The sequence below is a fragment of the Zootoca vivipara genome, chromosome 10 (assembly GCF_965207765.1).
Source record: "Zootoca vivipara chromosome 10, rZooViv2.hap1.1, whole genome shotgun sequence".
NCBI classification, from domain to species: domain Eukaryota; kingdom Metazoa; phylum Chordata; class Lepidosauria; order Squamata; family Lacertidae; genus Zootoca; species Zootoca vivipara.
The window spans coordinates 15,403,346-15,547,524 of record NC_142593.1 but is presented as its reverse complement, the minus strand read 5'-3'; the positions used below and the strand labels follow the sequence as shown (position 1 = coordinate 15,547,524).

General features: G+C 42.8%; 1 protein-coding gene across 5 annotated transcripts; it reads right to left on the bottom strand.

The window, feature by feature from the left end:
• Positions 1-23,566: 23,566 nt before the first annotated feature.
• On the bottom strand, positions 23,567-142,155 carry ZNF608 (zinc finger protein 608). Of its 5 annotated transcripts, none has more exons than XM_035099526.3 (10): positions 141,944-142,155; positions 137,802-138,834; positions 90,132-90,390; positions 35,445-35,532; positions 32,275-34,702; positions 30,259-30,676; positions 29,578-29,750; positions 27,938-28,091; positions 25,658-25,739; positions 23,567-24,576 (listed from the first exon to the last, which is right to left on the bottom strand). In XM_035099526.3, exons 2-10 carry the CDS (start codon positions 138,672-138,674, stop codon positions 24,570-24,572), a joined length of 4,482 nt encoding a protein of 1,493 aa, XP_034955417.3. In that variant the 5' UTR covers positions 138,675-138,834; positions 141,944-142,155; the 3' UTR covers positions 23,567-24,569. The 5 variants fall into 5 exon arrangements, with proteins under 5 accessions (XP_034955417.3, XP_034955418.3, XP_060136113.2 ...); XM_035099527.3 differs by lacking the exon at positions 141,944-142,155 and adding an exon at positions 139,643-140,483; XM_088653317.1 differs by lacking the exon at positions 141,944-142,155 and adding an exon at positions 139,643-140,483 and having other exon boundaries at positions 23,576-24,576; positions 25,680-25,739.
• Between the last annotated feature and the right edge of the window lie 2,024 nt (positions 142,156-144,179).

Below are 144,179 nucleotides of genomic sequence, written 5' to 3'. Positions count from 1 at the left end.
TCTGGTGTAACTTTACACCAGTTTAATTTACACAGGCTTGCTTAATCTTGTGCACGGGATGTGCAAATTCCCCGGCTACGCACAAAGAGCTGCCTTTTGTGCGAGCAAGCGAAGCGCAGTGTTTGCAGCACATTCAGAACTCCCCTCATTCATGTGGGGAAACAATTGGCTGATTGAAACCCTCTGCATGTGCTTCTCTAAAGGAGGATTCTCCCAGAAAAGCCAAATTGCGATAACTGTGAATAACACGTTGTTTTACAGGGTGCTGAGTTGCAAAGCCCCCCCTCCCCGGCCTCCCATGGCTAGTGAATTCCTCTTGCCAACTGCCTAGAAAGAAAGCATCGTCGTATGACTAGTTCTTCTGCACCGATGTTTGTTTGTGATATGGGCATGCTCAGTGCAGCCAGGTAGACATGGCGTTTTACTTAATGGCGCTTTGTTAAGTTATGCAGACAGCATTGTCATTACTTAACTGCCATGGAAGACTCTGAAAGCATCCCTGTTGGTTTTATTGGGGAGGGGGGTTGTCAGGCTCTATAATTCACACATCATTAACTGCTTCATTAAGACTACAGCAGGCCCACTGGGTCTTAAACCTGTTGCACTTTCAAGACAATGCAGTGAAATATTCACGGTCTGAGCCAGTCAGGCACCTTCAGTGATTGGTGCACCAGGCCACTGAAGGAAGTATTGGACGGGCTTAAATAATTTTTTCCCCTCCAACGTGTGTAAGAAAAATTAAATCTGGAAAGCTGAAAGTGTCGTTTTCCAGCGAAGGGCCTCCTGCTGTCAGTTAGCCAATGAAAAGGGCAACCTGCACACAACATGGCAGCGGTTTAAGGGTTTTTCGCACATGTCCTTATTTCCTTCTCTTTTTTAGGAACACAAGCTGCACTTTAAAAAATTTGTCAAGAGAAACACTAATTAATGATAGAGGAATACAAGTTGTCTGTCTTTCAGATAAGGACCATATGTGTATTTGGAGCACATTTTGTTTTAGATGCCACAGTTTGGGGTCACTATAATACTTGAGTTGCTTGGCGATGGCTTTGAATCTTGTATATAAATAAAAGTAATAACAAAAAGAAAATAGATTTTGGCTATCTCTGAGCATATTATAGACACCTAGAAGCAAAGGGGGCAATGTTTATATTATTAGTAGTATTTATTAAATGTACTGATTTTACTTTCTTGGGCTCCTTGATCACTGCAGATGGTGACAGCAGTCATGAAATTAAAAGACGCCTGCTTCTTGGGAGAAAAGCAATGACAAACCTGGACAGCATCTTAAAATGCAGAGACATCACCTTGCCGACAAAGGTCCGTATAGTTAAAGCTATGGTTTTCCCAGTAGTGATGTATGGAAGTGAGAGCTGGACCATAAAGTAGGCTGATCGCCGAAGAATTGATGCTTTTGAATTATGGTGCTGGATTAGACTTTTGAGAGTCCCATGGACTGCAAGAAGATCAAAGATCTGGAAGGACAGATCCTGAAGCTGAGGCTCCAATACTTTGGCCACCTCATGAGAAGAGAAGAATCCTTGGAAAAGACCCTGATGTTGGGAAAGATTGAGGGCACTAGGAGAAGGGGACGACAGAGGATGAGATGGTTGGACAGTGTTCTCGAAGCTACGAACATGAGTTTGACCAAACTGCGGGAGGCAGTGCAAGACAGGAGTGCCTGGCGTGCTATGGTCCATGGGGTCACGAAGAGTCGGACACGACTAAACGACTAAACAACAACAACTGGTAACTCAAAGCTACTTGCAATATTTTAAGCAAACATGTGCATACATTAAAACTAGAAAAAACAAAAATCTAAAAGACAATTCTAGTAATGGTAGGAGAGAGAGAGCCAATTTTCCCGTGTAAATGGCTGCTAACTTTATTTACCGTATATAAGTGCCATCATTGCCACCAATATCAGAAATGATATTGTTTCTGAGAACAACTGAACCCTGTCTTGAGACCAGCCAGCATTCACAATTTTATCTGTAATTAGTAATGGAATAATATTTGGACATTTAATGTGGAAATGAACTGTGGCGGCATGTTATTTGGGTCGACTCGTAACCCTTCTGTGAAAAGGCCCATGCCTCCTTAAGTAGGGAAGGGGAGAGAGAGAGAGAGAGAGATTCTTCCTGTGTGTAGAAAGTGCACCATTTAGCCTTTCTTGTTATTCTGACTGAATCAATAAAAGTGCTGCAAAACCCTAGGTTAGGAAGACTACTGACCTGGTTGGTTGCCTTCAGCATTTGATGCTGTTTCTCATTGACTTCCCTCATTCTGCAAGCTCTGAGGCATTATTTGCATCAGCCCTATTAGGGTGGTATTCCTTGGAACAATTAAAAGGGTTCTATGTCATAGGAGGAGCCTAAGCAGGTAGAGTAGGTTCCCCCTTCTAATCTTCTCTCCAACTCATGGACAGCAGAGAGTCAACTGACATTGCGCGTCAATTGACAAACAGAGAGTCAACTGATTGGGGGCAGAGTGGCCATGGCTGCTATTTAGAGCTGGGCGATATCTGGTTTTCATCATCGTGATATATAATCAGCTAAACATCACCACCACGTATCACAATGTGTGAAATAAGGATGGAGCTACATACTTGGGACCCAGGTGGCGCTGTGGTTAAACCACTGAGCCTAGGACTTGCTGATCAGAAGGTCGGCGGTTCGAATCCCTGTGACGGGGTGAGCTCCCGTTGCTCGGTCCCAGCTCCTGCCAACCTAGCAGTTCGAAAGCACATCAAAATGCAAGTAGATAAATAGGAACCACTACAGCGGGAAGGTAAATGGCGTTTCCATGTGCTGCTCTGGTTTGCCAGAAGCGGCTTTGCCATGCTGGCCACATGACCTGGAAGCTATACGCTGGCTCCCTCGGCCAATAATGCGAGATGAGCACGCAACCCCAGAGTCAGCCACGACTGGACCTAATGGTCAGGGGTCCCTTTACCTTTACCTTACGTAGAGGCATTGACTGGTGTCACAGTTTCCCCCCACATTGTGATTTTTGCATAGCGCGCGTGCACACACACACACACACACACACACACACACACACACACAAAAACCACCCCATGACATATATTGCCAGGTCAAAAATGATGACACCATTATCACAATATGGACTTTGACCCGGTTTTGAATGATACTGTACAGTATATTGATATATTGCACCGCTCTGCTGCTGCTGCCGCCGCCCCTTCCAGGATGCTAATAGTGTAAGAAAATAATGTCCAAATAGGCCTTAGATTGTGGAAGTTGTTGGGTATCAACTTCCAGAAATCAAGGTCATTTCTTGCCGTGTTGTTTATAAAATCCTATCTCAGGGACAAAAAGAAATAAAGAAAGTGACATAAGTCACTTGTTACATGTTGAAACATACCCATGACAGTTTTAAACAGAATCCCAACCCCTGGACTATGGCACAGAAATAGGAAATGATGATCTCGTACGGTTTCTTTCACTTCTTTTTTTCTTTACCTGTTTGAAAAATGCTTTCTTTGGGGCCCTGAGGCGGGATTTGTGTCTCTGAAACTCTCCTCCTTTCCTTTGAGTCTTGTGAGTGCCTTACCCTCTTCAGATCTTGTCTTGAAGTGATGCCCAATAAAGAATTTTATGATCTACTCTTTGAAGGCTGTTAAATGAAATAAATGATATTGTACTGCATTTCTTTTATATTAACCTAGATGCATTGTGAAAAGAGTAGCTGATTGATGCCATGCCAAAAGTCCATTTGAATAGGGCCTGGTTAATTCATTGTCATTCCGATGACAATTTGAACAGCATATTTGTTCTCATAAAACAGTCTCTGGGTAAAAGTCCCATCATCAAAGACATGCTACAAGGCTTTGAGCTCAAATGCGAAAATCTCTATTGATACTTTCTTGTAGGGACATTGGTGCTTTTTAATTTTAGGGGTTTTTTTTTAAAAAAAGTTTCCTTTGATATTTCGCCATTTACCTAAAGATGTGTATAGATAGTTATCTGCTCAATCTAGCCAGATTTTTTTCTTCAAGGTTATATCCCCAGTTTCCCTGGGAACGTATTATTCTTTGTGCTGGGAAATATCACGAGTTAGATGTGTGCTCTAGACTCAAATGAAGAGGGGGGTGTATAATAATAATAATAATAATAATAATAATAATAATAATAATAATAATTTATTATTTATACCTCGCCCATCTGGCTGGGTTTCCCCAGCCACTCTGGGCGGCTTCCAACAGAAAAATGAAAAAAATAATCTATTAAACATTAAAAGCCTCCCTAAACAGGGCTGCCTTCAGATGCCTTCTAAAATTCTGGTAGCTGTTTTTCTCTTTGACATCTGATGGGAGGGCGTTCCACAGGGCGGGCGCCACCACCGAGAAGGCCCTCTGCCTGGTTCCCTGCAACTTGGCTTCTCGCAACTAGGGAACCACCAGAAGGCCCTCGGTACTGGACCTCAGTGTCCGGGCAGAATGATGGGGGTGGAGACATTCCTTCAGGTCTACTGGACCAAGGCCATTTAGGGCTTTAAAGGTCAGCACCAACACTTTGAACTGTGCTCAGAAACGTACTGGGAGCCAATGTAGATCTTTCAAGACCGGTGTTATGTGGTCTCAGCGGCCACTCCCAGTCACCAGTCTAGCTGCCGCATTCTGGATTAATTGTAGTTTCCAGGTCACCTTCAAAGGTAGCCGCTATGTGGAATTGTCATCAAAAAGCTGATAGCTAGTATTGCCTTCTCTCTCTCTCTCTCTCTCTCTCTCTCTCTCTCTCTCTCTCTCTCTCTCTCTTCTCATATAGGTCACCAATCATAAAATAAGACTTCTCTAATTGAGAAGAATGTCTGTGAGGAATAATTGTAGTTGTTACAAACATATCATTAACCTTATTTTGCCGCTGGTGGTTAAGAAAAGACAAACAACGGCAGTTTTTACTTCTTTGTTCTTGGTTAAGGTTTCTGCAAATGCATGATGAATAGCTTGGACACTTGGCCTTTGCAAGGAAGGAATGAAAGAGGATTTCCCCAGTCCCTAATTAACTTTGCTAAATATTTGTGCTGTCAAAAAATACCAACTGCTGGGTCTCTGGGAATATGGAGTGCTTCAGAAATGTAAAAAGTACATAAAGCTGCGAACTTTGCATATTGTACCAGAGCACATACCTCTCTAGATTACACACACACACACTTTTTGTTAGAGTTGTCATACGTCCGGAATTTCCTGGACATATCCGGAATACTGCGGTCGGCAGCAGTGTCCAGGTGAAAAACGGCAACAAGTCTGGCGAAATCCGGACATATGGCAACTCGTGTCGGCAGTGTCGTTTTTGCCGATTTTCCATAAAAATGGCTCAAGAGGTCACTGTTTGAAATGGCAGCCCTACTTCTGTAGCTTGTTTTGATTGATAGATGTGTTGTTGTTCTGACAAAATGTTATCCACCTGGAGCTGTTTTACAAGAAAGGTAGGATATGCTTTAAAAAAGAAATAATTTTCTAGTTGAGTGTCAAGATTTGTGCAGTTATTTTGGTACCATAAATCTGGTTTGTTTGTCCACTTTCCCCCTCTTTCCTGATGCTGTATCTAGCTGTTTTCCTCACTCTGTCTTTTCTATCTTTGCCTCCTTTATTCAGCACTCCTTTCCCTTCTAGTTGTTACCAGCTGACTTTCCCCCTTCTGCCTTGCCATTTCCCAACATTCCATGCTTCTGCCTTGATTTGCCGGGATTCTGTGACCTCACAGCAGCAGGCATTACAGCACAGCATAGACTCCTCCCATTTCTCCATGACACTCTTACTGGTGGCGTGGGAAGGTCTGGAGCACGTTCAGTTCGCGTGTCAAACACCCTCCAACATGTCACCTTGGAAAACTGGGTCTTTTGGGATGCATGCCTGCGTGAGTCATGTGACCTGCACAAGATTGCACCCTGAACATCTTTTGGGGCTGCGGTGCCCAAAAATGGGGTGTCCCAATTTATTCAGGGCAGTTGAGGGATATGGTGTCAGGCTGGTTGGGCATCAGCTAAGGTCCAGGAGCTTGCTGCTTCTCCTTTTCACTATTGCTGCCTGTTTGCACAAACTGAGTAAGCAAGTCATGAGCCAGGAAGGATCAAGAATAACAGCACCGGCTGATGCCTGACTGCCGGCTCCTCAGTTGGCAGTAGTGGCTATGAGGATGAAGAGGAGGCCTTTGAGGGTGAGGGCTTACACTGACAGTGTTGTGCCCAACAGCCCAAAACGAAGAACCGACAATTGTTCAGAGCTGCTCCAGTTCCATTTAGTCATTTATTTGTGTGCCTCCCCATAAAACAAAGTTCTGTGGGCAACTTACAATAAATAGGTAATAAAACCCACAATTGAAATGCCAAGTAAAACATAAAGCCACTAAAGGAGAAGGGGAGTACATAAACACAACAAAACAGAATTTGGTGCTCTCCCAAAATTAAAAACAGATTTTTTAAAAAAATATAGGCCAAATTGCTGAAGTTCTTTTAAAGGCCAGGATGAGCAGACCACAAAGATGGCACCAGGCGAGCCTCCCTGGGAAGGTTACCTCATAACTGAGGTGCCACTATTGAAAAGGCCCTGTCCCTAGTGGTTTCACTGAAGCAGGGTCTCTCATGCCACTGGGTGAATGTCGAACCAGCGAGCCTTAATAGCCTCTGACTGGCTTTGCTGAAACATAAACATGATACTCCCCCTCCCCCTTCTTTTGGCACGGTCTTTAAACCTTTCAGATAAATTCCTCTTGCATTCTACTTGTTTAATTAGGGCACCTTTAAGCAGGCTTTGAAAACTTCAGACCTGTGAGCATTTGCCCAAAGAGACAGGCCAGGCCTGGCAGTAGCTCTTAGTCACATTCCTCAGATGAGTGTCTAGCCGAGTTGAGGTGCAAACATACCAGCAGGTTTCCTTTGGAAGACCTTTAGAAAAACAACGCAGCCGAATGGCAAAGCCGGACATCTGTACTTCGGCGGTGGTTATCATGTTGGGCTGCGCCTTTTCTTTACTTAACAATAAAAATAAAAAGCCTAATCCGTCAAGATAACCATTTGCCCGTTCTTTCAAACAAACACACCCTTCGTTGTTTAAATGTTCCAGCTAAGAGAATACGTGGCTTTTTAAACGTTCTGCTTTCTGTTCACGGGGAAGGAATCAAAACCTATTAGGTGGTTTTGTTTTCTTGCGCTGGAAATCCCTGGCTGTAGGAAAAGCAAACCCACAATGGCAGATTTAGGCAACCTGCTGTTGGTGAGGTGAGCCGTCTTTTGAGAAGTACCCTTGTAGGAGGAAAACAGCTTTGTAACGGGGGAAAGAATGAATAGCTATAACTCATGGGGAACGATTCAAAAGAGTCAAGGGGGTTCTTTCCCCCCCATTTCCACCCCCCAATACATACAGTGGTGGAATTAGGTAATTTTAGGACCCTTTGAGGGCCAGCTCAGCCATTAGGGGGAATGAGGCAGCTGCTTCAGGCAGCAGATGTTGAGGACGGCAGTGAGGTGCTTTGTTGTTGTTGTTGTTGTTGTTGTTGTTGTTGTTGTTGTTGTTTAGTCGTTTAGTCATGTCCGACTCTTCGTGACCCCATGGACCAGAGCACGCCAGGCACTCCTGTCTTGCACTGCCTCCCGCAGTTTGGTCAAACTCATGTTGGTAGCTTCGAGAACACTGCCCAACCATCTCGTCCTCTGTCATCCCCTTATCCTTGTGCCCTCAATCTTTCCCAACATCAGGGTCTTTTCCAGGGAGTCTTCTCTTCTCACGAGGTGGCCAAAGTATAGGAGCCTCAGCTTCACGATCTGTCCTTTCAGTGAGCACTCAGGGCTGATTTCCTTCAGAATGGATAGGTTTGATCTTCTTGCAGCCCATGGGACTCTCAAGAGTCTCCTCCAGCACCATAATTCAAAAGCATCAATTCTTCAGCGATCAGCCTTCTTTATGGTCCAGCTCTCACTTCCATACATCACTACAGGGAAAACCATAGCTTTAACTATACGGACCTTTGTCGGCAAGGTGATATCTCTGCTTTTTAAGATGCTGTCTAGGTTTGTCATTGCTTTTCTCCCAAGAAGCAGGCGTCTTTTAATTTTGTGACTGCTGTCACCATCTGCAGTGATCAAGGAGCCCAAGAAAGTAAAATCTCTCACTGCCTCCATTTCTTCCCCTTCTATTTGCCAGGAGGTGATGGGACCAGTGGCCATGATCTTGGTTTTTTTGATGTTGAGCTTCAGACCATATTTTGTGCTCTCCTCTTTCACCCTCATTAAAAGGTTCTTTTATTCCTCCTCACTTTCTGCCATCAAGGTTGTGTCATCTGCATATCTGAGGTTGTTGATATTTCGTCCGGCAATCTTAATTCCGGTTTGGGATTCGTCTAGTCCAGCCTTTCGCATGATGAATTCTGCATATAAGTTAAATAAGCAGTGAGGTGCTAGATGCTATAAATGCCCTGAGGCCTGTCCTGAGCTCCCTGAACTAGCCTACTGTCCTCAGGTGCTGTGGCAGATACTATCCCATCATGAGGGTTTAAATAAGGTTGAACTACTAGTTTAGCTGGTCCGTGGAGTTGAAAGTGAGGCACAAACATGCCCTTTTTCCTCAGGTGAAATGTCTTGGGCCAACCCTGGACTCTCGTCTTAATGGCCGTAAGGGAACACTATTATTTTGACTTCAAAATAAGCCAGCCATGCTGCATTGCGGTGGGGGTGGGGATACTCTTCTGTTCTTTTCTCCACACTTCTACTCCAGGTCCTGCCCTGATAGTCCCACCCTGTGAGTCTAGCTCCTAACTAGATTGGTGCAAGGATGTGTGTATCCACAGCCCTCAGCCTCCACAGACAAGAGCTAGGAATCCTTTAAAAATGAAATCATATTCCCTTGCATTCAGAATCCCATGCACCATTTCCTAAGAGGAGTGATGTTGACTTGTAAGGTCGTATGCTATATTGCATTGGATTTTTTAAAAAAATGGTTTTATCTTTATGTTGGCCCCTTAAGTCCCCATAGAATCTTGCAAGTTTGGGTGGATGTTGCGGTGTTTATCTTCTTAATCTTCATTGTCCCATGGACTGCAAGAAGATCAAACCTATCCATTCTTAAGGAAATCCGCCCTGAGTGCTCACTGGAAGGACAGATCGTGAAGCTGAGGCTCCAATACTTTGGCCACCTCATGAGAAGACTCCCTGGAAAAGACCCTGATGTTGGGAACGATTGAGGGCACTAGGAGAAGGGGACGACAGAGGACGAGATGGTTGGACAGTGTTCTCGAAGCTACGAACATGAGTTTGACCAAACTGCGGGAGGCAGTGCAAGATAGAAGTGCCTGGCGTGCTCTGGTCCATGGGGTCACGAAGAGTCGGACACGACTAAACGACTAAACAACAACAACAACAACAAAACAAAAACAAAAAACTTTGATGATAGGGCATGTTTTTTTAGGCAGGGCTTTCTTCAGCCAGAACTTGCCGGAACTCAGTTCTGGCACCTCTCAGGTGGGTGCCATTGCCATTCTAGGAGAATGAGGGCGGTGTTTATGGTGAGCCTCTTTTTCTTAAACAAAGACCCCAACAGCACTGATTTTAGGTACACACAGAAAATACACTTTTAAGCATTTGTTGCAAAAAGCCAAAGGAATAAACGGCCTGTGAAATATGACCAAAGGAAGCTGCCTTTCACCAGGTTAGATTGTTTTTCCATCTGGTCCAGAATGGTCTCTTGTCCCACCAACCTATGGCAGAGACCTCTCCCATCACCTGCTCCCTGGGTTTTGGGATACTTTTAAGCAGAGATGTTGCCGGCAGCTGAACTTGCAGACAAGACGTACAGTATGCTCTACCACTTCAAAGATAGTAAAAACACTCACAGATCAGCTTTAGATTTCTTCACCTCATTTTCAAACCTCAGAAAAGGCTAGTTGTGCAATCTACTCAATGCAAAAGCCACATTGTATTGTAAAGCTGTGGGATTACACCCCAGGAAACAGGTTATAGATTAGATTCCATGGAGAATCCAGAAGTTACGAAAAGTTGAACCGTCATAGGATTAACAGATTTCTTCAGTGTACATTGACCTGAAGAAATCATTGTTGAGTTTTTGCAGCTTATGTCAAAGTTACTCATGAATCATCCCAGGGGTAGCTAAAAATGAATTAAGTTTGTTTTTAAATCCCTCGATTTATGAGAATAGTTGAGATGTTATGCAGATAATCAAAATATCTGACAATGGATGATCCTCTTTTCTAGCCAAAATAGAAACTTAATGGAGCATCAGATAACATGAAGCAGACAAGACAGGATGAGCAGGGAAATGAATAAAGGAGAGGGATTGAGGTCTTGGAGGCTGGTTTCCCCGAGAACTACTCAGCAACAATAAAACCCTACATAAGCACCAGCATTTGCTAACAAGGAGGCCTGTGTGATCCCATCTCTGTTCTTAAAGTGACTTGGTTAGGTGAATTTATCCCTCCCTAGAAAATGATTGGGGGACAGGGAGACAGTGTTATGGATAAACATGGTTCTTGATTACTTTTTGTTGTCTTTGTTCATTGCAAGAGTAATTTACTAGGTTCCTTGGAGATGCCTTGAGGGTTAAGGCACTCCCTGACAACTGATGCAGGGTAAAAGTGTGCCTTTATAAAGGCAGTCAAAGAAAACAACACGGCACTGAGAATAAAGATAAGATAAGATAAGATGATAAGATAAGATAGATAAGATAAGATAAGATAAGATATCTTTATTGTCATTGTCCCCTTGCGGGAACAACGAAATTACTCAGTTGCTACATCCACTCAGATAAAGCATTCCGCATAATCCAAAATTACAAAAACCTAATTAAAAACAGTAAATATAATACAAAATAACAAGTAAAATAAGATGACTTCAAAGTCCAGGCTTTCCATTTAAGGCCAAAATTGCTCTAGAGAAGAAACTGTTCCTGAGACGGCTCGTTCTTGCCTGCATTGTTCTATATCTCCGTCCCGATGGCAGGAGCTGAAAGAAATGTATCTATCCAGTCTGTCCTTTCTCTGTTCCATTATATTCTCTCTATTGAATTTCTTATAAAATGTCCATCACTAATGCTCACCTCTCTCACACACGCTATGGCCTGTAGGGAGAGAAAAGAAATGTGTTGTCCAGTTCGTGAGAAGATAGCATGAAGTCAATTGACATTGTTCCCATTTCCCTGACCAGTGTGCAGTCTAGGCCTTACAGGGTGAATTTTGTTTGAAAGGAATAGAGCTTTGGAGAACTGTGATGCTTCAGCTGATGCGATGCAGTTTTGCCCAGGGCAAAATAAATAGTTGGTATGTTCCACATAGCCTACCAGATTGATGTATAAAGCAAAATACCATAACGTATAAAATAACAGTTTGTCTTATACTTATTCCAGAGGTGGCTCAAAGCAATGGGGTGTCTTCAATGAGCTTTCACTCAAAGTAGGCCCACCAAAATTAATAAACCTAATTTAGTCATGAACATTAATTTCAATGGGTGTGTTCTGAGTAAACATTAGTTGAATACAATGGATACAATGGATGTTTTGCTTATGGGACGCTCCCTTCCATACCCTCCAACATTTCTCTGATGAAAATAGGGACATCCTAAGGAAAAGCAGGACATTCCAGGATCAAGTCAGCTTCTGTAAATCCAGGACTGTCCCTGGAAAATAGGGACACTTGGAGGTTTTGCCCTTCCTTAGGGGAAATGGTCTGTTAAATAAAAAATAAAGGTGTTTAAAAAGCTGATTTACATTAATATGTTCCATGTTTCAGAATCTGGTGAATAACCAGAGACATTGATATAGTAGATTGTGTCAATCAACATGAACTTTCAGCGATCGAGATCTAGAAGGTGTCATGTTTTTAGCACAGTACGTTTTTCCACTTCTTAACAAGCACAGAAACCTTTGACACTGGTTCTGACAAAAGCTGGTTTTACAAAAGGCACCTTTTTTTTTATTAGCGCGGAAGATTAGTGAAATTGATCTTCACAATGAATGGGAGTTTAAATTGTGTTCATCGGAAAACAAAATCTGTGTGGCATAGGAACAATGGCTATGGTGTTATGAATAGTGCATTTTTGGAGTCATAAGGAATTAATTCAAAATAGGTCAGTGGTTCTGAAATGCAGTTTGCTAAGTCATTAGCGAAAACACCTTTAATGAAAGAAAGAGGGAGGCTAAGGGAGGGCTTTGCTTCTTAACAGAGAAATACGACATGCACACAAATCGTTCCACATTCTCAATGTCTTTTGCAGGTATTTACTCAAATGCTTCCCCCCCCCCAAAAAAGAAGAAAAAATAGACCCAGTCCAGAGTTTCTTCTGAGCAGCAGAAAAAACTATATTCCTGTTGATAACCAATGCTATACTTCCATTCATGGATATCTCTTTGATCCAGCTTCTAGTGATTTTTCCTTATTGCCTTTCCTTCCCCACTTTCCAGTGCGAGACCCTCCAGAGGAGCACAGGAGGTGGATTGAAGGGCTGCGGGACAAAAGGGGGATTTGCAAACATTTCATCCCTCCCTCTTCCATTCATGGAGCTTCTGCTGGATCATATAAAAGAGCCTTCTGTGAGTGGGAAGCATCTGATTGGCTACAACCCCTGGTCAGCCCTGTCATCACACCAGCACCAGATAGCTGACAAACCAGCCTTTCGTTGAGCACTCCATGCATGTGTTTTGGGGTGGTAGCCCATTGTCAGGAATTGCACATGCAGCTCTGTTTGCTGGAACAATGATGCTGGAACATCATGCTTCCTGATGCTCATTGTCTTGGGTTATATTGGGATGATTGGGTTTCACAGCAATGGGGGAAACATCAATTAACTAATAATGTATATACAGCATGGCCATAAACCACTCCAGTGATCGCCATGGAGGCTCACCTAAGTCCATGTTGGGTTGTTGCCTTTCTGTGGATGTGGAAGAACCCAGAAAAAATGCCATGCAGGGTCAGCGTATATTGGGCCTTGCGGGTCTCAGGTGCATTAGAATTCCAACTCAGAGATCTTTGAATTTCATTGTTAAGAACCCTTATTTTTTGCAAGGACTAAGTGGAATTACGTTTCATACAATGCCAGTGTTGGTATGTAAGAATTGAAAACAAATCAAAGCAGCAACAGCATCTATGTTTTCCATGAATCTCAGCTCGATCACAATACCCCTTCTCGGTTCATACTTTCAGAACATTCTGTTGACATGAAAACACTTTCCATTATACAACTCTTCTGTTGTTGTGGCCGGGATAGGAAGAAAAGGATTCCAAGTCTTCACTTTGTCTCCCACTTTGATCCAGGGTTAAGAGTGAAGAAAATTAAGCAGACAACCCTGTGAGGCCGAGAGAAAGACGTGCTGTTTTGTAAAGGCCAGCTCCCTTTGCGGCCATGGAAGGGGACTCTTTGAATGAGATCATTTTGACTTCCATTGCTCACATGCTAATGTGACCATTCTTTCTTTGAATTAAAGCAGGTCAGCTGTGCAACAGGGTTCAGTGGTGCATTGTATCATATTTCCGAACCCCTGGCGACTGCGTTGTGACTCAGGTCTGAAGTATGTGACTCAAGAAGACTGTGTTTCCCCGCTGTCCAATGACAGTCCAAGGGGCTGGCATTCACAGAAGCACCTTTTGTGCTCCCAGCGAAATCTTAACAGCAAAGAATCTTGGCAACTAAAGTGTTAGAGAGCAAACAGAGTCTAAGTGGGCTTGATTTTAAAGCAGGCTACCTCTTGAAGGCTTAAGAAACCAAATCGTGTGTGTTCTGGCCTCCTCGATAGCCCACTAAATTTTAATGGGGATTTTCTCATGCTTTTAAGAGCGTTCCATCTCACTTCAATGAGAAGAGGGTTTACAACAATGTTTATTTCTCTCTCTTTTTTAGGGTGGTTAATCCATAGATTCCCCTTTTCTCCATTTATTTTTATTTGCTTTCCACTGACTTGTTAGCACTGCAGAATTGAGCAACTGACTGTAAATCCTGTTTCAAACGTGGTTACGAATTCAAGCAAGACACAAAGAGTTGCAACTGCAACAGGGATGGGCCCTCCAGATGCTGTGGTCCTTCAGATTTTCTTGGACTCTGCTTTCATCAGCCCCCGGACAGCAGGGCCAATGGTCAGAAATGATGGCTGTTGTAGAACATCTGGACAGCTCGAGGTGTCCTCAGAAACTGGGATTGTCCCTGGAAAATCAGAGGCTAGAAGCATACCCCCCCTCTCTTGAAGATTTTCAGCTGCGTAGAAAAATGAGAAGATAGAAAATTGGTTCTTACCAAGTCAGAGCCATAGTCCACCATACAAGTCAGGTTCAGTATTGTCTAAACTGACAGGAACCATGGCTCAGCTGTCTAAGGTTTCAGACAAGGACTTTCCCAACCCTCTCTAGAGATGCCTGCGATTAAACCTGGGATGTTTTGCATGCAAATTATGTGTTCTGCCACTGAGTTATGGCTCTTTTCCTAATTCAAGTACATATTCTCTTATAATTTCAAAAGCAGATTTTTTATTTTTAAAAAAGCTGAACAGTCCTGAATCTTAATCAGCAGAAAAAGCTAAATAACTGGAACTATCTTTGAAATGATATTCTGGAAGGAAATGACTTTCCTTCTCTGATAACACATCCCAGATAGCTTGAGATGCAGTGCATCAAATCTAAAATTGCGTTTTGTCACATATACTAATTATACTGTATTATCTTTAGAGCTTCATGCTCTAATTAGTTCATTTGGCAGATTAATCAACTAAAGCTTTAATTGATTAATTAGAGACTCAGAGTTAAAGACACTTTAAAAAAAGAAGTGGGGAGAGGCCATTTGATTTGTCCTCATTTAAATATACCTGTGCATTACTACTGCTACTACTACTACTACTACTATCAAGGAATAGATACCGAGGAATAAAAGGAATAAAAGCACTTATTTATTTAAAATATTTATATACTACTCCTCATTAAAATAATATCAAGTTGATGTACAAGAAAACAATACAGTATGAAAGAAGAATTAAAAAACAATTGACTGTACATTTAAAACAAGCTGATAAACACCACCTATGACAATTACAGTGGAACCTCGGTTGTGGAATGCAATCCGTTCCGGAAGACCGTTCGACTTCTGAAATGTTCGACAACCGAGGCGCAAAGGGCTGTTGGCCATTTCCATTGAGAAAATTGAAAAACACACCGTGGAAGCCTTCTGACTTCTAAGGCGCGTTCGAAAACTGAGGTTCCACTGTGTAGTAACCAGGAATGATATCAGAGATAGTGGAAACAAAATAAAAAAAAAACCTTCCAGTAGCACCTTAGAGACCAACTAAGTTTCTCATTGGTATGAGCTTTCATGTGCACGCACACTTCTTCAGATACACAGAAACAGAAGTCCCCAGATCCCCACATACAGTGAGAAGGGTGGGGAGGGGCACCACTCAAAAGGGTGGTGGGAAACCCGGACTGTTTATGACTGCATTTGGTCTTACAGGAAGAATTTACGACTGTTTACGACTGCAAATTGGTCCCATAGGAAAAGCAACGGGTGAGATGGCTAAAGATAGCTTTATCGTGTATAATGAGATAAGAATCCAATGTCTTTCTTTAGACCAGGTTTCTCCATGGTTCTAAGTTTGGTGATAAATTGCAGTTCAGCAACTTCTCTTTCCAGTCTATTTCTGAAATTCTTTTGTAAAAAGACAGCTACTTTGAGATCTTGTATATAATGTCCTGGGAGATTGAAGTGTTCTCCTACTGGTTTCTCTGTCTTGTGATTCCTGATGTCAGATTTATGTCCATTTATCCTTTGGCGTAGGGTTTGGCCTGTTTGTCCAGTATAGGGAGCTGAAGGGCACTGTTGGCATTTGATGGCATACACAATGTTAGAAGATGAGCAATTAAATAGTCCGGAGATGGTATGTTTGATGTTGTTGGGGCCAGTAATGGTGTTGTCCGAGTGTATGTGGCAGCAAAGTTGGCATCTGGGTTTATTGCAGGCTCTGGTACCAGTGCCCATGTTAAGTCTGGTGGTTTAATTATTGTGGGTGAGGAGTTGTTTAAGATTGGGTGGCTGTCTGTAGGCAATGAAAGGTCTTCCTCCCAGAGCTTGAGAAAGAGAACTGTCATTGTCTAGGAGAGGTTGTAGATCTCTGATGATGCGTTGTACTGTTTTAACTTGGGAGCTGTATGTGATTACTAGTGGTGTTGTACTGTTTTAACTTGGGAGCTGTATGTGATTACTAGTGGTGTTCTGTTGTTTTCTTTTTTGGGTCTGTCTTGCAGCAAGTTCTCTCTGGGTATGAGTCTGGCTCTGTTGATCTGTTGCTTAACTTCATCGGGCGGATATTTTAGTTTTAAAAAGCTTTGCTGTAGATCTCTTAGGTGAGGGTCTCTGTCTGTAGAGTTGGAACAGATGCGGTTGTAACGTAGGGCCTGGCTGTATACAATGGATTGTTTGGTATGTTTGGGATGGTAGCTAGAAGCATGTAGATATGTTTGTCGGTCAGTTGGAAGTTCCTCACAGTAGGTGCCAGCTGAATGTTGGTGGATCGATCCATGTGGAGGATACAATGGAAAAGGCCCTCCTCTAGTTTGACCAAAAAGGAGCCCCTGCAGGCCATGACATAATAAATAGGACATTCTCTGAAGATCTAAACAAATAGGCAAGTGGGAACCATAGAATCATAGAGTTGGAAGGGGCCTTGTGGTCCAGCCCCAATCAGGAATATACAGCTGCCCCATACAGGGATTAAACATGTGATGTTATCAGCATGGGTGACGGCCCTAGGTTACCCAGAGCAGCCAGAGTAAGTCCTTTCACATAAGAAGGACATTGCCAATATAACTGGAGGCAGCAGGCATGGTTCTAAAGATGTATAAAACAGATTTTGTTATTTTGCTGTATTATTACTTGATAATCCGGGTTCCCGAGGCAATGTAAAACTGCACCATTTTTTAACGCCCTGATGCAGATCTCACAAAGCTCTGGGCATCCAGTGCTAGCTGCCAGTGGAAACAGAACCTTTGCCTGAATGGATCCTGATCTGACCCCAGACCCTCCAAATGTCCCTGTTTTCCAGGGACAGTCCCAGATTTACAGCAGCCGTCTTGCTTTTCCTTAGGACATCCCTATTTTCATCAGAGAAAGGTTTGGGGATATGGTAGGATGTCCCTATTTTCACTGGAGAAATGTTGGAGGATATGGAGTCATGCGAACCCCGAGCCAAGAAGATAAATAATTATACCACCTTTAGAAGACATCTGAAGGCAGGCCTGTACAGGGAAGTTTTTTTTAAAAAAAAGTTTAATGTTTTATTGTGTTTTTATATATGTTGGAAGCCATCCAGAGTGGCTGGGGCAACCCAGTAAGATGGGCTTGGTAATAATATTAATAATAAAATTATTATTAACAATAAAATAAATATTACTAATAAAATTATTATATTATTATTCTGGAATAGGACGTCCCTATTTTCATCACAGAAATATTGGAGGTTATGTGATCCGTGTTTTTATGATGGAACAGCAATAAATGTAAAGTCATACCTTGGTTTAAGTACGCTTCGGTTTGGGTACTTTCAGTTTAAGTACTCCGCGGACCCGTCTGGAACGGATTAATCCACTTTCCATTACTTTAAATGGGAAAGTTTGCTTCAGGTTAAGTACACTTCAGGTTAAGTACGGACTTCTGGAACCAATTGTGTACTTAAACCGAGGTACCACTGTAATGAGCTCAGCTGGTATTTGGGGAAGAAGGATCAACAAAACAATAACACAAACCTTTATCAAAGACTTGCAGTTCCCACCACCAACACACACACACACACACACACACACACACACACACACACACACACAAACAAACACACAGGCGCATCTGGCAGGCGTTGACATGATATATCCTGATTTAGTTTCTGGGAGTCCTTGATGCTCAGCACCTCTATAAGGAGGTCGCTCATTTAAGTCCTGGAAGATGACAGCAGGGGGAATTACTGGAGGTGGCTGGAGAGCCCCTTCTGAGAGGCAGAAATGGCACAGAGGTGAGCAATCTTGTATGTCAGTAGGAATTGGCTGCCTAATTCCCATTTATGCCTTTGACAATCTCCCCTGTAACGCTGGCTTCAGTTTCTGGACTTAGCCGCGCTTTGCTGTCATTCAGTTCTCAACGTGTTGTTACAGCGGGAGCTTTGAAAGCTTTAAAATGCAGGTTGGGTGGAAAGTTCACACAAGTGAAGCCTTAACTACAGCTTTGTAAAACACAGCCTTGGGGAGTATAAGCATGGACTCCACTGATCGTTTTTTTTTTCCCCAGCACACAAAAAAAGAAGAGTGGACTTGCGTTGCATGGTGGAAGAAAAGAGACCCTGGGAGCCTCCCTGAAGTTCATTGGAACATTAGATTATTCACTTTCCCAACTAATCAATAATTGTTATAATTAAAATTGATAGCTGCAAATAACATGACCAAGGGCCTGCGCCAGAATACTGATTGTGCATTTGGCTTGGGAAGATAGGTGGGAGCGGGGAACACTTATTTTCCAATTTGCTTTTAGCCGGGTGCAAATTGCTTTAGCTGTATCCAGCTGATTTAGACCTTGCCTGGAGGTACACGAGATTAATTGGGAGCCACACTTTCATTGCTTATAGAATAGACTCTGTAATTGGTGAGATTTGTTAGTGCCAGTTATAAAATAACTGGAGAGCCCAGATTTCAGTTTGTCCTGTTATTATTCTTTCGGCATGGTGCAGAAATGGGGGTGGGGGTGGGAGAACAATTAGAACCTTTCAAACAATTGAAATTGCTTTTAATTCTTCATGTAAAACTGGCAGTGTGACTGTGGTCAATATTTCATGCAAGCAAACATTACTGTGAGTACAGTATCGATTCTCCCACTCCTTGCCCCCAATGGAAAAGCGTCTTTGTCTACCCAACGCATGAGAGAAGAGAGGATGGCTTTGCTGAAACCATTGTGTTGTAACTGCAGTGTTTCCCCCCCTTCTTATAGAGGGGTTGTTCAGCAAAGGGCAAATTCATTCTGTCTGCCTGAAGCTTACAAGCACAAGCACAACATCCAGAAAATCAGGTTCTGCCTTTGCATGGGCAAGGACTTTTCAGGAGGATTAAATCTGTGCACACTCAATTACGTTTTATCTATTGCACAATATTGCTGAAAGTGATGGTTGTGAGATATGGCTCCACATACTGGTTGGGGAAGTGAGAGATTGCTCTAAGGCAGTCTTTCCCAATGTGTAGGGTTGCCATATTTCAAGGAGTGAAATCCGGACACAAAGCATTTGGAAAATCGGCCAAAGATAGTTGTTGAGCTTTGGGAAACTCTCAAAAACCCTGACACTTTGCTGATTTCCCAACACGCCCCCCCCCCGACACTAATTCCATCATTGGAATCCTAGACATGTCCTGGAAATTCCAGACGTATGGCAACCCTACCAATGTGGCTCCCTCTGGATGGTTTTGGACCACAACCCATGCCAGCCCCAGCCAACCAGGGATCCAATACATGCATCAATCTACTCGGGTCTTTACTTTGTTCTTGAGTGTAAGAGATATCTAATATACAAAGTTGTGTATGTTGCTTGTTATATAAGGGGGTACGTTTCCGAGCACAATTCAAAGTGTTGGTGCTGACCTTTAAAGCCTTAAACGGCCTCAGTCCAGTATACCTGAAGGAGCGTCTCCACCCCCATCATTCTGCCCGGACACTGAGGTCCAGCTCCGAGGGCCTTCTGGTGGTTCCCTCCCTGTGAGAAGCCAAGTTACAGGGAACCAAGCAGAGGGCCTTCTTGGTAATGGCACGCCCTCCCACCAGATGTCAAAGAGAAAAACAACAACCAGACTTTTAGAAGACATCTGAAGGCAGCCCTGTTTAGGGAAGCTTTTAATGTTTAATAGATTATTGTATTTTAATTTTCTGTTGGAAGCCGCCTAATAATAATAATAATAATAATAATAATAATATTTCAGGACCAGTGTTATATGGTCTTGGTGGCCATTCCCAGTCACCAGTCTAGCAGCCACATTCTGGATTAGTTGTAGTTTCTGGGTCACCTTCAAAGGTAGCCTCACGTAAAGCACATTGCAGTAGTCCAAGCGGGAGATAACCAGAGCATGCCCCACTCTGGCGAGACAGTCTCATTCCTTCACTGCTGTTTCTTTTTGGCTAACGCAAGTTCCCTGAATCTAGAAACCCCACAATAAGCATTCTACTTCTAGGGTAAGTTGCAAAAAAGCTTGAAGTATGTAATGGACTGGCAGGACACAGAGGAATGGTGGGAGGAACCAGCTGGGGAACCACCAAGGGAAGAAGACTCCAAGCTCAGGGAATGGTGGTGGGACAATGATGATTGGTCACAGGGAGAAGAGGGAGAAGACTGGAAAGATAGGGTTGCCATATTTCAAGACAAAGTGCCACCTTTCAGAAATTCCCCCCAGACGTCAATTCTGCCTTTGAAATCCCAGTAATGGCAGCCCTAGGAAAGAGGAGGGCTTAGTGAGCTGGGAGAGTCCATGGCAGAGAGAAGTTTAGGGAAGCTTTTAATGTTTAATAGATTGTTGTATTTTAATATCCTTCTGGAAGCCGCCCCGAGTGACTGGGGAAACCCAGCCAGATGGGTGAGGTATAAATAAATTATTATTAGTCCAGAATCAGAAGCCAAAGCTGGCCAGTGGGAGGAAGGTGGTCAAGAGGCAGAGATGAGTCAGGCTGGAGAAGAATCACAGGTGTCTCCCCCTCCTGCTGAGACAAGCTCCCCTCTCCCCTGTCCCCCAGAACCAGGAGAGGCATGAAAAAGGCAGAGGAGAGATTGGCTGCAAGCCGGCGCAGTCTCTGATTGCTTGGGGAAAGCCCTAAAGAGGAAGAGACAGCGACAGCTGTGAAGAGGTGGGGACCTTTAGCACTGGTAACTAATTTCATGGAGGAAGACCTTCTTCCTGCACAGTGGTCCCAGTACAAATTTCCCCCTCCTGCCCCCAGGCTGCAATTAAAAGGAGAAAACAAAACAAATAGGCACAATGGGTGCCTTGCCTTTTTCCTTCCATGGCTAACAGCAACTCTGGGGAAGGGGGGAAGGGATGATGTGCATTGGGGAATAAGCATGGAATAAATGGTTAACCTCCTTCAACTCTAGGGTTTTGGTCCAAAATGGCCTCCTTGCAGTTGCTTTTCTTGGGGCAATACATTCACACGCCACTGATGCAACCCCAAAGAAAGGAAATAACTGACTGCTCCACAAGGCCATGTTCCCCCTCCCTCAAGTCTTTTTCTGGTATCCTTATTCACTTTGCTTTCTTCATAGATACATTTCAGCTGAAATTGCTGCTCCATTATCTTTTCACGAACAAATTCTGCAGCATTATATTCCACGTAATAAATAAGCTCTACTCTTACTAACCAAAAGCTCAAAGAACAGCAATCATATAATTAAGGGAGAATGCTATAGAAATTCAAAGGGCCTTTGGAGTGTCGCTGAAAGAAGTTCATAGGAATCCACTGAAAGAAAACTGCCTGTACCGGTTCTGCGTCAAATGGTTCATTGCCCAGCAATAAAAAGCTGCTTCTCAAAAGTGTCAATGCAACTTTTGGGGATATGTGTTGAAATTTAAAAGCATTCCAGGTGTAATAGAATAGCAACTTGCAAACACCTGGCTTGATGCTTTAGGCATGACCAAGGTTTGGAACACAAGCAAAGGCCTCCTCCTTGAACAACGGGCCAGCAAACCATAGCAATTCCTTTTGAAAGTCCCCTTTGTTTTGACAATGCAGAACTACTTTGTATGGGGAGAGGCTGCTTGAGAGATTCAACACCCAAAGTCCTCTTGGGATATGCAAAACCAGTGGCAAAGTTCTTTGGTTCCTGAGCCTCCTCTTAATTCACACCACCCATTATGTACTTCGGTTTTCGAACGTGATCCATTCCTGCAGACCGTTCGACTTCCAAAATGTTCAAAAATCAAGGAGCAACGGGCGGTTGGCAAAATCCATTGAGAAAATTAAAAAACACGCAGCAGAAGCCATTTGACCTCCGAGGCGCATTCGAAAAAGGAAGCAATTACGTCCGGGTTTTCGGCGTTCGGCTTCCGAAACCTTCGGCTTCCGAGACACTCGAAAACTTAGGTTCTGCTATACTGGGAGTGTGTGGGAACTGGCCAGATAGAGTTGGTGGTTGTTTCATAGATGAAAACTCTCATTGCTGTTCCCCAGATATGATATGGAAGATCGACGATTGGATCTCCTCCTCTTTGTTTCGGAAACTTAAAAGCAGCAGGTGGGATTGGATCAGAACGGTATCGCTGGTGGAATTATTTAACTCACCTTTTCCCCATACCATTTTTAAAGCAAAATATTCCCTCCCCAGCCGCTATTGGTCCTTCTGGGAGAGGTATTGAACAGGCTTAAGTAAACAAATGCCAGAATGGGGAAAACTAATAATAGCTGTATCTCCTCCCCCCCAGTCACATCTGGAGGCAGAAGACCCCTCCTGTCAAATTCAAGGCAGATCCATTCAGAGGTTTTCATGCAAGGAACTTTTAATGTGCATGTTTGTTCTAAAGTCTCTGCTTTTTATCTTCTGCCAGATACATACATATTGCAGGCAAGAGACCTTCTGAGGGGAAGAAACCAGAAAAAGTTCAGACGATTAGGTGCAGCAGTTCTCCTCGCAAGGTATTTTGGGGTGGAAAAACAGAAATCACACCTCTTTCCCTCCAGTTTTTCCCCCCTTTGGGGGAGGGGAAGGGGCAATCCGTTTGAAAATTGGGGACATGGAGGTGTTCCTGAGTAAGAAATTTGTCAAAGCTCAGGCAAGTAGATCCAGGATCTATCACGTCAGGTGAATTATACTGTTATAAAAAAGTGGGAAAGTGTTTTTTCTTGCTGCCCCCCCTTCCTGGAGTACCATCCATGAAGGTAAAAATAGAGGGATATGGCCATGGGCATCTGTGATGGAGGCATTGGATTAGACGACTTTTGGGGTCCTTTCCCTTCTAGGATTCTACGTGTTTGATATATTTTTGTGGAAATAAGGCAACAGAACTACATGGAAGATTGGGGATGCCCTGATCTGCCTCAACAAGCTTTATTAACCATGTGACCCAATTCAGGACAGTGAGGATCACCCCCAATCATTTCAGGGTACATATAGCTGATGCATATTTTTGTAGAAACCACCATCTTATTTTTGGGTGGACTAATCTGTTTCAAAACTGGGGGTGGGGAGGAGAGACTACCCAAGTCTGATATTAGTGTGGTGCCAGGTTTCAAAGAATCCTAGTAGCTCTTAGCTCCCCTGCAGAATTACTGCTCCCAAGGAGCCAAGTGTGATAGTCAGGCCAGTGGGGTCCATCTCTCCTCCCTCACCCAGGGCTTTTTCCCAGCCAGAACTCAGTCCCGGCACCTTTCAGATGGGCACCATTGTCATTATAAGAGAACAAGGGAGGCTTTCATGGTGAGTTCTGGCACCTCTTTTCCTAGAAAGAGTGCACTCGAAATGCCCTTTCTCAAATCTCAGTCAAGAATTCAATATGTGAACATTAGAAGGAGCCCTTAAGCCCAAGGATCTGTAAATCAACTGTGCGACACCAGAAGGTACAAAAACAGCATTATTTTTTTTAATTCTGATTGCCAAATTATTTAAGGCAGGTATAAAAATGAAAGCATTCAATATACATTTTACATAAAATAAACTAGATTACAGCATAAAACAAGTAACCAGGCAATGGCATTAAAGTCTCTCTTCTAAAACGGGATAATTGTAAACATTAAAAAAAAGACTGCAGGACTATTCAAGTAATAGAACAATCACAGACGTCTTCTGGTATGCAGGCTATTGGGTTATTTGCCATTCAAGATTATAAAAAAGGACATTTCATTATTCACAGATGCTCATTATTTCCCCATTTAAAATCTGTACATTATGTACAACACAGTTTTTGTGGTACTGGCAACCCCATGCCTTCCAAATGTATATTCTTCACAATACACAATTACAATGAGACAGTTAATACAGTAACATTTTACACTGATGCATCTTAATAGGAGCCACCAAATAGACATCTAAATTGTATTGTACCAAAGTGTCGTCGTCGTCACAGTTAACCTCTATTGAGGGTTGTGGGCAATATTAGAAGGGTATGCAAGGATCAGGCACACAGATACGTAACGTTAGTTATTTACAATTAAAAAAGCCAAAGGAAGGGAGAAAAAAGGAAACAAACAACCTTTTGTGGTTAACGTTTTCCAAACAAGACAATACACTTCTTTTCATTTACTTTGTGGTTTACAACTTAGCAGCAGACTCCCTGTGTGAGCCTGATTTACCGATACAAAAAGTAAAGAATATATTTATATATATATATTTATATTTATATATATATTTATATTTATATAAGCATATATATATAAAAAACAGAAGTCTAAATACAGCAACATTTGTTACTCTGTGATAAAAATCTGCAATTTACAAAAATGAAATGACTGGTTTTTGCCTGCCATTAAGGCATTTCAAATTAACACCATGGAACTGATGTCTGTAATAAAGCGCTTTTTTCCCATGTGATCCAGTCACATGACGATGCACATTTCCAAAATCATCATTCTCTGAAAAAGAAAAGAAAGGCAGGGATTATTTCAGAACAATGCAGTCTCATTAATTTATATCAACAATCTCAGTAAAAGAGAGCTGTGTGTGTGTGTGTGTGTGTGTGTGTTATAGCAGCACTGGATAGTCTGGGTCATTAAAAGCTGCACTGAATTAACTTGCATTTAATTATATATAAGGTTTCCATTTCCTTTGAAAGGTTGAAAAGTAATCCTATTTAAAAGCAGATAAATAATTTACAAAGAAATGCACGTCACATGCTATGTGAAAGTGCTGCTACTTGTTTTCTACTAACACATGGCTTCTTACAAATATCAGAAGGCACCAGAAAGAGATGCACATTTGGTTTTAAGGGGGTGTGCATGCACACAAAAACAAAAATTAGTCTGCAAATTCTAAATGACTTGCTTTGACATGATGGGCAATATACCGTATTGGCCCGAATATAAGCTGCACCCGCAAATAAGCCGCACCTTTAAAATGCAGGGGGGGGGGGAAGAAAAGAAGTCAATACCTGAATATAAGCCGCTCCCTTAAAATGGGCTTACAGGCTGAAAATTGCAGCGGTTGGTAGAATTGTAACTCTGAGCCAATTTAAGCCTTTGATCTTGCAAGCCTGCAAAAGTTACCCTACAATCGCTAAAATTGCAAATCGCTATCCAATTGCTACAATTGCAAATTGGCAATAGAACATTTTTTGGCTCCGTTTTGCCGTATGTCTGTTTCAGCAGCTATATCGTAAAAGCCCATTTGTGTAAGGTCGCGAATTTAAGCCACACTTTTAACTTTTCACGGTCTGAATTTTTTCTTTGGGGCGGGGGCGGGGAGTGCGGCTTATATTTGGGGCCAATACGGTGTGTACTCATCTTTCAAGGGGACATAGTCTGGTTCAGCGATTAATTATCTACTCCACGTGAAAGGTTATCGTGAGTAGAGTAATGCTGCTATTAGCCAAAGAAAGCACCTGCCCACTGAGAAGTCTATGTAGACCTCCAGCCTCAAAACACTGTGGTTCGCTTCCCCTCCGCCCTATTAAGATGCCTGTAATGGGTAAAATTTCGAGGTTTATGGGATATTTACCTCCGTTGTGCAGGAAACATGCCAGATGCAGATGCTTGAGCAGCGACCTGCTGAGTAGCGACAAGGGCAGCAGAGGTCAGCCCTGGAGGAAAAGATGAAAACAGTAGATCTCAATGGATGGGTTTCCTCCACTGGTGGGTACTCAAGGGAGTCAGGAATTGCCACAGACCTCCGTTTTAACATGACATGAAATCACAAGAGCCCCGCCGCACTTTGTGCAGAAGGCATACATAATAATTGCAGGCAAGCAGAAGGAGGAAAAACCTGCCTGCCTCCTTTAGCCAGCATGCCTTCTTCCGATTCCACCTAATAGGCATTTTGTAAGGGGAAGGAGGCATTCCACCTTAGTGTATTCTTTTCCAAGTACCGCACTGCATGGTGCTAAATGGCTTGTATGAATTCCTGAATAGGAAGCTCAGTAGAAATAATAGGCACCGGGAAACAACAAGAATCAAAAGTCACAGTGAGTTGCGGCGACGGCGTGGTAGCTACTCAGAACATAATACTTTCATAATAGCTATCATTTTAACGTTTTTCCTTTCGAATGCACATAATGTATCCCATAAGGCGTATGGAGCCATTGAATTGAATTTTGAAACAGTCAGGACTTCCAAGAAAGAAAGGAACTGCGAAGGCGCCAAGTGAACATAATGAATTAATGCCATTTGTGCTGCAAACACGACAGTGGCTCTTTTCTGCATAGGGGAAGAATCTCCTTTTAATATTGCTAGACGACAGGGGCAGCAGGGGGGGGAAAGCTCGCTTGTGTATCTTACTGTGAACCCATCTGCGGCTCCATTAACATGGAGCCCAGGATTTCTCTAAATAAACACAGTCCTAATTTTGGAGCTGGGAGAATGTTAAGACTGACTGCTATGTCCTTTTCTTATGCACAAGCGTTCCAAAAGCATACTTCAGTGGTACAGTATTTGCTTTGTATGCAGAAGCTCCCAGGTTCAATCTTTGGTATCTCCAGGTAAGGGCTGTTTCCTAGATTTAAAAATATTCACGCTGTATCACACTCTTTATATCGCTTGCATAAGGTAATTGGCAGAACATGCTCCCTGCCGCCGCCTCAAAAGTAAAGCAAAACATCCTTGGGCTGCCTCTTATCAGTTTAATGTAAGTTCATGCTGAAATCTGAAGTACCCATAATAGGTAACCTTGTGCATCAAGGAAGCTGACAATTATTATTTTTCAAATGGTCATGCAAAAATAAATAAATACGGAAACTTCATTTGCAAGATTATGTCCCTCTCCATAAAGGTAAAGGTAAAGGGACCCCTGACCATTAGGTCCAGTCGTGACCGACTCTGGGGTTGCACGCTCATCTCGCATTATTGGCCAAGGGAGCCGGCGTATAGCTTCCAGGTCATGTGGCCAGCATGACAAAGCCGCTTCTGGCAAACCAGAGCAGCACATGGAAACGCCGTTTACCTTCCCGCTGTAGCGGTTCCTATTTATCTACTTGCATTTTGACGTGCTTTCGAACTGCTAGGTTGGCAGGAGCTGGGACCAAGCAACGGGAGCTCACCCCGTCACAGGGATTCGAACCGCCGACCTTCTGATCAGCAAGTCCTAGGCTCAGTGGTTTAACCACAGCGCCACCTGGGTCCCTTATGTCCCTCTCCATAGACATGTCTTATTCCTAAAAGCATGGGGAAACATTGCACTTGCATGTATTGGTAAACCATGGTTTACTGTTATGAGGACGAGTGCCAGAGGGCCTTAGTGTTGTGTATTGCCCCCTCCTCCCCTTGGTTCAGCTTTGGGGAGGCATTCAGAAACTTTTTCTTCCATTTTAGACCACTTGCTGCTTCTCCATATATCTAAACCTGGACAAACTATATAGCCAGATTTAACTATAATCAGTGGAAACAAACCACCTTGCACACCACGGGGGATTGAAGCTTGCTTTCCTTAACCAGTCTAGATCAGGGTTTTGGGTCTTCAGCAGGTTTGGGACTGCAACTCCCATCATCCTTAGCTGTCAGGACCAGTGGTTAGGGAGGATGGGAACTGTAGTTCAAAATCAGCTGGAGACCCAAGTCTGGAAAACCCTGGTAGGTTAACCACAGTTTAAGGCTCAGACATAATCTTTAGAATGGAAGCTTCTTAATCTCCTCCTTGCAGTTAAACTGGAGGTGGAGAGGGGGACTTTGGGCTTCTGATCTCCATGCACAGAAGGAAAGGGGCTGGGATGTGGATTGCTGCCACAATACTACACTGTGGTTCAAGTTCAGCCACTTTAATGATTCCAAACAAGAAGATGCTGCTTACCTTGAAACGGGTCGTATTGACCAGGAATTAGTGGGTAGCCCATTCCGACATGGGTGTGGTGATGGGTATGAAGATGCCGTTGACTAAAGGGGGAATGTCGATCTCGCTCCCTCTCTGCTTCCCTTTCACGCTCAGATGTAGATTTTTCTACAGGCTGGAAACAAAAAGGCATCCAAACAGTAAGCACTTCACTTAAGGACGCAGAAGATCACAATCTGAAGATGGCATGATGGTTTGCAGGATTCTCTCTGACTCAGCCTGGGTCTACGTTTCAGCAGATTTCATTTCTCACTAGGCACGCTGCTGCCTCCCTTGGTCTGGGAGGCATTTAAAAATCTGCTTTAATTGAAGGTTAGGGTAAGTGGCTTTTGTTTGCGTAATTACAATGCGGCCTGACTTATTTAAAAACACACAATTGTTTTACGCTTGGATAGGGAAACTGGAAAATATGCTTGGAAGAGAATCCCTTCTCGTATGCATGTGTATGTTCTAGTTAGCTTAAACTCAATGCTGTACCTTGGGAAGGGTAAGTAAAATAATTACCCAGTTCATACAGAAACAATATAGAATTAAAAATTAACCTCCCTGTCTTCTTAACTTTATCTTATTATTAGTTGCAAAACAAGAAGTTACTGTTATAATGCAACACATAGGGTCTGAGCTACACATTAACCTGAGTTAAAAAACAAACTATGGTTTAACTTGAATGTGCTTCGGTGCACGTTGTTAATAAAGTTATTGTTGTGCTCCTTCCCCGTTCCTGACATGCCAGTAGGTAATAAGCCAGACTCTGGCTTGTTGTGGTGGCTGAATCTGGATTTGTTTCTCTCTGAACAAACCACCTGTCTTAGCTTATTGGAGGAAACCACTCTTAACCCCAGTTCTGACTGTTGTGACAAGGCAGATTCTGCCTTTTTTCCCTGGTGGTGTAGCAACAGCAGCGGTGAGGGAGGAGCACAGCAAGGATTTTTCAGCAGGGCACACCAGCACAGAATTATAGAGTCGGAAGGGACCCTGAGGATCATCTAGTCCAACCCCTAAGAATGCAGAAACAGGCAGCTGTCCCATATGGGGGTCGAACCTGCAACCTTGGCGTTATCGGCACCACATTCCAACCAACTGAACTCTCCAGGCTTGTTATATAGTTTGCTTTTAACGATGCGCGAACTGGGCCATGGAGCCAACTATCCGTACATCTGAATTTCTACCCAAATTAGGGCACTATGGGCTATAAGGATGCTTTGCAGAAAAACAGGTGGTCCATACTCATCATTTTTTATTTATAACGGGAAGCAGCTTCGAAGCATATTTTGGCTTTAGGCAGTATATAAATAAAATTAAATTAAAATTTAAAAAGTTTCCCGTTTGCACAGCTACAATATAATTGACCGGTCCATGGACATTGTCTCATGCTCTTTAGTTTATGATACCGCGCATGGATACTGGGAACCATGGGCTAGTAGGGGTTCTGAAGGAGCAGGCTTTGGTGGGCTTAACAAAGAAGGTGCTTGAATTAACACACATAGAACCCTGCTGAGATCCCAGCCCTGTTTCAGAAGTATTATCACCGGTCTGTCCTCTCTTACCCCCAAATCCTGACTATCTCCAAGGTGTACAAATCATAACAAGAGATGTCTTACAGCAGGAGACTTGCTGCGATACTGGTTGGCGTGTTGCTGCAGCAAATCCAGCGCTTTTGATTCCGTGGTAGATTTTACACCAATAGTAGGGCTGGTATTGACTTTTTCCACCTCTTCTCTTCCGGACATCTTTCCATAAACAGGATAATGAAATCCCGGCGAGAGATAGGCCCCTGCAGATAAATAATAAATTCCCGTATCACGTTACTGTTTACAATTGGGGGCAGGCAACTCCAAATGCATCCAATTCAGATTAGCAAAGTTGCACCCGTGTGCTTTGATCTCCCTCCCCCCCCCAGCTAATTCAGCCTAATGAACGGGAGGTTATAAAGAGGGCTGAGCTTAGAGCCATTTCAAACATTTATGGGTCCCGCTTAAGTGAAAGGAATAGGAACTATAATGATTCTGACAGTAAGTGCTTAGGATATTTTTATAGGCAATAAACTATCTGTCAGTGCAATGGCCGCAGCCGAATGACACGGGATGCGGAAACTGTTATCCTGGAATGTTGACAGTTCATAAAAAAGTAACAGCTTGTGCTAAATCTATTTCGCTCCTAGAACTTTGCAAAACAAATGTCATCTGCGAAGCTTCTAATTCTCCTTCGCTGCTAACAGGCACTGTCAAAATAGATAAAGCTGCGGCCCAGTTAATGTCTGTCTAGCAGCGTTCAGTACACACCTGGGTAGCTGTGCATGAGAACGGGAGACACAGCGCGGTATGCAGAGTGATTTGGATCATACATCTGGGGGTAAGGGTAAGCGTGCAAGTACTGTATATACGACTGGTGCTGAGCCATTGGAGAGGAAACTGCCACTCTAGCGCCCCGGGATTCCTTCCAATTCACAGGAGTCTTTCGATCATCATTTTTTATCTTGTTCTCCTCCAGTGATTGGGAATCGGGACGCTTGATCTCCTTAGGCTCCTCTTTAATGCTGTTTAATGAGACAGGAATGCTGGAGAAGGAGGCTTCCTTGTTAGGTGTTTTTCTGGGGCTATCTTCTTTTAACTTTTTTTCACGTTCCAGCTCCTCTGCTTTCTGCTGATCAAGATATTTCGGCTGATATACGTAATGGTGCCACGTCCTGGTGTCTGGGTCCTGATACGGGGCAGGGGAGAAAAAAAGGTTCACTGTTTATATTGTTAAAGAGGAATCTTCACAGCCACATTAATCCACAAAATGGGGGGGGGGCAACAGCAACAGAGAAAATGGGAAACTGGCCCACAACCCAGAGAGCCGCTCTGGGCCTTTATTTCCCTGAACAGCAGACCCTCAACCATGTCACATACTGCTTTTGAGATTCCCGTTAAGTCACAAAAGCAGTTTGTTGCACAGCGCAGGACAGCGCTTTTTGAGAAATAAAAGTCCTCCCTGCTGTAGCGATAAAACATTTTGAGAATTTTTGAAGCCAACAGGGGGAAATATAGAAAAAAACTGAAATATATTCAACAATAAATCAAACACTGCTGTAACACTTGAAATGCATTACAGTGGTTCTCGAAATTAATCTGTTCGATTCCCGAAACTGTTCGAAAACCAAAGTACGGCCTCCGATTGGCTGCAGGAGCTTCCAGCACTCAAGCGGAAGCCGCATCGGATGTTCGGCTTCCGAAAAACATTCGCAAACCGAAACACTCACTTCTGGGTTTGCGGCGTTCGGGAACCAAGCCATTTCTGCAAGCCACTGCTCCCAACATAAGACAAGGATAAAGGTAAAGATACCCCTGACTGTTAGGTCCAGTCGCGGACGACTCCGGGGTTGCGCGCTCATCTTGCTTTACTGGCCGAGGGAGCCGGCGTACAGCTTCCGGGTCATGTGGCCAGCATGACTGAGCTGCTTCTGGCGAACCAGAGCAGCACACAGAAACGCCGTTTACCTTCCCGCCGGAGCGGCACCTATTTATCTACTTGCACTTTGATGTGCTTTCGAACTGCTAGGTTGGCAGGAGCTGGGACCAAACAACGGGAGCCCACCCTGTTGTGGGGATTTGAACCGCCGACCTTCTGATCGGCAAGCCCAAGAGGCTCTGTGGTTTAGACCACAGCACCACCCGCGTCCCCAAGACAAGGATACCCTTAAGGAAAAGCCAACACATTCTTTTATTATTATTACACAAATGCGCTTCTACAGTAAGTCTCAGTTTCTGCCAGTTGGGAAAAGAAAGTTTAAAATAGAAAGAGTTGACCCTGAAGTAAATACAAGGTTTTATTTGCTGGGCTTAGAAAAAACTGGCTGGGAGTCAAAGATCTGTATGACTGGTTCTGCACACCCAAGAAGGCTTTAAAGCGTTTGCTTTTCACATAACAGCTTCATGGCAACCTTCCTGAACTCTCTTTTTTTAGAGAGAGAAAAGGCTTGGAAAATAAAACATGCTTAAAATGTAATTATGGAGCAACGATACATTTGGGTGCACATTTATCTTCAACAGTATTTCATCATTACCTTTGCTAACCTAGTGTCTTCCAGATGTTCTGGACTACAACTCCCATAGGAGCCAACTCCTAGGGACAGAGGTCCCTTTGCCCCGCCCTCCCATAAAATACATGCAAAGCAAGAAGGAAGTCCCACGGTGGCAAATGGCTCCCTTTCAGGTAAGCGTGCATAGGGCTGCGGTCTAAACTGATGCCAAAACCCTTTTCACCACCAATTATGAACGATCTAGGCTTGCCATCGTTTGCATTTCAAAAAGGCTCACCTGTTTAAACCTTGTAGTGGGATCTACTCCAGTCTGTTTCATCGAATCCATAACCGATTTCATTTCCACCGCCTCCTTTATAAGCTGGTGATTTTCCATTTGCTTTGCTTTGAAGCTATCCGACTGAATCTGGTGCTGATGATTGGGAAGAAGCTGCGATTTGCTTGTCTCCTCCGTTTTATTAGGGACCAAGGGCCCTATTTTAGAGTTGTTTTTACTGGCCTCGGGAGTCGGAGGCGCTTTGGAGATAGTAGCGGAGGGGATGTTTTTCAGCTTATCGTCTTTGCCCAGATCTTTTGGGGGGAGTTCGTTTTTCCTTTCACACTCTCTCCCAGCAGTTTGCACCATTTTCTGCTCCGCCAGTCTCTGGTCCTCGTAATATTTCTCGTACTGCTGCCTGTAAGCTGGGTTTGAAGCCATCAAGGACTTTTGGTCCATGTACAGCCCATAGGCATACTGGCCGTAGTAAAGTGACTGGGCAAGTGCAGGATGCCTCTGAGTTATGACCGACTGGTGCTGAGGTTGTAAATTAGTGGGACTGGCTTCACTTTTCTTGCACTCAGCCGGCTCGGCCTTGTCTTTCTTCTCAGCCTCTTCCTCAGCCTCCTTTTTGATCTTCATTCCCGGTGCGTTATTGCCGTTCCCAGCCGCAGGGGCGCTGACCTGCCCGGAGTGCATGTAACTTGGGGAATAGTATGGATCATAACCATGGTAATAGGGGGAATGGGGCTCTTTCACTTGGGGTGGCTGCACCGGGGCGGAGGAATGCCCTTTGACAACGCTGTCCTTGTTAGAAACAATATCCGAAGGGGAGCTGGCCTTTGACCTCATCCCCTCCGACCGGCTGTCAGAACCACCGTCGTCGGCCGCGTCTGAGATATCGGAGTAAGCCGGGCTGTTGGTTTTAGCAGCGGCACCCTCTGCCCCGTTCTGCGTCAGCACATGCAGCGGCGCGATGGGAGACTGCCCGTTCACCAAAGTGGTGCATTCCATCCTGGAGGCACTGCCAATCGAAGGGCTGGGGGCATTGTCTGTGAAGGTGTAAACCTTATCCGCTTCAGCCTTAATGCTTGCCATCCTGCTCTCTTGGGACTCCGACAGTCCGTTCGCCAGCACCTCATTCTTGCTGAGATGCTCCTTTAAAAAATGCCCGGCGACCTCTTTCCCGGGCCCCTTGGCATCCTCCAACTTCCCCAGTTTCAGCTCCATTTTGGGGCTCCCGCTCTCTTTGCTCTCTTTGTCCTTCAGTTTCCTCTTCTCCTTCTTCTTCTTGTCCTTGAGTAACGTGAGGGCCGGGTTGACCGTGCTCGGCTCCCCCATGATGGTGGGCTTTGGTTGAATAGGTTTCAGCGGAGGGCTCTTTGGTGTCGCCTGCACAACAGTCGTCGTCAGCGAGGGCAATCCTGGCATTGTGCCGGTAGTGGTGGTTGTAAAGGCTGCCGTCGGTATAGCTATTAACTGAGGTGGGGTTGGAGCTGGAGCTGGGGCAATGGGCCGGGCAGTTTTCAGCTTCGACGGGTTCTTCTCCACTTTGCAGTTGGTGCCTTTCTTGCCTTTTTCTTTCTCTCCCCCGTTCTTCTTGTCTATTAGCCCTTCAGCCTCCAGTTTGGGCATCTCGGCCGCCAAACTGCCGTCTGCCACCGAGCAGTTCTCCAACGTCACGGTCATGTTGGAAATGACAGGCAGGCTGTTGAGTTCGCTGTTCGAGCCCCTCTTTTTGCCAGAGTTCTTGCCGTTGCTCGCCTGCTCCCTTTTCCCCTTGGGCGTCCCGGGGGTGCTGAGGGGGCAGGGAGAGGCGGGTGCTTTCAGCTGATCAAAATGAGAGAAACTTGTGCTTGGCTCATTGCAGTCCAGTGCCACGTTGCTGAGCGCCTCCTCGCAGTCGGAGATTTTGTCTTCGCTGTCAGGCTCAAATTCCAGTTTGTTTTCCGGGTCCAAGTGTGCATGAGCCTGGTGGTACCTCAAACCATTTATGTGCTTGTATTTTTTGTTGCAGTTGGGGTGGGGGCAATCAATCAAAACCGGAGAAGAGCAGCCTTGGTCCAAAAAAGCAGTCTCTAGCTTGCCCTGGGGAGTGGTTGGAGTGCTTCTAGAATTGGTACGGACACGCTTCCCAGATTTATTGTCCTCTGAACTGGAGTTCAAATCCAGCTCCATGGGTGGCTTATTTTTCCTTTTATTGGTGGACAAGGGGCTGACTTTGACATCCTCTATGGCACAATTTGGGGGTGTCCTGCGGCCACTCGAATTAAGGCTGCCCCGCCTTCCTTTTCCATTGGCACCACCTCTGTTCTTGCCCTGCAGTCCCCTGGACTCTGTGAAGCTAACATCCGCCCCTGGCGCAGTTGCAGCCGCCGCGGACCGCGCTCGCTTCCCCCGGCCCCGGCCTCCTCGCATTTCCAGGTCACTTGTTGGCGATTCACAAAACCTGCGTAAATAAAACAAGATGTCAGAATTGAGCGGGGACGAGGGGGGGAAGGGCAAAACAGACTCGTACCATCATAAACAATGGACTGCTAAGCACATATCAAATCAGCACGCAGGCCAAAAAGAAACACCCTTAGTAGTCCTTAGAAAGAAAAGAAACCCTAAAAAAAATATCTTTAAACGAAAGGTAAAGGAACAAGCTGCGCAAGTCTTTTTTTTTGGGGGGGGGTGATTTTAATTATGTACATTTCTACCCTGCTTTCTGACCAGAAAAAGAGCAAGCCCCATTAACAATAAAACAAGACTAAAATGCAAAAAGCATAATGAAATCAGAAACAAATAACCAGTCAAAACAATGTAATGGAGCATAAAAAGTCAGCTCTAATAAAAGTTAGGGGTCCTAAGGGGGGGGGGTTGCATTGCAGGGGGTTGTCCTAGATGAGCCTTACAATCCCTCCCAACCATATAACTCTCTGAACAGCAAGCACAGCAGTGAAGAAGGCCCTCTGGCTGGTTGTCACCCACGATATCCCAGAAACTGGGGTACCTACACCAGGTCCTGTCCTACAGTTCTTAAGGTATCCCCTCGATACCTACATTCTACTGCGCCTAACAGGGAATTTACGTTTCTTGTGTGTGGCTTCAGTTACACAGAACTGTTTTTTAATTAATCTCTGCCCAGTTTTCATGCCAGATATTGGAGGAGAAAGCAGAGAAAAACCAGACTCAGTGTGTCTCCTTACCTAGGAGGAGCCCAGTCGTGTTTTGTGCAATCAAGCAGTGTTCCAACGTATGTTTTATTCCGCCACGTAACATTTACTACTAGGACACCTGCGGAAACAAAAAACGATCACAGTTAGAACAACATCTTTTTGAACCTTGCTTAAAAATAGGGAAAGGGGGCGGGGTGGGTAGAGAGCAGCATTTCTTATTTGATTTGAAAGGCTGCGGTTTACAAGCTTCCTCTTTTGATTTATTTATTTCAGTGACCTCCAATTAAAACCCACAGGAGTGGCTCTGTGTGTGCATGTGTGTGTGCAAAAGGCTCAGAAAGAGAATAGTCAAGATACAACTGCGAGGAGGAAATGGTTTTTGCTACGTCCCGCTGTAAAAAGGCAGCAGTCACCTCTTAATTTTGCTATTATTGCACATAATTGCTTTTGTTTGGCTTTCAGCTTGCATAAATGGGGCGCCAGTAGCTAGTCCTTAAAGCAGGAGGTGGCGTGTGAAGAATCGGCTTTGTCTTCAAAAATACAATGTTGATTTTACTTATCTGAAATAACACACTGCAATGTAGCATTAAATACAGACAAACTCTATGTATTATTTAGAAGCTGATACTGGGCACCCTTCATTCATCTTAACCACAATCTGAACACAATCCGCCCCCCCCCCCAAAAAGAGCATATGGGTGTTTTTTTAATAAAAAAACGTGCCTTTCTAAAGCCTCATATGTTCTTTTTATAGGGAAAAGATACAAACTGAAAATCCGAGGGCTAATAAATCCTCTTCTGCAGTCATTAAGCAGAAAAGGGGGAGGGATTGGGTTTTTCTTCAGCACTGATCACACAAATAAAGAGGATTTACAAGAACTGTGATAGTGAGCAAGGACACCATTAATTCATTAGATATGAATTAGATACGTACACATAACAGTCATTTCTGTTTTCAGAGCATTAAGACCCGTGATCAAAAAAGGCCTGAAGCAACGAGAACATTTAGCTGCAAAGAAATTCTTTCTAAATATTTAACACCAATTGCCAAGTCTGAATGAGCTTTTTTTTTCACCCCCCTCACAATACACCTTTGTGTCTCTCCTAGCTCCAATTCCGTCTTTTTAACTGGTGAAATAATAAGTACAGTAAATAAATAATGAAACTCTGCGCCTTGTGTTTCCAGCTTGTCGGCTCACTTTACGTCACCAGTGCGATTTCTAATTTTGCCTTCAACCTTTCCCCAGACTCCTACACCAATGTAAAGAAAACATGTAACCTGCAACTTATTTCCTCAGGGCCCTTTTAACAGCAGGAAAGTATTTTGAAATGCTATTAGCTAAAGTACTAGGGAAGAAGGGATTTCCTTTAAGCATTTCCAACAGCGTATCAAGGAGGGGGGGAAAAGATGGTTCCCTGCATGGTTTTAGCTTGTTATTGTTAAACGACGGCAGAGTGTCCATATTCTGACTTCAGTCTGTTTTCAAAAATAGAAAAAGCCTAACTCATGCAGATACAGAAGATAAAATCCTTTGCTAAGGTATGACTAACAGCAATTAAAATTAAATGTGTTTCTGTGCTTTGAGGTTTTTTTTTCTTTTTGTGCTTTTAGCAAATTTCACAGCTGGGAAAACACATTTCATCCCTACCACTCCCCCCCCTCTTTTTTTAAAAAAGCACCCGATTAAAAGTATGCGGGGGGGGGGAGTGGTCTGTTTTTCTCATCATTTGCTCTCTAGGGCACCGCGTGGAGTGTCAGAGACCTTTCCAACTGCTTTAAATTCTCCAGCATGTCATCTATATTTACAGCACTGGAATATATTTGTATTGCCAGAAGGTTAGCGCTTTTCCAGCTTCAGATGCAATAGGCTGAATCACTTTGTTCCCGAAGTCTCTGATGTAGCGCAAATGTATAATTAAAATGGCTTGAAAGGGAAACATGAAAGAAACAACAGGCCCTCCATTCTTGGAGTAATAAAATTAAAAACAGGAAAAGTCTGTGCAGACACTTAACATTTGTCTGCAGTGAAAGGCTTTTGTTATTGCCTTTCCCTAAGGGCTTCATATTTCCAGCAAACGCCGGCTCTGGATTGGCCGGCCCGCACTGGGAACGCTGCCGCCTGATTGGCTGGGCTGAGCACTGCAGCAGAAGGCCACACACAAAAAAAGCGAGATTCAAAGGGAAATAGTGATGTAACACTCGAGTCCTTGCAAGGAGCAGGCAGGCAGGGCAAGGGGGATGGGAAGGGAAGGGAAGGGAGAGAGAGCCAGGGATAAGCTCAGCGGCTTGCTTCCTGCTTCTGTACTCAAGCGCTGGTTTGTTTGCTCTAACTAGGCTTGTCAACATGATGAAAGGTCGCTGCCTGCTAAACTGCTCTGCATCCATATACACAAGCAAATGAAGAGAGCATGCAAGCTGCTCTTCAGATCACACAAGGAGAAAGCCAAAAATAAGGGCCCCTGCAAAATGGTGACATACCCAGAGAAGCAAGGAGGCATTAAGCTGGGCGCTGATGTAAACAAAACCTGCTCCTTTTCCCTTATGGGGTATCCTTAAGTAGGTTCCCTATCGGTAGGAGAAAATAACAGAGGCCAACCAGAGAATATTGAGAACCAAGCAGCTAGTAAGCCTGATCTTTATTAAACTGAACATTGCAACAGGGTCCTCACTCACCACACGCAGGAGGGAACAGATGAACCCAGGACCACGGTGCGCAAGCCCTTATATAGGCTTTGGAAATTGCCCACCCTGTAGCTCAAGACGCCCCCCCCCCAAAAAAAAACCACACATCATACATACATCACAGAAGGAGGCAGTCTACAGCATTTAATTTATATATTTGAGACCTTAAATTCTTATAACAGCGCAAAGCAGGGAACAGCCTGGTCAATGGCGGTTAAACAAAAGCGAAGTCTGAAACCAGCAAGTTATTCAAATCTACAGCAGCTATTTCTGGGCACGGTTAGCAAAGGCCGGGTACTTTTACACCCTGAATATGTGCAGCTTCACCAAGGAAACAGATATTATGCTTAGCCTATCGGTTAATGAACGGCTTTGTGGAGGTGGACCACCACCCAACATGGAGAGGGGTCAAGGAACGATCTAGCCGACTATTGCAAACGTGATATGGCAGCAGCTCTCTGCAGTGCCTCAAGGCTTATTTAGTGCCCTTAACTGGGTAAGTTAGGGACCCAGGTGGCGCTGTGGGTTAAACCACTGAGCCTAGGGCTTGCTGATCAGAAGGTCGGCGGTTCGAATCCCTGTGACGGGGTGAGCTCCCGTTGCTTGGTCCCAGCTCCTGCCAACCTAGCAGTTCGAAAGCACGTCAAAATGCAAGTAGATGAATAGGAACCACTACAGTGGGAAGGTAAACGGCGTTTCCATGTGCTGCTCTGGTTTGCCAGAAGCGGCTTTGTCATGCTGGCCACATGACCTGGAAGCTATACGCCGGCTCCCTCGGCCAATAATGCGAGATGAGCACGCAACCCCAGAGTCGGTCACGACTGGACCTACCGTGTTTCTCATATTATAAGACATGTCTTATATTTATTTTTTCCTCAAAAAAACACACTATGGCTTATTTTCAAGGGATGTCTTATTTTTTTCCTCCTCCTCCTGCCGCGGCCGGCATTGCTGCTGCGCCCATCAGTGTGTCTTATTTTCGGGGTATGGCTTATATTCCTTGAATGCTTAAAAATCCTGCTATGGCTTATTTTATGGGTATGTCTTAAAATATGAGAAACAGGGTAATGGTCAGGGGTCCCTTTACCTTTAAACTGGGTAAATTGAGGCTCAATGCTCAGAACTGCACTCTGGCAAGGAGCATTTGCTCAAAAGTGCAGAATGGGCAGCACGGTTGATGCCAGGAACCACAGCTGTGGGGTGTAACTCCATGTAGTTAATGTGAAATGTTTCAGGATGGTTTTATGCATGCTAGGGGAATCTTCCATTCCCCGGGGACTGAAAGATGGTATTTAACTCTGAGTAGGCTTGCTAAGATGTATAAGTCTGAATCAGATAAGTGCTGGAGATGCAAAGCGGTGGAGGGAACGTTCTTTCACATGTGGTAGACTTGTAAGAGGGTAAAAGAGTACTGGGAAATGATCCATAATGAACCGGAAAAAAATGTTTAAAGTACTCCACCCCCCCAAAAAAAGAGTCCTTTCTGTTGGGGATAATTCAGACTGAAATTCCCAAGCATTAGAAAAGATTATTTATGTATGCTACTACTACTGCCCGTGTTTTCTTAGCCCTAAAATGGAAAATGAGCGAGGTCCCAACTAAAGAAGAATGGCAACTTAAGTTGACAGAATTTGCACAACTCGAAGACTCAACTTATAGAATGAGAGAAGAAGAAGAACATACGTCTAAAGAAGATCGAAAAACGTTTATTGGATATATGGGGGGAAATGGCGTACAGCTGAAAATGCTGGCAGCATTAAGATAAATTCAACAGTGTAAAAAGTTTTGATGGATGCAATAATGGAATACTGAAGACTGCAGGGATTTATGATACAGAACCATGGAAAGAGAAGATGGGAAGTCATTGACATCTTAAGGATGTAAAGTGAGTACTCTAAATTGCAAAACAGAAAATTTAATTTAATAAAAATTATACAAAGAAAGAAAGAAAAAGATTCCCCTCCAAGTCTGCTCTCAAAACAGAGTTGTTTCTATATAGTATTTACATGTTGGAAACATTCTCAAGGCCAGTTTACACAATCCAGAAATGTAATATGTCTGGTGCAAAATAGGACATGTGGCTTTCATGTACAAGGCGATATGTGACATAAACACTAAGTTCTTCATCTTACGAGTCCTCTGTTTTATTTGATTTATTTTGTTGTGTTGTGTTTTATGATGGGCGTAAAGCCGAATAAACATCTTTTGTACTTTGTACTTCATCTTAAAAAAAAAAAGTACAGTAGGAGGAAATCACACAAACTGGAGCTATGGATGCATGACCATACCCACCTCCACACAATATATTTAAAGAACATTGCTTCCCCCCAAAGAATCCTGGAAAGAGTAGTTTATATCTCAAAAAGCTACAATTCCCAGAAACCTCAACATACAGTGGTACCTTGGTTTACGAACTTAATCCGTTCTGGACGTCCGTTCTTAAACCGAAACCGTTTTTAAACCGAGGTGCGCTTTCCCTAATGAGGCCTCCCGCCTCCGGTGCCCTTCCACCATTCGGATTCCGTTCTTAGACCGAGGGAAAGTTCTCAAACCAAGACACTATTTCTAGTTTTGCAGAGTTTGTAAACCAAATTGTTCTTAAACCGGACTGTTCTTAAACCGAGGTACCACTGTACTAGAGTTATCAGGATTCTGTTGGAGGGGGGGAGCTGTGTGCTTTAAATGAGTTAAATGTGCTTTAAATGTATGCTGTGGGTGTGACTTATATGTGTTTAATGCCCGTGGCAAACATTACCTAGTATGAGTGGTGAGGGTTTTTATGACCACCAGTCCACTACAGGTATTCAGGTGATCAATTGTCTGACTATGCACAATTCCCCAGCACAAGCCTCAAAGTCTGCTTTTTACCTTGTAAGCACTGAAGCTAGACTTCATTATAGGGCTTGATATGGTTGTCTTGATGGATGTTTGAATTTTTTTTCAAAAACCTTAATGTATCCCCAAAAGGTAAATTGTTCCCCATAATCACAATGAGAAGCATTTTGAAGTGAATGTAAATAAGCACATTACTACAAAGCAGCAGCAGCAACAACAACATTTAGTAGGAGGCATTTATAACAGAAGTGCTGGTGTTAACAGACCCAACGTTTTTCTGTTGTTTGCTGCTATAGTGAACGGTGTCTCTTAAAGTAGTTAAATATATCTGAAATACTCTTCAGGAAAGGGAAAAGTAGTTTCATATTTGAGAAGAAAATTTCAATCAACACCAGATTTTGATCTTCAACGTTCACTTCAACTTGTTTTTGGTGCACTAAAGGCACGGGGAGCAATTATTTTTCAAGTACCATTTCCCTCCCTTTATGATTGATTTAAAAAAAACCCCTGTCCAGGTTTTATTTCAGGAAAATTGCATCTGTAAGAGAGGCATTCATTCTTTCATTACATAAGAAAAATAACTAAAAATCATAGAAGTACTCGATAGAGGGAACAAAGACGATGATGGATATTTTCCTTCTGCTTTAGAAGAAAACTGGAGGAGGATTGATTCATTGCCTTGTCCACATCTGCTTTCCCTTCTTCAGTCATAGGAATGTTTTCTGAGAGCAAGCAATGAAGTCAGAGTGTTTAATTCAGCAAACCCACCACAGAAATGGGTCAAGCGAATAAACGGCTTCACCAGGAAGCATGCAACTGGAAAGACAACAGCGGTAGATGGAAATGGATATAATGAAAACACAATCTTGGCTCCCTTCTGCCTTATACGCTCTATAGCTTAAGAAATTTTGTGGTCTTGTTTACTGGTAGCTTAATGTGGGAGTAAAGAACTTCCCTGCCACCGTTATCAAAATCAGACCCTGGAAACAAGACGACTGATCAAGTGTGGAGATCGATGAAAAGATGGCACACCCGTCCCCTTTTTAATAAAACAAACATGAGAGATGGGTGCTCAAGTTCTTGAGAAAGGAAGCACTTGTCCCTCAAAGCAAAAGCTCTCAAATACTGGTGGTTTTAACATTTCCTTCCTCATTTGGAGTTGCAAGAGTTTATGAGGCTCAGATAATAGAAGCTTGTCCTTGACATCAATCTTTCTTTCTCACAGCTAGTTTTCAGCTCTGTGCCATGATTGGAAAGCCCTCAAATTCCGCCACGCGCCAGAAACAGACATTGGCAACAGGCATGTGAACTCCGCTCTCAATGACTCCCAATGAACTCTGTGGGACAAAGTGAATGGATTATAATCTGGGGCAGGTATTGGGTTATTGAACTCCTACACCCCAGTCTCCCACACGGCACCCACTTGCTTTCTCTCGCATTGCGTGAATAGCTAGTCCTAAGCGGGATATAAAGCACAGCACTTGAGAGACAATTCTCCAGTGGGAGCCTTACTATCGTACCTCCTGACAATGGGCGGCCCAAGCATCTACAGATCAGTGTTAGAAAGTCAGATATATAAGCTAGGCACCTAATGGCACCTTAAACCTGGGTTGCGGTCGCCACAACAGAAGGTCTATTCGCCAGGGAGTTGGAATAGACCAGGCATGTCCAACTCCCAAGAGACTGCAATCTGCTCCCACACTCAAAAAGCTGACAGTGACCTATCCAATGGATTGACCAAACTTTGTCAAAACCTTCGTATAAAAAAACTGCAAGGGCATGAGTTGGCTGCCAAGCAGCTGTGATGATGTCACTGGCATTACCAAATAAGTGATCATGACAACCAGACAGCAAGGAAACCCGGCCAGGTGGGCGGGGTATAAAACAACAACAACAACAGCAACAACAACAACAACACAAGAACATTGATAGTGCTAGCAGAGGGGGATGCGGTTTAAGATCTGAATTCAATGTATCTCCCAGATGCTCCTAATTACACAAACACATTTGTAAAATAAAAAATATGTTCAACACAGCATATGGATAACCTATTGCCATGGGCTCGTTCCCCATACTATATAAAGGGATTAGCTGTACTTGTGAAAAGTTTCACACCCAATCACCCACGGAGGAAATATGATGGGGATGTGAAGACGGGTTCTCCATTACAGAGAGCACGATTTGCGGTGGGGGCTAGCAAACCACGCCTGTGGCAAAGGTGGGGGCATGAGTGGCCACCGTTTGATTGGATATGGGCTGTTGTTGGGCATATTTGTATGTAACAATTTGTAAGTCAAGCCCCGGGGGTATATAAGCTTAAATGCTGGGTTTTTTCCTTCTCTTTGGCTGCGTTTCTGATCCCCACCCTCCCTCCCTGTTTTTTAGGCCTCTGTGTTGACATTGCTATGACTTTTCTTGGTCGCCTGTATTCAGGGGCCGGTAGGAATTTTTCCCATCTGGCTGATTGGCTGGTGCCATTTGGGTTTTCGCCTACTGCATAGCACGTAGTCACAACTTGTAAGGCTGGCGGTTAGGCATTGGTTATTTTGGTTGTATTAAGGGTCTTATTGATTAGTTGGCCCCAAGTTTATGCCTGAGTGGTGGGGAAATCCTGGTCAGGAATACAGTGGCTCTATGCTGTGTCCGTAACCCCTAGGTAGGGGCCAGGACGGCATATTGAAGCCTCTGGGAGCCTGAAGGGAGAGGGGAGAGTTCTGTACACCTGGTCCCCGTCTCTCCCTGTTGGGATTTCCCCGTGTTGACAAGGCAAGTTTTATTTTATTATCATTTCTGTCCTTAGGTGACAGTTGGGAACCAATGCCTACGCAACCACTCACATTGTTTTGGATTTAATAAAGTTGTGGCCAAATTCATGCCAAAAACCATTAAACTTAATCCTGTCTACGTTGTGATTTATTTAAGGGTGGTTTGGGGACCTCCACACGCAAGTATAACCCCAAGTATAACCATGAGAGCATGACTCCACTTGGGGAAAATTGCTTCACTTATCTGAGACAAAGCATTTACATTTTAATTATTATTCTCCATTTATCACATGCATATTCTACCTTAATTCCCAGGGTCTCATATATGATCCTTTCCCTGCATCTTATCATCACAGCAACCCTGCCAGGTGGGGTTACTGACCCAAGATCACCCAGTAAACTTCATGTCTGGGTATGAATTTGAACCACGATCTGCCCATCCTACTTCACTGCTCCCAATAACCATACTTCCCTGTATTATAAAACATGGGTATCTGATGATAGTATTCACAAAGAAATTTGACTTAAAATTACAGTGGGTCTTCTTATAGGAATTAGCTCCCACAATTTTTACATGCCAGTCTCACTATTTCGTGGTATTTAAAAGTAACTGTTTATTAGTGGTGAAATTTTATTCCCTTACGATCCATGGGAGAAGATTCCAATACAACGTCAGAAGCCCTATTTTCCAAGGCCATTGCACTGCGGCTGATTTTAGGTAACTAGAATCTTGATGGTAAAAAAAAGAAGAGAAAGAGGGCGGGGGAGGGGAGAAGAAAATGCCCCAGAGGTGCCCTTAGAATGTACTATAAACTGGACTTTTAGGGTTGCAGATACAGCCTGATAGAATAAGTTACCAGCTGAAATCAGACAAGCGCCTAGCATTTTGATATTTAGGTGGCTCTTGAATACTTTTTGATTAAGACCCAACCATTTCATACAATTAAAAAATTATAATTGTAAAACTGTTTTTATTCCCTTTAGTTTACTCAGTTTCCAATCTTTCGCACTTGGTAACTTTATAGATCTGCCCATGTGACGCCCATCTGGTTGAAACTCTAGCTCACATGGTCCTTAAATGCAAAATGTATGATGACATCCGCCAGCAATACCTGGACCAACTATGTATTCCAAAATGGAAACCGGAAATAGAGGTTACACGCTTTCTATTACAGGGGAGAGACCAGGAGCGTACCAAGACTGTAGCTAAGTTCCTCTATTTGATCTTTTGCCGCCGAAGTACATTACAGGATCCTGCCCCCATTGGAGACCCGCAGAGGTGAATTAGATTGCTGGCCCCCTCTCCCTTTTGGCAAGTGACTGTACTGATGAGTTGGCGACGAGATCGTACTGGATTATGTATTTTAAATGTTTGAAAATGATGCCAATAAAGGTTTTGATTGATTGATTAAAAAAGAAGACTTAAAATCTTCCCCACCTCCTGCCTTGAGGCCCACCTCCTGCCTTTAGGCAGCAGAGCTCAGAAAATGGTGTTGGTAGCTGCACTATGTAATCTCTATTTCCCCCACCCCAAACAATACAATTATTCTGTAAATTAACGTAAACTGAATTACTGTACTCTACATCATCACTCATTTAAGGAATGGACTGTCAGCCTATCAGATGTGTATTTAGCAAATGCTAGTAATGGAAATATCTGAAAATACCATATGCTATATGTAAGAAAGGAGGAGGGGTGTACAGTATATTCATTATTATTTTAAAGAGATCTACTGCTGTGCTATACGTTTGAAAGAATCTCCCTTTAAGCACATCCTGTAATCAAACCATCTGGAACAGAACTGTGATTAGTCACCCTGAATTTTATCAACAGCGAATAATGTATGGCAGTGGAGCCAAAGAGATATGGCTGCATTAGTGACAAGCAGTGTAATGACACACTTTATGCCCTGGTACACTCTTGCCAGAACCGTAAACCTTTGAGACGTGCTGCTGTGGTGTTAATCCTGAAAAACACAGCAAGTTTAAAGATTAAAGGGCTGAAGGACAGAAATAGCTGGTAGGTAATTGCGCGTCGCTGACCGTTTCAGCAAAGTTGGCGCGGGTTTGTTTTTGCTAATTGCTCATTCTTAAGACTCGTGATCCTATTTTCACACGATTTATACACCGAGGCTTTAAAAATTACGTTTTATCTCTTGACAGATGTCCTAGGCAAACTGCTTGCCTCGTGCAAAATAATAAGCCCTATAACCTGCGTGATTTGGTACAGATTAATCATAATAGAAAAACGCTTTCCAAGCCAAATATAATATGGAGCAAACCCACGCACAAGGAGAATGTGCAGGACATGATGCAGTTACTAATCCGCTGATAGAAAAAGTCGCATTTGCCACAAAAAAAGATTTATTTCCTAAACCTAGTGTGTCTAGCCATCAAGGAGACAATCTTTTTATCCTTTCTTCTTCTTCTTCTTCTTCTTCTTCTTCTTCTTCTTCTTCTTCTTCTTCTTCTTCTTCTTCTTCTTCTTCTTCTTCTTCTTCTTCTTCTTCTTCTTCTTCTTCTTCTTCTTTTAAAAAGAAAATATATACATTAAAAAAACCTGAAGATTTCTTCCAAAGAAAACTGAAGGAGGAATGAACACCATAACTGAAAAGGGCCTGTTTCCCCATGGGCTGTTGTGCTTTAATACTCAAAAGAACACATGGCCACTTCCATCACTGTCACGTCCCGTGCAGCCTTTGTTCTGAAGCCTGATGAGTTGTATTGATTTGGGAAAATCATTGAGCTTCTTGGAAAACTAGACTCTAGCTTATTCACCACCATTTATTTCTCTCTCAGGAAGACAGCTGGTCAATATTCAGCTGGCTGGGCTACTAAAATAAGCTCTTGCCTCCCCACCCCCAATCTTTTCTATTTGCATCTCTAGCAAGCCTTTGCTTTCTAAGCTGTGGTACATCGTGCTAAGAAACCTGGATACAAAGGATGGCATAAATCAGAACTGTCTTGGGGGGGGGAGAACCCATCTAATGCTGGAATTGGGATATTGTTTAAGAAAGGGGACAAGAACAAAGCACCAGGGAAACGTATAAACTGTTTATGAAAAGGCTATTTTATTTTTGGTTTGAATTCAGTTTCAAAAATCCTCAGTATTCAGTCTGTAAGGTCCAAACAGAAATACATAACAGAAGGTTGGCTCTGAAATTATAGAACAGACCCATTCAAATCAAATTAAGCAAGTTATGACTAATATGTCCCATTGATTTCAATGAATCTATTCTACGTATTCCTAAGTCTGGATCCAAACCATTGTTTGCAAGAAGAACCAGATTTTGTAGACTGTACCCAATAAACCGATCAACAGGCTTAGTATAAACTAATCCCAAATAATCTTGAACAAAATGCATCAACAAAGTTATTTGACTTCATTGGTGCTACTGGAAATAGACTTTTGAGCCAATTCAGAGATCAGTACTGAGGCTCTACTTGTCAACAGAAATGTGTGCTTGCATTGTCACTCAAACACATCTTGACTAAATTACAAACTTGATCCTGTTAAACTTGAGCACTTTTAAGTAAGTCCCACTGGTGACAGCAGAAAGGTTCGTTTTCTTGTGCAGTAGGAAAGCTTGTTTAACTTTCCTCACACATCTGGTATCTGAAGAAGTGTGCATGCACACGAAAGCTCATACCAAAATAAAAACTTAGTTGGTCTTTAAGGTGCTACTGAAGGAATTTTTTTATTTTTCCTCACACAAACCCTAAGTTCGGTTGCTTACCAGAATACATATTCTCCAAGTGGCCATTTCCAGAGTTTAACCAGAAAGATTTGCCCTTTCTGAGCTTGCTCATACGAGTGCTACTAAGCCCCTTTCCAGTCAGTTACTTTTGTACAGCTGGCAATGTGTCAAAGACACGGTTCCACAAGTGAGTCACTAAACAGTGGAAAAACTTGGGAGATTGGTGCCAAAGAACAACTCTTCCTAAAACAGCTTTCAAAGGAGCTTCAATATTTACAGCAGGGATGGGGAAACTTCAGCCTTCCAGGCATTGCTGAACTACAACTCCAATCATCCCCTGGCTGATGGGAAAAGATAGTGGGAGTTGTAATTCAGCAACATCTGGAAAGCCAAAGATTCCCCACCTCTGGTTTAGAGCACAGGAACGGGAAAACGTAGAAGGTTTGGGTCCAAGTCAACCTTCTCTGCAGAGCTTAGCAAAGGGTAGAGTAAATAATAAATTTCCCCTTCAAACAATGATCACAATATCTAATGAGGTGATACATGATACTACTGTGTATGAATTTAGCAAGGTTGTGAAGTATAGACTCAGATCCACGTATTCTGAACACAGTAAATAGACCCTGGGGGCACTTAGTGGTGCTAAGTTCAAACTGGGACTGAAAGAACATTATTAGAAATTGAGGCTAGAGATTGAGACAGGCAGCCCAACACTTTTGAACTCCCCCCCCTCCTTTTGGTTCATCAGAGCCTGTGGAGTCAGAAGGTTAGGACAATTGTCCGTCTTGTCACAAAATGTTGATTAGCCAATAGAAAATGTTATCTGCCTGCTTAAGTCCGACACTGAACTTTAGTGAAATGAAGACGTACCAGAGTCAGAAGCTATGGGATGTGTGAAGACTGTGGCAGAAGATCGTGAAACCTTAGAAGACTTAGCCAATCCACACACAGAAGTCATGGTGGAAAAAGCTAATGTTATGCATTGTTTCCAGAGGGTGGCAAAAAGTCAAGGTGAACAATATATCCAAGCCTATATTTCACTATGAACACAGCACTCTATGTTGTTCTCTGACTGTCAATTCCCGATCCACTGCCCTTTTTGAGCGTTGCCATAAGCACACCAGTGGGAAAGAGAGGGGGAACTATTTTGCAGCAGCAAAATACAACAGCATTGCCGCACAAAGAAAAATAAAAATGGAAGAAAACTCCTTAGCTAGCCCAAAACTGGGGGTGGGAACTCTCAGGGAAGGTCCTGGTAAGTAACAAACAGCTTTTTTCTACCTGAACAGACTAACAAATTTATGACAAGGTTCTTTTGCGTTCTGCTGCAACAGACTAACATGGCTTCTGGTGAGAAAATTGTCACCAGGGAGGAGGCTGATTTTGCAGAGGTCAGAAGAGAGCTCAAAGCTAAGTCAATACCCTTGTCCTTGGAGGAGGAGGCAGGAATGTCAACTCGCTCACTATATCACTTTGGAAGCTGCACAGCAAACCAGCAGAAAGAAGTGATCAAACTTTGCCTGGATTTTGTGCCATGTTTTAAACCCAGGGGAGTTGATTTTAATTATTTCTCTATTTACAGATCAAAACTTTCCCATGCTGCCCTTAATACCTTTTGGATTTCAGAGTGGTGCAAACAACAACATATTATAAAATAGATATTCACAATAAAAAACAACAACAACAACCGAGAACATGAAAACCCTTAAAGGCAGGTTAGGATTGCAGCAGGTTAAAATGTCAGGGTTTATTTATTTATTTATTTACTGTTACATTTGTATCCTGCCTTTCTTCCCAAAGGAGCCCAGGGCAGCAAACATCAAAATATTAATATGATACAATTTAGAGCAAAATAAAAACTTACTCAAAATGTTTTTTAAAACAACAACAACGACAAAGCCATCTAAAACATGTTGAACATCTGAATACTTTAGAAAGCAACCATAATGCTTGGGGAACTAAAAATGCTTTTTCCTGGTGCCCAAAAGGTTGCAATGTACGTACCAGGCAAGCCTGTCTGGGGAGGGGCTTCCATATTTGGGGCACCATTCTCGAAAAGTTCCCCTTTCTTGTACTAGTTGAATAGCACACCATTGATAAAGATGGTATGTAGCAAAGAGCTCAGGAGAAGACAATAAACTTTTAAAAATGGATGGTGCAGTGAAGTATGGAGGGCATACAAAGGATCACCCAGATTAGGCATGTTCAACCTCTAATGCGGAGCTTGCAAACATGGCACCCTCCCCCCCCCCCCGGCCTTAACTGAAAAGAGGCTTAAATTAAGCATTCTAATATAGCCGCCCCAAAAAGTACCATACCAAAGTACTAAGTTGCTTCACTGTGTAGGCCAAAAAAAATGCTTAACGTGTGCATAGCACGTTCCAAGTGCTCAGAAGCACATCACACAATTATTTCAGCAATCCTTTCAACAAGCTCCACTACGTTACATCAATATTATTACTCTGATCTTGCATATTGGGGGGGGGGGGGGCTGAGGCAGAGCAACGGCGTCATGCACAAAGGCCACCAAGCGAATTCTTGACAAAGGTGAGGTTTGAATGAATCGATTTTCTAGCTCATGCTCCACATACGAGGTCTCAGGTTGAGCTTTCTGAGGTTTTCCTTTCCAGGGTTTTTCTTCAAGCAAGTGTTCAGGCCTTAATGAAAGAGGACGGGTGGGGGTGGGGAGCACTTATTCAATTGCTGCTACTACAGTTTAGCATCCACTTTGGGCAGAGAAAGATGCGCTAGGAGCTCATATTATAAACTGAGATTGCCATTGTGCAACAACCTAGGCTTTGTTCTTCCCTTCAGCGCATTTTAATACTTCCTCTTTCTAAAAGGAGAGAAGCAAAAGTGCTTTACTAATCATTTAGAAAATTACAGATCAAAGCGTTAGTTAAATAACACTGGAAACAGCTTAATAACAGTCTGTTCTTAAGACCAAAATGGACTATCTCGCCTTTCAACTGAAGCAGAAACCACCCAAATTCAGAAAGGCACTTTTGACACTGGACAAAAAAAAAACACCTTATACTGATTTTTTTATTTATTTAAAGTAAGCGTGTTTGAGTACTCTACTTTCATGATGTCACTTTGTTTGAAGGGTGCCACTTATCATAGTTCTCTCCCCCACTTTCCCACAGTAGATAGAATGACTGCCTTCTGTACAAGAAAGCAGAGGGTTCCATATTCTCCTCTGGAGAGAAATACATGCATCAGCCCCATGTATCCTCCACTTTCTTGCTGGAAATTATTTGATGCTTAAGCACGCAGAACAACAATGAAAGGAGAAACAACGGGCAAGATAGATTTCAAATTGCAAATGGTGCAAGACAAAAAGAAACAAGAATGCAGAAGCCATTCTTCCCCGTGCTTTCAGGTGCTCGGCTGTTGAAGTACGGGAGCCTTCATGAATAGAAGAAAAAAACTGGCTATGAATTTAGCTTTTCAAAGAGGGAAGAACAAGGAGGAAAACACAGAAAACACCAAAATTGGGCTTGATTCCAAACGGGAAGAAATCAAAAAGCTGCAATCACCAGATGACAGTAAAATTTCAGGCCTACACCAATACTGTGTGATGAGCAGCAACAGCATCCCTTCTGGTAATTTGCCAAAAGAGGAGAGCCTCACACTGCACATAGTCTTGCAGACTGCATCCTTTAATACAGCTACAGCTTGGGGTAGGCAAACTAAGGCCCAGGGGTCGGATCCGGCCCAATCGCCTTCTCAATCCGGCCCGCGGATGATTCGGGAATCAGTGTGTTTTTACATTAGAATGTGTCCTTTTCTTTAAAATGCATCTCTGGGTTATTTGTGGGGCCTGCCTGGTGTTTTTACATGAGTAGAATGTGTGCTTTTATTTAAAATGCATCTCTGGGTTATTTGTGGGGCACAGGAAATTGTTCATTCCCCCCTCCCCCCCAAAAAATATAGTCCGGCCCCCCACAAGCTCTGAGGGACAGTGGACCGGCCCCCTGCTGAAAAGGTTTGCTGACCCCTGAGCTACATAGAACAGCAAAATTGTTCTCTGCACATTGCTGCAGCTACTCTAAAGGGCATCATCCATAGCTCTCTATTCAGCATGAGCCTCACATAGCACTGTGGGTTGCCTTTTTTACAATGGCAATTGTTGCCAAAACGGAGGTGAACGTTTTCACTCTGTTCATCCATGCCCCAAAGGTTTTCTGAAATGCAGGAGAGGTCTTGTAGTTGGAGCTCAAATGTCTGGCAAAACGTGTCCTTCTGTGTTTAGTGTCCCAATTAATTTCTAAACTTTCAGATGTGATGGTTTTACCTCGCCCGGCTTCCCTCAATGCTCGGCTTCCAATCAATGCTGTGCATTTGGTTAGATATACCGGCACGGCAAATTTCAAAGTTTGTGAAAGCAGCACAGGGACATTTTCATTTCAAAATGGCGTCAGGTGATATGCTTAAACTCATCAGGTCACACATTCAAACCTATGTTTAAGATAATTAAGGGCCTGAACTAACTTCCTTTAGGGAAGGCAGATCTGTAGTTATTAGGACAAGGTCGGCACAGCAACACATACCTTTTTTTTTTTAAAAAAAAGTTTATTCCATATAAACAAGCAGCTTGAAAAGTGTTTTGTGTAGACCAGGCATAGTACCAGACGTTTCGGACTACAATTCCCATCATCCCTAGCTAACAGGGCCAGTGGTCAGGGATGATGGGAATTGTAGTCCCAAACACCTGGAGCAGGGGTGTCAAACTCAAATTCATCGGGGGCCGCATCAGCAGTTTGGTCACCCTCAAAGGGCCGGTTGTATCTGTAGGACTATGTGTCCACTCTTTATTATCATAAATTATTGTCACTGCATTCAATTATTACTGTTTTTTTTGTAATAATGTAAGTAATAACTAGCTCTGAAAGCAGAAACATAGTCAGAATAATGGCAAGTAGATATTCAAATGTACAATTATTGTACAATTTATTGAAAAATGATTTTTGGTAACTGCACTGGGTGGTGGAGGCTCGCTAGGGTTTCATGCAGGACCTTTGCAGAGCTACTAGTACCTGGAGATGCTGGGGTCCTTCTGCATGCAGGACAATGTTCTGCCAGTGAGCCACCACCCTTCACCAAAGGGACTGGCTGAGGTTGACTCACTGGAGCTGCTCTCCTGGTTCCAGGGTTTAAGGGCCAGAAGTATAAAGCAGCAGCCTATGTCTCTGAGGAGAGGGAGAGGGGGAGGGAGGGGAGGGAGGAAGGAAGGAAGGAAGGAAGGAATAAAAGAGGGAGTGGGAGGGAGAGAGGAAGGAAGGAAGGAAAGAGGGGAGAGAAAGAAGAGTAGGAAATAAGGAAGGGAATAAAGAAGGAAAGAAAAAGAAAGAGGGAGGGAAGACGGAAAGGGAGAAAGAAGGAAGGAAGTAGAGGGAAAGGAAGAATAAGAATGAGGGAGAGGAAGAAAGATGGGAAGGACGGAAGGAAGAAAGGAAGGAAGTAAAGAAGAAAGAAAGAAAAGAGGGAGCAGGAGGGAGAGAGGAAGGAAAGAGGTGAGAGAAAGAAGAGTAGGAAAGAAGGAATAAAGAAGGAAAGAAAAAGAAAGAGGGAGAGAAGACAGAGATAAAGAAGGAAGGAAGGAGAGGGAAAGAAAAAATAAGAATGAGAGAGAGGAAGAAAGAAAGGGAAGGGGGGTCGCCGCCTTGATTCAGCGGGTGTCCGTTTTAGGAGAAGTGCGTAAAGCCTCAGAGTTGCACATTCGTGAGGCTGAGCCGCTGCTGAGCTCACGTTCAGGAGGAGGAGGAGGCAGCGCCGTGTGGAGAGTCCCGAGCCTCTGGGACGCAGCAGTGCTCTGTAGCACTTTGAATCCTCCTCCTCCATGCGGCGCTGCTGGGTGCTTTGTCTGTGCTACAGCAGCAGCAGCCGTTTCCAGGCGCCAAGCTGTGGCAGCAGCAGGAGGATTCAAAGTGCTACAGAGCACTGCTGCGTCCCAGAGGCTTGGGACTCTCCGTGCGGCGCTGCCGGGCGCTGACCCGGCAAGCTGCCTCCTCCTTCTCCTGCAGTGGCTCGGGGCGCTCCACGCAGCGCTACTCCGGCCGCCTTTCTATCCCCCCCACCCCAGCTGTTTGTCAGCGCTTTGTCGGCGCGGCACTTCAGCAGCAAGGTCCCGCTGCTGGGTCCCGCTGGCTGGGGTGCTCAGTGGGCCACATGACGAGGTCTGGCAGGCCGGATTTGGCCCCCGGGCCTTGTGTTTGACACCCATGACCTGGAGGGCCGGAATTTGCCTATGCCCGGCGTAGACCAAACCTTCCTCACTGCCTTCTAAAAGATATTTTAAGCCAGGGTGTTTCCTCCTGCTCAGTAAAAACCAATGGAAGAACTCAGTGGGAAGAGGCGTATGTAAACTACAAGTAAATAAACCTCAAAGTGCATTTGGTGATTACTCCCCCACTGCTTTCTATGGTTATAAAAGGCTGCCAGGTGTGAACGATGGCAAATTGTCCAACAGCAGATAATGAAACATTTAAGAGGAAGGAGGGGGACCGATGCTTGTGATGCAGAGGAGCAAGCGGGCTGGGGAGGGGAGAAAGAAAAAATGTTTTCTGTGTCAGGCTGAGGATATCAAAATTCAGTGGGATCAGACAGACAGATGGGCACAACCTCCCGAAAGCTATTGCTGATCCATGTATCTCGTCGGGACTGAATAGCAGAGCCTCGTATAAATTATGATGCTTTATTTAAAGTCAAAGCATTTTATTTCCTTTTGCGCCAGCTCTGGGGTCTTTTTCATCTCTAGCTACCAGACCCAAGAGAGAACACATTCCTATAGCTCTGTTGGCAGCCAGCTGTGGCCTCTGTAAATCATAAACCCTCTTAACCAGCCGTTCTTTACAAAGGCCAACTGCAGTTACTAGACATGATCACTCCTTTATTATTCCACTCAATGGAATTTAAAACAGCAATTTAAAGCAGCAGCAGCTGAAAAATAGGGAAAGTCACTGAACTGCATTTTTCCCAATATGCAAGTGTGCATTAAATTTCACGTACCGTTTAAAGACTGCATTGTCTTCACTTTGTTAGGCATGGGAAAATACCTAAGGCCAGATGTACCCATAACAAATGAGGAATAGTATTCAAAATAGGATTATTATTATTTTAAAAAAGCATCCTTAATAAATGTGTACATCAGCCAATAGATTTCATCTTAATAACTGCCATGCAATCAGCTTTTTCTGTCAATGACTCAAAAGCTACACAAATGAAATGCCTTATTGAGATAGCTAAAACTGCCAACATTTAATTCTTACTTTTGGGCTGTCATCAGTTAAACATTCATTACAGTAACACTGTGGAACACTGCATGTGCACTGAAGATTATGGATTTATATTTTGTTAATCTCTCCCAGCGTTCAGGATTAGAGATTCAGACCACAATACATATTTATCTGTTTTGGTTTTTTTTAAAAAAAAAAATATTGTGTTTATCTTTTATAACAGCTGATAACAAAGCCTCCCTTCAGCTGGGTCTGCAACAGCAAATCAGCTACTTGCACCTGTCTTGTGGGCTATGTCAGTGACTGAACCACATCACTAACTTCAGCCGTGTGGCAGCAACATTCACACATCACCCACAGTATGTGACCCACCTGCTAATGCAGGGGTCAGCAAACCTTTTCAGCGGGGGGCCGGTCCACTGTCCCTCGGACCTTGTGGGGTCCGGACTCTATTTTGAAGGAGGAAAAAGAATGAATTCTTGTGCCCTACAAATAACCCAGAGATGCATTTTAAATAAAAGGACACATCCTATTTATGTCAAAACACGCAGATTCCCGGACCGTCCGTGGGCCGGATTGAGAAGGCGATTGGGCTGGATCCGACCCCTGGGCCTTAGTTTGCCTACCCAAGCTGTAGCTGTATTAAAGGATGCAGTCTGCAAGACTATGTGCAGTGTGAGGCTCTCCTCTATTGGCAAATTACCAGAAGGGATGCTGTTGCTGCTCATCACACAGTATTAGAAGGCGATTGGGCCGGATCCGGCCCCCGGGCCTTAGTTTGCCTACCCATGTGCTAATACAACAGCAGCTACATGTGAAAGAGACCATTGTGTGTATTGAGAATCTGCAGTGCTGTTTACTGACAGGCAGGGCATTACATCGCTGAAGAGAGTGTTTCCTTTTGTTGGCTATAAAATAATAATAATAATAATAATTTTTATTTATACCCCGCCCTTCCCTATTTGAACACTGGGCTGAGGGCGGCTAACAGCTGAATGTACAGTTCTTCTATATCAGGCATCCCCAAACTTTGGCCCTCCAGATGTTTTGGACTACAATTCCCATCATCCCTGACCACTGGCCCTGTTAGCTAGGAATCATGGGAGTTGTAGGCCAAAACATCTGGAGGGCCGCAGTTTGGGGATGCCTGTTCTATATCTATATCAACAGCTTTTGATGGCTTGTTAAGCAACAATACATTCTTCAATGCGGATCCAGAGTATCTGTTAAATAGGTACTGTACACCATTCCTTTCTGCAAGATTTTCCGTAGTGTTTCCCCTCCAAAGATGCTTTATTTAAAATGAACAGCTTCTAGGCTAGGGACACTCTCTCTGTAAACAAGCACAAGGAAGGAAAAATAATCGCATTCTATACCAGAACAAAGGTTAAGACAGCCTTGCTTAGTATTTATTGAAAGTCGGTGGCCAGAGAGCAGTTTCCTGTTTGCCCTATAAATAAACCTGATCAGGTGTGATCAGCTTACTACACTTACAAGTGATTGCTGATCCATGGCCATTTGATGTACCTTTGTGGACAATTTATTTGCTGATTAAGACTTATCACTGAAACAGTTCATTATCCTGGAAGAACTGTACTGTTTGCTGCTGTGCTTGGAGCACCTATTTCTACATTTGGAGCACCCATCACATCACGTTTACAAGATATTGACTTTGGAAAGGCATTCTGCCTCCATCTTAAAGGTAAAGGGACCCCTGACCATTAGGTCCAGTCGTCACCAACTCTGGGGTTGCGGCGCTCATCTCGCGTTATTGGCCGAGGGAGCCGGCGTACAGCTTCCAGGTCATGTGGCCAGCATGACTAGGCCACTTCTGGCGAACCAGAGCAGCACACGGAAACGCCGTTTACCATCCCGCTGTAGCGGAACCTATTTATCTACTTGCACTTGGACGTGCTTTCGAACTGCTAGGTGGGCAGGAGCTGGGACCAAGCAACGGGAGCTCACCCCATCGCAGGGATTCGAACCGCCGACCTTCTGATCGGCAAGCCCAAGAGGCTCAGTGATTTAACCCACAGCGCCACCTCCATCTTAGTGATCTTCAATAGTGACATCATTCTTTCCATTCCTGTTCATGGAACATTTAATTGATGTTTATTAGTTTGTGACTCCACACACATATTGTATATCTTCTGTTTATGTATTTTCACACAGTGTAGTGTTATAAAAATATTGCCAGTATATTATTAGCTGACGTGTTGCTCATTCTAAGAAAGTGAAGCAGGTAAGGTATCTGATAAGTTGCTTTATCCACGAGAGAGTGAAAGAGTGAGAAAATGCCCCAGCAACTCCAGAAAGTAATTTTACATTTCCTCTTTACCCGATTGTGATTACACAACATCATTTTTTATACCGCCCCACCGCCAGAACACTGTGCACTGATTGTTTTGCTTACCGGGTTTATTACCAACAGTCTGCCTTTTGCTTTCTTTGACCTGCCACGATCCATAGAGCCACTACATTTCCCTTTCACTTGTATACAATTGTACAATGACACTGTGACCTCAGAAGATTGGTGCCCAAAACTGCTTTAAATGCTAAGGGCAGGCCATTGATACCTCAATTTTGTTTTCTTTGCAACTTTGTTTTCTTTTTGCATCCCAAATAAAGTCAACTACAAATTGCGCCAGCTAAGGCTTTTCCCCTAACACAGATTTCTGTTCAAAACATCGCTATCAACACAAAGTGCGTCAACTTGTTTCACTTCGGGAGTACGTGCACAAATTCATCTGAATTATCGACTGCACTTTAGCCTCATCTGAAGCGTTGGCCCCTTCGTCTGATAAGTGATGACCCCGAGTGGCACATAAAACCCTCTCCAAAGAGGCAGGAACATTATTGCTTTGCGCTGGGGACTGCAGCGTGAAAGCCAATCAATCACGTTTCTTGACAGCTTTTACAGCCTCCTCGCATTAGGCCCGAGTCAGACTCCATAGCACCTATTGTTCGCATTCTTCTTTGCTTTGCTCTGATGAATTTAGGGAAAGTCCAGGGATTCATCACACACAATACAGAAAGCGTATTATAAGCAGCTCAGAGTTTACAGTCTGCCTCTAATCTATACAACAATGCACCAAAGTCTTTTCTTCTTGAATGTTAGAAAGCAGAAGAGACACAGTGTTATTTCGTCACTTGAACAAATTTCTGTACAAATAACTAGCCGGACATCGGGACCGTACTGTTAAATCCCTACTATGATTCATTCGCTTTTAAAATTTTGCTACAATTACTCTGAATGAATTTTCCAAAGCTGCTTACGTGGAAAATACGTTAATGATGAAGCACAGTATAACAACCGCACAAAGTTATAAATATACTGCAGAATTAAAAATAAGCAAAACCAGTAAGGCTAGCGGACTGTTTACTGGAATAGAAACATCTTCAAATGCCATCTAAAAGCAGGCATAGGGAGAGCCTGCTGGACTTTCCTGGGAAGCAAATTCTACAGTTGCGGTGCCACAACTGAGGCAGACACATCCCTGGTACCCACTAATTGGATCTTAAGGAATGATGGGCCAGAGAAGAGGGCTTCTGATACTGATCTTCAGGCTCATAAAGAGAATCACAACACTTAAGAGAACCATTTAGGGCCTTTAAGGGTATTACCTGCACTTTGAATTGAGCTTGGAAACAAATTGGCAACCCAAGCAACTGATGCAGCATGGGTGTAATGCAGACTGACGGCTTCACTCCAATCTGTATTCTGGTGTCTTCATTTTGTACCCATTGTAGTTCCTGATTCTAATTCTTGTAAAAGACCTATCCCACATCACCAAAGGAACATGCGCAAAAACAAGCCTGAGATGCTATCAAATGCGCATCTCCAACAATATGTCGTCATGACTGTACTCTACTGTCAACAGAATACTTATATTTGACACTGAACTCCCAACATCAAACTTGCCTCAGAAATGAGCTCAGATTTTCTGTTGGGGAAAAAAGCAAGTCTCTAGCCCATGTCTCAGATTATGTCAACAATGGCTGCTGTAGCTCCAGATACCAAAAGAAGAAATAGTGAGGGGTTTGAAAGTTCTTGAAGAGACCTTCTATATCCTTCAAGTCTATTTTCTTGGCTGCCAATCGAGTTCCTTTCCCTCCCACTGACAACCACCCATCCTCACTTTCTGCCATCAAAGTTGTGTCACCTGCATATCTGAGTGCAGGGGCTCTTAGCAATATCCAATGAGCCTTTGGCATTAAGACTGCACATCCTTATCAGCTTGCCAAATGGAACCACCACCCCCTCCTCGTTTGGGTGACTCTCCTGACCGCTCCCCCAGCCAATTTCAGGGGGCACATGGGGGGGGGGAAAGCAGAAGCAGAAGCCTTTGCACATGTCTTCTGCTGACGGTAATCACGCTCTCCCCAGGGTAGGATTTCTGACTTCCCTCCACCCCTTGGATTCAAGAAGCCCTTTTTTATTTTTATGTTTTTCAGCCAAGGGCATAAAATTGAATTTGCACAAGTTTAATGTGTGTAAGTTGCAAGTCAACTGTATTCACCAGTACTGAAGATGTAAGCCCACGTGCTTACTAATAAAATATTTGTGTATGAAATTCAGCTACACACACACACACACACACACACCGTATATAGCTTACCATTGCCAGAAGTCCCAAAGTGATTTACAGGGTCAATACCATACAAAATATAAAATGCTCTTTCTATAGAACATAGTGAGTCCTAACTATGAGTAAATATTAAGACAGCTAAGAACTTCTGCATTACTCAGTACTGTAGTGCTCTAACCAACTGAGATTTGATTGATCTTAGATCCTTGGCAAATTAAAATTTAAGATGGGCACCTAACTGAATTCCAAATCTGGAATATGAAAAAAAAAGCAAGGGGATTTTATTCATGGTCTGCAATAAAACCTATTGATCATCTGGTCAGAAATCAGATGCAGCCATTGCAAAAATCAATTACCCTGGAGTTTGAAGGAAAAATAAGCAAAATAAATAAATAAAGGCTCTTTGGTCTGATGGACTGCTAACTAGTTTTATAACAGAAAGCAAGAGGGCTAGAGGAACTGTATTTGTTTTCGCTCAAAGTAGAAGTAAGAATGCAAGAAGCCCCTGTAAAGATTTGTGGACCACTGCTTTTACATTTTTTATATATACAGTGGAACCTCGGTTTATGAACACCTCGGTTTATGAATTTTCGGTTTATGAACGCCGCGGACCCATCTGGAACGGATTAATTCACTTTCCATTACTTTTAATGGGAAAGTTTGCTTCAGTTTATGAACGCTTCAGTTTATGAACAGACTTCCGGAACCAATTACACCCATGTTTCAGTTTATGAACGCTTCAGTTTAAGTACTTCGCGGACCCGTCTGGAACGGATTAATCCACTTTCCATTACTTTCAATGGAAAAGTTCGCTTCAGTTTATGAACGGTTACTCCGCGGACCGTCTGGAACGGATTAATCCACTTTCCATTACTTTCAATGGGAAAGTTCGCTTCAGTTTATGAACGCTTCAGTTTATGAACAGACTTCCGGAACCAATTGTGTTCATAAACCGAGGTACCACTGTACATGATCTGGAGTCAAGGGCAAACAGTGAGGCAGCCAAGTTTGTAGTGGAAACCGAATTATTCAGTATAAGAAACTTCCGTCCAGCATGGAAAATGTTCTAGAAGGATCTCTCCAAACTAGGTGAAATGGCACTGACATTATAGATACATGCATGGAAGTATACCTAGCTTCAGGTACATATAGACAGGATTCTGAATATAATAAAAAAAGAGATTTTGGGGGGTTGTGTTAGCCTGCTCTATGAAAATGCTAATTTAGTGTGTGGCAGTGCATAAAAGTGGAAAATTCTGTGCTAGGGATTATTAGGAAATGGGTGAATATGAATGGCCAGAATATTAATGTATTTCTGCAGATCTATGGTGTGACTACATCTGTAAGGCAGTGCACAGTTCTGGCTCTCAAAAAGGATCTCAGAGACAAGGCATAAGGAGCTGCCTCGGTACTAAATAAAATTGAACTCAGTATTGTCTTCAGCGGCTAGAAGTGATTCTCCTAGATTTCAGCAGGAATCTTTTCCACACCTATATGTCAGGTACTGAACCTGGAACCTTCTACATGCAAAGCAGACAATTTGCCACTGAACTAGGGCCCTTTCCTGAGATACAGAAAAAGGAACCAAAATGTTCATGTTCCAGTCTGATGCCAGATGTCATGCAGAAGATGACTAGGCAGGAGATGAGTCTGGAGTCTTAAGGTTGTAGACAAGAGCTGGTGTTTAGAGATGGAGTTGATGCTGGACATTCGCAGGGAAACCAAAACGCTTGTTTACAAAGCTATTGTACTATCAACCTTACTGTACGCTTGCGAAACACGGACCACTTATAAACGCCATCTCCAACTCCTCGAAAGATTCCCTCAATGGTGCCTCCAAATTTTTTTACACATCACTTGGGGAGACAGGCGAACTAATGCCAGTGTACTGGAAGAAGCAAAGATCACCATTGTCAAAGCAATGATTCTTCAACATCAACTTCGTTTGACTGGTCACGTTGTGCGGATGCCTGATTATCGTCTTCCAAAGCAACTACTCTATTCTGAACTTTAAAATGGAAAGCGTAATGCTGGTGGTCAACAAAAGAGTTTCAAAGGCTCTCTCAAGGCAAAATCTTTAAAAATGTAGTATATACACTGACAAATGGGAAACACTGGCCTGCGAGCGCTCCAGTTGGAGAACAGGCTTTACCAAAGGTGTCATGGGCTTTGAAGGGAGAAACACGCTAAGAGGAAGGCACATTTGGCAAACCCTCCCCATGATCAACTCACACCAGGAAACCTATGTCCCTACTGTGGAAGGACGTTTGGATCCAGAATTGGCCTCCACAGTCACTTACAGACTCACTTTTTAAAACCGTGTTTATGGAAGACCATCTTACTCTGCTACGAGTGATTGCCAAATAAGGTAGAGAAAAACATTTTCGTTCTACCAACACCAAAAAAACTAAGGCATGGAGCGATTCCCCTGTCAAGAGAAGTTTAGTGTCTGGGACTATTTAGTTTAAAGAAAAGGAGAATAAGAGGTGACATTAGAGGAGTTTATAAAATTATGCATGGCACGCAGAAGGTGGATGGGAAAGTATTTCTCTCCCTCTATCATGACACTGGAACTCATGGACCTCCAATGAAGCTGAGCTTTGGAAGATTTAGGACAGATAAAAGTACTTCTGTACACAGCATATAGTTGAACTGTGGAACATGGTCCCAAAGGAGGAAGTGACAGCAACCTATCCTAAAAGAGGATTAGACCAATTAATGCAGCACAAGGCTATTTATGGCTACTAGCCATGGGAGTTATGCTCTCTGCCTCCATTGGCCATGCTGGCTGGAGATTATGGGAGTGAGGAGTTCCTTCCCCACCCTTGCTATAAGGAAATGCTAAAGCATTTAGGATTTTTAGTTGGGGATGACAAAAAGAGCGGCGAGATGAAAGGGACTCATAAATTTATGTTTTTTGTAGAGAAAGCAGAATGAGATAATTTTCTTCACATGTATGGGCTCATCTGCCTACAGTTTTATGTTTTAATCAAGTCCAGCATATCAAGATCACACTGAACAGTTTCCCCACCCTTTGTCGTAAGTTGTTTTCAAGATTAGTATGGTTCACATGCAGCATTCTTAGTCCAATGAGAACATTACATAAAAACTGGGGCGATAATCTTGCCACAATATTTCTCTTTCCAAAGTCAAGGTCCAACACTTTTGGGAAGCACTGCAAACTCTTTTTAAAATTGATTTAATTCTCAGTACAGTAGACCACACGGATAAGTAATTACTTATCTTTGTCAGGTATACATTGCAGACAAATAGTATCTCCGCTTTGTCATTGAAAGGAAACAAAACAAATTAGTAAAAAACTAAAACAAAACCACAGAGGAGGAGGAGCTCACACAAACATGCCACAGGAGAAAATAGGTTGTCATCTATTTTGTTGTCATCCGTTGTCATCAGTGACAATTTCCCAGGTAACTAATAAGCACTTGATGAAGCAAATACGTACAGTGGTACCTCGGTTTAAGTACTCAATTCGTTCTGGGGAGCCATTTGCTCCCCGCAAAGTACTTAAACTGAGTGCCATTTCCACGTGTGCACGGATCGCTTCTGCGCATGCCACGCAGATCGCTTCTGCGCATGCCGGGTCCGCAGAGTACTTAAACCGAAACTACTCAAACCGCAGCGTTCTCAAACTGAGGTATGACTGTAATATCAAAAGGCTAAGAAAATTTCTACAGGAAAAGAGCAAGGAGAAGCTGGCAGGAGACAGTTGTCTCTTACCTAATGTCTAGCTACTAACCACATCAGCTCCAGACAGACAGCCTCATCCTCAACTCCTTGCAATTTAATGAACAGTCATACCCAACAAATCTCCTTGCAACAGCTTGACAGTGGAGATTGTCTTAGATGCAGGGCCCCAAAGAGAGATTTGGCATTGCTTAAATAAGTTTTACAGATGTAATAGATAAAGGCAATAAAGAAAACAAGGTTTCTATAAAACAAATGCAACAGAGCATAAAGCTGTTCCACCAAAATATGTGCGCTGGTGCACACTCAAGTGTGCTTGTGTGCACTAAAGGGAAATACAAAATGAAAGATAGTAAGCATGAAACGAAAGTCTCCTTTGCCTTTCAGGGTACATAAATTTTATTTGCAGAATGTAAATCTTACACCTATGCTCTTCAATCTGCATGTGTCGTTATCCAAAATTGATTTCAAGGAGATTTACTCAGAAATGCAGATCCCATCCAGCTTATTTATTTATTGGAAAGTAAATTTTTCACAGTACAGCATTCAAGGGCCTCTGATTTGTTTATAGGGTCTTTGCAACCTCCGCTTATATCAAGTTTCCACTTACGACTGTAATTCTACGGGGCCGGGATCCTGGGAGTAAGCTCCATTGAACTTAATGGGACGTTCTTCCGAGTAAACATTCCTAGAATTGTGCTGTATATTATACACATTGGCCTAGTTTGCACATCACAAATTAAATCAGTTTAAATCGAACAACGTTTTAGTACGAACAAGCAGTGTGCTGGTGCATGCTGCTCAAAAGATGGTGCTCCTTTCTTCAATCCTGGCTCGCATGACAGCATCTCTCTTGTTTCTTCCTGGTGCATTGAAGGAAGGAGACAGTGAGAGCGCCAAAGGCACTATTGAGCAAAATGCACTGGCACGTTGCTCAAACACGTGAAATCAGAGTTTAAATTAAACTATGGTTTAAATTAACCATAGTTAAATTAACCAACCCAGTCAGATGGGCAGCATAAAAATGTATTGCTGTTATATTACACTCTGGTAGGGCAGCAATATGAAAATATTACTGTTGTATATAACAACATTGATGATGGTTTGTATTTCTTAAAAATTGTATGTTCTTGATAAGCTTTTTTGTTTTAACTCTCTATTCTTTCTTTTCTTTTCTTCTTTATCCTTTTTCTTTTTCTTTAGTGTAGATCTTTTCATTATAACAGAACAGTGTATTTTCATTATGTGTAATTTTTAATGTGTAAATAAAGATTTTTTAAAAAAGAAAATAGCAAGTGCAGCAGCAAACAAGAGGAAATCAGGAGGAAAGGAACAGTGGCCAACTTGGTGTCCTTGGGATGCTGTTGGACTCATGGGCGTAGCTAAATACCCCTATTTATGGGGTATTTTTACCCGTGATTTCCCAAGAAAACTTTGATTTCCTAAAAGAAGTTCCTCAAGCATTGGCTGCCCACCCCCCATAAAAATACTGGCTATGACCCTGGTTGACCTACAAGTCCCATCAGCTGTAGCCAACATGGCCAAAGGCCTGGGATGATGGTTTTCAAACACCTAAAGACCTCATATTGGCTACCCCAGTCCTTTAGAGCAGTGGTCCTCAACCTTGGGCCTCCAGATGTTTTTGGCCTACAACTCCCATGATCCCTAGCTAGCAGGATCAGTGGTCAGGGATGATGGGAATTGTAGTCTCAAAACATCTGGAGGCCCAAGGTTGAGGACCACTGCTTTAGAGCGCCATTGCCAAGAGTTTTCAATCCAGGCAAAAATTGCTGCAGATGTCAACATTTCTACAACTTCAAATGAAGGCATTGTTTCCATCTATTTATTTGCTGCCTTGCAACGGTGTGCACCCTAAAAGGAAGGGATCCTGTAACCTTTCCTTGAGGTTTGCATCCTGGAATTCCGAAAGCATTTGACCCATGCTTAAGAGCAGTACATTGTGTTTTAAGGGCGATGGGTAATGATTCACAGGCCTGTTCAAACTGTGGGCAAAGGTGATGCAAGCAAGACCTACAAGTCTCCATTTCCCCACCACCCAGGACCAAGTTCACATTGTTTACATTTGAAGCACACGGCTTCCTGCAAAGAATCCTGGGAATTGTAGTTAACTCCGCTCAGAACTGCCATTCACAGCACCCTTAACAAACTAGCTTCCAGCATTCTTTCGGGAAAGTCCCCTCGTTTTAAGTGATGTGTTGCACAAAGGCCCCACCACTGTACAGCATGCCTTGTTTGACGGAAGGGACTTTTGCAATTGTGGGGCGGGCATCAAGAATACTTCTCCACGTACTCTTACTCTTCCAAGTGGGTGCGTGTTCTCCAAGAAGGCAGCTGTCAAAATAAGTTGGGCACCCTGGGAATTTGTGGATTTTATCTCATGGATTTAGGGATGTATATCTGCAATCTGGGGATTGATGCACAGTTCGATCCACACTTTCTGACTATCGGTCAAATAAAGTATTTTGATTGATTGAGTTCAATCCACAGCCTAACTACTAAAGCCACTATAGATCCCAATATTATGTTTATAGATGGGGTGTGGGGCTTTTTTTTTGGCAAACACTTCTCTAAATGTGCCCTATACGTTCTTTTATTTGTGTATCAGTTTGACATGAACAAATATCAAACACAGAATCTCCCTTTTTTCAACATCTCTAAAAGCATAATGAGGATTTGCCTGCCTATTGCAACCCGTTAGAAAAATAGCAAAACATTTCATTGAACATACAACCCTATTAACTCAATTCCTACACATAAACTGGCCTTTGCAGTATCTCGCCAAATATTGTTTATTTCCCTGCTCTGCATATCTTAGCTTCCATCTCATACTGACTCAACCATGCTGGTATGCATATATACACTGCTCTGAACTTGTTGGAAGAAATGTGTGATTGAGCAATAAAGAAATTAACAAATGAAGGTGGCAGTGGGAGAGGTCGATATTGTGTACACGGTATTTTCAATAGGAAAGTTCTTTCAGCATATTGAATTAATTTACTTTTGCCTGAACAAGGAAAGCTGGTTTTGAGAGAAGCAAACCTTCAGAGAATACTTTTGCCTCAACTGCAGATCCCCTAATGCTTTAGTTAGTTTCCCTGACCTCTCCCCAGAGTCCAGATATTTTGGATTACAACTCCCATTGTCGCTAACCATTGGTCATGCTGGCTTGAGCCGATGGGGGTCAAGTTAACGTGAAGCAGAAATTTCCTCAGGGTCTAGGCCAGCGCACAACATCACTCATGCTTTACTGTTTTCTTTCATATATTCATTCTATATCTACCCCTTTAAATCCAGACATACAAACAACTCAGAAACACAGAGTATAATTACAAGAATTCCTATCAAGCAATATTTGTCCACAGTGTGAATTCCAATAAATAAAATTTGCCCATGCATCTGCCATGCAAATTACCTGCTGCGAGCCTACTCTATGAACTGCATCTGTCAATTTATCCATTTCAGCAATGTCCAAACATTTTAATAACAATTCCTCAAAAAGGGCAAAACTGTTATAGTGTTTCTAATGTCTCTAGCCCATCTCCTTTTGCCAGAAATCATTAAGTTAATTTTCAGAGATTTTTGAACTGTGGGACTATAATCCTGAATTATACTGAATAATATCAGAAAAGGATCTAACCCAAATGTATGCCCAGTAACTTGCAAAATTATATCCAACAATTGCCTCCAATAATTTCTGTGGACAGAGGCTTAGAAAGTAGAGGTAATTTTAATCTGTTTTAGTTTTTTACTTCTGTATGTATTTAAATACGGTTGTGGTTTTCTTTCAAATTGTTCTTTGGTTTTTACAATCAAGCCGTGCATAAATTTCATGAAATAAAAAAGCAATACCCAACAGATATGAAAATCTGTCCCGGGGCAAGACACTTCCAACACTTAAATCTTGTAAATGAAAACATTTCTATTAAGTTGTGCAGTTGCTATGTACATTGGAATAACAGAACTTTATCTCCTGCTCTGTTGATTTTGCCCTTTTCTGATTGACTATTAAGTTCTTATATGTACACCCAGTCTGAAGTCTTATCAGCTATCTGTTAAGAGCCAGAGTGGGTGGCCACTTCGAACTACTCACCATTAATCTCTCTCTATAAAAGGGTGGGACACACGAAATTCAAAGATCATTTCTAGTCCAGACAGAGCTCAGTACTTCTATGGAGTGCACAGACCTAACAGAGTCTGGTGGCCAATATTCTATACAGACTTTCAACTTCCAGCCCTGTCACCGAAAAAGTTTGAAACTTGCCCTTTTTATTATGTTTTCCTACCCAGCCAATGATCAAAGTCCACACTGAGTTTCCACAATGCTTTGGTAACAGATGCCAGACCATTCTCTGCTTGCTTATACAGTTGTACAGTACTTTGGTTTTTGAACAGCTTAGTTCTCAAACGTTTTGGCTCCCGAACACCACAAACCCAGAAGTGACTGTTCCACTTTGCGAACTATTTTTGGAGGCCGAACGTCCGACAGGGCTTCTGCGGCTTCCGATTGGCTGCAGGAGCTTCCTGCAGCCAATCAGAAGTTGCACTTTGGTTTTGGAAGTCGAATGGACTTCTGGAACAGATTCTGTTTGGCTTCCAAGGTACGACTGTAGTCCCAACAAGATCAGCAGAACTTACTTCCATGTAAAGATATGTAGGGATATGTATTAGTTTTTTATTTTTTTTATTTACTTAATCTGTTTGACGACTGTAAGTTTTGTTCTAATTGTTTGTGTATGCAACATAATTCAATAAAAAGGAAAAAAGAAAAAAAACGGTAGCAGTACATATCACATTGTACAAGTGCGGAACTAGGCAGTTGACTAGGTGACTCGCCTAATGTCGTACTTTCTTGTAGTCTAAACCATTTAAAATGTAGTTTAAAGTAAGCTAACATAACAACTCATTTAAAGATTGTGGAGAACAAGTGTCGTACATTTTCTCTTCTGACTCCTTAAGCTTCTGTATGGCAATAAAGTAGAAAAGTCTTTGTTCTGCACAGAGACGCAGACCTAAATAGACCTTAAATGAAATTAATTGCTAGTCGTAATCCTATCAATGTTTGCCAAAGAAAAGAAGGAAATACCGTGTTTCTCATATTATAAGACATGTCTTATATTTATTTTTTCCTCAAAAAAACACACTATGGCTTATTTTCAAGGGATGTCTTATTTTTTTCCTCCTCCTCCTGCCGTGAATTAAAATTTCAGAATTAAAATCTGGCGGTGATCTACCCCCATTTGGGGGAGTTTGGCTCAAAGTTGTTGAGCTTTTTTAGGGAGAAGGAAAGGGGGGGTGAATTTTCTTTGAAAGGCCTACTGCAAGCACTGGGAGAATGTCATTAACTACTCTGTACTCCTAGAAAGTCTCCTTCTTGCTGCAGGGTATGTTTTTATCCGAGGGGGATCTAGTTTAAAACTTCTGTTTCCTTGATAAACACCTTGTATTACAACTACCGGTATAGCTAACCACTGCCCTTTTACATGGGGGTTTATTAGAGAAAGAAACCCCAACCAACCGCCAAGATATCCAGGCTTTACGGCACTCCTTATCGCAAAAACCTCCTGGGAGGTCTGGAAAAATAACAATACAGAAAAATGCAAGAGTGATGCAGTCCCTGATTCAGACCCTATAAAAACTTTTCAAAAAGGCAGCTTTCACTGCCTTCAATGGGTTTTCCCTCTCCCCAGCCCCACCCCACCCCCAGTCTGTTATAGAAGCTTCTCCCTTCTCCCCACACTGGAAATTTGGTAACCATAGTTTCTGTATCCTGCTGAGACTTGATATGTAGAGCTGTATTCTACCTGCTATTAAGCAGCTGATAGCAGTGTTTCTGTTGCAATTTATGAGAAATGTCAGTTGAAGGCACAGAGTATTGTACACATTCTATTTTCCCAGCTGGGTGCCTCCGTGAATGGAAAGCAAAACGATGAATACATGCGCAAGTTGGAGTGGGGGAAGATGAAGAACAGAGAAAATAAGGTACCTGTTAGATCTGCTAGGTGTTCTAGAAGAGAATAATAAACAAATGAATGCCACAAATATTGCAGCCCAAATCCTCTACTACTACTGGGCGAAAGCCCCATTAAACTCAATGGAACTTTCACTTCTATAAAACTGTCCTCTTAGGTGCTCATTACATAAATTCAATACTACTGGTAACCTCATTTACCTAAATAAATGCCTTTAAATGCTCCGCAAAGCCCAACTTAACAAACGTACAAAACTAGCATAACATTAATTGAACATAGAAATGTTTTAGCCAACACCTAGCCCAAGGAAGAGACAAAAGAAACGCTAAATATAACCAAATCATTGTCAGACGCAAGATAGAAGACCAAAAATAGGCAAACAGTAACACTCATAAGGATAACTGAACTGTGACACAAATTAAGTTTGTCGCAGATGGAGTATACAGTTCTAAAAATATACTTCTGTGACATGTTTCTGTTAGCAAGGTCAAAAAATACTTTCTTTAGGGGTCCAACAGACTCTGACACACATACAAAACTAGCATAACATTACACAGAGAGCTAAGAATCAAGTTATCTCTATTGCTTCCTTGCATGCCTGTGATCTCGAATAAAGATGTCTGAAAATTGGCCCATGGTTTCAGCCTAGTGGCAAAAGCCAAGTAGACCGAAGGGTTTTGAAGTGATTTTTCCAGCATCAGATGAGCTAAGCTGAATGCTGTCTTATGTCAACAAAACTCCCATCGATGCAAACAAACTCACCATGCAATTTCATTCTTTCCCCCATATACCAGGGCAGGAGAATGCCTCACCCAAGTACAGTCATACCTTGGAAGTTGAACGGAATCTTTTCCAGAAGTCCACTCAACTTCCAAACCGTTCAAAAACCAAAGTGGGGCTTCCGATTGGCTGCAGGAAACTCCTGCAGCCAATCGGAAGCCACGGAAGCCCCGTCAAGACGTTCAGCTTCCAAAACAACGTTTGAAAACAATTACTTCCGGGTTCCGATCGTTTGGGAGCTAAAACATTTGAGAACTAGGCTGTTCAAAAACCAAGGTATGACAGTATGGCTGAAACAGGTCATATCGTGTAAGCCCAATTTAGAGAATTCCAACGGTGAGTGATTCATTTGTAAAGTGAGTGGTGGGCACAGCTCAAATCGTCCTGAAAGCCATGCCCTCTAATCTCCGGTGGGTGAGGAATTACTGTGGCTATTCAATTTGGAGGAAAAGTACACTTGGACAAACTTTCCTGCCAGAAAATTCCCAGAGAATGCAAGTGTAGCTCCTGATTAAAGCTAGGTCCCTGAACTTTGAGCCCTGATTATTAGCTTGGACAAATAAATATCCATACATTTTCTATAGGAAACAAATCCAAGGCGGTTAAGATGCACAGGCTTTCCTTTTGCAGAGATTACTGTATCACACAAAACATCTTCGGGAAAGTGATTTGATCCATTTTCACAGTTTGAGCTTAATAAATAGTCCACATTGTAAGAAAAACTTTCAGCTGCCTGTACGAAAACTACTCCAGATGTGAAATTCAATAGCAAAGGAGACACAATGACAAAAGCAGAAACAGGCACACAAAACATGTGTTTCTCAAACGACTCGTCCAAAAGTCACAGGACCTTTGCACAAGAACGGGATTCTAACTTGCCTTGGTCTTTGCACTACTCCTTAAATTTTCCTTTCTATTAAAGACCCCAAAATAATGAAATTATCGTAAAATCCAAACCCTGCTAAAAAACTCCAGCGCTTGAAACAAAGGATGGAGCCCATTATCCTTTAAAGAACAACACGAAGCTCTTTGAAATAAAAGGCCCTTTTGATCTTAAAAGGTTCCAACACTGAACAGCGAGTGTCTGAGTCCTTCACATTACCAGAGAGAAGCTGCAGAAAAACAAACTATGACCTACGCTGTCTGTTATGAGTGAAATCGCTTGAGTTAAAGGATACTTCCTCCTTTTGATTGTTATCAGATCAGCACTCAGGTTTTAGTTTACATGTGTTAAATATGCTGAAAAGAAAAAAAAATATTAAGGATACACAAGTGATGAAAAGTACGGGTTGATTCTGGTTGGGTTCACCTGGTCATGGAAGGCCCTTTGAACCAGCAAAGGCTTCCATTCACAGAAGGAGGTGGGGAGATTTTGAGTTGAATGCCACTGGTGCCTCCCCAATTTGCTCTGGAGTTGGTGGACCATTTGGAAGAGGGTCGGAGGTGGCACAAGGGGTTGCATCCCTCCCCTTTTCCATTCATGGAAACTTCCGCTGGAACAAAGAACCTTCTGGGTAGGGAGGCATACCGCTGGATTTGACCCTATAGTGGCCAACAAGCAGGATGTTAACAAAATTAACTGACCGAAGGGTAGAGCTCCCCCTGCTTTGCACAGAATGCTCTTATGCTTTATTATTATTCCTTTGATTTATATACCGCTTAATGCCAAAACAGGTTGCTAAGCAGTTTACAAAATGTTGCCATTGTGCAGAATTATTAAAATGTGACACAACTGCAGTAAAACAATCTCGTTAACGCAGTAAACTATAAATGTCCATTGTTAAATATGCAATGAAGAAATCCCATTAAAACACGCCCATTTAAATAGGAGACTTGTTTTACAAGTGTGGTATTTGGGTTTCCAGGCAACCGGGAAAAGTGTTCAGACAACACTTATCCAAATAATATCCAGGAATAAGAAAGGTATACAATGTCATGGCTTATGGGCTCTTGGCTTTATCTCTCCGTTTTTCTCCTCAGGGTAAAAAAAAGAGAGGTATTTGTAAGATCCAGAAATGTGATGGGTGAGAATATCCTCTTTATTTCCCCAGAACTCTTCCTTTTGTCTGTTCTATAGTCAGTAGTGGCCAGCTTTTTTTGACAAATGTACCACAAGATAACCTCAAAGCATAACAGAGTTGCTAATCTAATCCTTTGTGATGTACATTTAGGCCCTGGGATATTTTTACTCTCATCTACTGACCTGAAGAGCTGGCAGGAGAGTCAAGCAGGAGTCAAGCATAGGTAACTAGGCTATGCGAAGGCCAGCAAGTCTCCTAGCTCCTATCCACGAATATCGCTTTGACTTGCTAGGTGTGCAGTGATTTTATTCATCACCAACCTCCCCCTTGCTGAACACAGGACTTGCAGGGTCTTCTTGTTCATGTGGAGCTTTGCAGACAGCAAGAAACAACAGAAGTCTTTCTCCTCTTACTTAGGGGACACTTCTGCCATTCTTTTTTTTTAATAGAAATATTTTTATTCGATTGTAAAATTTTATATTCAGTCAACATAATGAAATCACATAATAAAGAGGGAAAAATCCCTCCTATCCCTCCACCCCCACCCCAAGGGCCTCCTTCAACTTCCCCTTCTGGTTTTTTGCTACTATTGTTCTACCTAACTTCATAATCTCTTTTGTAAATTTACTTCTAATTGGTTTTCTAATTTATTTCAATATCTTTTTGCTATTCAAACCTTGCAAGTGAGTCTATTCCTTTACAATATTTCTGCAGATACTGTGTACACCGCATCCAAGATGGCGGACAGAGCTCCATTTGTAAGTAGAAACATTCATAAGTAGAGGTACCGGTACCACTGTCAATGGATTCCAGCCTTTTCTAAATTATCTCTTAATCTTACTGTAAGCTTTGCCATTTCTGCACAGTCCATCATTCTGGCTCACTTCTGCCATTCTTCACCTTCCTCAAACCATTGCTGTGGTCCACCAGATATTGTTGGACTCCACCCATCAGCTACCAACCGTTGGCCATGCTGGCTGGGGTTGAAGTCCAACCATCTCTGAAGCATCACAGGTTCCCCATCCCTGCTGTGGGTCATTAGGCACCCTGCTGGCAAGTAGATTTGTGGCGCTTGCATCCTTTCGGGCCTATATCTAAAAATGACTGCGAGTGAGACATCTAGATACAGGTAAAAAAACCATAATGGGTATTATCAGAAAAACAGCAGCGGCAGCACATAGAATAATGCCCAGGAGGCTGCAATGGGCTTTTGTCTCTGTTGTACAGTGGTACCTCTACTTACGAATTTAATGCGTTCCGAACACACATTTGTAAGTCGAAAAAAATTGTAAGTCGAATCCCATAGGAATGCATTGGGAGAAAAAATTCGTAAGTCAAAGCAACCCTATCTAAAAATTTGTAAGTAGAAAAAATCCTATCCAAACCGCATCCAAGATGGCAGACGGAGCTCCGTTCGTAAGTAGAAAAATTCGTAAGTAGAGTTATTTGTAAGTAGAGGTACCACTGCATTTGCCATAGCACACGGAAACTCTAGAAATCATTCTTACATTTTAGTACTAGTGGAGCCAAGGCAACGTCACACGCGTACTAGTGGTGAGCTGGATATGTAAGAATATTTCTTCCCAACCTGCAGGCATTAGTTGGAGAATATAGCTATACTCCCTTTCTGGTATTTTTTGTAGACAAGATTTATTTCTGAAACAGTTTGACAGCCTTGTAAGGGCAACAATTCAAACAATGGGACTGGTATGGAATGCCATTCTAACTGCTCTTTTTTGGGGTGGAAGGAGAGTGTTCCTTTTCCCCGCCTTCTTCTGGAAAAGTCATGAATAAGAGATGCTTTTGAAAACTGCTCTAGCCTTTGACAGCTTGCGCAGTCTCCTGATGTCACGCCTCCTAATTGATACAATGCAGGGTGACTGCATGGCACACTGCTGCAACATTTGTTTTACAAGCGCACATTTCGCAGGAAACAAAGGATTAATCTTCCCCGAGACTTACATGCCTACTCTCCCCCCCAAAAAGGGAAAAATAAAACTGTTACACATCCACACAAATAAAAATTCATAGGATGGTGGCAGGCAGCCAACAAACTATTTCAGGTCTGGCCTCCCATCTGTTCATGATTAGAAAACACAATCAAATTGCTTTTTCTCCGACTAATTCTCAGAAGGACTCCTTAAAAACAGATTCCATGATATAACTGTAATAAGGCAGAAGAGTTTACAATGATCAATAAAGCACATCTTTCCAGCAATCTGCAAGCCTCAACAAAGAAAAGGGACCCCCCTTCCCCCTTCTTCCTCTCACCATTACCAAGCCTCTGAGTCTATGAACTTTCAACAAACTATGGAAGGAGACAGACAGGTCTTTTTTCTCCAGCCAGCACACCCAAAGTTATTCTCAAAACACGGCAATTCACTGCACAGCATGTATTCATTAATTTACTTCTGTTTCCAGATCTTTCTTTTAAATAATAATAATAATAATAATAATCTGAATATTTTAAAAGCCACATATAAATCCCCTTTCCAACTTGTACTCCATTGCTTGGCTATAAATTTATCTCCGCCACTCTGTGACTAGTGTAAAGGTTCAAAGCAAAAATAATGATTAACGCTTATTCATAGCAAAATATATATCCTAGCAATGAAATCAGTGTTCGAAATTCACCAGGCGCCAAGCACATTTTGTACCTGGCTACTGGCCACTTGTGGCCAAGTGAAGATGCCCGCATCTCCACCGTTTGGAGGTGCCTGCCTGAGGATCTTCGGATCTTGACTTTTGCACACTAGCAACACACCCTGTAGAATTCCATTCATTATATTTTATCTCAACTATCAGAGCAAATTTCAGGAACCAAAAAAAAAAGCCAACTTTTGAGCTATCTGGCCCCAAAATGGCAACTAGACATTCCGTTTTAGTGACTACAGCCCCGGTTTAAGGGACTAGCTTACATACCTGAGTTTCTAACAGAGAATGAAATTTATTTTTCAAGCTTGCCCTGATCTTTATTGCTGCACTGACTAAACCAGGGGTCCCCAGACTTATCGGCGTTTGGGCCGATTCCCACCGCGCCGATCGTGCGGCGGGCCAGAGGACGGTCGAACGCGCGCCTGTGCGGGCCAGCGGGCGGGGGAGTGCGCGCCCGTGCGCATGCGCACAGGCGCTTACTGGCGCGGCGGCGCACTTCCAGGGTGGAAAAAGCGCTGAAAATCCGTTGTGCGCATGCGTATGGGCCTCCCCCGACCCGGAAGTGCACCAGAAATGACCTCTTCCGGGTTGGGAGAGGCCCATACGCATGCGCACAAAGGATTTTTGGCGCTTTTTTCCCGACCCGGAAGAGCGCTGCCGCGATGCGTGCCGTAAGTGTGGGCGGCGGTCGTCGCGGGCTGGATTAGCAGGCCAATTGGGCCGCATCCGGCCCCCGGGCCGTAGTTTGGGGACCCCTGGACTAAACAATATGGGACTCATGTTCGCACCTCAAACTCATGCAGTGCCAATTCACAGGACTCGGGTGTCTTCTGATCTGCTGCTACTTAATTGTAAGCATACACTATTCTGATGCACAGCACTGAGGTGTGTCATGCCAGTAATCCTGTAACCAGCCTTTGTCTGCATTACCATTCCTCCCTTGCTGACTAATACTACAAATGGGTGTAATTGTACAGGAGTGAAAAAGATGTGAGGCTTCTGGGGGCCGCCGCCGCCGCCGGGTGTGTGTGTGTGTGTGTGTGTGTGTGTGTGTGTGTGTTTCCTGATAAGAAATTAATTTTGGGATAGATTTAGATTTGCACATCACAGTTACCCTGCTCTCACACCTTTTCAACATACACTGAGAGACATTTTGTTCCGGTGTGAACAAGCCTCATGATTATAGACGTTATCAGAACGAAGACTGTGTTTCCACAACATCTAGTAAGTCGAGAGCAGCTCCTCCAAGGACTTCAGGAAGAGGGGAACAGTGTGGCAAGTAACAGTCAACATTTCATGCTTTCTTGGGCATGCTAATCCTAGGCAACGAGATTGAAGATTAAGGAGCAGGAAACAATTACATTGTGTGCCACTGCCAAGATGCAAAGGCTCTAAATCTCCTTGAAGGAGAAAACAAATTAGCAGGTTTGCCTGAATCAAGCTGTCCCTCCGAATGGAGGCCTGTTTTCGACTACAGTGTTATTAAACTGCAACACTGTGAACACCATTTCCCCAAGCTTATTAGCTGCATCTTTTTTGTCTAGACAGGCAGAATAGCTTGTAACCTAGACGTCAGCTTTACCCTTGTACCACCAGGTTTACACTTAAGATGGGAAACGTCACCTGGAAAGGGTCTCAGTGTCCCAGTGGAAGGTACTTCTGTGTGAAATAACAAAGCTTTAAGGTGCAGAATCCTGAAGATTACACACACACACACACACACACACACACACACACACACACACACTTAAGGGGTGTGTTCTTTTAGATTTGCTCAGAAGATATTTCTTTGTGGGAGTATAATTTGAACAAATTGTAGAAAATTCTCATGAATAAAACTACAGAGCAGTTTTTTTAATGCGTTGAAAGACAGCCTATTTGCACTGTTTTGTGTCTACCCAAAACTTGTCTTTAATTTCCTATTTGGGCAGCTAAGCAACCTTGGGTCCACAGATGTTGTTTGACTCTCATCACCCCTGACCACGGGCTAAACTGGGTGAGGATGATGGGAGCTGCAGTTCAGGCATAGGCAAACTCGGCCCTCCAGATGTTTTGGGACCACAACTCCCATCATCCCTAGCTAACAGGACCAGTGGTCAGGGATGGGAGTTGTAGTCCCTAAACATCTGGAGGGCTGAGTTTGCCTATGCCTGTTGTAGTTCAGCAATATCTGGGGACCCAAGGTCTGGCTTAGGTTATGTCAAAGCTTCAAGCTCAAAGATATTGTAAGTGGTTACAATGGTTTGGCAAAAATTCTGCAGGTATCGCTAAAGTAGTGAAATTCCACAGTACCTATTTAAGTAGGAGCAAGCAGTGCAACTGATGTTAATCTGGAACTCCGATGCTCTGCGGGAGGAACCTGCTTCCGAAAAAGAAAACGGCCGTTGTCAAGAGTGGAAAAGCTACAGCACTGAGTGTCTGCAGAAGGGAAATGAGACACGGTATATCTGTATGTGACACATAACTGCACACACGAGGACATGATGTGCTTCTTCATGTGTTTGCGTCTAGTGGGTTTCTCTGTTCATGAGAAGTTTCCAACTATGACTTCTCTTGACTTCTAGTCTCTGCTAGGTTCACTTCCTTTAGAGATCTGCTCTGCTCACCTCACCCTTTTGACTATTTTGCTAAGTTATGTTTAACTGAGTTTCAATATAGGTTTGTTATCAGCCACACTGTCTCACTCTAGCACCTCCAGCCCACAACAAGGGACCACGCGGTTTGAATGACAAACTACAAAGACAATAACTTTCAAGTACAGTCATACCTCGGGTTACGTACGCTTTGAGTTGCGTACTTTCTGGTTACGAACGCGGCGGACCCGGAAGTATTTACTTTTGGGTTTGCCGCACGCACATGCGCAGAGGTGTTCTGCGCAGAAGCGCATGCGCAGAAGCGCGCTTTTGCACATGCGCTGTTCGGGTTACGTACTTTTCGGGTTGCGAACGACACCCCGGAACGGATCAGGTACGTAACCCGAGGTACCACTGTAAGAAAACAGATATTGCTACATGTCAAGATAAGGAAAAGAAGCCAAATAACTCCATATTCAAGGCAGTCTGTTGCCTGAAGTAATAGCCCCTAGCTTCATGGCAGAGAGGATTTAAACCCACTCCCAAAGTCCTAGTGACAACCTGAACCTTGTAGCCTTAATAGAATTTAGTACAGGTTGACACAGTCAACAGGAATCAGTTCAATGATGTGTTGTATCATCTAGCTTGCAAGGGACAACTGCACCTGTTTATTTATGCCTTATAAGCAAATGAAACCTTTTTGCTGTACCTTTGCTTTTTATTTCATGTACTTGAAATTGAGTTTGAAAGTGACACTTAAGCTAGAATTGATTTTGTTCTGCAAGGCTGGTTATTAAATAGGGCAACAGTTGAAATTTCCATCTGATTATCCTTTCTTCATCTTTATTAATGGGCTTCCAAAATGTCACTCCTTAGCCAAGGTAAAGGACAAAGGCATTCTAATCTTGATATGGTTTGGGCCAGAGAAATCATTCTCTCTCTTTTTAAAACCACCATTTAAATTCCCTTCCTGTGAAATTAAATTTTGATGTCACCTTCTCAGTCCGTACAATTTAAAAAGCGGTAAACAACAGCAGTGACTTCCAGACAAGGATAAGGAAATCGTGAACAAGTTGATACAGACACAAAATTCTGCGGTGAGATCTTAATAGAATGAATTTGAGAATTACTGCCAAAGAAACTTTTCAGAAATCCTGCATGTCAGAAGTACTTAATTATTATATTTTACTTGGATGGCACACAATGAATTAATATTTAACTTATCTTCTCCAATATGCTATTTCAGTATCAGATATGTACCTTAGCTTGACAGAACTCTCTAGACGAAATAACTATAGGGTGGAATTAAACTACATTTTAATCGGAGAAGAACCACTGAAATTAATGAACATGACTACATTAGGGTCGTTCCTTTCAATAGGTCTATTCTTAGTAAAACCTAGTTGACGACCATTCACAAAGGCTAACAACTCAAAATTATCAAATTTGGTCACCCATCCTCGATTTCCTAAGCATTCTGTGCACACATGAAATGCACATACACAGAGTACATTAGACTTATTCTTGTTTCAGAGTGCTGCTTTTGTGGGTTATTATTTCATTAATTAAATCACCTGATTTCCAGATCTTTAAAACTATCCTTCTGGTGGATAAAAATTCACTTCAGTTGTCAAGCTGCAGTGTATTTAGTCTCATTTCAACTCTCCCAATCCTTTTTTATATAACTTCCATTTATACATGGTTGTTTGTTTTTTAAAAAGATGACCATCATTAAGACAGAGGACCTTATAGTATAAAACCATGGATTTTTCACACACCCCTCCCCTCGCCTTGAGTTATAAAACGACAGCTTCCTTTATCTATGAAAAGTGACATTTGCTGATTCCTTTTAAACAAGTTGGTCTTTGTTGCCCTAGTTCAGAGCTTTCCAAACTGTGTGTCACGACGTTAGTGTGTCGGCTGCAGTGTGTAGGTGTGTCTCGCGAACACTCCCCATGCTCCTCCCGGGGGCTGGAAAGGGGTTAGTTTAACCTCTGGTTTGCTAGTTAAACTGAATTACCGTGTCACGAAATGATGCATGTCTAAAAAGTGTGTCACCAACATGAAAAGTTTGGAAAGCCCTGCCCTAGTTGAACACAAAACCAACAGCATAATTTTCTGCATGTTTACTTGGAGTTAAATCCTTCTAAGTTCAATGGAACTTACTTCCAAGTATGGTGGCATAGGGTTCCAGCCTTCAGCATTCTGATTTAAACTATGGTCAAAATAAAATGTGATAATGGCCTATTGTACATCTGTGTCAATATGAATCAACAAGACATATTCTAGATAACAAACTATGAACCACGAGCCACATTTTCCCTCCAAACTATATGTTGCATCTGGTACCAACCAAATTTAAAAGGGTTTCTCACATACTGTATGTGTAACTTTTAAAGGGAAAAGTGGAGTTCGGTCATTTTGAATTCACAGTTTCTCCATAAATTATAAGTAAATAAGTAAACAGTAGAACACATATTTGCACCTCTTGCCTTCAAATGCCCAATGTTTGGAATTTCTGGTTTCATATTGGGGTGGATTTGTGGGGGGGACAGAGGACAGAGTTGCCATTAATCTCTTATCAAAGCTCAAGTTTAAGTTATTACAAAAATCTGGAGGAAAGGGGAATTGTATGTTGGGAATATGTACTGACCTTTTTGTTATTTTAGTTACCAATATTTAATAATTGAACAACAACAGTTGGGCACCAGCTCTTTATCCACTTAGCCACTGAAAGATACACAACTGATAATAGAAAAGTTCTTGTTTGTGAGAGTAGTCTGCAAAATAGATACAGTACTGAGCCTACAACACTGTAATTGGGGGAAAGTCTATAAACACATGCACACAAACACCCATCTCGAAATACATGTCGTATCTACTAGCCTGCAGAGCTAGTTACACGGTGGCTTGTAGTGTGGTAGACACGGGGCTGTAAAAATGGGTGCGGCGTAGACTGCCCACTTTCTGCTCAACCTGCTGCCCATACAAAAATTTGAACGTAATAATAATAATAATGATAAATTTTTATTTATACCCCACCCTTCCCGGTTTAAAAACTCGGCTCAGGGCGACTAACAGCAAATATAAAACATTGTTTAAAATGCGACTTAAAAACAGCATGAAATGCAGAATCAATATCAATAAAATTCAAGGGTCATTTTTTTTTGAGGGGGGGAACAGTCAGTAAACATCAAATGATCACCAGGGCTAACTGGCCAAGTTGGTCCTACTAGGGCCAGCAAAGAGACCAGGGAAGAATTTAAATGTGGGGTCCCAGAAAGGGTTTCTTCATAGAAGAGGAAAGGGAAAAGGGAATAATAGAGCATCAGGCTAATTCAAATTGAAGGCCAGGCAAGAATAGCTCTGTCTTACAGGCCCTGCGGAAGGAGATCAAGTCCTGCAGGGCTCTAGTCTGGTGGGACAGAGCATTCCACCAGGTCGGTGCCATCACTGAAAAGGCTCTGGTCCTTGTGGAGGATAGTCTGGCTTCCTTAGGGACCGGGATCTTCAAGCTACTATTATTCATGTAGCTTAGGGTCCTCTGCGGGACATTCATGTAGCTTAGGGTCCTCTGCGGTCACGTAAGTACGAGGGTCCCAGGCCGCATAGGGCTTTAAAGGTCAAAATCAGCACCTTAAACCTGACCCTATACTCCACCAGGAGCCAGTGCAGCTGGTAGAGCACTGGGTGAATATGCTCCCATGGCAGGGACTCCGTGAGGAGCCTCGCTGCAGCATTCTGCCCCCGCTGGAGTTTCTGGGACAGTTCCAAGGGCAGCCCTGCGTAGAGCAAGTTATGGTAGTCAAGCCTGGAGGTGACGGTCGCATGGATCACTGTCGCCAGGTAGGGGCGGGAAATCATGCAGCCTTGACTGTAATGCCCCTGTAGCTACTTCCAAACCTTCCCCCACACCACACTAGTTGAGATTCTGTGTGGGTTTACATGTCCCAGCCCAGCATCGCAGCTGCTGGAATGAAGTCTGTGTGCGATGTTACATATACACAGATATTCCAAAATAAAACACCCATTAATATCTTACCATAAGAAACACTGGTTTCATAAAACCTCAACCACACTTTAATTGTGCATTTCTTGCACTATTATTCGATCAGTTCCAAAGACAGACAAAGCACATTCCGCGCCGTCAGTGCAGAATTACACAATTGTAGAGTTGGAAAGAACTACAAGTGTCATCTTGTCCAGGGGCCAGCAAACTTTTTCAGCAGGGGGCCAGTCCACTGTCCCTCAGACCTTGTTGGGGGGCGGGCGGAATATATATATATATTTTTGGGGGGGAAATGAACGAATTCCTATGCCCCACAAATAACCCAGAGAGGCATTTTAAATGAAAGGACACACTCTACTCGTGTAAAAGCACGCTGATTCCCGGACCGTCCGCGGGCCAGATTTAGAAGGCTATTGGACTGGATCCGGCCAGAGGACCTTAGTTTGCCTACCCCTGATCTAGTCCAAGCCCCTGCAATGCAGGAATCCTTGGCCCAATGTGGGACTTGAACCCACGACCCTGGGATTAAGAGTCTCATATTTTACCGTAATGGGATTCCAGAGCTTAGCATGTGCAGCCCACAAGAAAGCAGCTGGAGGGAGCGCTTATTAGGAGCTCTCAGAATTTGTTGTGGCTGCCTTCCTTGGTCACTGGTGCATTGAGACTTGGCTAGCAGAGGTTTACAATGGGATTGTTCATAACAGGCACTACAAAAAAAAGAAGAAGTTCCTAGTCAAAATATGGAACAAAGGGATTATTATGACATTAAGATTCAGGAACAGAACGTAACTGGGAAGAGGACCAAGAGGCGAAAGACAGCTAGAAAACTGCAGACATTAGAAGCCAAGCTCTTGATTGACAGTTCCAACTTGCTGAAGCAGGAAAGCAGACTTAATGAGCTGCAAGGTCAGTTAAGAATATGCTAGGGGCTGGCAAAATATAGGAAAAGGAAAGTAGATCCCTGCAGTTTACTACCTTCCTAAGAGAGGTTTACGGTGCTATATAGGTAACTGAACAGAAACCTATGTCTGACAAGGGGGATATAATCTAATTGCCTTCTTAAATCCTCAATGAAAAATTCCTTTTACAAAATGAGGACAACCTCCCCCACCCCATTTTCATTTTCATTTTCCTTCTCAAACTATCAGGACACGACAAGCTGAGAATACCACTTGTTAAAAAGAAGAAAAGCGACGCAACTATCCTTCATCCGTGTTTATTATCGAACAAGAACATATTGTACGAAGAGTCGGAATGCCAACCTAGCAATCTGAGCGGAGACAAATGCTACGAGGTGAGTGATTGTTCTGGAACCAGTGGCAGGCAGGTGAAGGATGGCTGTCTTTGGATCAGCGTTCAAGCATAAAACCCTTCATAAGGACAATTGCTTCTGATGGCTACAGCTGTTCGCAGCCAAAACCAGAGAGAATAAATATTTGCAGTTTCTTTTCTTCAAAATGCCCCTTAAGCAGCTGATGATATACAGTTGTGTCACAGTTAATTATATAATCTTTCAGGTTCCCCATCCTTAGAGAAATCGTATTTGTGAATGTGGAAGTATTTTGGGTTGTTATTTTTTTACCCAGCCTATCCATATGTTGCTTACTGTAAGAAATAATAAAAGTAACAGTAATACTACTACAGTGGTTACCTTGGTTCTCAAACACCTTGGTTCTCAAATGCTGAAAACCCGGTTTTCAAACTATTTTCAGAATCCGAACATCCGAATGTGGCTGTCGGCTATTGTTTCCAGGGCACTTGCACCAATCAAAAGCTGTGCCTTGGTTTTCAAACATTTCGGAAGTCAATCGGACTTCCGGAACGGATTAAGTTTGGCACTTTTGTTTTTGCTATTTATTTTGCATCTTTTAGGCTTTTTCAGTTAATTTGTTTTTGTGACTGTGTGGAACCCAGTTCAGCTACTGATTGATTGGTTGTGTGACTGAGGAAATGGATAAAAGCCCGCCATCCAAACAATGACTATCATCAGTATAGGTAAGGGGAAAAAACTATTTTAATTTTTATCATATACAATACTGTCTTTATTTATTTTATAGTACAGTCCATTGATTATTGCTTTCATTTTATGGATCAATAGTCTCGTTAGATAGTAAAATTCATGTTAAATTGCTGTTTTAGGGGTTGTTTTTAAAAGTCTGGAACGGATTAATCCATTTTGCATTACTGTCTATGGGAAAGCGTGCCTTGGTTTTGGAACGCTTTGGTTTTGGAATTGACTTCCAGAATGGATTAAGTTTGAGAACCAAGGTACCACTGTAAAAGTATTAGCAATACTACAATTAATAATACTAAAATGTGTTTTTAATTTATTCCATACTGCATAGTTACTTCTGAGTGGCCTACATTATTTGAATATAGATCAACACAGAGAAACTAGTGATAAATACCCTGTTTCTCATATTTTAAGACATACCCATAAAATAAGCCATAGCAGGATTTTTAAGCATTCAAGGAATATAAGCCATACCCCGAAAATAAGACATAATGATGGGTGCAGCAGCAATGCCGGCCGCGGCAGGAGGAGGAGGAAAAAAATAAGACATCCCTTGAAAATAAGCCATAGTGTGTTTTTTTTGAGGAAAAAATAAATATAAGACGTGTCTTATAATATGAGAAACACGGTATCATCCTGCTTACCCTCCAGCCACCAAATGCCTGACTCAATATAAAGGTCCTGAATTTCCTTTAAAAATGCTTGATCTTAAAATCTGGCCAGCCTCCACTGGGAATCTGAATGCTTAGAAGCAACTATCAAGACTGCTTCTCTATTTGCCCTCACTAACCTTACATCGCAGCCCATATGTTATCATCTAAATAGTGTTCTCTTCTCATATATTTTACTTTAATTGAGTCTGACTGGTTACAAAGATTTGTGTCAGCTAATGAACTGTTGGTTTTTTTTTTTTCTTTCTTTCCTGCAAACTGACCAGAGGAAGAGTTTCTAAAGTCTTCAATCTGCCAACATATTCCCAGTTGCTACACCTGAGAACAGGTCTGAACTGAACACAGATTTTAGTATAGCAATATTATTACCCTTGAGGTCTCTCCCCACTTTTTCTTCTTCTCAGCAGGGAAATGCCATTAATGATGTCATTAATGACAGTAATCTTACCTGACTCCAGTTCTCTCTTGAAGTGCCTTTTTCCACCCCCACCACCCCCAATAATAGCAATTTTTCTTTCCCTGGTCAGTCATGCAGATGTTTCCGAGTGCTCATCTGGAAAAACAAGCCATTTGATGGCAATACTTGTAAGCTGCCTAACACTTCTGGAATCTTCTTTTTTTATTATACAATTATCCTACTTTGCAGATGAAGACTTTATCCCAAAGCAGCTCACAGCAATTTAAAGAGAACTACAAATAACAATTAATAAGCGGTATTGATGTGGGGGTGATGGACATTTGCGTGTTGAGGTCCCCAAGGCACCCTCAAATAAATTCACACTTCACACAGAATTTTTGTTTAAGGTTTTTGTCATAATTTTGGCCACAACTTTATTAAAATACAAAATGTGAGTGGTTGCTTACACATTGGTTCGTGACTAATCTGTCACCACCCAGGGACAGAACTGACATCCGCAATGCCTAACTGCAACTGTCAGGGGGTTGTTGCAGCTACTCTCAAGTAAAGACGCTCCAGTCCGCACTGTCTTTAAGAGTTTTATTGTGCATACTATTTACAGTGCAGAGATAACAGCAAACATGACCGCCTAGTCCGATTCAGAACCCAGCAATGGCTTCCTTCTGCTTTTCGGCCAGCATAAAAGCCTGGGCACCCCAAAACGCCGCCCCTTTGCCCTACGTGTGGGTGCGTGCCTCAATTCGGGCGCCGGAAGGAGAGGTCTCCCCTCTTGCTGGCTGGGGCAGTGCCTGGGCTCCGACATCTTGCTGAGTCCCTCATCCGCTGACCCTTGACCAGAGCAGTGCCAAGGCTCTGACGCGTCTCTGAGCCCTTCCTGCACACTCTGTTCCCCATAGCGTTGCCAGGGCTCAGACACCTCACTGAGCCCTCTCTCCAAACCGCTCCATTCCTCATTCCCTCCTCCCGACTCACTGCTCGTGCTATCGCTGGGCGAAGTGCTGATCAGAATGATGGGGGGGGGGAAAGCTCCCTGTAGGGAGTCCCCCTGACATCCACCTTACAAGTTGTGACGATTTGCTACGCAGTAGGCAAAAACCAAATGGCACCAGCCAATCAGCCAAATGGACAAAATTCCTACCAGGCTCCTGCCCCAAAAGCAGACGACCCCATGACAGGCATAGCAAGTCAAACACAAAAAGCCCTAAAATTAGGGAGGGTGGGCGGGTGATCCGATGTGTGCAGCGAAAAGAGGAAGCTCAACACTGTGTGCAGGGAATGTACAGCATCTAGGCTGTCAATCAAAATTGGCAACATCAAAATCTCCTCAACAACCCAGAGGAGCCCAATCACATCTCCATGAAGGAGAACACGCTAAATCAAAATATGGCGTAAGCCCTGGCCTAAAGGCTTACAATCCTAAAGACGGGACACAGTGAAGGGGGAAAGAGAGAAGGCGCGACGAAGACTACGAAAATCAGTTTTGACAGTGGCAGAATAAAGAGATGAGTTGCTAACGTATTTTAATGAATTGACTTTTGTACAACTCTGGAAAGCTTTTACAGGGTTATGATTAAACACAATAAACTCTGCTTATAGAGATGGGAGGCACAGAGGCATTCCAGTAAATAAAAGTGTTTGTATTAGAGGATGCCCTGAATTAGAGGACCTTACGCATTATATGTTACGTTGCCCTTCATACAGTGATGCAAGAGAACGTTTTTGACACCTATAATGACAAGGGCCAGAATCCTACTGATATGATTCTTCATCTCCTTGCAGACACAGATAAATATGTGACCTGGCATGTAGCACTTTTTGCAAAGGCCGCCAGGAAAATTAGGAAAAAAATGTATTGCTGAGATAGCTATTAACTGTAAAAGAGATGAATTTATCTGACCCCATCCATACCAAGACACATCTCTCTCACCAAAGTTGTACACAATTATCAATTGTATTGTTTAATATTTCTTTTAATATATCAGTGGCCACGTGATGATTTTAGTTTATAAACTTTATTATTTAATGTTTTAATTGCTATATTAAAGTGCTTCCATAGCTTTGTGCTGATTAGGTTATGTTTTTATAATGTAAATGTTCTAAGTTTTGTATCAAATTTGTATATATTTTACTGAATGACATTGTATACATTGCAGCAGCCTTTGGCTATAAACAATAAACTTGATACCGACTGATACCGAGTTGCTAACAGGCACTTTTTCCAAGTGGGACTAGGGCTGGGAGATATCTGGTTTTCAACATCACAATATATCACCAGCTAAACATCAGAATATACCAATATATCATGATGTCTGAAATAAGGAGGGAACTGTGTACAGGCAAGCAGTAGGATTAGCCAAGACCTGGTTTTCTACATCGCGATATACCACCAGCTAAACATTGTGATATATCATAATGTCTGAAATAAGGATGGAGCTATGTAGAGGAACTGGCTCGCTTCACATTTTCCCCCACATTGTAATACCTACATAGCACACCAACCCACACACAAAACATGATATGGACTTCAAACTGGTTTTGAACGATCTATCGCCCGGCCCTAGCGCACATCATGATTTGCGATATATTGCTGGGTCAAAAATTATGAAACCAATTTCACGATGACAACTTCAAACTGGTTTTGCATGATATATCACCCATCCTTAATTGAGTCTAGATTACTGGTACAGTGGACCCTCCAGATACGAACTTAATTCGTTCTGAGGGTCCGTCCGTACCCTGAAAAGTCTGCAACATGAGGCGTTGCTTCTGCGCACGGCACGATAGAGTGCTTCTGCGCATGTGCGCATGGCAACCAAGGCCAGAATGGCCTTCCCTTGAACAGTACAGTTGCCTTATCAAACGGCAGCTTGCCTTTTTTACTGGAGTACCCATTTTGCGAGTGCCACACAAGAAGCCCCTCATGTGCTCAAAATGCATGTAGCAGAGATATGGCGGGGCGGGGCGGGGGGGCAGGGTAGGGACTACTACACTAGAGCAGCCCGCATCACAATTTTAAGAACTCCATGCAATATAAAACTGGATCTCTTTTATACGCCACCCTGTTCTCATTACGCCTGCCGTTAATACCAGCTCCTCTTTATCTTCCTCTTTTTACAAGGAATTATTGCAGCTGCTCAAAGTGCATTTTGTATATGGCTGCCATATGTGCAGCTCAGACCTCCTACAAACCTATTGTGATCACTGCACAGCTGATCCCGGCTGATGATTCAACGCTATCAACACAATTTCTGTCTCTCATAAACATCGAAAAAGGTGCCATGGTTCAGGTATGAATCACGCTTGAGCCTCAGGAGTGCACCACGGCTATTCGGATCGTCCCCGTACCTAACCTGTTGCCTGGGTGCAAGTTACCAATTTCCCTGTTTAGTATTAACCGTTTGAATGCAAGCATCTGATACATCTGGTGAAGACATCAGGGACCAGAAGCAGGGCCAGTAACCTAATTACTTCAAGGTTACAGAACCACATCAGATGAGGTCCTAAAGCCGTTCTGGAGACTTTCTGAAAGGATGCAAAGCCTAGCTCTTCCAAAACCCTTAGAGCTGTTGAGCGGGCATGTCTAGACTTGTGGGACTGTTGACACAGAGTACACTATTTTTAGTGGTTTCTTGATGAAGAGACTGGTTGTTGTTTTTACATAGTTTTGCTGCCACTGTTGTATGGTTTGCTTTGCTGGAAGCCACACGGAGCCTTAGAGAAGGGAAATTCCAGTGTTTAAAATAAATTAATAACAAAGCAGCTACAACCAGTGTTATGTCTCTCTGCCCCATATATTTTTTCTTTAATAAATCTTTATTGTCATTGTCCCCTTGCGGGAGCAATGAAATTGCTCGGTTACTGTTATGTCACTAAAACCTGGCTCATCCTCCCATGTAAATGCACTATTTGAAGTGTAAAACTATGTATGGTAACACCTGGGCTTGGTACAGATTCAATGCCTGCTCCCTAGAAACCATGATTTGCACATTAAGAATCAGCCAGAAGTGTGTCCCAAACACTAACATGTAAACGAGACCGTTAGAACCCAATGCTAAATGTACTAAGGATCTATGAAATTAACAGAAATTTACTTGCAATTGTGTCTTTGATTGGAGCACAAGCAATTTTTCATTACGTAGCATTACACCACCAGGTAATTTTTGTCACAAAGGAAAAACCGCCAGACAGGCACATCTATTGAATTTCCCATATTTAGAAGGCTCAGCTTAATATATTCAGCTTAAGATTCCTATATTAAATCAGGATCTGCTTCTTTCCTTTCTTAGAAGCCCACAACAATTTTCGGGGATTTATCAGTGTTAAGACGTTATTAATATTACTCAAGAAGCTTTCCAATATGCTAGACATCAACAAGTGAAACCTTTATTATCCTGTTTCTCTATTCTCTGCAGCTTTGAAGGCTGCTAATGCCACACAAATGTCCCAGATTTGCAGATGCACAAACAGAATGGATAATAACTGGCGGAGTTTCCTAGACTATACACCCCTTCCCATAAGCAAAGGCAGGGACTCTGGATCAGGAAACTTCAATACAGTAAATAAAAATATTCTCAGCTGAGCACATCCGAGTACCAAAAGCAGGCAGATGGAATATCATTCTTGTGAGCATGGAGGAACATTATAAAATACCACACTGCTGCCCTCCAGACCTTTAACAAGGAGCACTTCTTAATGCAGTGGGGGTCAGAAGTTTAGTTTACTCAGCAAGAATAACACTATTAAAAGCTACTGCTCTTTCATGTCACCACAATTCACACTCACAATTCACACTCCTCTGGCTAATGCAGGTCAGTAAAAAGAACATGAAGCGAGAGAGAGGCAGGCATCTCAGCCTGCATATTTTAAAACAGAATTGTTATGTGCTTTGAAAACAATCTAAAAGCATCAATCTAGATTACGAATCTGATGAAAGCGTGCGCACCAAAAGAGATGGATGGGCGAGAGCATATATAAAAGGCAAGCGAGTCAGAGTCTTTCTATTGATTTCCAAGCAGGCAGTGTAAAGCACTCTGCTGGTGCCTTATATATCATTGCACAGAATGAACTACTGTTGCGCATACAACTGAAGCATGTTAGGATTTATCATCAGCTGATGTGCTGTAGGACACTTTTGAAATGGAATTTCTTGCTTTCAATACAGCGGCTATTAAATCACTAGTAATTAAACACTGCTCAAGCAAACATGAGAAAACATCTGTAACGGCACCCATTCCAACAGTTCTGATTAGATATAATATCCTACGTCAAAACCATCAATTAGGCCAGCATGTACAATAATTCCATAATTGATAACAGTAAATTCAGGCAATATGAGATTATTTTACGGAATTTATAATGGAAAAAATCTGCCAATGACAAATAAAAGCTTTTTCTGATGCCTTAATTTTAACAAGATTAAATTTTAACAAGATTAAAAAGAACACTTCCAATTCTTTTCCTGACCAAAGTTTTATCTCTTAATTATTTTCAATAAATGCCTGCGTATTCATCAAGCAACAGGTTGCCTTATTTTAATTAATGTGCCTTATACTTGAAACCTCCATGAATTGATGTTCTCTCAGAAACTTCCAATTCAAAAAACAAATTCTCAAAACTGCTAACGTCACCAGAAAATGTATTCGTGCAGCACAAATCTTTTTTCTTTACAATAAAAAATCAAATGCTCAGGAAATCTCCCCACATTAAATACAGATTGCCTGTACGGGGTATTGCATAGAATGTTTTAAAGTATAGAAGTGTGAGTTTCAGCTATACTTCTAAAATCGTAACACTTTTATAAACACTTCCTCCTGCACCATTATTCTGTTACGCTGTAAACCATTTTAATATCTAAAAATACATTCAATCTTATCCTAAAGGTTTATCAAGCCACTCAGTACAATCCATTATCAGGAGTTTATTTTCTTTAAAATGTAGCTGGTTTCACTGGAAGAGAAATGATGGGAATTTCCTCTAATTCTAACAACAAACAGTACTGTATAATATGACTGCTAATGAACTTGTGAAGCAGATGCAACATTCAAACAAAATGGGAAGAGAAACCACAGCTTACCTTCCTCGGTTTCATGCCATACAATCCCTTCCAAATTCACACTGGTCCCAGGTTCACATGGTCCAAGGCATTCAGGTTCCGTTACTATTCCAACATCGCAAGTATTCACACCCACTGAACGAGTCCGTACCAAAAGTTGCTCAACTGGAGCAGCAATGTTGGATGAAGACGGGGAAAAGTAGGAAGGCAGAATCTGAGGTGTAAGACTACTGGAGATAGGAGGCGGGGGCGGTGCAGGCACTGTAAAGAGGGGGTCAACCTAAAAATGAAAACAAAGAAAGACACAGTCTGTCATATGCTGAAGGTATTAGGAAAGATTGCATTAATACACACACATTGAGTTTTGAACACAGTATAGCAATTCCACGCATTATGAAGCAGTACCCAAAAAGTCATGTGGTATCAAGATGCACCAATCAAAAGATATTCTGTTATACCCTTCAAATAACTATGGTTGCTCAGGAAATTTTGTCTTCAAACTCTGTCCGTGTGACCACTGATTTGCCACCCTGCTTTAGTAACTCGCCGAATTATTATCTTTTAGACCAGAGCTTGCAACTGTCTGTTGCGACACGTTGTGTGTTGGCTGCAGTGTGTAGATGTGTCACGCAAACCTCCCAAGGCTGGAAAGGGGTTCCCTTTAATTTCCGGTTTGCTAAACTCAGTAAAACTGAATTGCTGCAAAACTGAATTACTGTGTTGTGGAAATGAGGCATGTCTAAAGAGTGCATCACCGACAGGAAAAGTTTGGAAAGCTCTGTTTTAGACATTCTGATCACTCGCTTTAATATTTGCTCCCAGGCTTTTCAGATGCCTAGGATCACAAACCAACTAAGATATCAACCGTAATTTGAAGCAGAATCTTATTTAGAAATGACTTTTAAAAATCTATTCTCTAATATGGGCTCCATTCTACTATGACTATGAAAAATAAGTTGAGCCATCTTAGAAATTATCTAAGTTACTGTGGCATGAAATCATCAGACACATGAAGTAAAATGAAAAGGCCATTGGCTGTGTGGAGACAGGAATCTTGTGGACACTGGAAGTGTAGGGGTGGATAAGGGGGACAGCACTAACCCCACCTAAGTAATCCCAAAGTCAGTGTGTGACAGGTAAAACTGGAGAATAGTATGTAGATGAATTATATTCTTTCCCTTCCTTCGGAGTATCCTTCCTTGGAAAAACTAGCAGCTGAAAATACAATGGCATAATGTAACCTGTGTACAGTCAAACCTCGGTTGTCGAACATAATCTGTTCTGGAAGACCATTCAACTTACAAAACGCTCAACAACCGAGGCGCGGCTTCCGTTTGTTTACTAGAGCTTCTTGCACTCAAGCAGAAGCCACGTTTGGGTTCCGAAAAACATTCGAAAACCAGAGCATTTACTTTCGGGTTTCAGTGTTCGGGAGCCAAAATGTACGATAATGGAGGCGTTCGGGAACCAAGGTTTGACTGTACAGTGGTACCTCGACTTACGAAGACGATCCGTTCTGCGGCCATCTTCGTAAGTCGAAGTCTTCGGTTGTTGAAGCGCCTGTTCTGCGCATGCGCGAAGTGCGATTTCGCGCTTCTGCGCATGTGCCAACTGTGCGCGCCGCTCCTGCGCAGGTGCAGAATGCGGAAAAAATTTCCGGGGTTGTCGACTTTGGAAGTCGAAACCTTCGGAAGTCGAGTTGTTCGGATGTCGAGGTATGTCTGTACTCTAAACAAACACAGTACACAGACAAATGGGACGCAATTTCCGTTTCCTACTGAGACCTACTGATAATCTTTATTTAAAACCTGGAAGGCAAACTTAGTCTATGCTGGTTAAAACTCGATGGCTGAATCTCTAGGTTTGGCAACTACCTGACCCAAAAAAGGGAGGGATGGGGAAAAAGCACAGCAGAGTACAGAAGCTCTGTGCTTCTGTTATGTGTTTATCCTGCTGCCATCAGACTTTTTAAGATGTTGGCAGCGTTAAAAGAAAGGGGGGAGCTTTTCAACAAGAAATCAAGCATGCAGGCGAGTGAAAACCATCTGACCTCAAAAACAGCTGTTCCTTGCAAACTAGTCATTGGATAAGTAAGGATGAAAAAACCCAATATTTATCTTTGAACTACATTCAAGACACAGGGCCAGAGTTTGCACTACATGAGTTTTGGCTGCCGCACAGACTTCTCATAACAGAGGCCCTCCAGCCTTCTTTTCAGGCTTTCGGAGTAAGGCAAAGGCACTTGGTTCCTGTGTTTTCCCCAGCATCTATCCAGATGTGGAGCAACATAGTGTCAGCTCAAGCTATACCCCCTCATAGACAGATAGATAGAACCCTGTGAAATTATTTTTAAATGCTCCAAATCAGGGTTTTTAAGAGATCCAGTAGGGGCTAGTTGGTCAACAATTGAGTTCAAGGTTCTGTTGGACCACTAGGATTTCGGGAGACCTCTCAGTCAAGAGGTTCCATGGGTGACCTTGGACTAGCCCACCTCACGAGGATGCTGGGAGGATAAAATGGCAGAACCACATATGCTACTCTTAAGTTTCTTGGAGAAGAATGGGCTACTAACATTAAAACAGACAGATTCCACCTTGCAATATGCAAGAGATGGCAAAATTGATGGCACGGATAAAAGATACAAATTCAGAATCTTTTAAAGAAGACTGGGAGAAGGAAAAAAATAGTGGGGTATAAATGCTGTAAATAAATGAACAGTGTGTGTGTGTGTGTGTGACTTAATAAATGTTAAGACACTTCAAGATGGTGTCCTAGTCACAAAATATTTTGCTCTTCAAAACCAAACAGGGCTGTTTCAACCACATTACTGCAAGAAACACTGACAGGGAGACAGGCGATGTTTAACTTTCTTTGCTGCCTGAAGGAATTCTATGTTGTTACAGAGATTAAATGCTCTTATACAAAAGGTAGCGGCGTAACAGAAGAATTGTGAGGGATGGCGACAAATGCACAAAGTATAACAAGCCAGTCTTGATTGCGGCCTCTGGATTAGAAAAGAAAAGAAGCTCTCCCAAATGACAAGACACCAGACACTTGGTCATTCTAATCTAGAGAAATGTGTCTATGTAAAACTACAAGTTTCCATATGTGGATTGATTCCTCGGTAGCGGAGAACTCTGCATTCAGGTTTCAGGCTTCACACTGCAGTGCCGGAAATGTTATCAACTGCATCAATGCAGACAGCATTGATCAGCTGTTGAGCAGGAGTTTGGAGAAGCAGACCTAATAGGTGGTCACTGATTCTAGATTTGACAGCAGTGCCCGCATCTTATCAAAATATGTGAATCTATGTTCCCAAAGCACAGTGCCGCTCACACAATATTTTGATAATATTTTAGGTGGGGGCAGGGGTAGTTATGACGCACTAATGGTCTCCTGGATAAAGACCACAAGACAGAATCCCGAATGTGTGTCATGCATACTTAAATTTCTCAAAATTGTACCCATGAGCAGAAATAGCATCCAGCATTAAAGAATTCGTGTACTTCTTCTAAATGTCTTAAAACTTTGTGAAATGGGTCTACTTTCTCAAAACAGAAAGAATCCTTGGAATTCTAGGGTGGAATAATTGCTGCAACGAGCACCCTATTTGCTTGTGAATCCTCTGTATATTGACCTATAAATAAAGAGAATGTGGCTTGAGTAAATGGACTCAGCCCAGTATACCTGAAGGAGTGTCTCCACCCCCATGGCTCAGGTCCTCCTCCGAGGGTCTTCTGCTGGTTCCCTCACTGCGAGAAATGAAGTTACAGGGAACCTCAGGGCAGAGGGCTTTCTCGGTAGTGGCGCCTGCCTTGTGGAACGCCCTCCCTTCAGATTTCAAGAATTACACGACTTTTAGAAGACATCTGAAAGCAGTCCTGTATCAAGAGGTTTTTAACGCTTAATGTTTTTATTATGTTTTGGGATGCCTTGAGTGCCTCGGGAAACCCAGCCAGATGGGCAGGGAAGAAGAAGAAGGAGGAGGAGGAGGAGGAGGAGGAGGAGGAGGAGGAGGAGGAGGAGGAGGAGGAGGAGGAGGAGGAGGAGGAGGAGGAGGAGGAGGAGGAGATCATCTATATATGAGAGACACTAACCCGGGGTAATAGTGTTTCATGGAAACATCAAATCCCTTCCAGCCCTACAATGCTATGACACTAAAGGAAAGAGAGCAAGGCAGGAACAGAGCAGTAATGCTAAACAGGAAATATGGCTCAGTGGATTTTTGATGTCTAACATACACATTAATGTGCAGACACAACACGTTACAAACCTTCCTAAATGGTACCAGCTCAGATGACAAAAGAGGGATCAGATCTGAGTGATCTCAAGGTAGTCAAAAACAAGACCCCCTTGAGCATGAAAAGCTAGCATGTCAGGAGAAATGTGCCGGGGTGGATGGGGAGGAAGCCAGTGTGCCCACACCAGCAGTCATAAGGAATACACCATCTACCATGCGCTACTTTTACACATTTGAAAGGGGAACCATTTCCTGAGTCAGGACTAAATCGTGCATCCCCAAGTTTCAGACAAAAAACATGTCCTGCTTGAACCGCCTCCTAATTTCGAACGCCGTTCAGGACGTTACTATTACCGCTGCTTCTTCAAAGACCACAGGGTTAGCAAACCCAATAGTTTGTTTTATTTGGTTGAAAGGCCCCAAAAGAACTCGCGAGGCAACATACGAGGGTTGAAAAGGCAGAAAGCGGGGAAGGCAGCCATCACAAATGGGGGATGGGGAAGGGAAAAGGTACACAAGTCTAACATCTGCTGGTGGCAGTCTGTCAAGCTGAGGAAAGTTAATGTCAAGAACAGACGCTTTGCAGTTCCTCGCTGTTATTTTTGCATGATTATTCCCAGGTGTTAGGGCATGCTGAGCAGTAGCCTTGCTATTTATCACAGAAGAGGTTCCAAGGAGGAGAGAGAGAGAGGGAAAAACACACACACAAGCTACACTTGAAAGCAGGTTAGTTGTACAGATTGCAGCAGTTCTGTACACAGGCAGCCTTAAAACCCTACAGAAATATGCGGCAATGTTTTCTTCCCTCGCCTTTTTTCACGAGCTTTTGGGGACCTGATTAGCAACGAAAGCTACAGAGTTTCAGAGTGTTGTGCTTGGCAGTTTTCCATCGCCCAAGTGGACGCTTGCATCAGGTGGCGATGGCCCTCTGTACTAGAAAGCGGACGGTGAATATCTGCCAATAAATAGACTAAGCGCCCTAGTGAGCACTTTTCATTCTGAACGTGATGCACAACACTAACCGTCCCCACCCCAATAACTCATGAAGAATAGGTCAGAAAAGGAATACAGTATCACCATTACTAGGAAGACAGCTACGGTATAATTTTTCCTTCATGTGCACAGATATTCCTCTATTTTCTTCTGCTATTCCAGATGCTAAAATTAAGCAGGGCATTAAAAAAAAACCCCGGTCTATCTGATGTTCTCGCAAATCTCCAGAATTACAATCCTGGAGTAATAAAATTCCACCTCTCCTGTAGGGGATTTCCTGCCCAGCAGGGTGGATTCCTCTGCAAAACACACAAGTTCCTGTTGAAAAAGACACTCCTTTCCTGCTGGATAGGAAGAAGTGAAGAGATCCAAATCCCAGATTTCCCCATCTCCTGTGGGAAAGACACTTACACACACAGACACACACACACACACACACACACACACACACACACACACACACACACACACAGTCTAGGGCAAAATAATAATAAAAAGGAAGACCTTTTGAGCCATTTGAACTCATGTTCCATATACAGTGGTACCTCTACATAGGAATTTAATGCGTTCCGAATGCACATTTGTAAGTTGAAAACAATTGTAAGTCGAATCCCATAGGAATGCATTGGAAGAAAAAATTCGTAAGTCAAAGCAATCCTATCTAAAAAATCGTAAGTAGAAAAAATCTTATCTAAACCGCATCCAAGATGGCGGACGGAGCTCCATTTGTAAGTAGAAACATTCGTAAGTAGAGTTATTCGTAAGTAGAGGTACCACTGTAAAAATAAAAAACTGATTTAAAAAACCAACTAAAAAAATACTATCCTAATTACAGGATTTCAGAAGTATGTGTCTATGGGTATTTATTTCACTTTCTAACTTCTACCATATTTTCGTAGGCTTTGTTCCAGAAAAGGCTCTTGCTTTTATAGATGGCATTTCAATAAATGAGCAATCCTTTGATTCAGGATCCAAGGAACTAAGGCTGCGTATATGCTGCATGCATGTAGTTTTTCTCCATCTGGAACTAGTCATGCTTACTCTCAACATGCTGCTTTCAATCAAGATTGATTCTAGAGCCCTGGATGTGGTTACTTGGAATGTGGCTGCCGAGACCATATAACACCGGTCCTGAAAGACCTACATTGGCTCCCAGTACAGTGGTACCTCTGGTTATGAACTTAATTGGTTCCGGAGGTCCGTTCTTAACCTGAAGCACCACTTTAGCTAATGGGGGCTTCTGTTGCCGCCAGGCCGCTGGAGCATGATTTCTGTTCTCATCCTGAAGCAAAGTTCTTAACCCGAGGTACTATTTCTGGGTTAGCGGAGTTTGTAACCTGAAGCGTTTGTAACCCAAGGTACCACTGTATGTTTCCGTGCACAATTAAGTGTTGGTACTGACCTTTAAAGTCTTAAATGGCCTCGGCCCTGTATACCTGAAGGAGCATTTCCACCCCCAGCTCAAAGGGCCTTCTGGAGGTTCCCTCCCTGCAAAAAAGTGAGGTTACAGGGAACTAGGAAAAGGGCCTTCTCGGTAGTGGCGCCCGCCCTGTGGAATGCCCTCCCATCAGATGTCAAGGAAATAAACAACTATCTGACTTTTAGAAGACATCTGAAGGCAGCCCTGTTTAGGGAAGTTTTTAATGACTGGTGTTTTAATGTATTTTTAATATTCTGTTGGGAGCTGCCCAGAGTGGCTGGGGAGGCCTGGCCAAATGGGCGGGGTATAAATGGTAGAGGATGATGTTGATGATTGAAAACCCTCCCCTTAAATAAATTATCTATGCCTTTCCCTCCTTGCACATGCCCCAGGTGAATGAAAAAAGTGCTGGTTGCAATCTTGGTACATGCTCACCCTTACATAATAATTGGGCAGGTGCGGATATAGCCCGCCCCACTTCCAGGAATTCCTACATCTGCTTTCAAATGGACACATTACGAGGTAACAAAGATTTTCAGTTTGCTTTTGAGAAGCAAAAATTTTGCAAGTATCTAGGTTTTGTGTGGACTACACAGAAAAAACAACAAGAAGCACGCTGTTCCCAAATAAAATGTGTGTATATAGCATAAATTCCATTACACCTTTCCTGTGAATATAAACCTCTCAAACTGGGAATATAAGGCATCCTTTGCAAAATAACAAACTATCTACGGCCTTTTAAACTCTGTATCAGAGGGTTGTTGTTTTTGTTTGCTACTATGATATATATTTTTCTGTTTTTATATAGTAAACCACCCTGTGATCTTTGGATTAAGGGTGGCACAGTAATTTAATAAATACATAAATAAAATAAATCTCCCCAATGGGATCAGGTTTGCCTCAATGGTGGGATGTTTTCACCACCCACTGAAAACATACCCCGTTGACCCATACTTTCTCCTAATATTTGCTATTCTGATGATTTTACAAATTTGGAGGATGTAGTATTAAACTAAGTCAGAGTAGACCTATTGACAGTAATGAACCTAACTTAGCCATGTATGTTATTTTCAGTGGGTTTACTCTGATTCAAACTTAGTTGACTGCTGCCCTGGGTGATTGTTTTTATTGGCTATAGTTTTGTTTCATTACTGTGTGAGCCACTTGGATACTTCTTTCTGTAGATGAAAAACAGTACAGAAATACAAATACAGTACACAAAATTGGAAATGAACTGATCCGAAGGTCCAGGAATGCAACTGTGACCACAGGTACCATTGACCTCCCTTGCCCATTGAGTTCAGTGAGACTTAACACCTGGTAAATGTGCATAGAATTGTCTCTAACACACACACATCCACATATCCTGTGGTTCTTCCCAAAAGAGCCCATGGAGGCAAAAAACAAGTAATCAAATATCTTTAACACAATTCCAATACAGATTCATACTGGGTCAACTTATAGGCTCAACTTCAAAGCTTGTTAAAAGAGGAAGGTCTTCAGCAGCTTATATGTGGTGCGAGTGGAATCATAGAATCGAGCTGACAATCATGTTCTAGTCCAACCTCCTGCAATGTAGGAATATGCAGCTGTCCCGTAGAATCATGGAATTGTAGAGTTGGAAGGGACCATGAGGGTCATCTAGTCCAGGTGTCGGCAACGTTTTCCACCCGTGGGCCGGATCATTCTCACTGACGTTGGTCCATGGGCCGGACAGGCGCAGAGGCGATTTCCGCTGCTGCGCCTCCCATTTTCGGAGCTCTGGAAATCGCTTCTGCTCATGCCCTGACATGCGTAGAAGTGATTTCCGCACCACTTGGCGAGGACTTGCCGAACGGGCCGCATCCGGTCCATGGGCCGGAGGTTGCCGATACCTGATCTAGTCCAACCCTCTGCAATGCAGGAATCTTTTGCGCAATGTGGGGCTTGAACCCACAGCCCTCAGGTTAAGAGTCTCATGCTCTACTGACCGAGCTATCCAATCGAACCTGCAACCTTGGCATTACCAGCACCATGTTCCAACCAACTGAGCGATCCAAGCCACGGTTCACTTAACTCACAGAATCACAATTCCGTACCTTGGTTCTCGAACTTAATCCGTTCCGGGAGTCCGTTCGACTCCTGAAACCATTCGAAAACCAAGGCACGGCTTCCAATTGGCTGCAGGAGCTTCCTGCACTCAAGCAGAAGCCGTGCCGGACCTTCGGCTTCCAAAAAACGTTCGCAAACCGGGTTTGCGGCGTTTGGGAGCTGATTTGTTTGGGAGCCAAGCGGTTCGAGAACCAAGGTACCACTGTATGGGGACAAGAACACTTTTGTAACTTTGCCTGCTTAAAATAAAAAGCAAGGAATACCATACAAGGTGCGATCAACCATTACACACACACACAAACACACACCCCTCTGTGTGTATTCTCCACTGTCTAGCATTCATTCCTTGCTCTGTTCATCAAGGGGCGAAACGGTGCCATACTTCATAGAAATCTCAATGTTCTGCCCAGCAAAAATGTAAATAAGCCCAACCTAAACTCTTGCAAAATCATGAAATGCCGCTGGCAGTTTTATCAAAGTGTGTAGACGTGTACAGAGCCTTTGAAGAAATGAAACTGCCGTTTAGCAAGTGTGATTTATAAGCAACACTGATTTTAGCTGGGAGATAACACGGCTGTCTAATCATTAGTAGTCAGACAACAGCCATGTGAACACATCAATTATGGGCCAGTGCCAAAAGCCCTTGAGATCCTGGAGATTAACAGCCAATCCTCTGTTTTACAAGTTCACATCAAAAAGAATATTAATAAGAGGAGGGGCAATGTGAAAGCTTGTCAGACGGATGCAGCCACCACAACAAGGCATTCTTCCTCTCTTGCTGTGCCTCGAACTGGTCCATGAAAATAGCTGGCATCAGCTCCTATGCGGGGATCTGCCAATTCTCAGAAAATGTTTTCATTAACATATGGGAAGTTGTAAAAGGCTGCAGCAGCTCTGCCTTGTGTATTAGCAACAGCAATGCCTTTTGCGCCTCTCTCTTTAAAGCACAACAATTACACAAGATTAGTTCTTATTAAACCCTCTGGCAAATAAAACCCCGGCACAAATATTAGAAATGTCACCCTATCCCTTTCGGACAAAAATCAGGCAGCTTTGCAATAATCATAAATTAAGTGGTCTCTTAACATGCATTTTACAGTATTGGCAAGTGAACTGAAATGACCCAATGAAAACGACCCAGTTTGAAAGTCTAGGGTCAGAAATATATCAAGGGGACAGCATCATTTTTAAACCTCAACATCAAATATATTAGATGCTAGCCAGCTGTTCACAGGACTTGAATAAACCTAAAGGTCATATTGTCTGCATTGTATTAAAACTATAGTAGTGTACTGGCCCGAATATATGTTGCACTTTTTTTCCAAATTCCGACCATGAAAAGTTAAAGTGCAGCTTAAATTTGCAACCTTAATGATAAGGTTTTAATGATATCGCTGCTGAAACAGACATACGGTAAAACGGAATGGGTGTGAGTGCCTGCAGAATTTTAAGGGAGCGGCTTATACTCAGGTATTGCCTTTTCCCCGCCCCCTTGAATTTTAAAGGTGTGGCTTATTTGAGGGTGCGACTTATATTTGGTCCAATACAGTATTTGTATTGTCATGTCTGGAATACATTTTAATTGACTTGCAGTACACTTTTGCAGTGTTTACTAGAGCTCGCCACACATTTAGATGGTCTTTAGATGAACACATAATTGAACAGTGTCCTTTTTTTAAATATCTTGGTATTACTTTCCAAGCCACATCTAGCTGGCGTGCCCATGTCAAGGCTGTAACCCTCCTAACACGTAGGACAATTGGTGCTTTGCTCAGCTTCTTTTATACGAGAGGAGGGCAACTGGTGATCCCGGCACTAAAAGCTTTTGTTGGAAAAGTGATTCCCCAGATGCTATATGGGGTAGAACTCTGGGGATGGAATCAGAAGCTGCTAGAACGGCTTGAAATCTTCCAAAATTTTTATCTCAGAAGAATTCTAGGCCTCCCTCAGAGTACTCCGGCAGCTTTCCTAAGAGTGGAAGTAGGATTACCTTCTGTGTCTGCCAGGGCCCACTTAAGATTTCTGCGTTTTTTCACCAACCTCGCAGATGCCTCAAACACCTTATTGGCTAAGCAAGGCTTTGTATCTTTACAACATAATACTACTTGGTGTCAAAACCTATTAGATATTCTATCCAGATACAATCTACCAGAGTTTAATACTCTCAAACTGTGGAGCCCTGATAAAGTTCGGGAATGGATTTTTGAAAAAGACGCCTTTTTGGACACCACGAAGATAAAAAACTCTGGGTTTTCCTACTGGTTTCCCCGAGTAAAAGCAGTCAGAATCTGTGCCAACTACTTGGTGGAGATCACTGATCCCACCCTTCGGAGAGCTTTTACTATGGCGCGGTTCCAAACATTGCCAACTGCATATCTGACCGGTAGATTCACAAAAACCCCAGTAGAACATCGTTTATGCCCTTGCCTTATGAAAATTAAAGAGGATCTTACCCATTACCTCCTCTATTGCCCCATTTACTCGGGCTTTAGAGATGCAATGCTGCAAATTATACCCAACTCTATAATCAATCCTGAAGATAGAGTAAAATTTTTGTTAGTTGATGCAAACCCACGTATTACCCATGCGGTAGCGGTTTTTGTGATGAAGGCCATGAAAGCCAGGGAAAGATTTATGGATGACAATGTAAAGACCCCTTCATCATCTGTTTAACTCGTTGCTTGTCTTCCTTCTCTTCCTGTTTTGTGGGATGAAGGTTTTGTTGGGATAGCATGCAATGAATTTTAATATTTTTAATTATTTTTCTTAATCATTTAATATTTTTAATTATTGTTGTGTTGTTATTTGTGTACAGGCATGGTCCTCACAATAAACGGATTATACCTTTATACTTTTCACTATTGATGCAAATAAGTATTTCAAATTACAGGGCTGCATTTTCCTAACCCGATTCACTTCCACATCCTTTTGGGGCACAAGTAAAGCCAGATTTATCTGATTGTTCACAATAATCCTTTGACTATACTAATCTTCCCAAATTTCATAGTTTTGAAGGGTTCGCCTATAAGATAGCATCTCTTTTTAGTTGGTAACTGATATTAAAATACAACCAGAAGCCTCCCATGCATATGACTACCTGTGGCGAGGGAAATCCTCGTAACACTGTTGGCCAACATTGTGCTTGCCAGATAATGTGGACCTCATCTCCCATCATGCCTGACTATTGGCCATGCTGTCTGAGTTTGGTGGAAGTTCACAGCATCTTACAAGCTTCACTTCCTCCCCACTAGCCCATATGAATACGCCTGTCATAAAATATTGTCAGTAACACTAGCCCTTTTCTTGCCCTCATCTGGTGGTCTAATCTCCAAGTTGCCAGTGTGCACCATTCTTGTGACCTCTGTTTGGGCACCCTCAGTACTGGGGTGGGTGCAGAATGGAGAGGACCAGAACACTAGATCAGGCACCCCCAAACTCAGCCCTCCAGATGTTTTGGAACTACAACTCCCATCATCCCTAGCTAACAATACCAGTGGTCAGGGATGATGGGAGTTGTAGTCCCAAAACATCTGGAGGGCCGAATTTGTGGGTGCCTGCACTAGATAAATGTAAGTGAGGACCAATCTCTCCCATTACCGGAAATGGCTGGGCATGTCGTTCTGCAAGTTTGGCACAGGGACAGCATAGTCAGGTGGGGAAAACTATGGAAGGAATACAAGCCAGTGAGGAATCCCTTCAGTGGGTGTATAATTATCTGCACAAAGGGTTCCACATAGCTCAGCTGTGTAGAGCATGAGCCTCTTAATCTCAGGGTCATGGGTTCGAGCCCCACATTGGGCAAAAAAGTTTCCTGCATTGGGGGATGGGGTTGGACCCTCCCGGTCCCTTCCAACTCTACGATTCTATGAAAAGCTAAATATTGTGCCAACAGAAACAAAATTGCGACCACGATTCCTCTTCTATGCAACAGCTGAACTGACGCTGACTAAACCAAAGGCCTCTTTCCGCACTTACCATTTATAGTGGTATAGTTGCGGTTTGGTAAAAAGTTTCCAAGAGCCAATTTGTAGTGGATTATCTGCACTTTCGGTCCCATGCTGCTGTTATTAGAGTGTGAGTGTGATGTTTTCTTTCCACACTAAGGGTGGGGTGTGCCTGAATTAGGAAAGGTTCTGTGGTTGTAGTCCCATCCTTATATACCATCATGGTCCTACAGCCAGCAAGTGTCAAGGGTCATGAGCCTTCACATACAAATAGCCCTTTTGAAGCTTGTGTGTGTGTTTAATGCCTAGTATTCTGAGATTCTAATCTCGTGGGAGTATGGGAGATTGAATTATTGTATTTTAATATTTTGTTGGAAGCCGCCCAGAATGGCTAGGGAAACCCAGCCAGATGGGCAGGGTGTGTGTGTGTGTGTGTGTGTGTGTGTGTGTGTATTAGAGGTGAATTTACAAGAAACTGTGTCTGCTGCTAATAACTGCTGCAATGGACAGTGATTCAATACCATTGTCTCTTGTCTTCTATATCTCACAAACTGAAAGCTCACACCCATCAGAGGGAAGTGGAGCAAGCTATTATTATTATTATTATTATTATTATTATTATTATTATTATTATATCATCATCATCATCATCAACTGAATTCATATATTGCCCCAAACCCAGAGGTCTCAGGGCGGTTCACAGAACGAAATCAAAATGTAAAACCACAAAATAGATAATCAAAATAAAAACAACAACCCAATAACACCCCCCCCCAAAAAACCCATGTTTTAAAAGGGCATTGGGAAAGTTAGATGGGCACCAACTCTCAGCTCCTCCACACATAAATCTGGACAATGTTTGTACGCACACCCCACAAATGAAAATACAGAGAATACATTCCAGAACTTTCACAAATAAATATTTTTTTAATCCCAGCCGCTATACCACTTTGAAATGCAATGGCAGAAATTGCCTAAGCTAAAAGAATTCAGCTAGCTCAACTGGAAAGCAATTTTGTGCTCGCTGAGCATTTGAAGACAGTTGCTTTTTACCTTGTATTCCTTGGGACGAAACAAGTCACAATCTTAGCGCTAGGGTGTTTAGCCTCAAGTGGCAGAAGAAAAGAATTATACTATCAGGGTGGTAAAGTCAATGTTAATTCAGGATTCTGTGGTTGCTAGTTTTGGTGTGTAATCTCAATGAGTCTCTCTCCCCCCCCCCTCAAATTATACTCCATCATTTGCTATCTGAAGTCACTCACAGATCACGGAGTCCTGGCTATTTTGAACTCCATTAGCCTACCCAAGGTTGTTAAGTAGCAATTACATAAGTGAGCACCAAGAATTTCTCCTGTGCGCTTGTTTGCAGGAGGGTAGTGCAGGAATTAAACAAAATAATCAATCCGCTAAGAACCACTCTATAACGCTTCCTAATAATGATATGTTAATGAAATATATTGGCTCAAATTACAGGGGTCATATGCAGCTGTTGAACTCAATTTCCAAGGCTATCTATGTCACTACATTTCTGGTTTATGAAGGTTTTCAGTACAAGGTGATGAACACTAAATGCTAATGAAAGCAATCATCAATGACAAGATTGCAAAACAATGCAAGTTGGATTCTTTTGAAGGCTAAAAGGATCTGCATTATGGCATGGCATGAAAGCCAAAGTCACACTGGAAGAGCAATTCTATACATGTCTATTCAAAAGCAAGTCATGCTGAGTTCAATGGGGCTCATTTCAAGATAAGTGAGCATAACCTTAACACACTACTGCTGCTCTATATGAAAAAGCATGTTCTATTCTTAATCCTACTATCATGATCCATTTTATGTTAAGGCAAACATCTTGCCAATGCTGAATGCTAACAGCGCTGACATCACCAGGCTGGTGGTTGGAACGGAAGGGAACGCTCGTGGAGCAGAACCCCTGAAATGCGTTTTGATCACACGCCACAGCCATGAAAACCTTTAAAAGTTTGCAGAAAAATCCTGGACAGCATGCATTGCACATTCAGTCTTCAAAGCAAATCCTGGCACTGCAAACAAGCATAAAGCTTGACCTAGCAAATTATGACAAACTAATATTATCAAGAAGAAAGCCCAGGCTAATTATTCTAGTTCCCACCACCATCTCAAATTTACAGCACCCAGATCTGCATAGCATAATGAAAGGTGATCTACAGGGACGTCTACAGGCATGTTTGGCAAATCCTCACTGTCATCAATTCCCGCTGTGGAAGGATGTGCGGATCCATAATTGGCCTCCACAGGTAAAGGACCTCTGGACGGTTAAGTCCAGTCAAAGGCAACTATGGGGTTGCAGCGCTCATCTCACTTTGGGCCAAGGGAGCCAGCGTTTGTCCACAGACAGCTTTCCGTGTCATCTGACCAGCATGACTAAACTGCTTCTGGCGCAACGGGACACTGTGACGGAAGCCTGAGCGCACGGAAACGCCATTTACCCTTCCCGCTGCAGCAATACCTATTTATCTACTTGTGCTGGTGTGCTTTCAAACTGCTAGGTTGGCAGGAGCTGGGGCAGAGCAACGGGAGCTCACTCCGTCGCATGGACTCGAACTGCCGACCTTCTGAACGGAAAGCCCAAGAGGCTTCATGGCCTAGACCACAGCGCCACCCGTGTCCCTTGGCCTCCACAGTCACCTGTGGACTCACTGTTAAGACCATATTCATGGAAGACAATCTTATTCAGCTACAGAGTAAGAGGAAGACAGTATCATCTACTTTGCAAGTGGAGCAGTTACCAAACTATTCAAAAAGCTCCTGTTAAGTCACCCATCAAGCTCAATTTCCTTCACCTGGGACAAGAAATGAAGTAACCTTAAAATGCCACTTAGGTGAGGTCACCTACCCTGCAATTAGCCCAATAGTTCACAGCAACTTCCTGCAGCAGCAGTGAGTCACATAGGCTGAATTGAACCTTTGTGAATGGCCAGCTGAGACAGTTCCACCCCAGTGGTGGAGTCGTTGCCACCTAATCATTCTGGAAATGGAGACCATTAGGCACCAAAACAACAGTCAAACACTTAGTTAACAACAGATGCATTTTTAGTCTTCCATATTTAGAAAACACCTCAAGACCCCCTGGGAAGAATCACACATCCTTAATGATGTAACCTGGTTTTGCAAAACAACTGCAAATTCAGCAACACAGAATTTCAAGGAATCTGTGCTGTTTTACTTAAACCCGAATGTGATTTCATGAGCCAAATTATTACAGGAGTGCTTTAGCCGTACACCGCTAATGTGATTTTGACCACAGTGATAAGCCTGCCAAAATGACAAGGACAAATGCTCTTAATTGTTTATACCTTTGCCATACTTAAAGGTAGCTGGCAAAAGCTTTGGTTAAATACTGTGTGTGTGTGGTTTTTTTTTTAAGTACCTAAAAGGGACCAAACTATATGCTCATTAAAATATGCTGAGTATTTCACAGGACGTTCTTTTCACTCTTGCCAGAGGTTTGGATACTACATTCTGCAGCATATTTATTTCATTTATGCAGCAAGTATTTGGCCTTTATTCAAACCCACGTAATTTACTGACCAGTACTTCACCACAGAATGTCATTTGAAAGCTCTAGAGATTTATTCAGAATTATAAGGCAGTTACCATTGTGTGAATATACTGTTTTTGGTGTGTGTGTGTGTGTGTGTGTGTGTGCGTGTGCGTGTGTGTCTGTGTGTCTGTGTGTGTGCAAAAATATTCTTTAAAAATTATTTTAAAGCCTATGCCAACATTCTAAAAACATTACAAAAATAGAAAAAATAAAATCATAGTACTATTTACTAACTGTGGAAAGTCACTAAGAGTCACAGCATCAAAGAGAAAGAAATAAGAAGGACTACTTTCAAAGTTAAACTGTCATCCACCCCATAAATATCAAGTTTCAGTTGAGTTTCAGAAGCCATCATAGAAAAGGCTCTGCCTGGCATTAGCCCTACATTCCAAATAGAGGGAATCTGGAGCAGGGGGTAACCACACCATTAGGCTATAGTGGACTCTCGGGTTACGTTACCCTCGGGTAATGTAATCCTCAGGTTGCGAACACGGCAACCCTGGAAGTGTATACTTCTGGGCTATGCCATGCGTGCATGCGCAGAAGCCCTCTGCGCACAAGCACTTAATTGCGCCGTGTGCATGTGCAGAAAGGCGGCTCTGGTTACAAAATTTTCGGGATGTGGCCAGGCCTCCGGATCGGATCCTATTCATAACCGGAGGTACCACTGTAATTCTATGCACACTACAATCCTATAATCCTAGATTGACTGAAGAGGATTTATGTCTTCTCTCTCTCTCTCTCTCTCTCTCTCTCTCTCTCTCTCTCTCTCTCACACACACACACACACACACACACACACACACACACACACTTGCATGGTTAGAGTACTCAACTCAAAGACTGCCACCTTGAATTGTGCTTGGAAATAAACTGGCAACCACTGTAGTTCACGTAAGACCAGTACAGTGGTACCTTGGTACTCAAACGGCTTGGCTCCCTAACAAATTGGTTCTCGAACACTGCAAACCCGGAAGTGAGTGTTCCTGTTTGCCAACGTGTTTTGGAAGCCGAACGTCCGCTGCAGCTTCCAACTGAGTGCCAGAAGCTCCTACAGCCAATTGGAAGCAGTGCCTTGGTTTTCGACCCGTTCCGGGAGTCGAATAGACTCCCGGAACGGATTCAGTTCGACAAACAAGATACCACTGTATTGTACTGACCTAGTGGCCCACCCTACATAGGAGCTGGGGTGTTGAGTTCTTCACCAGCTGCCGTTTCCAAACCTTCAGCCTTGCTAATGTGCACACTTGTCGTCCTCCGTAACTGGAAAATGTGAGTGAACAGAAAAGTCATGGTTCTGCTTCATTGTGATATATGTGACTAATCAGAGCCTCTTTGTGCGAGAGAAGCAAACACGGATAATGTTGCTCAGACTCCTATCACAACAGCTTTCTCCAGCTGATTTGAATTCTTTGGGCTCAATCATATAATTTTCCTGCAATCTCTGCGGCGGAAGATGACCTTTCGTATCAACCCACACTTGCTTAGGACAAGTGAATATAATTTGACGAAATACAGATGAGGATTTTTTTTTTTTTTTGCAAATTCATTAGGGAAATGCAAATTCCCTAGCTCTGTTCTGCTGGAGTAAAGGCTTCTTCTGTCCAAAACAGCTGACCCAGAAAGTGGCACGTTTTCTTAAAGCATTTCCAGTACATATAAAAACATCCATTCAAAACTGAGGGTGGCTGGACCTTACCTGAATGGGATTTACATAAAGATAGTTATTTCTCTTCCTAAGTAGTTCCCAATTTCAGAAATCCAACTTTTGTAAATAATAATTATAATAATGGAAGCTCAGATTTCTGACTGCGATGAGAGTGGTCTTTTCTGTCAACTTTTCTAGGATTGCTGATAGAAATATAGGATCTAAGATCCAGGCATTCTCCCTTCTCTTTCTGTTTAGTTACACAAGTTGTAAATTAAATTAAATTCGAATTAAAAAGAAACTTCTGCAAGTGCGGAACGGTTAAAAATGCCAAAATGAGCAACAAGCTGACTAAAAATGAGGACTGAAAATTCAGGTACTTTGGGGGCGGGCGGGATAGAACTGAGACATTCATGGCAAGAAAGACACTTCCAACATCTCCTTATTCAGAAATCTCTACTTCAATAAAATGCTTGTTGTTATTCAGGGCTTGGCAAATGACACTGCCATCAAATATTTGAAGAAGGAGAACTGTGAAGAATAAATGCTATCTGGGAAAAAAAGGCTTGTACTTATGCGGTGCTAATGGCCATCTAAAAGGCCAATTTGGAATGGCTATATATCCTCATTCACATCCACAGCAGCAGTTTCACTGGAAGAACCATACATTATTATCTGCAGCCATCTTAAAACTTGAAGTCTTTGCCATCTGAGCAAGGAAGAACTGCTAATATGAGAATTTTAAAGAAGTCAAAGCTTATTTTAAGAGCGGTGATTAGGGAGGACATTTTCAAATATTATTCCAAAATTGCCCAGACTACCATGTGGCGTGTTTCAGTAATAAATGGGTGAGGGTGGAAGAAATCTAAATACACCAGAAGTCTAAAGAATGCAGATCAGGCTGTTTTATGACATTTTTCACTCCATTTAGCAAATGGGAGGGCGTTTATTTTTTAGGACATATAAGCCTTTAAAGGTGGCAACCCAAAAACACTTGTTAAGGAGCAAGATTAACTGAACACAGTAGGACTTACTTCTGATTCATCAGATTGCATTACAAGGAGGTTATTGACTTTGGGAGGAAAACAGCATATAATTTTATTGTCGCTTGAGGAATTCTCCGTTAAAGAGTTCAAGCTGGACAAAAAATGTTCGTATTCTGAGTCTGGGGATTAAAACCGCACCCAGCACAGCAAGCAACACCCTTGTCTTTTCAAATTATGCATTAATTTTTTAAACTAAGTAATATGTGAAATGAATATGCATGTGTGCATTCTTCTGCTGCATCAAACCGTCGAAACTCAATTTCCCTCCCTTGACTAAAATCCCTTGTCAGTCAAGGCCACTTAAACCAGGAGTGAAGCATATCTTCTGCACAGTGAAAATGATATCAGTCATCACTCCGGTTAACTCCCATAATTTATCTCTGTAAACATTTAGAGGGGAAAGTTCTAGAATGTCGTGATGGGCTTGTGCCAGTTGAAACTGTCAAGTTCAACGGCAGGTTAACTGTAAGCTGGGAAAGGGGGGAACTGTCTTTTGTTTCATCTGAGACTTCTACTGTGTATCTCTTTCCTGTGTCAATACACACACAAAAGGGAATAAATTAAAACAAAGCAAAATAAAACATTCTTGAGTTTGAAAGAGAAGCTGTAATTCTATACCAACTCTTCTGAACCGAAAACTGCGCGCCCTGTTGCCAGAATTGGCAAAAGGTCATAGATAGTTTAACTGCCAGACATCGCTGCACATAAATTCTGGTGCCAGCCTTTATCTTTGCAGACTTTCACAATACAGAAACTGGAACAGGCCTATACCCCTGATGACTCAAAACCCTCTGAGCATCTTTAATATAGTTGTATGATAAACATCTAGAGCTGCCTCCTAAAAGAATGTTTTCAACAGCAGCCCAACATAAATAAATTTAGCCGGGGAATCTGTAGCCCAGATCCTGTTAACTACCGTACATGCCAGGAAATTTGGCTAAATTTCTAGTAGGCTGCTGCTAAAAAGGCAGAGAAACGGTCCCCATTAAAAACTGGGCTTCATGAGCCCCTTAAAATTCATTCAATTTAGGCAGCTTTCTTATACGGATTTCATAGCAAGACCCCTATTGCTCTTCTTGCCCTCAACTCAAATCCCTTTGGCGCCCCACAGAAGATGTGGGGCACAATATTTCCCTTTCTGCGGCACACATCATCACACTGATGGTGTGAAAAGTTTGTCACCGCACGGTGACATCTCAATTCAATATTTGCACTTGAAATCTTACCTCCAAGAGCCTCATCTTTCCCTCCGAGACTACAAATGCCAACTGACAGTCAGACAAGCCAACTGATCTCTCAGGAGTGCTTGCAGAGTCACTGGGAAATGAAGAAAGAGGACTGGACTTTACAGTTTACAGTTGGTCTCTCTCTCTCTCTCTCTCTCTCTCTCTCTCTCTCTCTCTCTCTCTCTCTCTCTCTCTCTCTCTCTCTCTCTCTCTCTCTCCCTAAGGTTCTTTACTTCACAAGCTGCAGAATACGCAGCCAGTCTAGAGTGCACAGGCATAGAAAGGCTCTCCGGGCACTGTTCTTAAAGAAGGTACATTCCCAAATTCTGCTCCACCCTCACCTTCCTGCTTTGGAAGGGAAAATCACAGGCTCACAATATTTCTTAAAAGCAGGAACCCGCATGATCGGAGTTCCCAGTCACACCAAAGCTTGCAAAATTCCCCTTTTGCGGGTCTCTGGCACAGACAAAAATATTGGGTGTAGGGCTTGCTTGCACGCATGACCCCGTGGCACTTTTCAGTGTTCACAGCGAATACCTGAGCAGGGCTAGAGGGGGGACACTTATTGCTGGCCAACAGAATGAGTGGTCTATGGAACTCTTGAAAAACCACCCGGGGTGTCCAAGAAAATCTAATTGTGGTTGTTAGCGTAGAAAGGAATCTAGGAATCACAGGCGAGCAGAAGGCAGTTGTGCTTAGATCAGTGTTAGAAACTCAGAAATATAAGCTAGGTGCCAAATGGCTACGGTACTTAAACCAAGGTTATAGTCACCAAAACAGGATGCCTAGTTGCCATTTTGGGGCAAGACAGCTCTAACGTATTATTTTTCAAATTGATGCACTGGCTTGTGATTGATTCTCAGTTAAACATCTGGCTAGTTTTTTTCTTAATGGTGACTGCTCCTGCTGAGGCTGCAGTGAAAAAGCAATTTGGTTCCAGAAATTCATTCCGGTTGTGCAGATAAAATATAAGTGATAGAATTCTACAGGATGGGGTATTAGTGTGTGAAAACTGGTAAGACCCAAGGATCGCCAGGCATGCACCTCCAGATGGTGGAGATGCCAGGCGCCATCTTGGTGTCCAAGCACCTTCACTTGGTTGCAAGTGGTTGATAGTCAGGTGCAAAATGCACCTAGCTAATTTCAAACATTGGGTTAGGTCCAGTTTGCATGCTTCCCATGCTTCCCAGTAGGTAAAGGTAAAGGACCCCTGGATGGTTAAGTCCGGTCAAAGGTGACTTTGGGCTCATCTCACATTCAGGCCGAGGGAGCCGGTGTTTGTCTGCAAACATCTTTCCGGGCCATGTGGCCAGCATGACTAAACTGCTTCTGTTGCAACGAGACATGGTGATGGAGACCAGAGTGCATGAAAACGCCGTTTGCCTTCCCGCCGCAGCGATACCTATTTATCTGCTTGCGCTGGTGTGCTTTCGAACTGCTAGGTTGGCAGAAGCTGGGACAGAGCAATGGGAGCTCATCCCGTCGCAGGGATTTGAACTGCCAACCTTCTGATTGTCAAGCCCAAGAGGCTCAGTAGTTTAGACCAGAGTGACACCTGCATCCCTATGCTTCCCAGAAGCATCTGGTTCGCCCTGTGAGAACAGGATACTAGACTAGATGAGCCACTGGCCTGATCCAGCAGGTTCATCTTGCGTATTTATATATAGAGGCCATAGCCATCCTCTGGGTTCTGAAAGACCTACATTGGCTCCAAGTACCGACCCCCATCGTTCAGCCCAGACACTGAGGTCCTCTTCCCAAAGGCCTTCTCGGTAGTGGCGCCCGCCCTGTGGAACACCCTCCCATCAGATGTCAAGGAAATATACAACTATCTGACTTTTAGAAGATACCTGAAAACAGTCCTTTTTAGGGAAGGTTTTAATGTTTAATGTTTTATTGTGTTTTTAATATTCTGTTGGGAACTGCTGACAGTGGCTAGTGAAACCCAGCCAGATGAGTGGGGTAAATAATAATAATAATAATAATAATAATAATAATAATAATAATAATAATAATAATAAATAATGAGGCCCTTAAACAACTATGGCTGCTTAATATGCTGGGCAGCTCCTTTCCCAACCGCATGATGGTGTTGCATGGTCTTATGTGTCTTCCTAAACACGACTCCATATGTATGTTGTGGTGTGTTGTAAAACTTTATTATTTCAGACAGTTGGAAGAGAAGAACAGATGGAACATCGTAGATCTGGGGAGAAGGCAGGAGGGAGTATGAAAACTGGGGAGCCTGTATAATATGATCTGCACAAAGCATAAGTTTGCATATTTAATTCATGTAAATGTATACAATCGAAATCACACATTGACAAGGACTCACACATATTGAAATTATTCTCACTGATTTTATATCAAAGCGTATACTGTTATATAAGGAAATAAATTCCACTGATTCCCATGAAATTTCATTAAAAGTAAATGTGCTTAGAATTGTGGTGGTACGTCTTAAATATTAAAATACATTTCAAATTGAGACTTAAATGATAATTTTAAACAAGTCATCAGTAAAATTATATATTCCCAAATTCTTAATAATAAAATGCAAAGTAAGCAATCCGCTCTATTAGTTAACTGCTGTAGATGGTGGTTGTTCATGACAGGGAGGTTGCAGATTTGAAATTTTTACAAGCAGGCATTGAGATGAACTCCCAAGGGTTGATGAAACCTTTTAAAAACGAAAACAACTTCGGAAATAATTATTTAAGGGAGACTTGCTCCTCCTCTTATCTCCCAATTCACTCCTTGTGCCCAGATTTGTCTTCTGATTTAAGACACCATGCAGATAGGTATACAGTGGTACCTCGGAAATCGAACGGAATCCGTTCCAGAAGTCCGTTTGACTTCCAAAACATTCATAAACCAAGGCACGGCTACTGATTGGCTGCAGGATGCTCCTACAGCCAACTGGACGCCGCACCGGACGTTCGGGTTCCAAAGAAAGTTCGCAAACCGGAACACACACTTCTGAGTTTGTGGCGTTTGGGAGCCAAAACTTTCGACTCACAAGGCGTTTGGGATCCAAGGTACGACTGTACTTGCCTTCCAGCCAAGCTATTTTCCGGAACTCAAAAAAAAGATAAAAGCTATTCCATGGCAGGTAGGACCCACAGTTTCACCGTAGGTAAATCTCATTCCACAGAGCTATTACAGTTGTATCCAATGTCCACAACACTGCAATCACCAGATTCACAGGTTAAAAGCTCAAACTCGCCTACGTGAGAACAAGCCCCACCAAGATCAACTGCAACTTGCTTTACAATTGGCAGGACAATTTGCAGTCTCCTATCTTGAGCAAGAAATATTTTGTAAGTGTGGGGTCTCCAGTGGCCATACAGTGCTCCAACACACACACAAAAACCCCTGAATTATTCCTTAGTCACTTCCTCACCTGTATATTCGATTATAAACACGGACCTTGACCTTGCAAAATAGGTGAAGCCTATTTTGTTGCTAGAGCTCTGTGGGAATATAAAGCTTCAAAATTTAAGCTTAAATATATATTTTAAAGATGTTTATTGTGTGTGATCACCTTTTCTCTGCTGTCTTAAATAGAATCAATATGCCAGCTCCTCCTGGGAGTTCAAAGGAACTAAGCAACTGCAGACGTCTGGGTTCAAGGCTGGTTCAAGAGAGATTTTATATTTGCAGAGACAGGTCCCCACCCCCCAGTCTATTTTTAAAGAAACCACTGCTCTATTTATTTCACACTGCAAGAGAACACTTTGCAACATATAATTTAATGATTATAATCTGCAAAGTATGCAAAACAGGGGGGGAAAGATGCCTATAATTTAATTTGTTGCAATGGCTTCCATTCCTTATAGTATCAGGAGGCTTGAAAAATGAAAAGAAAAAAAGCCCCACAAAGACAGGGCTCAAACACCTGTCGAGATAAAGCCGGTGGAAAGCTGTAATTGCCCAGAGATAAATGGCAGTTATCTATTTACAAGTCAATATTATCTAAGTGACATATCCAACCAGCAATCAGCCCACAATATATATATATATTCACAATTCAAGGGGACAGCTTCCTTGCAGGGCAAAGGCTCTGTTGAATGTCCTTGCAATAAAAATAAAGAACATGCTGAATGATAAATCAAAGTTAAGTCTATTTCCAGGAGCATTTCTGAAAAAACACTGCTCCAAAAATATAATATTGACAGCAATAAAGTCCTGTTGAACAGGGTTTTTTTTTTTTAATGTATATGCTTCCGAGCTCTTCTGTACCACTAATTAGCTAGGCTAGTGGAACAAAAGTCAATTTATGCAGTTTCCTCCTTTCTTTGTTGGGAGGTGGAGCTAAGGGGAAAGAGGGAGAAGGTTTTGCAGCCAAGCCAAATTGCATTTCAGAGAGACAAGTTTGAGTGAATGCATTATGTTTGTTCAGGTTAACAGCAGTATTCTCTCTCTCCCCGCCCCCCCCCTTTTAAATTCAAGCCAACAAAGGAGGCAAACTCCATTTGCCAACAACTGGTGCCCCTGAGTTGTCAGGCTCCTGTCAGGCAGCAAAAGCTGGTTGGTTATTTTTTAAAAAAATTGTGAACACTACCCTCCCCCCTCCCCGCTTTTGTTGCTTTCTCAAATATCCACTTGGCTCAGCAATCCTCGCTATTAAACAATTTTCTCTCCCCTTGGCTACTCTGCTTCAGGAGGGGGTAAAGAAAGCAAAAAAAACCCCCAAAAAACCAACAACACGTGGTCGCAAAATATAAAGCTAGACATTCATTTCCTGTACCTCAGAGCCTTATACTTTCACCTCCTTGTCCATTGGATTTGGCTACCAAATAGGTCTTAATCTGTAAACAAATGATTTGCTCTACAATTAAACCATTCATCTTTTCGTTTTTTGCTCTCTCTCTCCCCCCCCCCTCCCCGCTTTCTCCGCCTGCTTGGCTGCAATCCAATGTACAGGCTCACAGGTTCTTCTATTATTTAGTGCCCGTGATGTTTAAAAGCAATAAGCTCGCGGAGAGCTTATGAAAACTATGAGGCATCACCAAAAGCATTTTATGCCTCTTAGAACCCGCATGGCTTCTGCAGAATGTTTTGTTTTTTAGGGGGGGGGGGTGTACACAGCACTCTATGCTCTAAAGCAGGCATGGGCAAACTCGGCCCTCCAGCTGTTTTGGGACTACAACTCCCATCATCACTGACCACTGGTCCTGTTAGCTAGGGATGGTGGGAGGTGTAGTCCCCAAAACAGCTGGAGGGCCGAGTTTGCCTATGCCTGCTCTAAAGTAAATTTAAAGGTAAAGGGGTGAAGGGGCCCCTGACCATCAGGTCCAGTCGTGTCCGACTCTGGGCTTGAGGCGCTCATCTCGCTCTATAGGCCGAGGGAGCCGGCGTTTGTCTGCAGACAGCTTCCGGGTCATGTGGCCAGCATGACAAAGCTGCTTCTGGCGAACCAGAGCAGCGCACGGAAACGCCGTTTACCTTCCCGCCGGAGCAGTCCCTATTTATTTACTTGCACTTTGACGTGCTTTCGAACTGCTGGGTGGGCAGGAGCTGGGACCGAGGAACGGGAGCTCACCCCGTTGCAGGGATTCGAACCGCCGACCTTCTGATCAGCAAGCCCTAGACTCTGTGGTTTAACCCACAGCGGCACCTGGGTCCCAAGTAAATTTAAAGCATGCAAAATGATGACTCCAAAATACTAGGTTTATGGATTCAGCTCTGCGCTTGAAGCATCTGGGCTGTTCATATGGAGTCCTGGCAGGAAAAAACCAGCAAAAATGTTGATTTGCTGCTCAGCTGGTTAAGGGCACTTGGCAAAACTAAATCTGTGACACCTGTCTGCACACCTTGTTTAGGGCTGCTTTAGGAGAGAAGCATGGGGTTGTTTGTGCTTTTCCCCTTCCAAGTGCTTTTGAAACACACACACACACACACACCGTTTTGCTTCTCATATGACATTTCTCCATTTGAGAAATGTAAGCACTCCCTTGGGGATACAGAACAAGTTGGGCTGTTCTTTGGTTCCCAGCTGTAGTTCCACATTCCGTGAGGCATACAGCCTATTGCTCTACAAGTATTGCCCCCTGGCTAGACGAGAGAGGGAGAGAATGTGTGTGTGTGTGTGTGTGTGTTTTAAAACCACAGTGTGGAGTGCTCCTTCATGGCCTTCAGCCATGTCATCTTCCAGGATACTTCATTCCAGCCCCCCAGCCCATGGGAATAAAGAGGCTTTAGGTGGGGGACGCAGGTGGCACTGTGGTCTAAACCAGTGTTTCTCAACCAGTGTGCCTCCAGATGTTTTGGGACTACAACTCCCATCATTCCTGACCACTGGTCTTGCTAGCTAGGGATGATGGGAGTTGTAGTCCCAAAACATCTGGAGGCACACTGGTTGAGAAACACTGGTCTAAACCACTGAGCCTCTTGGGCTTGCCAATCGGAAGGTCGGCGGTTCAAATCCCCGCAACGGGTGAGCTCCTGTTGCTCTGTCCCAGCTCCTGCCAACCTAGCAGGTTGAAAGCACACCAGTGCAAGTAGATAAATAGGTACCGCTGGGACGGGAAGGTAAACAGTGTTTCCGTGCACTCTGGCTTCCGTCACAGTGTTCTGTGCACCAGAAGTGGTTTAGTCATGCTGGACCTCTGCACCTTTAGCAATAAGCAAGAATGTCTGTCATGCTAGCTCTGCCTGCTGAAATTCCCTCTTCAAAACAACCATTAAAGGTGCAGAAGCCCGTCCTCTTTTGCATCTGGACAACCTAGTTCTACCTACTCTTCCCTCAAGCTCCTGTGTCTTGATTCGGCCTTGTCTTTTCCCATTCTGGCTCCCTGCCCTTAAAAAGCTCTGCTTCCTGGAGCCCCTTCCAGCTTTCCAGAGCTCATTCTCCAGTATGGCATAAAGCCAAGGCTACTAGACTTAGAATCATAGAGTGGAAGGATCATCTACCCCAAATCCCTGCATTTCAGGAATATGCAGCTGTCCCATATGCAACCTTGGTGTTATCACCACCATGCTCTTAACCAGCGGTCAGCAACCTTTTTCAGCCGTGGGCCCGTCCACTGTCCCTCAGACCATGTGGGCAGGACTTTTTTGGGGGGGGGATGAACAAATTCCTATGCCCTACAAATAACCCAGAGATGCTTTTTAAATCAAAGCACACATTCTACTCATGTAAAAACACCAGGCAGGCCCCACAAATAACCCAGAGATGCATTTTAAATCAAAGCACACATTCTACTCATGTAAAAACATGCTGATTCCCGGACCGTCTGCGGGCCAGATTTAGAAGGCGATTGGGCTGCATCCGGACCCTGGGCCTTAGGTTGCCTACCCCTGCATCTTAACCAACAGAGCTGAGCTCCTTGAGGCAGGAAGACCCAGGTGAAAATCTACAGTTAGCTATGAAACTCCAGTTGCTGCTGTTTGGGTCAACCCCTAACTGTGGTTGTCTGTCTAGCAAAGCCTCACGGGGCTTTTAAAAAGTGATGTGCACTATCTTTGCCTCTTTGTTAGGAGGGCTGTGGAGAAAATATAAAATAACTGGATATAATACATCAATGTCGGTATAATACCTCCAAGTCCTTTGGTCCTGTGGGAAATTAAATTCAAAGCTGAACTCACCCCTTACTTCCTTGGGAAAAAGCTTGACTGTTTGTTCATTGTTGACAATTTCATTCCTTCAGTGGCTAACTCACGTATTTGTTAACACTCTAGTACCATATAATAGCAGCATATCCGGTTGCTGCCACGGACTTTGATGCCACAAAAATCACAAGGCATTTTAAAACCTGGATAGGAACTTAATGAGAACCTTAAAAACTTTTCAATTTAGCTTAACACTTCACAATGCTGGACAGCTTAGCAATAAACTCAAGCTTTCCTAAAAAAAGAGAGTGATATACATTTAATGAAAGCACGGCACAGTTTAGTGAACAAACACCTGTTCATTTGTTTCTAGTAGTATATCTTCTGTTTCCACAAGATCACTTTTGAATGTGATCTTAAATGCTTTGCCAGAAGCTAAGATTGTCTCCATAGTCACCAACTGCATGAATGTAAGTCTATTCTGGCGGAAAGGTATTGCAATACCAACTGCCATGTGAGTCTAGGGTTGTTGTTTTTTGCTGTTTTTTGGAATTCTCCCCCCCCCAGTCTATAAATAATAGAATTATTGATGACACTCCAATAACTAAATGTACTGGTGGAAATCTCATTTATAAATGACAGGTACTTAACAATATCAACCTCAACAATTTACTTTCAATGAAATTCTGCAAGCCTATTTAAAGTCTATTACAGCTGCTGACATCAATCTGCCAACTCGCAGAGCTGTATGAAAAATTTACACCCCTTAAATTTAGCCACTGTATACCTAAATGCACATCTTCTCTCCAGATAAGCTACTTGTGTTAATACAATGCAGGAAAAATGCAATCTTCCGTCTCTAAACTAAATAGAATCCTGCAGTTCCCACAAACTTGTCGCTCCAATCAGAGCCAACTGTTTGCAAGCTGCTAAACATCTCACTAATGGTTACTTCCCATGAATACATATACATACATACAGTCATAGCTGCCAAGTTATCCCTTTTTTTAAGGGATTTTCCCTTATGCTGAATAGGCTTCCTCGCGAGAAAAGGGAAAACTTGGCAGCTATGCATACAGTATATCTATATATATATATATAAATGTAGGCATTGCGCACGGGGAGGTCACAGCTTTTCTCTGTAACTGCTGAACCGTAATGTAACAAATTTGGCCACAACGTTCCATGCCCATCAGGGAGGGATCTGGCATAATTTCCCCCCCAAAAAACCACACCTTTCACACCAAAAATAATGATTAAACACAAAAAGTGGCGCCCAAATTAGACGTCACCACCAGAAGCTCTGAAGACTCCAGCGGCATCCAACAGAAAGGCAGATCGCACACTGCCGCCTCCAAAGCTGCGCTGCCAGATGACATCACAAAATTCCACAGCAACCAACTGAAAACAGTCCTTTTGCAGCAACAAGGCCCAGCTTTATCAATAGGCTGCAGCATTGCCAAGCAGGGGGAAACAAACAGAATAGGGCCTTTCACAACGGAGGGGGGGGCACAGGGATGAGGCACAACAAAGGGAGGGGGGAAACACATAGCTATGGGGGAGAGGGAGGACCCTCAGTCAGCCAAAGCAGTGGGGGGTGGGTTGGGACAGGGAAAAATGAGTAGGCCGCAACATTGCCCAGTAGGCCACAGGCAAAAACAAACAGAATATGGGCCTTTCACAGGGTGGGGGAATCACAGGGATGAGGCACAACAAAGGGAGGGGGGAAACACATAGCCATGGGGGGGAGTCTTATTTTTGAAACTTACAGTAGGGGAGTCAGGGTTGGGACAGGGCAGGTGAGGGGGCTCTAAAGGGAGACTCTGAAGGTCCATTTAACAGAAAAGGGTCCATTTAACACAAAAACCCACAGCAACGCATGGCCGGGCCAGCTAGGAGAGAGATAGAGAGAGATGCAATGAATTCAAGTTTTCTGTATCACAGTGTATATGGCACGCCTCCCTAATAGCCATGTTGCTGAAGGGCTCATTTGTAAGCTATAAGAGCCAATAAGGAAATAAACATGGAGCTGCAGTAACAAATCTACCATCTTACTGCCATTATGGTAGTGGTACGGGGAAAACTTTACGAAACAGTACACCATGCTTTCCCCCCTTCATGCATACTCTACAGGAAAAAGGGATATTGAATCCCAGTTCACTGAATCTCCAGGTCTTGGATTCTACACAGCATAGCACCAACTATCCATAAAGTTGTGGATAGATTTGATATTATCATAGTAATAAAAGTCATAGTTCCTCTCCCTTGCACTATGGTTCACTATGGGAAATTGCCAATGCCTCATAAAAACACATGTAATGAACACATTTGTTGATATCCTTAGAGCTCCGTTTGCTTTCCTAAGAAGCTTCCATTTGGGCATGAAGGAGGTTCCCAGTTCCCTCTTTCTGCTGCAAATTATCACACATGGAATTGAATACCACTCAGAAAAGCGCACTTTTGTGGGGGGACCAGGTCCTGAACAGGAAATAGAGCTTTGGATTCTGACCATTGTATATAAAACATACAATGAATATGAATACATGTTGTTGAAGAGGCACAAAGATGTTTCTGCAAAGAGGATGCATGTTTTTCCAACAGCTCAGCAAAAAAAGGGGGGTATAAAATGTCCCCATCCGTAAAAGCTTTTCAGTAACCTCAGGATGCCGAAAATATTTTACTCATAGGATTTTTAAAAAAAAAAAAAGTCAAAGAGCATTTCCATTTTAAACCTGTGGTAAATATTCGAATGTGAGCCAAAAAATGTAGCCCTTCGAACATCACTTGAAAACATTTGGCAATTTCCCTCCTGAAAGTAAATCCAAGGGCTCAGAAAATAAATATTCAAGAGCATTAATTTGTTTCTAGATGTGTTCGTGCAAGTAAAACAGCAGTCGTAATGTGGAAATTTCAGTCACATTTTGCAACTAATTGGAAGCAGATTAGAATTCTGCCTCAGGGGAACATTGTCAAACTAGAAGCTGGAGCAAATGAAGAAAGAGGTGAAAGAATCGTGAAGAGCTGACAGATTTACAGTGCTCAAGGCAATAAACGGGTACTAGATGAAAATGAATGTGCTCCACTGTACTGAATGCAGTTCCCTCAGTCATATCTCAGCAATAACAGCATACAGCTATGAAACTATTATTTTCAGTGGAGGCGGAGAAGGGAAGTATAAAAATGCAAAGCAGCTATTTATGCTGCATATATAAAAAGCCCACATAACCTGATCTGTTAGAGTAATAATCAGTCAAATTATTAATTTAAGGCCCTTTCTGCATCCTTTTTTTCATGGTGAGGAGTATTTACTCATGCAGGTTTGTTCTAGAACTATTTCCACAGCTACCATTCAGGGTTATAAAGAGATAGAAAACCAAGGAAAATGACCAGTATATATTTCTCAAGGTTATGTTGCCAGAGAGGGTAAAAAAAAAAGGACATTGCTAGTAACAGACAGTCCAAACAGGCCATCTGTGACTAGATGATGCATGATGCCAGCTTCAGGCACATGACTTCTACAAAGCAAGTACTTAGCCCCAGCTGCTTGTTTCAAAGCAAACAGTCAGCATGGAATGAGGCAAGGAAATTCTGCATGAATTCTGCACGCTGCCTTCAGGAACTGAGACTGCAGGCCACAAAGTTTACAGTCGTACCCCTGGATACGAATGCTGCGGGTTGCGTACAACACGGGTTACGAACGCACCGAACCCGGGAGTAACAGAATGGGCTATTTCCAGGTTCGGCAGTTCGCGCATGCGCAGGAGCGTCAAATGACGTCGTGCGCATGCTCAGAAGCACCAAATCGCGACCCGCACGTGCGCAGAAGCGCTGACACGGGTTGCGTACTCCTCTGGATGCTAATGGGGCTCCAGAAAGGAACCTGATTAGGGAAGCTTTAAATGTTTAATAGATTATTGTATCTTAATGTCTGTCGGAAGCCGCTCAGAGTGGCTGGGGAAACCCAGCCAGGTGGGCAAGGTATAAATAATAACAAATTATTATTATTATTATTATCCAGAGGTACCACTGTACATGCTACCTTCCTTTGACAAAATATAATCTGGAAAAATGAGTTGCATCCCTTTAACTGAGAAATAAAAGATGAAGGAGATACAACACAGACTGTGGAGAATATCAGGCCCCAGCCAAATACCGAGCCTGACCCAACAAGTTGAAGTCTTGGTAGCCAACAGTGTTCAAAATTAGCCAGGCACCCAGCGCATTTCGAGACTGGCGTGGATCGAATTGCGACCACATGGAGATCTCTGGTTGCCAGATTGGTGACTGACATCTCCATTTGGCTGGCCCCTCCAGCTTTCTTAAGCAGGTAAACAGAAGGGATTATTTTCTGCATTTATCTCCCACCTTTTCCTCCCAAGGAGTACATGGTTCACGACCTTACAAGATAGGTTAAGAGGCTGTGACTGGACCAAGGTCATCCTGTGAGCTTCATGACTGAGAGGGAATATGAACCCTGGCCTCCTAGGTCCTAGTCATAGCTGTCAACTTCCAGATTGGAAAATAAGGGATCAGCAGCAGTGCGGCACCGGAAGTCGCTTCTGCACATGTCCAGACATGCGCAAAAGCGACTTCCAGTGCCAGCTCTGCCCGATTTCCGGTGCCCAGACATGGGCAGAGTGGCACCGGAAATCGGTTCTGCACATGTCCTGATGTGGACAATGTCAAGGGGTGGCACAAGATAGAAGCAATTGCCATCCAAAGGCAAAGTCTAAAGGAACACTGGGATACAGAGCTCAATTATGTTGGGCAGAGAGCTTGAGTTGCGCGGCTGAATAAAGAAATCCCTTTACACGGAAGCATTATGCACAGCCCCCCATGCTGGCTGGCGTCGGTGGGAGTTGGTAGTCCGAAACATCTGGAGAATTCCAGGTTGGTGAAGACTGATACAGAAGGTCGTTGCAGAGTTTATACAAAGCAGTCTCAGTAGAATACTGAATTGAAAAAAACCAGACTGGCAGGAGACCACACAAAGAAGATGGAGGCTTTCTGAGCCAGAGAACAACAGGAGCAGTATACCCGCTAACATACACCATGCTGAATAGGGTGCTTCATGCAGATTTCTAGGAAGAGGGAGACGCATACATTGGTTATGGTCTGCTCTCTTTAAAAAGAACAGTCTTGTTATTCTAGACCTGCACTGCAAGTCTATCCTGTTTCCATGGATGGCTAGTAGGACTGCTCCATTGGAAAGACGGGCCATTATATTAGAATACCACCACAATTTGAGTTTTCTCCTTTGTAATTTAGGAGGTATATATGGCTGATACCACACTTTCTGAAAATATGAATCGCATTCCTCGTCCAAGTGTACGTCAAGTAACTGTAATTAAGGGCAAGAAGTAGCCACTTGTCAATATATTCTACGGGAGCTTTTCTGTGTGTGCATTTTAAAAAGAACAAAACGTCCCGAAGGACTAGCCTTGGAACACTCCCACCAGAATGAGGATGCCAAAGCTGGATTACTTTTTGCTCCTTCCATCAAAGAGATAAACTTGTTTCTCTCTCTTATCTCAAAAGGAAAGAAATAGCACATAAACCACATAGACGTACAAGTAATGCTGTTAAGAGACTACAGTAAAGCTACTGGATTTGATTGCATTATCCATGGATTGTGGCAAGCTGAATGTCAACAAACATTTTACATCAAAGACAAAACTTAAAAACCCAAACTTTCCTGTTGAAACATTATTGCTTTAAATATGAGTCACCCGTGCAAAGCAGCCAAGAAGGTGATATCAAATCCAAGAGAGGTATATTTTGAAAGGAGGTTATAAATAGGTTGTGCGTGTTTTACTTTTCCTACAACCCCGAGGTAAAGGAAAAAGCAAATTTATTAAATTCTTAGGGATGAGGCATGGCATTTCCTCCTCATGATATAGCTGCCTAATGTAGCTGGAGAAAATAGAAGTAGTTTCTAAGAAGTGACTAAGAATAAGGTTCTTTTAAAAGAGAGAGAGATGAAATCAATAACTAATACGAGGATGTACAAATGAAAAATGTACCATGAACTGCTAGTGACACCAGATGTTCTAAGAAAACCACCTAGGGGGGAACTCGTCTTTTAAAAACCCATGTGTTTACTTTAATCAAAGGGACAAAAGAAGGCCAGTGGAAGAGCTTAGTCTTCTGTTGCTAACAGAAGCGTAAAAATACAGTCAGATTCTTCAAAAAACCTACTTGCATATACTTTTAATAGTCTATTGCGACATGATAAAAACCAGAATCAAGCTGACTGGTATAAAAATTGACTGGCAACCAAAGACCATGCTATTATTTGAAGCTGTCATGGGAAGGCAATAAAATTGCTACCAGGTCTCCTCAAGTTACCCTTCAATAAAAAGAAGCCATCGGGGAAATAAGAGGGAAAAGAAAAACATCAAAACCTTTAAAGTTCTTTTTAAGTAAAATTATACTTTGTGGCACAATGCCATCTGCTTCCTGCTTAACATGAGCCAATTCTACAACTTTCTAAAACTACCAAGCAAAACAAAATAAATAGATTCTCCTTTAATACATATATATACATTACTTTAAACTGGATTCATGCGGAATAGGCTTAAGCATCCCTGTGGACCATTTCCTTCATGTTACTAGCTGACAATGAAGATTCCCAGGAGGCAGGAACACATAGTTGGCAAGGATCTTTAAAGCAAACACCATTCGTATGGAGAACAAAACAGGGGGAATAGATGGTAAAAAAAAAACCCAGGATGAGTATTTTCAGTAATTTGCCTGCAATCCTCCCCAATGCACCTAGTAAAATGATCTGCAAAGAATTATCCTTAGAAACTCTGGGGTTGCGCGCTCATCTCCGGTCACGACTGGACCTAATGGTCAGGGGTCCCTTTACCTTTACTATCCTTAGAAACAGAAGACTTGGTTCAAGTTATCCTTTATTCATTGCTACTGTCAATCTACTAGTGAAAATTAGAGACACCTGTTATTTTATTTTAATCGCACCCTTCCTTGTAGGAACTCAGAATTACATACAGTACATGGTTGTTGTTCTGCTTATCTACAACTACAGAGACTGGCTATATAGGTCACCCAGTGAGTGGGATTGGTATTCAGACCTCCCCAGCCCTTGTTACTGATGCTTAAATGCTTAAACTGTTTCTATGCTGAAAATGTGAGATGATTATATACAAGGACACATATTAAAACCAAGAGGACCCAATCAGGTGTGGTCAACAGATTATATCAGAGATAGAGTATCCCATCCAGCATGATAGCTCAGTTGGTAAAGCATGAAACTCTTGATCTCAGAATCGTGGGTTCGAGCCCCACATTGGGCAAAAGATTCCTGCACTGCAGGGGGCTGGACGGGATGGCTCTTGTGGTCGCTTCCAACGCTAAAATTTTATAATTCCTGAGCAGTTACCACGCTGGCTAAAGGGATCTTCAAGTCCAAACCATCTGAAGCGCATCGTATTACCTACTCCTGGATTAAATCCATCTCACATTTATTGAGAAGGCTCAATGTGGGATCCCACAGCCATTTATTTCCTGTCTACAGGGCTTCTCTCTCAAGCCATCTCTCAACCAGCTGCGTGTCAAAATAGGTTGCAAGATGTGTCTAACTCCATATGCGTACCGCAAGCTGACATGAGCTCCGCATGCCTGATTTCTGAGGCTTGCCAAACGCTCCGTCTGAGTGCCACTTGGACCATTGCCCAAACTCGTCTCCATGTGGAGTTCATCATGAGATGGGAGGCATCTAGTTATGGGAATCAACCAAGAGGCACCAGAATTATGGGTATGGTATGAACAGCCTTTGTTCCTAAGTCAGCTTTTATACTTCACAACACCACACAATTTCACTCTTCCATTGACAAACCTATTTTGAGTAAAACTCAATATAGGTTTGGATGCAGGAGAGAAGTGCTAACTCCCACCTCCTGAATAGCCTTCCAACTCAAAATTACAAACCAAACGTCTTTCAAGTCACTGGGAATAGATTTACAGCCCTGCATTCAAATCTAAAGTGCTTTCTTCCAAGCCCAGCAATTAGGAAAAACAAGTCAGCAAAAGAAAAAGGAGCTGATTTAAACTGGCTTTCCTATATGTTTAAGTAGCAATTGATGGCTTTACAGAACTACTGGTTTTCCATTAGTTATATTAAAGGACGCATCTAATTCAAAATAATAACTGTTTATGATTGGCATCTGTTTTAAACTAACACTGTGCAAATAATGGGCAGAAGCGTAAACCTGAATAAAATATAAATTTATGGCAATGAGCGCTCATTTCAATCAAGGGAATCGGTTTCAATCACCGAGAGAGAGAGAAAACCGGTTTCAATCACGGATTTAAAATCAAGGTTTCAATTTAGAAATTCACCAAAAAAAATCATCATGCAATACTCTCATTACCGTATATGCCATTACAACGCATTAGCTTGCAACTAAGCAGAGTTTTTATACAACCAAAGAAATTAATCTGCAATTTTTGCTCATGCATTCAATGTATTTATACACTTATTATTATTATTAGTTATACCCTGCTCATCTGGCTATATAACCTCTGTAAGTTGTTTACATTTAAAATACTACTAATAGTAATATACCATCATAATAGAAAGCAACGACAGAATAACTTTCGAAAAGCTGGATATACGCATATTTCTAGAAACCTAAAGTCAACAAGTTTCCTCAAAGAAAAGACACTATTCCACCTTGCCTAACTTAGATGACACATAGGCCCATAGAATTACCTCTGAGGACGATCCTATTATTACCCAGGGAGATGTCTATAGTCAGGGGTAGCCCTTGATGCTCCGAAGCCCTTTAGGGCTTCAAAAGTTAAAAGCAGAATCTTGAAATGGGCCTTGAAACAGACAGTACAGAAATTTCAGACTGGCAAGATGCATTTAGTCCCAGTTAGTAACCTTGCTGTCATTTTCCGTGCTAAATGTAGCTTCCAGAGTGACCATCTTCAAGTGTACTTCCACACGCAACACAGCACAAAATTCCAAACATGGTGCTACTAGAAAGATTATATTTCTGTCTAACACAGGGATGTCCAAGTGGTCGATCGCGAACTACTGGTCAATTGTGGGGCGTCCATGGTCGGTCGCGAGATCCTGTTCCTCCCCCCCCCCAAAAAAATAAAGCTCAACAACTTGGTCAATCCAACGGGTAGATCACGGGTAGATCTGAAGGCAGCCCTGTTTACGGAAGTTTTTAATGTTTCATGTTTTATTGTGTTTTTAATATTCTGTTGGGAGCTGCCCAGAGTGGCTGGGGAAACCCAGCCAGATGGGCAGGGTAACAACAACAACAACAACAACAACAACAACAACAACAATAATTGCATCCATTCATCCCACTGTTTCCTTTCTTAGCCTCAATATAAATGTTTAATTTAATAGGTTTGTATTAGATTCAGATTTCATTCTTTACCACCTCTTTGAAAGGGACTATAATTACATTTTTAAAATCATTTTTTTAAAAATTCACTGATTTTATCCACTTGAATTTATGGTGCCAGTAAGTGTCCAAAACGCTATTTATTTGCTTTAGTAATCAAATGCTTGGGGTAAAAAGAGCTTCTTTTTACAGGTTATTGACACCCCTAGAGAACATTCAAGTAGTCAAATATTGGGTTCCCCTCCCCCAGAAGCAGAGCAATTCTCGATATTTGTAGAGGAGTCCAAAACCCAACAGCTACACCTGTGTTACAGCAGCCCAAGGAAAGATGGAAAGTAATGCATTTTTTCATCTGCTTGTTTTAATAATAGCAATATTAATATTACAGTGGTACCTTGGTTTACGAACTTAGTCTGTTCCGGAAGTCCGTTCTTAAACCAAAGGGTTCTTAAACCAATGTGTGCTTCCCCATAGCAGGGGGTGACTCAATTTAGTAATGGAACACACTCAACAGGAAGCGAAACATGTTATTATTCCAAGGCAACGTTCACAAACCAAAACAGAAAACGTCTACTTCCAGGCTTGCAGCGTTCTTAATCCAAGTTGTTCATAAACTAAGCTGTTCTTAAACCAAGGTCCCACTGTACTATAAAGTTTTGTATGTGTTGTTGTTAAATAAAATGTCTTTGAGCATGAAATGCTGGGGAACAACAATGGCTTCGTGTCCTGCTTTGTAGATGTCCCAGAGGCCCCAAACTGGTCATTGTGGGGAACAGAATACTGAGCTAAATGAACTTTTCATCTAATGCAGAAAGGCTCTTTTTGTGCTCTTATTTTGCCCTTGCACCAGAGTTTGGGAATGTCCCAATATTTGCCTAACAAAAGCTCCCAAGATAATAACTAACTAGAGGTCACTATTGTTTCAGCTCTACGTAAACTTTTCTGAAAGCCTCTCTAGTCCATGTCCAACGCTCTGAGCCTGAGACAACAACCACATGTAAACAAACACGTTAAAGATTACACTTGTATGTTCTCATGACTGATTTTATGACCCATATATTAAACACAATGAGATAAAGTTGACTTTGCAAGTTGTAAATCAATGTCTTTTAATGGTTGCATCTACTAATTGGTATGCACTTTCATTTAGAAAACAACTGAAGTGGAAATGGAAGACTTCTCCTCTTGAAGTTTCCAGTTGCTTATTTCAGTTGCCTTGACTGAAGATCCACTGTGCAGGAGATCTACACTGAGTAATGCCAAACCATAGCTTAGGGCTTTGGGGATGACCTGTCCTCGCCTGCTTTTCCCTCTCACTTCTGAGTTAAAAGCAAGCCATAATTTGTCAATACGTTCAAAGTGGACAAACCATATTGTTTTAGGCCAAATTATAGTTTGTCTGTTTTTAATTTATTTGCACCTACGTGAAAGTGATAGGGAGTCGCTTCTACGCATTTCCGGACATGTGTAGAAGCGACTTCCGATGCCGGCGCTGCCCGATTTCCGGTGCCCATACACAGGCAGAGCGGCACCAGAAACATGGCCGCTGGCAGGAGCTGCTTTCCGAGGGAATTTACGGGATATAAATCCATTCGGGAGACCAGCGGGAAACGGTAAGAAAATACGGGGGTTTCCCGGGAAAAACGTGGTACTTGGCAGCTATGGCCATAGCTCAGTGGTAGAGCACATCCTTTGTATGCCAAAGGTCCCAAGTTCAATCCATTACATCTTCAGATAGACCTGAGAAAGACTTTTGTCTGCAAGTGCCTGTCAGTGTGTAGACAATACTGAGCTTGATGGTCTGACTTGGTATAACACAACTTCCCAAAAGATTTGATTCCAATTAAAAAGCTGTAAGCTCAATGAGTTCATACCATGAGCTATGAACTGGGTGTTCCTATTTCAGCTGAGTCCCACATCAATGATTAAACCAAACCATGGTTAATAAACCATGGTGTAATGTGGTCATCAGTCCCTGACCCAGTAACTTAACCATGGTTTAGGGAAGGGTTTCCCAAACTTGGGTCTACATTTGTTTTTACTACAATTCCCATCATCCCTGATCACTCGTCCCGCTAGCTAGGGACGATAGGAGATGTAGTCGAAAAACAGCTGGTGACCCAAGCTTGGGACACCCTGGTTTAGGGTCATGTGTGAACCAAGCCACTGGGTGACTAAAGACAAGCCGAAATTTCTTAGCCTCAGACCTCCACCTGTAATATAATAACATTTCCCTCTATTGCAGTTATAAGGATTATTGAGATTGATAAATATGAAGTGCCCTGAACACTTAAGAAACTGCTCTATAAATGTATAACTTGCCATTCTGTATGCGCTGTCACACGGCTTAAAGAATGATATAAGAGTAGACTTTTATTGCTGCTTATACGTCAGAATTTGTGCATGGCTCATCAGGGTCCATTATTTAGCAGCTATGGCAGTGTGCTGGTGCATAAGACTTCTTCTGCAATCTCACAAGCTGACTCTTTGCTGTAGCCTACATGTTCTCTGTCCAGAGAAATGAATTGGTTGGAAGCAAATTCTGGTAATGAGCCCCTTTTGCCTGACACAGATATTTTGTCCATACTGAAAGCTTCTTCACCTGAATGCAGTGCACAATGGGTTTAATGGTGATGTTGAAATGCTTCACAAAAGTGGTGCAATACAGTGGTACCTTAGTTCTCAAACTTAATCCGTTCCGAAAGTCCGTTCCAAAACCAAAGTGTTCTAAAACCAAGGCATGCTTTCCCATAGAAAGTAATGCAAAATGGATTAATCCTTTCCAGACTTTTAAAAAAACAACCCCTAAAACAGCAATTTAACATGAGTTTTACTATCCAACGAGACCATTGATCCGTAAATTAAAGGAATAATCAATGCACTATACTATAAAATAAATAAGTCAGTAATATAGATGATAAAAATAAAAATTATTTTTTTCCCTTACGTGCACTGAGGATAGTCATTGTTTGGATGGGGGGCTTTTATCCATTTCTGCAGTCACACAATCACTCAATCGGTAACTGAACTGGGTTCCAAACAGTCACAAAAACGAAGTCACAAGCCAGAGTCACAAAAACGGAGCCACAAGCCAGAGTCACAAGTCAGTCCCATAAAACGGAAGAACAAGTCACAGTCAAAAAAACCGAAAAAGCCACACAAACAAAAATGCAAAAGCTCCAAATATCACATCACTCAACAGCTGACACTCAACAGGAAGCCTCTGATTAGCAGCGGAAACTCAATTTTCAAACAGAACACACTTGAAAGGAAGCGGAACATGTTCTGCTTCCAAGGCAAAGTTCACAAACTGGATCACCTACTTCCGAGTTTGCAGCATTCTATTTCCAAGTTGTTCGGAAAATAAGCTGTTCTAAAACCGAGGTACCACTGTATATACCAGGGATGTCCAACCGGTTGATTGCGATCTACTGGTCAATCGCAGGGTGTTCCTGGTCGATCGCGGGACCCTGCTCGCCCCTCCCAATATTTTAATATTCTGTTGGGAGCCACCCAGAGTGGCTGGGAAAACCCAAAAAAAAGCTCAACCTCTGTTCAATCCAATGGGTACATCACTGCCAGTTATACAGTATATATAGTGGGAGTAGATTGCAGTCTCTTGGAAGTTGGACGTGCCTGGAAAGGACAGAGAACCTCAAATTTCTTATTTCAGTGAAATGGCTTCTACTGAAAGACTGGATAGCTCAGCTGGCTAGAGCGTGGTGCTGGGTAACGCCAAGGTTGCAGGTTCGATCCCTGCAAGCGACAGATGATCCTTAGGGGTCCCTTCCAACGCTACAATTCTATGATTCTATGAAAGTGACTTGAACCTCCAACAGCAGTTTCTAAAGAGGAGATTACAAAGCAGGATAATAAAAATAAAAAAAGCCATTGCTGTTTCTAGTGTTAAGGGGATCCTTCAAGAATCTTTTGCTTTTCCTGTTACTAAAGTGCTTTCATATGTTAAACAAAAAGAAAGTGTAAACGTTTCAAGTGGAGTTTTAAGTCGAGAATTCTAAGCAATAGTTATTATTTCAAGTACAGATTCAGAAGTGGGAATTAATCTAGATGAATTTTAAACGGAGTATAAGAGTTTGAGCCTATATAATATTTATGATTTTGGGGTTGTACCACCAGCATTGCCCATAAAAGTTTCCAGAGTCTTATCTTCATGAAATTCAAGTACCCTAACCCTTAACCCCTTCAGAATACAATGTAATTTCCACACATTTCCGTGTGTGTTTTGTTTTCAATGTGGCAACAACTTGGTTCTCACCCAGTTGATGCTTTTAGACTAGATTATAACAAGCCAGCTGCCTCATCACATTTTACGTTGCCATATTATAATTCCCCATTCCCAACTGCTAAAAACCTATTGCTTCATCTCCAACGCAGTATGTTCATTTAAAAAAAAAATTTAAAGGCTCCTGTAAATATCAGAATGTAATTGTTGATATTTAAATGGTGTTCCTCTTTTTCTAACAAAAGGTTCACAAGTTTTTGCAGGCAGAGATATATACCACTGGAAGATCCGTTTGGGGGCTTAAGTGATTGTTGGAAAAAGTAGCTTTCCAATTATCACAGACCTGCCAGGAAAAGCAGAAATGCATTATGTGTTAATGATCACAACCAGGGGTCCACGCTTAACTCTTTTGTCAGAACTACAGCACATCCTCCCCGCAGCTTCACCATTAACATGTCTGTTTCCTGTCAGCCTACTCAAGAGATAATGCCATTTATCTCAAGGCAGCACAAGACCAGTCATTAGCTTCAATAACAGACCTCAAACAAAGGCAGGAAGATGTTTTTTCCCCCAAGGTGCACAGTCTGCAGCCAAGAATCCTATTGCCTAATACCGGTAGTTCAGAAATTCAGCTTTTGTCTTTCAAATGATTTTCTGTCCCTAATGCAACAATTTCAGTTAACTTTCTTAAAGAGTCTGTTTCCTGGAAATTTCAGTGAACAACTTTTATCATAAAAAAAATTCCTTCAGTAGCACCTTAAAGACCAACTAAGTTTTTATTTTGGTATGAGCTTTCGTGTGCATGCACACTTCTTCAGATACAGTGAAATGGAAGTTTCCAGGCACTTATGTAGAGAAGGGGTGGGGAGGGGTGGGGATGGGGAGGGGGCATCACTCAGAAGGGTGGTGGAAATGGGTGATTGACTGACTGATAGCTGTTGATGACTGCAAACGACTGCAAATGGATTGCATGAAAAAGCAAGGGTTGAGATGGCTGAAGATCGCTTATCATGTATAATGAGATAAGAATCCGATATCTCTGTTCAAACCAGGTTCAACTTTTATCATGTATACCATTAGGTAATTGGTAATAACCTGCTAAAATTATCCTTTGGGAATGTTTTTCCCTCCTGCCCTCCCCTGTTTTCCTTTTTCCCTCTCTCTTGCCTCTGGGGGGGGGGGAAATGGGCAGAATAATTCAAGCACTTGCTAAATAATGAGATCTTTGAAAAGCTGGCCCTTGTTGGGCTCGCCTGCTGGAGCGGATTCAATGTTCTCAGTTCTTCAGGGATAAACTAAAACTAAGCTTTTCTTAAAAGTATAGAGGTTTGAAATATACGTATGGACATACATTGTCCCTGGCTTTCTTGTATTCTAGAAATTCACTGCCTTTCTACAAAGTTACAAGTGAATGTTTTAAATAAAAGGGGGGGGGGAATGTTAGCAAATCTCAGTTTGTTCAACTCATGGTTTTTTATATTGCAAACTGGGAACAGATGGTAACATTGCGTGTTACTTGAAATCTGGTTATTGAACACCTCTGTTGTTCCACAAGAGTTTTGCTTAGCACTTTTAAAATGCAGCTTCATTTATTGGGCTATAAACTGCTTCTTCGCTCAAATAAGTATTTATATACTCCTAATTAAAGCATGCAAAACAAGCTGAACCTAAACACATCCTAAAATTCCTTTCATTTCTTTTACTGGGCATTCATGAAGTTGTTGTTGTTGTTTTTTTAAGGTAAATGAAGGAATGTTCTGTGTAAAATTTACATGCCCCCCCATTCACACCAAGTGGACCACAACCACCACATTCCTTTAGATCAGGCATGTCAAACCTGCGGCCCTCCAGATGTTTTGGCCTACAACTCCCATGATCCCTAGCTAGCAGGACCAGTGGTTGGGGAAGATGGGAATTGTAGTCCAAAACATCTGGAGGGCCGCAGGTTTGACATGCCTGCTTTAGATGCTTCACTTTGTGCATGTCGCTCTCCATTGTTCCAGTGTTACTTTAACCTTGCGGAGGAATTCAATACAGCATGAATCTGGCCTGAGAGGTCACTGGGTTCATACAGAAAGCTTTCCTCGGCCAAAGGCCACCACCTCTTCACCTAGACCCCCAAAAACATCGTCACACTACTAGACAGCGCTATAGAGCATTAAGAACCCGGAGCAGTGCTGATTATGAAGCCCCCAAGAGTTATCAATGTTTTCAACAGCTAAATCCCTTATGTGGCTTTCAAAACAGTTTGCTGTCCAGCAACAATGGACTTTGTTCCTTAATTACAACCAGTGACCTTTCTGCCCTTTGCTTCTCCCGGCAGTGAATAAATGGCCCCTAAACAGCAGCATTAGCCGGCATATTAAAACACACACATCTTCATAAACTCATAGGCTAGTGTTTACACATCACATTAAGTCTGCTGGTGTGCACAGAGCTTTGCTCATGGCTGCAATGTGCTTGGAGGTACCAACCCAACCAAGACCCCCAAGCACATTGTGTTGCCCTAACCTGGGCATTTGGGTTTGCCCCCCCCCATTAAAAAAAAACTGCAAGCAGTAAGAAGAGAGAAAACACTGCCTACCACTTGTGGTTCATTGCTCTAGGACAGGCATCCCCAAACTTCGGCCCTCCAGATGTTTTGGACTACAATTCCCATCTTCCCCAACCACTGGTCCTGTTAGCTAGGGATCATGGGAGTTGTTGGTCAAAACATCTGGAGGGCCACAGTTTGGGGATGCCTGCTCTAGGAGCAAGAGAGGACGACTTTTGAGAACTGTACATTAGCTGATTCAGATTATACCATAGTTTAACGTTGACTGTGGTTTAATATGATGTGCTAACCAGGCCGTTGAGTCAAAACATATTCTTAAGAAAAACGTGTCAAGTGTCCCATGAAGGTACAGAAAATGCGAAAAGCTGGCCACAATAATCAGCCACTAGCAACTGCATGTTAATAGGCTAAGGGCGTGTGTTTTTATACACACTCTGTACCAATTTTGGTAAACGTGCACAATGAACAATTATTGCACACACAGCATATAAAACAAACGTGAAGTTCTTGCAGGCTACTTAAAATTTTCACAGGGTAACAGCAGCAGAAACGGATAAACTATAATAGAAAGGGGCACTCATTCTGTAACTTCCTACAGTTGGTATTCGGCAATGATGGAAGGGGCCAGATTTTAACATTCCAAGCCTGACATAAGTATTTGGCCTACCTGTCACAACTAGACACTCAAACCTTTCCCATTGTTTTACTTATTTGCACAATATGTAACCTCAGACGTTTTTTAAATTCCAAGATACTTTGCTTCTACCTACATATCAAGGGAGTGGCATCTCTTAAGAGGAGAGATGAATGCACACACTGGATTCAGTTGACAATGATTTCGCACGACTTTCTGCAGTACAGAAACAGGATAAGCAAACCCCCAAATAGACTCTTTAAGCAAAATGTTAAAATTAAATAGCAATTATGCCTCTTGGGAATCTGCTCTCGGCTTTCCACGCTGTGGCTGTTGCTTTTTAGAGAGCTAAGCGCTGTCACAGACGAGAAGACAAAGGTTTTGAATATTCAGTTATTAATAAATTTGAGAACCTATTTAAAGGAGATGCCAGTTTAAGTGTGGAAAATTGATTCAGCCACCCACTGCTGGAAAATCCATGCCAAGTCCAAGAGGGATGCTATTTGTGTGCTGGTCACGTATCTACTACATCTTTGGACAGAGGAAAGATTCGATTTTAATTTCCCAAATATATCTTCTTCTTTTCCTCAGCAAGGACTACGCTTGGTTATCTTTTTAAAAAAGGGAGAGAGAGAAAGGGGAGGGAGAAAAAGAAAACAGCACCACAGAGTGCCACATCCTTTTGCAGCAAGGTTTCACATTCAGACACATAAGATTTGATTGAAAGGAATTTCTCCCCAAAGTAAAAAAAACCTGAGGGATGCTTTAGACAGTAAGCCAACATACCAGTGTGACAGACAATGGGCAGCACTGCAGGGCTCTAACAAGTGAAGTCATTAAAGTCAGTTTGAGCCAACAGCAGTGGGTGTTACTGGTAATTCAAACTCCACCAATTCTATAAAGGCAAGTGCTGAAATGAGAAGTGCTCCTTTGGCAAAAAAAAGCTCCTCCAGACAGGTTTGTTCCTAGTTTACACATTACCTCATTTACATTACACTGGCTGAAATGTACTTTGCTTGTATATGAATTCATTCCTCATATAATTTCCTGTGTGACTGGAATGAAAGGGAACACACACACAAGGGGGGGGGGAGAAAGAAGGGGGGTGGGAAGGAGGGAGAAAACTACACCACTGTCTAATCTCTTGTTGCCATGACAGCAGCCTTTGAGATACTGAAATGTTCAGATTGCCAGCTAAACAAAATTGTTGAATGTGAACATTTGGCTGAAAGATTAAAAGGCTAAGGAGGTTAGGAAAGGGCAACACCTCCCACATTCCAGGCATCCACTGAATCCAATCAAATGGCTCTGACTCCTTAACCACAAGCATTGTGAAGACTGGATTAGGGCAATTTATCTAGATAGTTAAAGCAGATTAGAGAACTGCAATTTGAAGGCTATTGGCAACAAAAGCAAGTGCCTACTGTACTGAGTTAATAAAACAACAACAACTGAGATTTTAAGGCAGCTTTCAGAGCACAACAGAAGCATTTCACTAACCCAGAACACAGGCTGCACTTTATACCTTAGGAAGTCAACCAATCTGGGTCTTGCTCTCTCCCCCCTCCCCCCCCAAAAAAACTCCCCACACATCTGGAGCTAGGAAAGAATTACACAGAGACCACTCAGAGCCATGTTTGCAAGAGGAGAAGAAGGACACAACCAGAACTCAACACTCTAAATATGAGACGGGGTGGGGGGTGGGGGTTGTGCAGATTACGTTGCAGGCAAATGGGATCTTGTCCAAGCTGTAATTTGCAAAAATCAAACAGGCATTTGTTACAGCGAGATCATTTTGAGCACGTCTTAGGGATGTGGGGGGGTGGGGGGGGTGGAAATTAACAAGCACAGGATTCGCTAGAGAATTATGCGCCGCACCAGAGCCACAGACCTGGCCAACACAGCCAGTGCCCCTGAACACCTGTACACAACTTCCCTGCTCTCTGCGCAGAAAGTTCTCCAGCTCTGAAACTTGAAATGGGAATAATGTCTGAATGATTATGTGCAATCATGTCCGCCAGCTATTACCCAGCAGGGCTGTTTCTGGAGTGGGGAGCAAACGGGGTGGGGGGTGGGGAGGGGGTTGCCTTTGTTTAAGCAACCTGTAGAATTAATTTGACTCTTAATTATAAGCCAACAATAGCTCCCTAGATGACAAAGGAACCTTCTGTCCTCTCGATGCGGAACAATCCTTGCTTACACCAAACCGCTGCCCCAGTGAGCAATAACAATAGCCCAGAGAAACCAGTTCCCTCCACCTCCCTTCACAATGCAAAGCCATTTATCCTTCGCAGAGAACATCCTTCAGACTTCAGTGGGGAGGAAGAAAAACACACACACATTTTTCAACGACTCAACAAGCAGGCAGCTCACACCAAGGAACTCCTTGAGAATGCAGATAAGAGGAGGAGGCTGCTGGGCAATGGGCAACATGCTTTCCTATATTTGGAAAAGAGGGTTTTGCACACATAGATCTGGGTACAGTGCGGGGGCCCCTCCCCCACTGCCCTCCTTCCAAACTGGTTATCCGCACACTGCATGCCTGCTGACAAAGCACCCCTTATGGCAGTTTCTGAATTATGTAGGGCTCCCTGGCTTTGGTAGGAGCACCAGTGACTCCACCTTATTATTCCACACCTTCCCCCCCAAAAAAAATACAATACAGGGGACTCCAGGAACTCTTTGGGATTATTCTTCAAACCCATGGCATTAGAAGATTCCAATATCTGCACTGTATCTTTTGTTGCTGTTGTGGGGATAGGAATTTCTCTACACCTGGGGAGAAGGGACACCAACTTTTTTTTCTTTGAATGTAGGATACAGGCAGTGAAGAACACACAAAAGACGCACAATTTCAAACAGCAAGATTAACAAATGCCAAAGCCAAAACTAGTAAGAACCGCAATGCATTGCTACCTTTCCCCAGAGGAACAACAACAACAAAAATACCCAAACAAACCGCAAACAGGTAAGATTTACTCCAGAGTGCAAAAAAAAAAGGTGGCTGGGGAAAACCCAGAAAGGGAGTTTGAAAGGTGATATGCAAACAGCACAAGAAGCTAGGCAAGAGTTGGGGGAAGTTTTCTCAAACAACAAGGAAGGGGCGGGAAAGCGCATGGTTCCTACCTTTTCTGTTTTCAGCTTCTTGATTCTCCTGTGGCTCTCCTCCTCCTCCTCCTCTTCTTCTTTCTTTACCAAGAGAGAGTTCCCCATTAACCCTGAATCCGGGGCGCCTTTGCTCACATCCCCCACGGCAGAGGCGGAGCAGTTGAAAGGGCTGTTGCCCCCAACGCCACCTCCCTTGGTCCCAAAGCCATACAAGTGCCCAGGGGGAGGTTGGCTCCCGTTGTTGGCCTGTCCCTGCTGCAGGTCAAGTTGCTTGTCTTTCCTGGATTTCCCTCCATCCTTATCCCGCTTGGAGCCTCTGCTGCCCTGGGCTTTACCTGGTTTCTCCTCTTTATTATTTTTCCCACAGGAGGCAATAGCGCTGTTGTTGCTGCTGCTGTTGCTGGTGTTGTTGTTGTTGCCATTTGAGTTGCCGCTCACACTTTGACCCAGCGCTGAATTCATGCCAGCCGCCTCGCCTGAGCGCCCTTGGGCTTCCTGCCTCTTGCCAGCGCTGCCGATTTCAGGAATCCCATACAAGGCAGAAGAAGGCAGAGATTTACTAGCATCCTTCGAAGTTTTACTCCTTTTCACTTTTGATTTGCTCGTTTCTTTGTGGGAAGAATTCCCCTGCGGGGCGGGGGGCTGAACGGAAGCAAATTTTAGGCCATCGGCTAAGGCGGAGGTAGCGCTAACCCCACTGGAAGCAAGACCCCCACAATCCTTGGAACTCGATGAATTATTCATCTCCAATTTCTGTCTGTCCTTCTCCAAATCGGCATCCAAATCGATTATTAAATTCCCAACCCCAATTTCCCAGTCATCACCACTGTCATAAGCATCAACCGTGTTTGGATCCACACCTTTGCCAGCAGCGGAAGTGTTCAATGACATCCTGAAGACGAGACCCCTTGAGTAAAAATCAGACGAACTTTCCTTTGGAGATGAGGACACATTCGTTTATCTCCGTGGGCCCTTTTAAAATGTAATTCTTCTCGCCTTCCTTCCCCAGGTATATTTGGGTATATACCCTGAAGTCCAGGTCGACCTTTTCCTGCGAGGAAGGGGAAAAGTCGAATATTTCTTGGCTGGGTGTTACCAGAATATAACAAAATTAAAAATATAGAGGCAAGGGAGACAGAAAAGACACTCCATATATTAATTTTTAAGAGGCCTGATAAACTGAAGCCTTTGATAATGAGCATCTTCCCTAGTGTTGCAGCCCATATCCAAGATCAATCTTTAAAACATCATGTACAAAAAAAAACCACAGCAAAAAAAAACACCCTTTTAAGTTGACAGTTTTAAATCCACAAAAAAAGAGAGAAAATACCAAGCTGTGAATGTGATTCTGGATCACTTAGGCACAAAGAGAGAGAGCAGCTCCCCTCCCAAAATGCATTCCAAAAAAATTGCTATTTTAAACCAACCCCCTTCAAGTTTTGTGACTTTTCTCTAGATTAGATTATCTTGTTTCTGTGAGGGAGGCGGGGACGGAGGAGGTTACTGACACACACAAAAAGAGCCAATGAAAGTGCATATTCATTTTAGCATTTTTTTGTTTATCTGAGGGAAGGTGAATGCACCACTTCTATTTAAAATGCACAGAAGATAACATTTCTAAAAGTGGTCCTAATGTCGTCTTAGGTCACCTAGAGCCCCATCTGTTAAATATAGTATTACTGACTGTACAGGAAACTGATTAAGACATACACTTTAAATGATCTACTTCCAAGGCGGCCTCTAACCGCAAATGAGTGTGTGTTTGACACAGCTTAGCTAAAATTATTTTCAAAGGAATCTGCCCATTTCCAATGGCTGAGTGTCCAAATATTTACATACATATTACGTACATTGCTTACCTTTAATCCTTTATCATTTTTTTATTTAAAAAAAAATAAGCCAGCAAATCAAAATTCTCTCCTCACTGGTCTCAGCAAAAAAGTCAGCTCCCCCATTTCATTTTGCTTAAAAGAGCAAGTGCTCAAGTAGAAGAACCCAAACTATAACATTTCTGCCAGAGTAATCGTCGAGGAACATATTTCCACTTTGGCAATGAGGGGGAAAACAGAGGTCCTTTCCCCCCCCCTCGCACACACACACACAAAAAAAACCCTACCACCCCCTTCTTTGGAGATTTGGTTTTTTTCCTTCTTAAAATATTTGGTTGCTCACAACTTCACAGGCTTGCAAGATAGCATTTCACATTCACAACACCAGAAGCCTCAAGCACCCCAGAAAAAAGAAAAAAAAAGAAAAATCCTTTTCTCCCCTCCCTTGCTCGAGCAAAGCACCAAGATGATGTGATTGTAGCAAAAAAAAAATAAAAAGGTTGCAAAATGTTTTCCTCCAAGTTCACATCCCGTCTTCAGTTCCAGATTCTGCAGCCATCCTGATCAGTAAGTAATGATCCCATGAAAGAAACCTACAGGCGTCCGGGTTGTTACAAGGCAGAATGTGCTAACATCGGGGAAAATTAGTGAAAGAGAGGGAGGGGGGGCAAAGAGAGGACTGAAAATCTGGGCTGGATTCCGCCTGTTAGTCGGGAAGTGGCATTCTCCCCCCCCCCACTCCCGTCCTGACAGATCTGACTTCTTGAACTAACTTGAGGGGGAAAGAGGGAGGGAGAGAGAGAGAGAGAGAAGGAAGGGGGGAGGGAAAGAAGAGGAAAAGGGAGGGAATAAAAGCAGAGCCTGATAAACCAGTTATCAGAAGATTTGGTTGGAGTGCAGATGCAAGGGAGCCTTTGCGCACACAAAAAAGGAAGCAAAATATTCCCACCATTTAAAGTTTAAGGGGGGTGGGATCGAATCGCAAATGCTTTTCAGGGTTTTGGTGTTTGCAGGAGTTAAGTCATGTGGTGGGTAATTCAGTAATTAAGAGTCCAAAGATATAAAATGGGCGACCTTGTTTTCAGGACAGAGGGGTGTTTTTTTCTCAATCGTTCCAGCAAACCCTAGTTCATCTTTTTCATTTATTCCTCTCTTCCTCCTCGCCTTGGCTGGGTATTTTTAATTAGCTGGCGCTTGGAAAGCTAAAAGCTGTAATGAATTGCGGGGAGATTGGAAAGCGGAGCGTTGCATCGCGGAGAAATGTATGTTCGGGGAGGGGGAGGGGGAAGAGAGAGGCAGGCGAGAAAGAAAGAAGGAAGGAAGGAAAGAACGCAGCAGGCAGGAAGGAGGAGGGCGCGGGAGAGCGGGGGATGGGCGCGGGAGAAGGAACCTACCAACCACCTAAAAGGAGCGATTTTGTTACAGTTCAAGCTTTTCACATCACGTGAGGATCAAGGACTCAATTGGTCGTCGTGAGAACAAAAAAAAAGGGTGACAACCGTATCAAGAAAATACTGATCTGGTCTTTAAAAGGAAAGAAATGCGGTGGGGGGTGGTGGAAATAAGGTCTATTTTTCTCTCCCTTCCCTCGAGGGCTGGCACAGCTTCCAGGTACGAAGCCCGAAATGCTGCAAAGATGGAGAGGGTCCTTTGCACGGCGATCTGTTTCATTTCATTGTAATAAAATGCCAGCTCAACAAACCACTTTGCGGGTCTCTATTGGGCCATGGCAGTTTGGGGGGGGGGGAAGGGCTGCATTTTTATTTATTTGGTTTTTGTTTTTTTACACGGGAGGAGGTGGGAAGAGGCGGCTTTTTTTTTTTTTTACTTGCTCACTGCGCCAAAAGCACAAGGGCAGTCCGGGTTGTAAGCATTGCAAACATTTGTTCCGGTGTGACAGAAGGACATCTCCTCCCCCCCCCAAAATAAATAAATAAATAGCTTGTTCTATATTTTAACACACACTCTCCCTGATCTTCCTTTTTTTGGAGGTGGGAAGGTGTGAATAACAGGCAAGGTCCATAATTATGTCAATTTTTATTCTCCCTGTTTGGTCAGTAACCCTCCCCCCCTCCAAGAAAAAAGGTGATATATTTAACGCGTTCCCTCCCCTCCAGTGCACGTTAAGGATGATTTCTGCGACGCTTTCAGCCCTCTCCTAAATATTCCTCACTGTGATCGTGGATTTTTATTTCCAAGCCCGAATACACCAGGTTGCACACATTTCTTAACACTCACTCCCCTTTCATATGAATATATATAAATATAAATATATGTTTATATATATCCCCTCTAAAGTGCTATATAGAGACACCACGCAGCCGTACTTACGGTCTGTATTGAATCGAGTTGACCTTTTCCTTCTACAACTGCATTGAGTGTGTTTTTGTTGCAGCCGATTTTTATGTTGGGAGGAAAAAAACATTTAAAAAAAAAGAAGAAGAAGAAGAAGAGAGAGAGGCTAGATTTCTTCAACAAGATTTATGGGTTTTGGTTTTTTTTGTTGTGTTTGTTGGAAGAAAACAGCACCAGATGTCATGGACCTTTAAAATAAAAGAGGATTTTTAATTAAAAAATAAAACAAAAATTCCTGTAAAACACACAGCCTCTCGCCATGCACACATGAGAGAGAGCACAGTGCACTAACCAGCTCAGCTGCAAATCGCGAGCAGCAGAAATCAGAACTGCAGAGAAGGCAAAGAGTGTGAAGCAAGCATAGACTCTGTACCTGAAAAGGGACTTTTCTTTGTTCCCAATGCCCTTTCCCATCCGTCCAATCAGAGGCCAGCTTTTATGAAACCGGGCTCTCTGATTGGACAGTTGCTCCTCTCGGCTGCCGGAGGGGGGGTGAGAAATGCACGCGCGCACTCACGCACACACATACGGTAGAAAAAGCCTTGTATTTTGCAATCGCCCGGCTGCGCTGGGGGCTCCAGTAGGCAGCCTCCTGCTACAGCAAGATACAAATCATGTTTCCCATTTCAATTACGGCATTAGCCTATACATTTTATTTAAATTAAAGGAGCAGCAAAGCGGGTGAGGAGAAGCACAAGCCGTGTCTCCTGCAGGGAAGCAAGAAGACTCCTCCACTCATTTTTTGTGTGTGTGTGTGTGTGTGTGCTGTTGCTGCTGCTGCTGTTTGCAAAACCACAACTAATGGCTTCCCTATGTGTTTTTTTCCAAGGAGCCATTGAAAATCTCGTCTCGTTTCTCCAAATGGCCCCTTGCTGAATCTGCAACAAAACGGCGCTGCCTGCGCATCTCCTTTTAATAATAATAAATAACGATAATAATACAGATGAGAAAGGCTTTTGAGCGACGCTTGCAAAAGGAGAGCAGAGACCCTGTCCCCTTCCCCCACCCGCATTCAGCCGAATCGCCCTTTCTCAGCCTCCCCTCCCCCCATATTTTATATTCTGCTCATTTTTACAATATGACTTAAGTAGGACAGTTCGATATTTATTGCGCAAAGAAGTTGTAACCCTTTTGTTTCCAGCTTGCTGATTTACTGCCGCGAGCACCGAACTGGAATAGCAAAAAAAAAAAAAAAAAAACCCCACCACTTAACGACCACGTGAACACATCAGTGAGAATACAATTATTTTCCAGCTACCCCGCCCCCACCGCCCGTCACTCCGCTTAACCTCCTTCCAGCGATTGCAGCTCATCAACAATTGCATTTTGCTTTGGATTGAGAGCCAACCACGGATGCATTGAAACAGCAGCGCCTTCCAATACCAGGAAACTTGAAAGAGACTGCATTTGCAGAGCACAGCCCTTCCCCCACCCTCGTTGCACAGAATGCCTTCTTTTGCTGCAGCCTAAAGGACTTCTGGCTTGAGTAGAGCTGGGGGGAAAAACCCATGCCATAATTAAAATGCCTGATTATTGGGAGATAGTTCTGTGGCCATTCATTAGAAACCATTAAGCATATACATGCGAGTTAATACTAATCATTGTTTCATCAGGCACAGTAGATTACAGTACTGCAAAGGTTTCATTTGGGGTTTTCCCCCCTGCTCTTAACATCTAAACCGGTGGGAACCAAAATTGCATTTCTAAAAAAGAAATCTTTGAGCAGATAATAGACAATTTTATCCAAAAGTTAAAGCATGAAATTTGCAATGTACTGCTCAAAATGATAAATGGATTGAGCCATCGGGACATCAGAAGAGCGCTCAGTGTAAAAATTTGTGGCTGAGTAAACGTTACAGATGAGCCTCCTCATTCTTAAAAGAAAACATTTGCCTGACTAAAGATTGCTTTTGACTAAGGCTACTGCCTTGAGTTACTTTGCATGCTCATAAATCCTATTGACTTCAAAAGGCTTAAGTGTGCAGAACATGGGCATTTAGTATTACTGACCACATTTCTTTATCCAAACCTTACATTCCCCCCCCTTCCATTGGAAAGCTTAATCAAGATGTTAATCTGCCACAAACATATTGTTGCATTATCCCTTGTGGTTAAAACAATGGCTGGGACATTTCGGCACTATTGTTAGAATCTCATTAAAAACTAATTTGATTTTTGTTTTGTGATCAGTCCTCGCTCATGAGTATTTCTC

Excerpts from the sequence above, each read along its gene's own strand:
- ZNF608 (XM_088653317.1), bottom strand. The coding sequence starts at position 138,674 with ATGTCATTGAACACTTCCGCTGCTGGCAAAGGTGTGGATCCAAACACG. Across the intron at positions 35,533-90,131 it reads ATGGCATGAAACCGAGGAAG|GTGTCCTAGTAGTAAATGTT; the intron begins GTAAGCTGTGGT and ends TTGTTTCCGCAG. Across the intron at positions 25,740-27,937 it reads TCAATACGACCCGTTTCAAG|GGCTGACCTCTGCTGCCCTT; the intron begins GTAAGCAGCATC and ends CTTTTCCTCCAG.